The 115,200-nt window shown below is 46.5% G+C and overlaps 1 protein-coding gene and 1 pseudogene across 2 annotated transcripts; one reads left to right on the top strand and one right to left on the bottom strand.

Moving 5' to 3' along the window:
- Positions 1 to 19,364: 19,364 nt before the first annotated feature.
- UBE2D2 (ubiquitin conjugating enzyme E2 D2) lies at positions 19,365 to 93,510 on the bottom strand. 2 transcript variants are annotated; one of them, XM_074380190.1, is made up of 8 exons: positions 92,973 to 93,508; positions 58,430 to 58,481; positions 51,553 to 51,616; positions 34,486 to 34,517; positions 34,329 to 34,406; positions 34,140 to 34,245; positions 26,348 to 26,441; positions 19,365 to 20,305 (listed from the first exon to the last, which is right to left on the bottom strand). In XM_074380190.1, coding segments are annotated over exons 3-8 (357 nt in total). In that variant the 5' UTR covers positions 51,554 to 51,616; positions 58,430 to 58,481; positions 92,973 to 93,508; the 3' UTR covers positions 19,365 to 20,259. The 2 variants fall into 2 exon arrangements, with proteins under 2 accessions (XP_074236291.1, XP_039324253.1); XM_039468319.2 differs by lacking the exon at positions 58,430 to 58,481 and having other exon boundaries at positions 92,973 to 93,510.
- A 2,120-nt stretch (positions 93,511 to 95,630) lies between these two features.
- LOC120363611 (small nuclear ribonucleoprotein Sm D2 pseudogene) lies at positions 95,631 to 96,171 on the top strand (annotated as a pseudogene).
- Positions 96,172 to 115,200: the final 19,029 nt, after the last annotated feature.

Below are 115,200 nucleotides of genomic sequence, written 5' to 3'. Positions count from 1 at the left end.
CCGGCTAATTTTTTATATTTTTAGTAGACACCAGGTCTCACTAAGTTGGTCAGGCTGGTCTCGAACTCCTGCCCTTGTGATCTGCCCACCTTGGCCTCCCAAAGTGCTGGGATTACCGGCCGGTTTACCCTTCTTTAAGCCCCAGTTCTCTCACCTGTATCACCAAGGATGGGAGCAAGGGCGTTTAAAACCCTGCCTGCTGGGGCAGGGCACAAGATAGTGCTCCATGGGGTCACGCTGGACTGTGACCTTAGCCAAAATCCCAGGGTGGGTCTGGAGGTGCAAACATGGGCAGAGGCAGGGAGGAGCCTATCTGCACCAGACTGTGGACCCAAGCCTTTGAGTCTGGGCCCTCATACACTGATCACTGGACTTTAGGTCTCCCCATCCCACCCCCATGACCTCTGAAGGGGCCGAGAGCTGTGAAATGAAAATTCGAGCTGGGCTTGGTGGCTCATGCCTGTAATCCCAGAATTTTGGGAGGCTGAGATGGGCAGAGTTCGAGACCAATGTGACCAACATGGATAAATCCCATCTCTACTAAAAATATAAAATTAGCCTGGCGTGGTGGCACATGCCTGTACTTACAGCTATTCAGGAGGCTGAGGCAGGAGAATCACTTGAACCCGGGAGGTGGAGGTTGCAGTGAGCTGAGATCACGCCAGTGCACTCCAGCCTGGGCAAGAAGAGCAAAACTACATCTCAAAAAAAAAAAAAAAAAAAAAAAAAAAAAAAAAGGAAAGAAAGATAATTCAAAACGCTAGGTCTCTCAGAGAACCCAGGCTTGCCCATTCCTGAGAAGTCAGTTTGGTGGCCGATGCCTGGCCTTGACTTGTGTAAACAGAGGGGAAGGGGTGAGGACAGAAGGGAGACTCCAGCCCCAGAATAAAATGACTCTGGGGACAGAGGCAAAGAGGGAGCAGGAAGCAAACCACACACATTTCCCTTTGCCCAGGCACAGCTACATGCATGCCACAGACAGTCAGCTACGGCTCTATTCTCAGCTGAGCACCGGGAACTCAGCCTGTATATGGGATGTTGATGGGGAGAGGGACAGTTTGGGGGCTGTCGTGTTCCAGAGAATAATCCTTGGCTTCTCTAGACACAATCACGGTTCAACTCTCGGTCCTATGGGAGTGGGAGTGAGTGCTCCCAGATGCCAAATCTCCCCACCGCACTTCAGGAAGAGGGAGGGGAGAGCATTGCTGAGAGGCAGGGAGGTAACTGAATGGGGCCTTAGGGAGGCCTAGGGCAGAGCGTCCCATTGTGGAAGCCCTTCACCTGGAGGAAGGCTGCCCTGGGCAGGAGAAGCCAGCCTGCCCTGAAAGTGCCCTGCCCTCCGCCAAGCCTGCAGGCTAGGGTGTGGTGGTGTGGGGGAGGCCTGCTGGAGGAGGCGGGATGGGGCTCAGCCTCCTCTATACAAATCTGGTCCTGGAGGGCACAGCAGGGTCGGAAAAGTCCCACACTAAGACTTCTGAAAATGGCCCAGCCTCTCTCTCTTCAGAACAGGGGACCCAAGACCCCAGCTACCACCCCTACTCTGCCTTTCCCTTCAGACTCCAAGGAATGGGGTGCTCAGACAGTGCTTGGGGGTGGGCCTGGGATGAACTGCTCTTTGAACTGGTGAGACTGGTTCTGTGTCTAGCCACCTGGGCAGTCACGGGTTGCCCGCCAGGCCTGGGAGGAGGGAGGCCTCAGGAAGGGGCCCCTTGTAAATCGTTAACTCCCAGAGCCCAGCAGCTGCTGGGTGCCCTGGCCCCACCCCCAGTCATGACTCTCGTCCTGAGAATGCCCATCCCAACCCAGAAGTCAAAGGTTACAGGTCAGAGCCAGAGGTCCCAGCACCTGGGCAAGTCCTTCCCCCGGCCAGCAACAGGGAGGGGAGCAGGAGAGCTTTCTGTGGGGACGCTGCTTCCTTCAAATTCCGGAGCTTTTCACCCCCATCTGCCCTCCAGCCTTCCTGCATCCCTGACCTTTACCTCTCCGGGGAGTCAGGCTTCTGCGTGGGCCTCTGGGGCAACCCCTGGGCAAGTCCCAATCCCACCAGTCCCTTCTCCTCATAGAGATGATTATGCCCGTCCCACTTACTCCACCTCAAAGGCATCACCAGGACTAGAAAGTGAATGGGATAAGGAAAAGAACTAGATAGTGTTCAGAATTGGGACAGGACCCTTTGCGGAGGCACTGTGTTAAGTGAATCCTTCACCAGCATGCTAGATCATCTGTTTTTTTTTTTTTTTTTTTTTTTTTTTTTTTTTTTTGAGACGGAGTTTCACTCTTGTTACCCAGGCTGGAGTGCAATGGCGCGATCTCGGCTCACCGCAACCTCCGCCTCCTGGGCTCAGGCAATTCTCCTGCCTCAGCCTCCTGAGTAGCTGGGATTACAGGCAGGCGCCACTATGCCCAGCTAATTTTTTTTTGTATTTTTAGTAGAGACGGGGTTTCACCATGTTGACCAGGATGGTCTCGATCTCTCGACCTCGTGATCCACCCGCCTCAGCCTCCCAAAGTGCTGGGATTACAGGCTTGAGCCACCGCGCCCGGCTTTTTTTTTTTTTTTTGAGACGGAGTTTCACTCTTGTTACCCAGGCTGGAGTGCAATGGCACGATCTCGGTTCACCACAACCTCTGCCTCCTGGGTTCAAGCAATTCTCCTGCCTCAGCCTCCCGAGTAGCTGGGATTACAGGCGTGTGCCACCATGCCCAGCTAATTTTTGTATTTTTAGTAGAGACGGAGTTTCACCATGTTGGCCAGGATGGTCTCAATCTCTTGACCTTGTGATCCACCCGTCTCGGCCTCCCAAAGTGCTGGAATTATAGGCCTGAGCCACCGTGCCTGGCCTTTTTTTTTTTTTTTTGAGACAGAGTTTCGCTCTTGTTACCCAGGCTGGAGTGCAATGGCGCGATCTCGGCTCACCGCAACCTCCGTCGTCTCCTGGGTTCAAGCAATTCTCCTGCCTCAGCTTCCCAGTAGCTGGGACTACAGGCGTGCGCCACCATGCCCAGCTAACTTTTTGTATTTTCAGTAGAGACGGCGTTTCACACTGTTGACCAGGATGGTCTCTATCTCTTGACCTCCGTGATCCGCCCGTCTCGGCTCCCAGAGTGCTGGGATTATAGGCGTGAGCCACCGCGCACGGCCTAGATCATCTGTTTAGCAATCTCATTTCTATTTTGCAAATAAGGAAACTGAGGCTCTGAGAGGGGAAGTATCTCATTTCTATTTTGCAAATAAGGAAACTGAGGCTCTGAGAGGGGAGGTGACTGACTCACCCAGGCTATGGCGGCTGTACAGGAAAGGGCTAGGATTTGGTCCAGTTTTGTGCTATTAGTCTGAGCCTTGAATGGAGTTCAGCCCCATCCTCAAATTCCTAAGCTACAGGTGTGAGGACACACCCTGAAGGCAGGACGGGCTGGACAACCCCTCTCCCCACTGTAACTGCCAGGGGCCCCTGAGATGGGGGAGTGTATGTGGGTGGGAGACCATCAATGCCCCCCCCACCTCTCTGACCCCCTCCCCCAGGTCACAGCCTCTCTGGGTGCCATCACAGAGGAGACTTGGCTGCTGTCCCCCACCCCACCCTCAAAAAAATTATCCAGACAGACTAACAAGAAGGATTGATGGTGCTACCACCCTTTTCGCTGGGGAGGCATCTCAGAGCCGAGGAGATGAGAAAAAACAACATCAACTTTTAATCGAGACTGCAGATTCAGAAAAGATTCATAAGTGAAATGATTCCCTAAGGAAATATAAAAAGTTACTTACGGCATTGCTAAATTGGGCATGCTTCAATCAGGGGCTGTTGAGAAATCATTAAGATATACAAGACGATGTTTTAGATACATGTGAGCTTCGTCAGGAGGGCGGGCTATTGCTCCAGCAGAGAGAGGGGATCTGGCCCTGAGCTGGCCTGGCCTGCTGTGTCACCCACATCAACCCAGGGGAAGGAGGAGAAAGTGAAGAGAATCCCTACCTGCCAGGCCCCAGAGGACACTGCCCAGAGACCACATCTGTGTCCAGGGGCCCAGAGACTAGAGCAAGGGAGAGTGGAGCCATGGGGCTGTGGTTAGATGGAACTGCTTATTGTTAGAAATAACTTTTTTTCTTTCAGATGGCATGAGGAATGGTAGGGCTGTAAGTACCGACTTCCCTTGAAACACTAAAGAAGGGAACCCCCCCCCTTCATATCCTCTGATCCCTTTCTCTGTTTCTTGAGTTGGCCTGAGGAAGTGGGCACCCTACTTGGTGACAGAATGACCAGAATGCACCTTCAGACCTACGCCTGAAGTCTTTGCAGTGGGGTGGGGGGGGGGAGATCACTCTGTTTGGTCACTCCCTCCAGGGGGCACTAGGGGAGTGAACCACCCTGGGAAATGTTCTGGGGTCATCACTAGCTTTTGAGGACATCTCCCCCTCCCCACTGCAGAGGCCCCACCTTCTGCTCTTGCTGCAGTGTTGTTGGGGGGGGGGGTCTTTTTCCTCAGGCCTAGGGACTTTCAGGCTGAGTCTGGGACATCAGTAAAACATGGGAGCAACAGGGTCACAGCTGCATACTGATCTCTCTCCCTCTCTGTGCTCTCCTGAGGGTCAGGAGAGGGATAAAGCCTGATCCATCTCCACGCTGTCCAGGGCCTGCTCCCAGCTGGTGCTAAATAAATGTTTAGGGAAGGCATCGGGATGTGGCTGGACCAAGTCTGTCCCATGTCAGGGGTAGGGCACAGGAAAAAGGGAGATGGACCAAGGCCTGCTGTGGGGGCTCTAGTGGCCACACCTGGACTCCTTTCCTTCGATCCATCTGCCTGGGCGAGCCCCCTCCTCCTCCGCCAAATCATCCGGGAAGGCAAGAAACCCGAGCTGGATGGTGGTGGCCACGCTGCCTTGCGGGTGACCCGAACCCGATCCTGGCCAGGTCCCAGCCAGGCCAACGCGCTATTTTAAACCCCAGCCCCAAGCTGCCGCCTTAGCCCGCCAGGCCATCTCTGATTACAAAGCCACTGCCCACCTCCCAGTCACTTCTTCCTCCCTGCCCTGGGACCCCCTAGGCTGGTGCTGGGTTCAGTGTGTCCTGGGGTAGTCTGTCAACTGGCACCAATGCTCCTCTCCATCCCCCAGCCCTGTCCACTGAGGCACCTCATCCCTCCCCATACACAGGGATCCATCGAGCTGTATTCTAACTGAGATTTCTCCCATGGATGAGTTATCTTCCCCAGGAATGAGGACACACCCTGGCCAGAAAGCCCGCCGTGCTGGGCCCAGTTTCTCCTGGGGTCTGAGCATGCAGGCCGTGGTAGGGCTGATGCTATAGGGGAGACAGATGTAGGAACTTCCCAGCAGTGAGACTGTGCACTAGAGTGCTTTCTCTTCTGTATGCCTGGGCAGGAAGAGGAAGAAAATGGCTCCAGAGGGAGCCCTTCCCCAGCCCCCTGGCTTAAGGGCTGTGAGTTAGGGGACTCTGTACATTTAGCAAACCCATAGTGCCTCCCTCCCTCCCATCTTCCTGGAGGGGGCAGTTGCTCAGTGCTCAGGTGGCCCAGCTGTCAGCTGGCTGGGCCGGCTGGACCTGTGTCCACAATTCTTTCTCTTACTCGGCAGTAGCCCCCACTAGCTCTGCCAGCCCCAACACCAGCCTAACACCGACCTAGAGGGAGGCAGCAGACACGGCCAGGGTGCCAGGGGAAGGAAGAAGGCTGGTCATCCGTGCTGGCTACCCCCATCTCAAGCTAACTGGACAGAAGGACACCTAGGCAGCCGAGTACCCCCTGACGAGCCTGCTTCCCTGCCCCCATGACTCGTAGCCTCAGCAGTGAGGTGCTGGCACCAAGCCTGGCGCAGCTGAGCAGTGACGCCAACAGCCCTGCCATCTCAGGCAAGCATGGTTTGCTCCAACCTGGCAGTTGGGACCATGGTTGGGCGGGGGGCATGTCCCACCCTTCTGGGCCTGCGACAGCAGGGACAGGGCTGTTTGGAAGACCTCGCTCCCCCACTATGGCAGATCTTTGGCAACCCCATGGGGTACTGGCTACTCCCTCCAGGGGACTGGTCCTGAGGTTAAACCAGTAGTTTTAAACTAGAGAACCTCCCAGGGGACATTTGGCAATATCTGGAGACATTTTTGGTTGTCACTACTATTACTGACATCCCACAATGCAAAAAACAAAGAAGTAAATGGCCCCAAATGTCAATAGTGCGAGGTTGAGAAATCCCGGGTTAAACCCTGGAAGGAATTCCCTGACTGATCTGGGAGTACGGAGGGCAGCAGGAGGCATTCTCCACCCCCCACCACACATGCAGGGGCCAGGGCTCATCATCTCCCACCCCCACAGGCAGAGAAGGTCCTTCTGCTATTCTGGCTTCCAAGGCGCTTTGTGGCCCTAGGAATGTGGTAAGCTGCCTGCCTGCCCCCCTACCCACACACCAGCCTCTGGGCTTATTAGAAAAGGTGTTCATGATGGAGGGCCTGGCAAAGCTCTTCACCTGCTCGTGGAGCGGGGTTCACAAGTCCCGCCTCCAGGCACACTCTACAGAGCCCTCCCCACACAAGGATTCTAGGACCATGGAAAAGGGTAGGGGCTGTCCAGCCCCTCCAGGGGGCTGGTTGGAAGCTCTGGCCTCCTCCTGGTCCTCCTCCTCATCTCCCTACCCCCTTTCATTTCTATTTAGGAGGCAGCCATGGTGGCTCGGCTCCTGTCTCCGGTTTCCTAGGGAGCTCTGCTGAAGCAGCCCAGCCTCTGTGAGTCCATCTGTCAGGGAGGCTGTTCCGCCCCATCGATTGCTGTTCCCAGGGGGCTGTGCTGCTCGAGGGACCCAATGTGGCCGCCAGATAGGAGGGAACCACATGAATAAGAGATGGAGGGGGGTCAGCTTGGCAGTAGGCAAAGGCAAGAGAGGCTGACAGTGCAGCAAGAAGGCACAAAGCTAGACAGGCATGAGAAATGCAGAGGACCGCGGGCAGGGAGGCAGGAGGCTGGCTAGAATGACCTCTGAAGCCGGCGTGCACCCTCAGGATTCAATTTTGCATTTAGTTTGACACACCAAGTTCCCACTTGCAGAGACAACAACAGTAATAGCAGCTGACATTTATTGAGCAGGAACAGTGTGCCGGGCACTGGGCTGGGGCTTTGCACACCTCTGCTTTCACTAGAGGATCACACCCACTCAAAGCAGGTGCTGTTATTCTCTAGCAGGAGAGAAAGGGGCTCCGAAAGGCTCTAGCACTTGCCAGTAGCCACACGGAGGAGCTGGAGCTAGACTTGGAAGCAGGTCAGCCTGGCCCATGGCCGTGCCCTAGGCGGGCAGAGCCAGGCCCTAGGGGGAGGAGGCAGTCTTGCCAGGCCTGAGGCCCAGCCTGTCCTCCCCGCGGAGCCGCCGCCTCCCCTGGGCTGCGTGACATCTGCCCCGCTTCCCGGCCCCACACAGCTGCCCAGAGCCACGTCAGCACTTCCACCGGGGAGTCTGGAAACTGGCTCAGGCCCCGATCGAGGAGGGGATGAGGGGGGCTACGGGTCCTCCGACGGGATGGCTCTCAGAGAGGGTGATCCACGCAGCTGATGGGTCGGCATGACCTTGGGCCGAGCTTCTTATGAACCTCAGTTTCCCCTGCTCGGGTTTGTGTGTGGCTTTGGGAAGTGCTCAGAAGACAGTAGCATCGTGGGTGGAGGAGGCGCTAATAATCCCACACAGCAACAGTTCTAGGACACCCGGGGCAGCCTGCGGCCTCTGCTCCCCGAACCCCCGCCCCACCCCGTCCACTCGGGACCACGTGGTTATTAGGTGGGGCTCACGGGGGTGGGGGTGGGGGGCGAGGAGGTGTCTGTGCCGGGGGCCCAGTCCCTGCACACCGGCCGGCTGGGGCCAGAGATAACCGGCGCCTCCCGGAAAATCATTAGCATCTGTTTGGGCCGCAGCAAAGTTGGCCCGCCGGCGCCTCCGCCCGCCGGAAGCAGCCCCGCGCCCCCACCAGGGCAGGCGTAGGGCGCACCCGACACAACGTCCCTCCCTATCCCCGGCTCTGCTTAAACTCCTGTGGCGACAACATCCACTCGCGCTGGGAAGGGGGCCTGGGTGCAGAAGCGCAAGACCGGCAGGCAGGCAGACGGGGGTCGGGCCGCGCCGTCGGGGGCTTCCTTGCGCGGTATGGGCCGTCCGGTCCGAGCTCCGGGTGATCCAGGCCGGCTCTTCGAGGCACCCGCGCTGGCGGCAGCCCAGGGAGTGTGTGGAAATGACACCGCCAGGGCGGCGGAGATCCCCCCTCCTGACATTGGCTGGAAAGTGGAGCAGCTCGTCAGGGACAATCAATGGCGATCGATCGCCGCGCGGCGCGGGAGGACGGCGCGGGGGAGGGGCGGCGGGGCCGGCGGGGGTGGGGGCACCCGCGGCCGAGGTCAAACAACACGCAGACCCTCAAAAGGGCACAGCGGCTGGGGGGTGGGGGTCACACGGACGCACAATTTGTACAAGGAACCACCACCATAGGCCACCCACACCACAAAGGAGGCAGACTCACCACACAGAGTTACACCACAACAGTCTCTGACACAAGTCAGAACAGGACACAACAGGGCCAGACCCACATAGTGATATGACCTACAGTCACACTATTCACAACCAGTTCACCACATCATCACAGATGACCCCCTACACTAGACACTCACAACATCACCGGGACACAAAATGAGTCATACAGTAGCTGGTGTCAATTACACAACAGTAGGGAGTTACACACTTTGGGTACACAACAGTCACACAACAAAGCAAAAAAGTCATATAGTCATATGCATCACCACCAGCTCAAAGAACATTGTCAAATTGGGTCTCTACACTGTACAACACCACAACGGTGCCCATATTGGCAACAGGATGGGACCAGGAGCCCAAGTATAGTATACGACCAGAGCAAATGCTGCCATTAAGTTGCACCCCAGTAACTAAGAGAAGGATAAAGCTGTTTTGCATTCCCCAACATGAATATAATTATACCCCACCCAACATGGCACAATAAACAAACACCAGGCAAACCAGCATGAACTTGCAGGGTTCTGACAGGACTAAATGAACCACTGCAGGTGAGGTGCTTAGCACAGCACCAGGCACATGGTAAGCACTCAACACACAGGCCGTCTTGGTCATTGCTAATGGTTCTATACTACTAAGTCATATCTATATAAGGATGACTGTAACTACTTAGCATCATTCTCTCCGTGTTAGTCCATTCCCTTTCAGGAACCTGATTCACTCCAGCAGCAAAACTAGTTCTGCCATCACATATACCTGGGAAACACAACTTAAGTGTTAAAACACAATTCACAGTGCTGCACTCACCCACAGAAACACCACATTCTCACTTCCCCCATGACACAACCACACCCACCCCAGAATCCTCTCCACAGGGCAGTAGGCTGTGCTCAAGCAGCTGAAAGCTCTGGCTCAGGCACCTTGGTGGGGAAACCACTCCTAATTTCTCACCAGGTGCAAATCAACTAGTGTGCACAGCTACTGGCCCCATTTTCTGCCACTCTCAAAGTTGTAGAACACCCAGCACCTCTCTCCCAAAGGTCACGCACTTATTTACAAAGGGTCCCAGAGCCTCCCAAATAAGCTCCTTAAGGACTATGCCTTGTCAGTTCCCTCTCCATTCCTCCATTTCCTCCTAGAGAAGCTAAAGCATCCGTTTCACAGCCCAGAAAGGCTCTCCCCATTCCAAATCCAAAGCAGGAAACAGGGCTGGCCCCACAGCTCAGCAATCTCCCCACTCCCATTCCCAGCGGTGCATGTGTGTGGAAGCAGGGCCAAGATTCATCAGTCCTTCAGCACACCCTTAAAGGCCACTCCTGTGGTTCCAGTGCAAGGCCAGCTGGGCTGTAGCCCTCACTTCCTCAGTTTAGGCCTGGGCCCACCCAGGGGCTTCCAGGAAATCTTTTGTAGCCAGGGAGCTCCCCCTAAAGGTCCTGTCTAGAATGACTCCCCTATTCCCTAGTTTTGCCTGGCTGTGTGACCTTTGTTAATTCCCAACCTCTCTGTGCCCAGATCCTAAGTCCTGCCCACAGATCCAAGACACCCTTCAAGCCCCTCACAGAGGCTCTCTTGTAGTAGGGAGAGAGGTGTGGGCCTGTGACTTAGAATGGGGAAAGCAAAGATGCTGGCTATAGGAGGTGCCACGATCACCCAGTCATTTATCCCTCTCCCTTCCCCTTCAGACAGGGCTGGGAAACAGCTGGTTGGGGAGGGGAGGGGGACGGTCTGGCCCTTCTTCTACAGTTTACTCACGTCTCGGTGGCTGGAGGCAAATCCTCCCCCAATCCCAGGCTTTTATTCACTAGGTGGGACAACTGGATTCCCTTTTGCCCCCCAAGGTAAGGAGAAGGGCAGACAGACACTGGGCAAAGACACACGGGCTGGCTAGGCATGTCCAGCCGCCTGCTCACCGTTTGTTGGCACACTCTTGCAAGCCTTAACAAGTGGGCATGTGAGCCATAAGCTGTAAAGGGGCCCAGAGAGTCTGTCTAAGGTCCCTGGTTGTCCTAGGAAGTAGCCCAGCTCAAAGAAGGGCAAACCTCTAGCTTGTACAGGAATCCAAGAAAGATTTCTCACTGTCTTTTTTTTTTTTTTTTTTTTTTGAGACGGAGTTTCGCTCTTGTTACCCAGGCTGGAGTGCAATGGCACGATCTCGGCTCACCGCAACCTCCGCCTCCTGGGCTCAGGCAATTCTCCTGCCTCAGCCTCCTAAGTAGCTGGGATTACAGGCACGCACCACCACACCCAGCTAATTTTTTGTATTTTTAGTAGAGACGGGGTTTCACCATGTTGACCAGGATGGTCTCGATCTCTCGACCTCGTGATCCACCCGCCTCGGCCTCCCAAAGTGCTGGGATTACAGGCTTGAGCCACCGCGCCCGGCCAGATTTCTCACTGTCTAGGCCTACCTCCCTGAACTATAAGCACCCACAGCTACAACCCTCTCATTTGATAAGGCCATTTTCCACCAAGTATTGCCTATGGGTCAGTCTGGGGACCAAGTGCCTGTTTAAATCAAAGCAAAAGACAGACAGATAAATTTATCGCCCAGGATTATACAACTGAAAAGCCACAGGCTTGTGATTCAAACCCAGATCTGATCCTGTTCTTCAAAGGCTACAGAGGCTTCATGTTTACGCATCATACCCTGATGCACAAACACTAAGGAATGTACATGCTCACAATTCTCACTCTCAAGCTCCTGAACACATGTGCAGTCCCCTTCTGCACACACACAAACAGACTGGCCTAAGCTCTCCCACGCCTGGGGCCTGTCAGCCACATTCTCCATGGCTTCCTCCTTCTAACAGGGACAGGGACAGGCAGGGAATCTAAATTCCCGTTTCCGCCCTGACCCTGACCCCGCTTCTTTCCCACTCAGGAGAATACATTCCTCCTGCTACAGCCAGATAACCAGCCCCAGAGGGAGGCCTGGGGGAGAATAAGCAATTCTGGGGGCCAGACTGCCTCTGCTCCAGTTCTGTTGCCTGGGTTTGACATAACTGGAAGGCAGCAGCTTTCCCTGCAGGTAGCTCACACCCTCTAGCAAGGCTAGACCCAAGCCTTCCCTCCTTACTCCAGAACTTTCTTAGTTGAGATGCCTTTGGATCTAGCAAAATCCCTCACATGATTAGGCACTAGAGCAGGAGTCGTGGAGCTCTCAATAAATCCTTCTCTTTAGAGTCTTATCAGTAGGCAAAAGCCTGGGTTCTAGGTACCAACAGCACCCAGACAGCTTACCCCAGTAGTGGTAGTTAATTCTCACAGGCCTGCCTGGGGTGCAGCCACTTGAAGGACTCAGCAAATCTGGAGAAATTTGCATACCCAGATGGCCAAGCCTTGAATTTCAAAGATTTCCCCCATGAAGAGCAGTTGGCTTCCGGGTGGTGGCCCTGGAGGCTCACAGCTGTTGGGCTAGAAGACTAGAGAGACTGGGGCCACAAAATAACAAGATAGATTGAAACAGACAAAAGAACATTTCCCAGGCCCTATCACCAGCCCCCAACTCTGTTCCTTCTGTCCCCAGGCCTCCATCTTCAAGGTCTAAGGAGCCATGTGCTGGTTGCCCAGAGTAAGGTGGGCAGGCAAGTGATACTGGACTAGCTGAATGGGAGCACAAGGACTGCTGCCACTGTGAAATGGTAACAGGTGGGCACCAGAGAGCTGCTAGAAATATGGGATCTCCTTGTTCACATGAAGCAATGGACAGGTCTTTGCCCCCATGTAACTTGCAGCCAGGTGGGCAGAGGTCCGAGCCTGGACCCTAGTTCACCTGTTCACACAGAGATATGGCCGCCATAGCAACAGAGAGGGCAGAGGGGAGCTGGCAGCTTGACACTTCTGATAGGCTTTGGGCTGAAATACAAGTCACTAACCTTTTCCTTCACTTTAAGGCTGAGAACCTGACTGAACTAGACACTAGCCCATCTGGTTCTGGATACACTAAGAACAAAGCTAAGTCCAAAAGAATCTCCTCACTCCAACAAAAGCCCCTCTTAGGTTCTGTCCATGCAGATCCACTGACCACAGGCCCCACAGTTTTCACAGCTATGGGTCACCACTGCCCTCTGCTGGCTACTCAGACACTAGCATCCACTCAGACACCAAAGCCATCATCTCACTCCCCACATAAGCAAACACACTTCAGTCATCTCCTCCATCTGTGGGCACTGAAATGCAACTCCATTCAGCTGTCATCTGAGCCCGGGGGCTGACAGGAGACAGGATAAACAGGGACCACCTCAGGGACACAATGTATCAAAGGAAAAATCACAAAAGAATTCTGCTTCCCCAATATACATCTGAAACTTCAAAAGGAAGTGCCCCCCACGACCTTTTTTTTTTGGAGACAAGTTTCATTCTTGTTGCCCAGGCTGGAGTGCAAGGGCTCCATCTCAACTCACTGCAACCACCACCTGCCGGGTTCAAGTGATTCGCCTGCCTCACCCTCCCGAGTAGCTGGAATTATAGGCATGTGCCACCAAGCATGCCTAATTTTATATTTTTAGTAGAGACGGAGTTTCTTCATGTTGGTCAGGCTGGTCTCGAACTCCTGACCTCAGGTGATCTGCCTGCCTCGGCCTCCCAGAGTGCTGGGATTAGAGGTGTGAGCTACTGCACCCGGCTGGAAGTGCCCTTTTTTTTTTTTTTTTTTTTTTGAGACTGAGTTTCACTCTTGTTACCCAGGCTGGAGTGCAATGGCGCGATCTCGGCTCACCGCAACCTCCGCCTCCTGGGTTCAGGCAATTCTCCTGCCTCAGCCTCCTGAGTAGCTGGGATTATAGACACGCGCCACCATGCCCAGCTAATTTTTTGTATTTTTAGTAGAGACGGGGTTTCACCATGTTGACCAGGATGGTCTCGATCTCTTGACCTCGTGATCCACCCGCCTCGGCCTCCCAAAGTGCTGGGATTACAGGCTTGAGCCACCGCGCCCGGCCATGGAAGTGCCCTTTTTTATGCAGCTTGGAGGGTGAATCCATCTTCATGGAAACAGTACTTGCCATATAACTTGTTATGCACCAGAGCCTCCCCAACTTGCCTTGTTTCCTCCAAAGCAGGGCTAAGTTGAAGTCACCTGGAACCATACTTCCTAAAAGCTCAACTTCTCTGGCACGTCAGGGAAAGCCTTGGTTTCCCTTGTTCCTTGTCACTCTGTAGCAGGTGACTGAAAGCCTCAGGTGCCCTCTGAAACAAGGCCAGCTCCCCTCTACTCTGTGCAACATGTGACAGGTAGACACACCTTCCAAGATGGCAGTGATGCTGGCTAGGAGAAACCCCTCAAGGACCAAATCAGCATTGCCCCTTAATCAGATGGGGAAAAGCTCCATATAACTGTTGCCACATAGGTAGCTTAGCATTTACCAGCTACCTCAAACATGGAAGGTTTCTCTTACCCGAGATGGTGCTGGCTCTGCATCCCAAATGTCAGATTGTATTTGTGGGTTGTTCCGAGAAACCTCCAAGTCAGAGGGTCCAGGAGCTTTGGAACTTCTAAAACAACCTCATTTTCTATGGAGAACTTTAAATCCGCTGGCAACTTGAAGACTAGGTGGGCTTTTAAGTAAAAAAAACAAGCCTTCCCCACTCACATTTTCTAGAGGCCCTACAGTTTAGGAAAAGGAAATACCTTTTAAGATTTAAGATTTTTAAGTACCCAGAAGGAAGTTTAAACAGAATCAAGAACAAGTGGCTCAGGGCAGGAAGAGGTGTGCCTGGGCAAATGGGAGTTGTCACCCCTCGCATCCTTGGAAGTTGGAAAAGGAACATGGTACATTCATCAAGGCTGCTGTTGCTGCTCTTCCCTGTACAGCGGTCACAGAAGCCCTGAGCTAGACACTCAATGGTCTCTTCTTGGCTTTTCTTTTCTTTTCTTTTTTTTTTTTTTTAAGACGGAGTTTCGCTCTTGTTACCCAGGCTGGAGTGCAATGGCGCCATCTCGGCTCACCGCAACCTCCGCCTCCTGGGCTCAGGCAATTCTCCTGCCTCAGCCTCCTAAGTAGCTGGGATTACAGGCATGCACCACCATGCCCAGCTAGTTTTTTTTTTGTATTTTTAGTAGAGACGGGGTTTCACCATGTTGACCAGGATGGTCTCGATCTTTCGACCTCGTGATCCACCCGCCTCGGCCTCCCAAAGTGCTGGGATTACAGGCTTGAGCCACCGCGCCCGGCCTTCTTCTTGGCTTTTCTAAATGGGATCAACCATTTGCTTTCAAAGTGCAATGTTGGGCAATCAGGCTTCTGAGCTCTGGAAAAAGCCATTCTACCAATAACAACTTACACAAGACGTTAAGAGGAAACAGCCAGGCACGGTGGCTCATGCCTGTAATCCCAGCACTTTGGGAGGCTGAGGCGGGTGGATCCTGAGGTCTGGAATTTGAGACCAGCCTGGCCAACATAGTGAAACTCCGTATCTACTAAAAATACAAAAATTAGCCGGGTGTGGTGGCATGCGCCTATAGTCCCAGCTACTCAGGAGGCTGCAGCAGAGAATCACCTGAACCTGGGAGGCACAGATTGCAGTGAGCTGAGACCACACCATTGCACTCCAACCTGGGTGAGAGTGAGACTCCATCACAAAAAAAAAAAAAAAAAAAAAAAAAAAAGAAAGAAAAAGAAAAAGAAAAAGAAAGCCCTCTCAGTTAAAGAAAACTATTAAGCTGTTGTCTTAGCACTAAGGTATTCATATAGTTTTACATCTGCTAAGAGGCAGATTACACTGTGCCTCTGATCAGATAAAGATCCACAAATAATTCAATGATGAAAAGTGACTGCTCATTACAAAAACGTCTGCCTCACCCAGACCAGAAGCAGACACCGAGAAAGAGTAAAGCCGGTTGGTGACTGTACTATACATTCAGCCAGAAGACAAAAGCCGTAAAGGCTTATTTAACCCTAACCATTGAGCTTTTCTCCTTGTACTGACTAAGGTAAAATATGGCAACAATGAAGGAATTGCTTCATAAATAGTAACCCTGACAATGCGATCCGGTCTCATTTCCCTATTTCTAAGCCCATCCGAGGAACTGGTCTGGAAATATTCAGAGGGGCCTGAATACCACTTATACCAGTCTTGACTAAAAAAGGTTACAGTGCCAGGGAAACACTTAAAGAAGGCTTTTGTGGGGTGGAGAAAACTGAGAGAAAGCCAGTTTTCATCTAAGTGCATGCACAATATAAAAGAAAATAGGCCAGGCGAAGTGGCTCATGCCTGTAATCCCAGCACTTTAGGAGGCCGAGGTGGGCTGATTGAGCTTAAAAAAAAAAAAAAAAAAGAAAAAGAAAAAGAAAAAAAAGGGGGAAGGAAAGAGAGAAAAGAAAAAAGAAAAGCAAAAGGGGAGAAAAGGGGGAAGAGAGGGAAAGGTAGAAAAGGGAAAGCGACCAGCTCCAGGAGCGCCCCAAAATAAGCCTATTTTCTCTTTTTGGATGTATAGTGCAAATAGTTTGCTACCTTCAGTTATTTTCATATTAAAAATCTGCTTTCTTGGCCATGAGCAGTGGCTCATGCCTATAATTCCAGCACTTTGGGAAGCAGAGGTTGGCAGATCACCTGAGGTCAGGAGTTCAAGACCAGCCTGGCCAACATGGTGAAACTCCGTCCCTACTAAAAATACAACAATTAGCCAGGAATAGTGGCATGTGCCTGTAATCCCAGCTACTCAGAAGGCTGAGGCAGGAAAATCACTTGAACTCAAGAGGTGGAGGTTGCAGTGAGCCAAGATTGCACCACTGTACTCCAGCCTGGGCGACAGAGTGAGAACCACAACAAAAAACCTGCTTTCTCCTGCCTAATATCACACTCACCAAAATAATCCATCATTTGAAATAGTTTCATAAAGGGAAAATGAGGAAATTAAAAGGAGATGGATTCCTAACACTAGTGACAGCTTTCTGTAGGAGGTAATAAAAGATGCATACTTCTGATTTGGAAGGAAGGAGATGTGTTTATAATCTGGAAGACCTAGGAATGGAAGAGTTCCTTTCTTAAAAACTTACGCTGGGTAGTTACGGGGTGCCATGTAGCACACTGAGACAAAGCCTGAGTTTCATCTTAATTATAGACAAGGGACAGTTTATATGCATTCCAATCATAACTTAGCAATAATCCATTCCCCCTGACAAGGTACACAGGACTCAAAATAACTTGCTGAGGCAAAGAGGAAAAAATATAGAAAGTAGAGTATTTTAGCACTTGGAAGTAGAAAAAGAATGCCTCTATTGCTAGGTTAGTGTAGAGAAACTCTCTGACAACCTTTTCCTTCTCTCCACAGGCCTTCCTAACTTCTTCCTCCCCACTCCTACAGCCCTCCTTCCAAGTCTTTTTTTTTTTTTTTTTTTTTGAGATGGAGTTTCACTCTTGTTACCCAGGCTGGAGTGCAATGGCGCGATCTCGGCTCACCGCAACCTCCGCCTCCTGGGTTCAGGCAATTCTCCTGCCTCAGCCTCCTGAGTAGCTGGGATTACAGGCACGCGCCACCACGCCCAGCTAGTTTTTTGTATTTTTAGTAGAGACGGGGTTTCACCATGTTGACCAGGATGGTCTCGATCTCTCGACCTCGTGATCCACCCGCCTCGGCCTCCCAAAGTGCTGGGATTACAGGCTTGAGCCACCGCGCCCGGCCCCTTCCAAGTCTTTATACTAGTCCCAGGATAATGCTATCTTCCACGACTGGCCAATAACAAAGCATGTAAGTATCTGAAGTGACTTTGTTTTACCAAAAGACACTGCTCCAGCTTTAACGTGACAAAGTACTCTATATGAAGAAGCAAAAGGAAACCATACACTTGATGTTCTCCTGTAACTTTTCCAAGATAATCAAGGCTGCTTGTTGCAGACTGGTTTTTACTTATGACAAAGCCATAGAAACTGCTGTGAAGGGCAATGTGGTCCCAGACAAAAACCACCCCGAGGGACTATTTTTTCCTTTTTTTTTTTTTTTGGTGAGTGGGAAAAGTGGCTTCCCCAACTGGGCTTTCATTCTGGCCAGGCACATACACACAGACTGGGCCAAACAAGCTTCATATTCAAATGGGCAAGACAAAACTGCATTCAAGGGCCTAATGTTGTTTGTGACCATCCAAACCCTTTCATTTGGCACTTGCACACCAGGATGATGGCTTTTATTTGGCACTTAAAAATACCTAAGAACACTCTTGTGAAAACATCCGTATTATGACCTAATAAATGGTAATAAGCTGGCTGCTAAAATGACAGGCAAATATAGAATGAGCTTTAAAATCTGTGCAACTGACCCACAGTCAACAGTATATAGTTAATAGCGAGCCAGTAATTGATGGTAGGCTGGGTATTGTGGCTCATGCCTGTAGTCCCACCTCTTTGGGAGGCCGAGGCAAGAGGACTGCTTGAGCCCAGGAGTTCAGGACCAGCTTGGGCAACACAAAGAAACCCCCGTCTCTAAAAAAAAATTAAAAATTAGCCAGGTGTGGTGGCATGTGCCAAGTAGCCATAAGTCCCAGCTATTTGGGAGGTTGAGGCAGGGGGACTGCCTGAGCCCAGAAGGTCAAGGCTGCAGTGAGCTGTCATCATGCCTCTGACTGCACTCCAGCTTAGGCAAGAGAATAAGACCCTGTCTCTCTAAAAAAAAAAACTAAAAACAAAAAACTGATGAATTCCCAATTGCTCATTAATACTTAGAATACAGGGTGATTTTAGGCTTAAGCCAAATTCTAACTCCTTTCCCCACAGGAGTTTCTGGGTTTTATCACACAAGTTCCAAGGTGGAGGAGCAGTGACAGTGAGAGATAAGGCAAGGTGAACAAGTTTAAAACCAAAAGCAGTGGACATTTATTCCTCAATTTTTGTGCAAGAGTGTAAAGATGCATTTTAAAGAAACTGATGGCTAGAGCATCAGCCATGGCTTTCAGGTTGGCCTAGTTGACAATTAGACTGGGAAAAGAATTAAAAAAAAAAAAAAAAAAAAAAAAGGTGGCCGGGCGCGGTGGCTCAAGCCTGTAATCCCAGCACTTTGGGAGGCCGAGGCGGGTGGATCACAAGGTCAAGAGATCGAGACCATCCTGGTCAACATGGTGAAACCCCGTCTCTACTAAAAATACAAAAAAAATAGCTGGGCATGGTGGTGCGTGCCTGTAATCCCAGCTACTCAGGAGGCTGAGGCAGGAGAATTGCCTGAACCCAGGAGGCGGAGGCTGCGGTGAGCCGAGATCGCGCCATTGCACTCCAGCCTGGGTAACAAGAGCGAAACTCCGTCTCAAAAAAAAAAAAAAAAAAAGGTAACTTGCCTAGTTCACATGAATGATGTTTCTGGCAAACACAGCTGTTTACAGGTTTCAAGCTACATTTTACTAGAGTCAATGGAAGACTTCAAAAAGCCACATACAGTACAATTTAAAATTGGATGATCATCCTGCAAATGTTAGTGCAAAGTAATTATGCAGACTCTCCAAAACAAGATTGTGCTCTTGTTTCCCAGGTTTAGTCAATGTTGCTCTTTTATAATTACAATCACAGAGGCTTAACTTACCAACTAGCAATGCCTTTGTGTTTTATGTACTATGTACCAAGGGAATGTCACAAGATTTTGGTGAAATGCAGCTTAGTTTCATTCATAAAGCAAATTTCTTATTGAATGTAACTGTCATGTTCCTGGAATGCTGCATGTGTCAAGTTTCATGGAAATGCTCTTAAGCTTATGCCTCTATCTTGTTTAATAAAATTACTCTTAGGATATCCTTTTTACTATGTTACTGGAATTGTTTCATGATTTTAAAATGCAACCAGTATAAATGAACATTTCAGGGATGGGAGAAAATCCACCACTAATCTCAGCTACACAAACTTCTTAAAAATCAGAAAGCCTATTCACACAAAATTGTATGTAATGACTGTAGTAATCAGTTTATTACACAGATTAATCATTCTTGAACGTACAAGCTCCAGAGGAGCAACTGGGTCTTTAAATATACACAAGTATTTCCATCAAATGAATTTTCACCCTTACATCCAAATAGACCTAAGCAGTTAAAAACATAAGAAAAATAAGAGCTATTAGCTATGTATTAACTGAGAAACCACATACAAACCAAAGAATATGGAAGAGAGAAAGAAGGGCTGAAAGGCCAAAGGTTGAAGGGGTAGGGAGATGTAAAAGAGTTGGGAACAAAGCCCATTACACTTGATGTACTAATAGCTCCAATCCATTTAAATGTTGACCAGTTAAACTTAGACCTTAAAATGCAGGATGTGGGTAGAGTTTAATCTGGTTGGTCATAACTTTCACCTAAGACGTAGCTCCTTCGGAATAAAATGAATACAGACACAGCTTCATGTTCTTCACCTTGCTTTTCATAACTGTTTTGAGTTTAAATGGATTCCACTTAAAAATAATCTCCTACAGGTGAGTGGAGCTTTTTCTTTCCCATCCAAGCACACACCATAATACCCACCACCCCCCTCACACCTTGCTGTTATCCAAATTTAAGTCAATAAGGAAAGCTTTTAGTCTCACACCTAGGTAATGCCTGTAGAACTGGCTTGTCACACACACACTTCTCTGCTAGGAGGCAATGTTGGTACAGAAGTACAGTATTTCTAGTTTGTTGTTCCAAGTATGTACAACACGCAGCACTGCTGTATCAGGTAAACATGTGCACAGGGGAAGATGAGGCGTGGGCTCATAGAAAGCAGTCAAATGGAAATCAAAAGGACTTTTCTCTTTCAGAGTTCCCCTATCTGTATTTGTAGAGGTTATCCAATAATTTCTTTAATTACATCGCATACTTCTGAGTCCATTCCCGAGCTATTCTGTTGTACCTGTACACACAAAGAGAAGCTTGGCTTAACATAGGTGTGGAGTCAGTAGGCAACAGATTCCATTCATTATCCCATCTAGTAACTTGAGGAAATTATAAGACATTCAAGGAAAGGCCCCTTTCTATCCAAAATTTCTAATAAGCATTAATTCAATGATAATGGAAGAAGTTGTAAAATGTGAACATCTCCTTTAATTGCTACTTACAGAGGATTCTGATTAAATTTTAGTATTTGCTGGCATATATCTTATTCTCTAGTTGATTGGCCTATTTCTATGGAAGACCTCAACTCCATTTAATTAAAAGTTCTTGAAATGATATGATTCTAAATTTTATAGTTCTTGAACTCATATACTAACAATGATTAAACTGACCTAAGACTGGGCGCAGTGCCTCACACCTATAATCCCAGCACTTTGGGAGGTGGAGGTCGGTGGATCACTTGAGCCCAGGGGTTTGAGACCAGCCTGGGCAACATGATGAAACCCTGTCTCTACCAAAAATACAAAAATTAGCAGGGTGTGCTGGCTGGTACATGCCTGTAGTCCCAGCTTCTTGTGAGGCCGAGGTGGGAAGATCATTTGAGCTTAAGAGGCAGAGGTTGCAGTGAGCTGAGATTGCAACACTGCACTCCAGCCAGGGCAACAGAGACAGACTCTGTCTCAAGAAAGGGGAGGCTGGGCGTGGTGGCTCACGCCTGTAATCTCAGCACTTTGGGAGGCCGAGGCGGGTGGATCACCTGAGGTTAGGAGTTCAAGACCAGCCTGGCCAACAGAATGAAACCCTGGCTTTATTAAAAAAAGAAAAAAGAAAAAAAAATCTTTCCCTTCAATCAATAAAACAACTGGTTCTGGCAGAACTTACTTCAACAATTTGGTTAACAAAAGGAATGGGTTTATTGTTTCAGAAGAGCATTTGATAAAGTAAGCAGAGCAAATGGTTCTATAATTCTCCTACTAAAAAAGGGATGCTGGACTAGGCACGATGGCTCATGCCTGCAATCCCAGCAATTTGGGAGTCCAAGGCTGGTGGATCACCTGAGGCCAGGAGTTTGAGACCAGCATGGCCAACATGGTGAAAGCCCATCTCTACTAAAAGTACAAAAAAAAAAAAATTACCCAGGTGTGGTGGCGTGCGCCTGTAATCCCAGCTACTCGGGTAGCTGAGGCAGGAGAATGGCTTGAACCTGGGAAGCAGAGATTGCGCCACTGCACTCTAGCCTGGGCAACAGAGAAAGATTCCGTCTCAAAAAAAAAGTGGGGAGGAATGCTACAAAAAAAAGAATGAAAGGTAAGGTCAGGTCAAGTGTGGAAGCTCATACCTATAATCCTGGCACCCTGGGAGGCCAAGGTAGGAGGACTGCTTGAGGCCAGGAGTTCAAGACCAGCCTGGACAAAACAGCAAGACCTCATATCTATTACAATCAAAAAAAAAGAAAAAAGGGATACTGAGCCTGGGCAACAGAGGGAGACTCAATTGCTACAAAAGATTTAAAAATTAGCTGGTAACTCAGCGCAGTGGCTCACGCCTGTAATCCCAGAACTATGGGAGGCCAAGGTGGCTTGATTAACTTGAGGTCAAGAGTTCGAGACCAGCCTGGCCCACATGGCAAAACCCCATTTCTACTAAAAACAAAACTTAGCCAGGCACGGTGGTGTGCACCTGTAGTCCCAGCTACTCAGGAGGCTGAGGCACGAAAGTCACTTGAGCCTGGGAGGCAGAGGTTGCAGTGAGACAACACTGTGCTACCACACTCCACCTGGGCGGTTGAGCAAGACTGTCTAAAAAATAAAAATTAAAAAAAAAATTTAGCTGGATGTGATGGCTGGTGCCTGTGGTCCCAGTTACTTGGGAAACTCAGATTGGAGGACTGCTTGAGCCTGGGAGGTTAAGGTTGCAATGAGCTGTGCTTGTGCCACTACATTACAGTCTGGGCAACACAGCAAAAGCCCTGCTTCAAAAAATAAAAAGGGGAACGTAGGGGTGGGGGTGCTGGCCTCACATGGTGGCTCATGCCTATAACCCTAACATTCTGGGAGGCTGAGGTGGGAGAACTGCTTGAGGCCAGGAGTTAGAGAACAACCTGGGCAACATAGTGAGATCCTATCTCTACAAAAAAATAAAACAAATTAGCCAGGTATAGTGGCATGTACTAGCAGTCTCAGCTACCGGGGAGGCTCAGGTGGGAGGATCACTTGGGCCCATGAGTTTGACACTGCAGTGAGCCATGATTGTGCCACTGCATTCCAGTCTGGGTGGAAGAGTAAGACCCTGTCTCTTAAAAACAAACAAACAAAAAAAAGCGGGGGGTGGTGGGGTGGTGGGAGGGTAGGTTGGGAGGGTGCTGGACGGTTTGGGAAAGTTCTGCTCGTGTACAACATTACTCCATGATGACTTGGGAAATGCCTTCTGTTAAGTATTCAGGCCCATAATTCTAGATGCTGAACAAAACCGTTCTGTAATAATAAAAAAAAAAAATTTGTGAACAGGCCAGGCACAGTGGCTCATGCCTGTAATCCTAGCACTTTGGGAGGCCAAGGCGAAGTGATCACTTGATGTCAGGAGTTCAAGACCAACCTGGCGAACATGGTGAAAACCCCGCCTCTACTTAAAAAAAAAAAATTAACTGGGCTTGGTGGCGGGCACCTGTAAATCCCAGCTACTTGGGAAGCTGAGGCAGGAAAATCGCTTGAACCCGGGAGGTGGAAGTTGCAGTGAGCCAAGATCACGCCATTGCACTCCAGCCTGGGCGACAAGAGTGAGACTCCAATTAAAAATAATAATAGCTGGGCGCAGTGGCTCAAGCCTGTAATCCCAGCACTTTGGGAGGCTGAGGCGGGTGGATCACGAGGTCGAGAGATCGAGACCATCCTGGTCAACATGGTGAAACCCCGTCTCTACTAAAAATACAAAAAACTAGCTGGGCATGGTGGCGCATGCCTATAATCCCAGCTACTCAGGAGGCTGAGGCAGGAGAATTGCCTGAGCCCAGGAGGCGGAGGTTGCGGTGAGCCAAGATCGTGCCATTGCACTCCAGCCTGGGTAACAAGAGCGAAACTCCGTCTCAAAAAAAAAATAAAAAATAAAAAATAAAAATAATAATAAAATTGTGAATAAATTCACAAATAGGAAAACGCAAGAACCAACAGCTGTTAGAACCCCCCATTCCCAGTGTTAGCTCAATTAAAAACAAAAATGTATCCCTGCCTCTCTAATCCATTAGAATTCAAGTAATTCTTAAATCCTTTCTATTTTAACTTTATTTTTTTCTTTTGGAGATGGAGTCTTGCTCTGTCACCCAGGCTGGAGTGCAGTGGTGTGATTTTGGCTCACTGCAACCTCTGCCTCCCGGGTTTAAGAAATTCTCTTGCCTCAGCCTCCTGAGTAGCTAGGATTACAGGTGCCAGCAACCACACCTGGCTAATTTTTGTATTTTTAGTAGAGACAGGTTTCATCATGTTGCACAGGCTGGTCTCAAACTCCTGACCTTGTGATTCGCCCTCTATTTTAATTGAAAAACAAAAAAACAAACAAAAAACTATCCAACCTCTCCTATCTAGTTCCTCCTATAATTTCACTGAATAGTACATAAAACAACAGATGTTATTAGTGCTAGGCATGGTGGTATATGCTTATAAGCCTAGCTACTCAGAGGCTGAGGAAGGAGGACTGCTTGAGCCCAGGGTTTTGAGACCAGTGTAGGCAACATAGCAAGACTACATCTCAAAAAAAAAAAAGAAAAAGAAAAGAAAAAGTGCTACTAAAACACTTTTAGCTACTATCTCTTTTGATATCTTGACCACTGTTCAATAATTCATAGTACAATTCTAAAATATCCAAATCCTACATCAAATTTTTTTTTTTTTTTTTTTTTTTTTTGAGACGGAGTTTCGTTCTTGTTACCCAGGCTGGAGTGCAATGGCACAATCTCGGCTCACCGCAACCTCCGCCTCCTGGGCTCAGGCAATTCTCCTGCCTCAGCCTCCTGAGTAGCTGGGATTAAAGGCACGCGCCACCATGCCCAGCTAATTTTTGTATTTTTAGTAGAGACGGGGTTTCACCATGTTGACCAGGATGGTCTTGATCTCTCGACCTCGTGATCCACCCGCCTCGGCCTCCCAAAGTGCTGGGATTACAGGCTTGAGCCACCGCACCCGGCCCAAATTTTGTTTTTAAAAGAAATTCAGGGCTTTCATGTCTAATAGCATTTATTTTTTTTCTTCCTTTAGATTATGTCAAATAGTAGAAAATCAATTCTCTTTTCGAACTAATTCACAAATACCTATGAGAGGCAAATGGGCACTTGAAGAAAAATGCTTTATGTATCAAAAGACAAGCATAAGGCATTAAGCTGTTGAAAAATATACCACAGAAAAGCTTTTGTATGGGCACAGCGGTTCACGCCTGTAATCCCAGCACTCTGGGAGGCCTAGGTGGGCATATCATTTGAGGTTCGAAGTTCGAAACCAGCCTAGCCAACATATTGAAACCTATCTCTATTAAAAATTAAAAAAAAAAAAAAAAAAAAAAAGAGCCTGGCGTGATGGCCTGTGCCTGTAACACCAGCTACGCAGGAGACTGAGGCACAAGAATTGCTCGAACCCAGGAGGCCAAAGTTGCGATGAGCGTAGATCACACCATAGCCCTCCAGCCTGGGTGGCAGAGTGAGACCCTGTCTCAGAAAAAAAAAGAAAAAAAAAAAAACTTTTTTAGGGCTGGGTGCAGTGGCTCATGCCTGTAATCCCAGCACTTTGGGAGGCCGAGGAAGGCAGATCACAAGATCAGGAGATCAAGACCATCCTGGCTAATACAGTGAAACCCTGTCTCTAAAAAAATAATAATTAAGGCTGGGAGCGGTGGCTCAAGCCTGTAATCCCAGCACTTTGGGAGGCCGAGGCGGGTGGATCACGAGGTCAAGAGATCAAGACCATCCTGGTCAACATGGTGAAACCCTGCCTCTACAAAAAACTACAAAAAATTAGCTGGGCATGGTGGCGCATGCCTGTAATCCCAGCTACTCAGGAGGTTGATACAGGAGAATTGCCTGAACCCAGGAGGCGGAGGTTGCGGTGAGCCGAGATCACGCCATTGCACTCCAGCCTGGGTAACAAGAGCAAAACTCTGTCTCAAAAAAAAATAGTAATAATAATAATTTAAAAAAAAAAAAAGTCGGCCGGGCGCGGTGGCTCAAGCCTGTAATCCCAGCACTTTGGGAGGCCGAGGCAGGTGGATCACGAGGTCGAGAGATCGAGACCAACCTGGTCAACATGGTGAAACCCCGTCTCTACTAAAAATACAAAAAAAATTAGCTGGGCATGGTGGTGCGTGCCTATAATCCCAGCTACTTAGGAGGCTGAGGCAGGAGAATTGCCTGAATCCAGGAGGCGGAGGTTGCGGTGAGCCGAGGTCGCGCCATTGCACTCCAGCCTGGGTAACAAGAGCGAAATTCCGTCTCAAAAAAAAAAAAAAAAGTTTTTTGTAGACAAGGGGAATCTTATGAAACAATCAGGGGTAAGACTGGCATCATCTACTTATTTATTTATTTATTTATTTATTTATTTATTTAATTTGAGACAGAGTCTTGCACTGTCGCCCAGGCTGTAGTGCAGTGGCATGATCTCAGCTCACTGCAATTTCTGCCTCTTGGGTTCAAGCAATTCTCCTGCCTCTGCCTCTCGAGTAGCTGGGACTACAGGCATGCACCACCATGCCCAGCTAATTTTTTTGTATTTCAAGTAGAGACAGGGTTTCACCATGTTGGCCAGGACAGTCTTGATCTTCTGACCTTGTGATCCGCCTGTCTCAGCCTCCCAAAATGCTGGGATTACAGGAGTGAGCCACTGGACCTGGCCGGCATTGTCTACTTATGATACTCAATGCATATATTCCTCTTTATATTAGGAATATAAAAATTTATATTAGGAATATAAGTATAGTAGGACTTCATTTTAAGTATCTGGCCCATATTCAGCCCTTAAGAAAGATTTGTGACAAACATCTCCATCCCACCACAGATAACTTTCCATCTTGAAGCCATACTTACTTTTCTCTATCTGTTTTGTAGATCCGAGCAATCTCAGGCACTAAAGGATCATCTGGATTGGGATCACACAACAGAGAACAGATGGACAAGAGTACTAGAATGAAAACAATTTGTATAAATTAGTAGAGGATAAAAGCAAAGGGCTGAGAGACACACGAGACGCCAAAACATGAGAAAATTCTAAGAATTTATACTGTAATGCCTAGCAGCTTTCTAAGTTTTACTTAACTTTATATTGACAGTAATCAACACAGATTTTAAGAAGCTTAAATAGACTTCAGGTTAGGTCATTAAAAAGTAAAAATGTAAACAAATAGAAAATTAATGTTACATGGCACCTTGGTCTCCCAGATATGAATATAAGCCCCTTTGTGCAAAGTCTCACAATAATCCCATGATGTAAGAGTTGATATGACTATATGCCTAAACTCACAAGGGAGCTGGCCCAGACAGGTGCAGTGACCTGTTCAATGTCCCTGACTAGTAATTAGAATAGAATTAGAACTTGGTCTAAATCCTAGACCAAGAACATTTTTCAGATCTCATAAAGTACAATTTTTAGAAACCAATTTTCAAGAATAAATGGCTTTCAAAATTCCAAAGACAGGCCAAGTGCAATGGCTCACTCCTGTGATCCTGGCACTTTGGGAGGCCATGGCAGAAGAAATGCTTCAGGCCAGGAGTCTGAGACCATTCTAGTGAGATTCTGTCTCTACAAAAAATAATAAATTAAAAAAACCAGATGTGGTGACACATTCCTGTGGTCCCAGCTGCTTAGGAGGCTGAGGTGAGAGGATCACTTACACCCAGGAGGTCAAGGCAGCATTGAGCTGTGTTTGCACCACTGCACTCCAACCCGGGTGACAGAGTGAGATCCTGTCTCAAAAAAAAAAAAAAAAAAAAAAAAAAAGACAGCCACGCTGCTGAATATTCTTAGCAAAAATGACAGCCATAAAATCCAACAATCACTGTTCTTCAGTGGCAGGCATCACATTCAGATAATTGTTTTGTTTCATTTTCAGTTGAAAACACTTTCATTTAAATCAAGAACATAAATGCAAACACTTGCCCCCAAATGGGGATGGCCATACACTCATTACAGAGAATACAACATACTTCTATGAATGTCTCAAATTCTCTTCAGTGACGATTTAGAATCTCATCTAAGCCATTTCCTCGGTGACAACCTGGGATGTAGCAGACAAATCTCAATAGTGTAATTTCCTTTGTTCAAATCTGTCATTAACTTATGTTCTAAAATATTTATTTATTTATTATTTATTTACTTAGAGAAGGGGTCTCAATCTGTCACCTAGGCTTGAGTACAGTGATGCAACCTTGGCTCACTGCAACCTCTGCCTCCTGGGTTCGAGCAATTCTCATGCCTCAGCCTCCCAAGTACCTGGGATTACAGGTGAAAAGTCATCCTCTCACCTCACTCTCCAGGTGAGACTAAAGGTAAGCATCACCATGTCCAGCTAATTTTTTTTTTCTTGTAGAGATTGGGTTTCACCATGTTGGCCAGGCTAGTCTTGATCTCCTAGGCTCAAGTGATTCAATAGCCTCAGTCTCCTGAAGTGCTGGGATTACAGGTGTGAACTACCACACTTTGCCGTATCTATCATTACTTATGCATTCCCTACTGAATGCAAAGGAGGGCATAAGGTCACTGATTATATTAAGTTCAGTAGCCTCAGACACAATAAAATAAATTTAAATCCTCTATACTAATGCTAATAGAGCTCAAGCTATCTTACTTTTCTCTAACATTCTGTACAAAGAGATAATAACTGAGCCCACTTTCCTCCCAACACATAAATTCAGCAGGGAAAAAATTCACTCATTTTTCTATCAAATCTATCCTATAGAGATCAAGGGCTTCTGAGAAGTAAAAAAAAAGTTCACATGCCCTTTATCATTCAGTTTGGTAACAAAAATGCTATTTCCTTGTCTTAAGAGTATATGGGTGGGGCGCAGTGGCTCACACCTGTAATCCCAGCACTTTGGGAGGCCAAGGTAGGCAGATCACGTGAGGTTAGGAGTTCGAGACCAGCCTGGGCAACATGCCAAAATCCTGTCTCTACTAAAAATACAAAAAATTGGCCAGGCATGGTGGCACATGCCTATAATCCCAGCACTTTGGGAGGCTGCGGTAGGTGGATGACGAGGTCAAGATATCAAGACCATCCTGGCCAAGATGGTGAAACCCCATCTCTGCTAAAAATACAAAAATTAGCTGGGCATGGTAGTACATGCCTGTAATCCCAGCTACTCAGGAGGCTGAGGCAAGAGAACCACTTGAACCCAGGAGGCGGAGGTTGCAGTGAGCCGAGATGGTGTTACCGTACTCCAGCCTGGGGACAGAGTGAGACTCCATTTCAAAAAACAAAACAAAACAAAAAAATTAGCTGGGCATGGTGGTGGGCATCTGTAATCCCAGCTACTTGGGAGGCTAAAGCAGGAAGACCTGCTTGAACCCGGGAGGCAGAGGTTGCAGTGAGCCAAGATTGCACCACTATACTCCAGCCTGGGCAACTGAGCGAGATTCTGACTCAAAAAAGAGAGAGAGAGAGAGAGAGAGAGAGAGAGAGAGAGAGAGAGAGACAGAGAGAATATGAAAAGCTGGCTTTTTTTTTTTTTAAATCGGGAAAGATGTTTTCTGACTCTTCATTCCTGTTGCCCACAATTCTGGCAGCTGGCATTTCAAAAACATTTTCCCATTGTCAGGTGTCACAACCTGAAGCCCTCTTCAAGCACAGAACATTCTAACATCAATTAGGAAAAACTTCATGTATTTCCTGGAAATGACAACAAAGAGTTAGAAATTTTTGAATGTTCCTTTTAACTCATTCTTCTTGTTATTCTAGTAAGTCAACTTTAAAGGATACTTTTTTTTTTTTTTTTTGAGATGGAGTTTCGCTCTTGTTACCCAGGCTGGAGTGCAATGGCGCGATCTCGGCTCACCACAACCTCTGCCTCCTGGGTTCAGGCAATTCTCCTGCCTCAACCTCCTGAGTAGCTGGGATTACAGGCACGCGCCACCATACGCAGCTGATTTTTTGTATTTTTAGTAGAGACGGGGTTTCACCATGTTGACCAGGATGGTCTCGATCTCTTGACTTCGTGATCCACCTGCCTCAGCCTCCCAAAGTGCTGGGATTACAGGCGTGAGCCACGTGCCCGGCCTAGATCTGGTTGTTTAATAGCGTGTGGCACCTCCTCCTATCTCTCTCTTGGTCCTGCTCCTGCCATGTGAGACAGGTGGTTCTAACTCTGTCTTCTGCCATGAGTAAAAGCTCCCTGAGGCCTTCCCAGAAGCAGATGCCACCATACTTCCTAGATAGCCCCTGAAACTGTGAGCCAATTAAACCTCTTTTCCTTATAAATTATCCTGTCTCAGGTATTTCTTTATAGCAGTGCAAGAATGGACTGATACATATATACCTTCCTCTTCTGTAAAGAGAATAACCCTTACTTATATAAACTGTATAGTCTCTTCACTAAACTTTTACCTACATATATTCTTTTTTTTTGAGACGGAGTTTTGCTCTTGTTACCCAGGCTGGAGTGCAATGGCATGATCTCGGCTCACCGCAACCTCCGCCTCCTGGGTTCAGGCAATTCTCCTGCCTCAGCCTCCTGAGTAGCTGGGATTACAGGCACGTGCCACCATGCCCAACTAATTTTTTGTATTTTTAGTAGAGATGGGGTTTCACCATGTTGACCAGGAGGGTCTCGATCTGTCGACCTCGTGATCCACCCGCCTCGGCCTCCCAAAGTGCTGGGATTACAGGCTTGAGCCACCGTGCCCGGCCTTACCTATATGTATTCTTCATCAGTACTGCTTTTTTTTTGGTGGGGGGGCGGGGACAGAGTCTTGCTCTGTTGTCCAGGCTACAGTGCAGTGGCATGGTCTTGGCTCACTGCAAACTCTGCCTCCTGGGTTCAAGCGATTCTCGTGCCTCAGCCTCCTGAGTAGTTGGGACTACAGACACACACCACCATGCCCAGCTGATTTCTTTATTACTGGTAGAAATGGGGTTTCACCATGTTGGCCAGGCTGTTCTTGAACTGACCTCAAGTGATCCACCCTCCTCAGCCTTCCAAGGTGGATTACAGGCATAAGCCGTGTTGCCTGGACAGTATTAATCATTTTCACTAGTGTTATAACCCACAGTTACATTCACTCTAAAAACATACAATCAAATGGCTTTATGGCACACTTATTTACTTCCTTTTTTTTTATATTTAGGTTCCCATCACGCATCTTCAAAGTAGAGGGAATACTGGGTCAAAATTTCTGTCCTTGAAGACAGACTATATGTTAAAGAAATAATATCACACAGGATTAAGGTGTTTCATAAAACTACTTGAACATACATTCCATTTACAAAAGAGACTCATTAAAACCTTAAACCTTTGTGAGGCCCAGGTGGGTGGATCACGAGGTCAGGAGATTGAGACCATCCTGGCTAACATAGTGAAACCCCGTCTCTACTAAAAATACAAAAAATTAGCCAGGCATGGTGGCATGCACCTATAGTCCCAGCTACTTTGGAGAGGCTGAGGCAGAAGAATCGCTTGAACCCGGGAGGCAGATGTTGCAGTGAGCCAAGATTGCACCACTACACTCCAGTCTGGGCAACACAGCGAGAGTCTGTCTCAAAAGGATAAAAAAACAACAAAGAAAAACCTTAAACTTAAGACAGTTAATACAATCAAATTCAACAAAATGGCATTGCAATTATTTAAAGGATAGCTATCCAGCTAGAGAGAACCTAACAAATCAAACTTGTAACAACCCTCATTTACAATAGCTGAAAAAAAAAAATCAAGGCTAAGCAAGAGAAGGGGAAAAACAAAAAGAGATATGGCAATAATTTCAGCTATCTTTTGCCTTGAATACCCCACCCCACCAAACACACACCTCTTACAGAATTCCACTTCTCTTGGTCCCATTACTAGATTTTTATCTCTATTGCTACTGGGTAAAGGAAGTGCAACCAATAGGAACTTCACCAGGCCAGGCAATTATAAAAACAGGTCCACAAACACATTCTCAAGTAGCTCCTGAATTGTAAGGGAGACCATGAAAAGAAAATAAGATACTTCTCTAAAAAACTATTTCATTACAACTTTAAAAAATGTGGTTCTCTGGCATTCTGTTTTTATTTCTGCTTAGGACTCTAGAAATTTTAAATTAATGTCTCACAGTTTTGTTTGCTTTAAAAAATTAATTTGTGGTCAGGTGTAGTGGCTCAGGCCTATAATCCCGGCACTTTGGGAGGCCAAAGCAAGAGGATCACCTGAGGTCGGGCAGGCAGATCACCTGAGATCAGGAGTTCAAGACCAGCCAGGCCGACATGGTGAAACCCCATCTCTACTAAAAATACAAAAATTAGCTTGATATGGAGGTGGGCACTTGTAATCACAGCTACATGTGAGGCTAAGGCAGGAGAATCACTTGAACTTGGGAGGCCAAGTTTGCAGTGAGCTGAGATTGCATCACTGCATTCTGGCCTGGGCAACAAGAATGAAACTTCATCTCAACAACAACAACAACAATTTCACACCATATTTCACCACACAAATACCAAACTAACATTGCTTGTCAATTTCTGGCCAATTAACATACTTTTCTATATAACTCTTGCTCTATATAACTCTTTTCTGCTTTTTTCAAACACAGTACTTTCCTATTTTCACAATATTTGTAAGGATCAATATTCTTTTTTTTGAGAGAGAGTCTCCCTCTGTCACCCACGGTGGAGTGCAGTGGTACCATCTTGGCTCACTGCAACCTTTGTCTCCTGTGTTCAAGTGATTCTCCTGCCTCAGCCTCCTGCATTGCTGGGACTACAGGCGCACGTCATCACACCTGGCTAATTTTTGTATTTTTAGTAAAGACAGGATTTTGCCACGTTGGCCAAGCTGGTCTTGAACTCCTGGCCTCAAGTAATCTGCCACCTCAGCCTCACAAAGTGCTGGGATTACAGGCATTGGCCACCATCCCTAGCCAGGATCAATACTCTTTTAAATGCATATGCTAGAACCAATTTATTTCTTCCTCTACTGTAAGTAATTTCTCATTTCCAGAATTAATTCACTCTCTCACAAATGTACTTGGATACAAAGCTTTTTCAGCATTTGGGATTGTTTTCTTAGAATAAATAAATGAAACCAGAATTATTCGGTGAATGGGCATAGACGAATGGGCATAGACATAGAAGTCTCTAAATACATAATGGCAGACTGGGCTCTACAAATCTATACTTCTACTTGAAGTATATGAGTGTTCATTTCAATGTACCTCGTTAGCATTTCATATTCTTTTTAAAAGATCTCTGTTAATTAAAAAGATGAAAAATGGGAACTTAACATTTACTTCTTTAATCCTTGGTTCCCGTGTCCATTCATCTATTGGGATCTGAATTTTTTCCTGACTTTTATACTTCATATTTTACACATATTAACCCATTACCATATTTGATTTTTCTCTTAAACAACTGATTTCATTTTCAGAAAAGTACATCCTGTGAGCTCTTTTCTTTTATTACCTTCCAGAACAGAGTGGTGAGAACTGATAAATATTCTTTTTTTTTGAGACAGAGTCTCACGTCTCACCCTTTCGCCCAGGCTGGAGTGCAGTGACATGATTTTGGCTCACTGCAAACTCCGCCTCCCAGGTTCAAGAGATTCTCCTGCCTCAGCCTCCCAAGTAGCTGGAATTACAGGTACGTGCCACCATGTCCAGCTAATTTTGTATTTTTTTTTTTTTTTTGAGACGGAGTTTCACTCTTGTTGCCCAGGCTGGAGTGCAATGGCGCGATCTCGGCTCACCGCAACCTCCGCCTCCTGGGTTCAGGCAATTCTCCTGCCTCAGCCTCCTGAGTAGCTGGGATTACAGGCACACGCCACCATGCCCAGCTAATTTTTAGTATTTTTAGTAGAGACGGGGTTTCACCATGTTGACCAGGATGGTCTCGATCTCTCGACCTCGTGATCCTCCACCCACCTCGGCCTCCCAAAGTGCTGGGATTACAGGCTTGAGCCACCGCGCCCGGCCCCAATTTTGTATTTTTAGTAGAGACAGGGTTTCATCATGTTGACCATGGTCTGGAATTCCTGACCTCAAATGATCCACCCACCTCGGCCTCCCAAAGTGCTGGGATTACATGCATGAGCCACCATGACTGGCCACAAACTTTCATTTTTGTTTTCCTTAATAAATTTCTAGATTATTTGGTTGGGCGCTGTGGCTCACACCTGTAATCCCAGCACTTTGGGAGGCTGAGGCAGGCAGATCATGAGGTCAGGCGTTCGAGACCAGCCTGGCCAATATGACAAAACCCATCTCTACTAAAAACATAAAAATTAGCTGGCAGTAGTGGCAGGCACCTGTAATCCCAGCTACTTGGGAGGCTGAGGCAGGAGAACTGCTTGAACCCAGAAAGCAGAGGTTGCAAGTGAGCTGAGATCACACCACTGCACTCCGGCCTGGGCGACAACAGCGAGACTCTGTCTCAAGAAACAAAAACAAAAACATTCATACCAGTGTCCATCTTCTAACTATGCTTGAGTAGCACAACTGACAGACTAGTCACCACACCAAGGAATACTTTTGCTTGAAAAATCCAACTCTTTTCCAGTTCTCGAGGTCCATTTCAGAGTAAGAATTGCCACCTCTTCTTCAAAGAAACATGAGTATTCTTTTCAAAACTAAATAACTTAAAAAAGACAAAAAGACACGGTTGCTTTATCCTTTATCTTGATATCAAATACCCATTGTTACCTTTTGAAATAGTTAGTGCTGGAGACCACTGTGACCGCAGAATATCAAGACAAATGCTGCCATTACTGTTTATATTTGGATGATAAATTCTTGTTGTAAATGCAACCTACAGAAAGAAAGGAAACTTTGTAAACTAGTTTATTAGTATTGTAGAAAATAGATTAAAAACAACTGCCACATTCCAATTACCTTAGGTGGTTTGAAGGGGTAATCTGTTGGGAAATGAATTGTCAAGAAAAATACTCCACCCTGATAGGGACTGTCATTCTGTTGATGACAAGAAAAGTGGGATTAAAATGAGTAAACTACATAAACTGTTTATTCTGAAATTAATCTGAATACTTACTGGTCCCATTATTGTAGCTTGCCAATGGAACACTGAAAAATAACAAGAAAAGGGTCACTATGTAACAATATCCACATTGTATCTATACCATAGTAACATATCACTCCCCTTGTAATCCAAATTTATAAATAATATGATCATGAGTATTAGCAAGATGAGGAACCTAAATCAACAGTCTAAAGAAACAAGAAGCCGGGCGTGGTGGCTCAAGCCTGTAATCCCAGCACTTTGGGAGGCCGAGGCGGGTGGATCACGAGGTCAAGAGATCGAGACCATCCTGGTCAACATGGTGAAATCCCGTCTCTACCAAAAATACAAAAAATCAGCTGGGCATGGTGGCGCGTGCCTGTAATCCCAGCTACTCAGGAGGCTGAGGCAGGAGAATTGCCTGAACCCAGGAGGCGGAGGTTGAGGTGAGCCAAGATCACGCCATTGCACTCCAGCCTGGGTAACAAGAGCGAAACTCCGTCTCAAAAAAAAAAAGAAAGAAACAAGAAAATGGCCGGGCGCGGTGGCTCAAGCCTGTAATCCCAGCACTTTGGGAGGCCGAGGCGGGTGGATCACGAGGTCGAGAGATCGAGACCATCCTGGTCAACATGGTGAAACCCCGTCTCTACTAAAAAAATACAAAAAATTAGCTGGGCATGGTGGCACGTGCCTGTAATCCCAGCTACTCAGGAGGCTGAGGCAGGAGAATTGCCTGAACCCAGGAGGCGGAGGTTGTGGTGAGCCGAGATCGCGCCATTGCACTCCAGCCTGGGTAACAAGAGCGAAACTCCGTCTCAAAAAAAAAAAAAAAAAACACAAGAAAATGACTAGCATGACCTAGAACATTAATAAGGTGCTCATTGAAAAATATTTGGAGGCAGGTGTGGTGACTCACGCCTGTAATCCCAATACTTTGAGAGGCTGTGGTGAGAGGACTCTTTGAGCCTGAGAAGTGAAAGTGGTAGTAAGCCACGATTGCGCCACTGCACTTGAGCCTAAGCAACAGAGTGAGACTCTCAACAAAAACAACAACAACAACAACAAAAAACCAAAGTATTTGGGCTAAAGCTTCTTGAAACTTTCAGGGAGACAAACTTATTGACAAGGGTTCACAGTTCTACCTTTAAACAGTTATTTCTTTACCTAACAGAATAAATCATTTCTTCAAGACAATTACATATAATATACTCCTTTTTTTTTTTTTGAGACAGAGTCTCACTCTGTAGCCCAGGCTGGAGTGCGGTGGCACAATCTTGGCTCACTGCAACCTCTGCTTTCCGGGTTCAAGCAATTCTCCTGCCTCAGCCTTCCAAGTAGCTGGGACTACAGGTGTGTGCCACCACACATGGCTATTTTTTGTATTTTTAGTACAGACAGGGTTTTGCCACATTTAGCCAGGTCTCGAACTCCGGACCTTAGATGATCTATCCACCTCAGGCTCCTAAAGTGCTGGGATTACAGGTATGACTCCTTTTATAATGCTGTTATACGGGGGGCAAAACAGTAAAGTCAAGGTAGATAATACTTAGAATTAGGAGCCGGGCGCGGTGGCTCAAGCCTGTAATCCCAGCACTTTGGGAGGCCGAGGCGGGTGGATCACGAGGTCGAGAGATCGAGACCATCCTGGTCAACATGGTGAAACCCCGTCTCTACTAAAAATACAAAAAATTAGCTGGGCATGGTGGCACGTGCCTGTAATCCCAGCTACTCAGGAGGCTGAGGCAAGAGAATTGCCTGAACCCGGGAGGCGGAGGTTGCGGTGAGCCGAGATCGCGCCATTGCACTTCAGCCTGGGTAACAAGAGCGAAACTCCGTCTCAAAAAAAAAAAAAAAAATACTTAGAATTAGGAAAGCCTGTTTTTTTTTTGTTTTGTTTTTTGTTTTTGTTTTTGTTTTTTTTTGAGACGGAGTTTCGCTCTTGTTACCCAGGCTGGAGTGCAATGGTGCGATCTCAGCTCACCGCAACCTCCGCCTCCCGGGTTCAGGCAATTCTCCTGCCTCAGCCTCCTGAGTAGCTGGGATTACAGACACGCGCCACCATGCCCAGCTAATTTTTTGTATTTTTAGTAGAGACGGGGTTTCACCATGTTGACCAGGATGGTCTCGATCTCTCGACCTCGTGATCCACCCGCCTCGGCCTCCCAAAGTGCTGGGATTACAGGAGTAAGCCACCGCACCCGACCCAGGAAAGCTTGGTTTTAACAACGAGAAAAAATTTCTAAGAACTCTTGTGTAGGTCTGTAGATTACTGGCTCTCATTAAAGAAATAAAAACATCATCTCAACTAACATAAAGGACAGGTTAAAGAGGAAAAAGGAAAAAAAAAAAAGGAGTAAAATTTAAAAAAAATATTAGCTGAAAGCCCAAGCTTGATTACAAGCTCTAGGGATAATTCCAGTAAGTAATTATCTTGTTCAATAAATAAATCTCTTCCAAATGCAGAAAGTGGTGCTTGTTCCATATTCTCATGCTACTAAATACAGCATGAGAGATCAAAAGCCAGAGTTCTTACTTACAAGCAAGCTACTACTTAGCACACTTAATATTCATACTATGATCTGAGCAACCTAAGGGAAGTTGTCACTGGAGTTACAGTTGAACAATCTAAACCAGGTAACTCATGTCCACCAGGATGTCAGTCCAAGTCCTAAAGTTCTTTCCAGCCTCCTTAATATCAAACTAATCCGTATGGTTGGTTTGTTGCTCAGTGGGACCTGAACCCAAAAATAGCACCTTGTTGATCAGGAGTTAAAGGTAAAGGATAGGAATTGCTGAGGCTCCCTTCCTTAGATTATCCCTCACTAGTACTTAGAAACACTTATATTATTTTCTGCTAACCATTTACTGGATTGAGTAAGCCAAGGAGAAAGCCATTCTGGGCCACTAAAACTGGAGAGAGTTATCTTCAAGAGAAGTCCTATAAAAGGACCCTTGGCTGGGCGCGGTGGCTCAAGCCTGTAATCCCAGCACTTTGGGAGGCCGAGGCGGGTGGATCACAAGGTCAAGAGATCGAGACCATCCTGGTCAACATGGTGAAACCCCGTCTCTACTAAAAAGACAAAAAAAATTAGCTGGGCATGGTGGTGCGTGCCTGTAATCCCAGCTACTCAGGAGGCTGAGGCAGGAGAATTGCCTGAACCCAGGAGGCGGAGGTTGCGGTGAGCCGGGATCGTGCCATTGCACTCCAGCCTGGGTAACAAGAGCGAAACTCCGTCTCAAAAAAAAAAAAAGGACCCTTAAGTGCTGTTTGAACAAACAAAAGCGGGCACCTGTAGTCCCAGCTACTCAGGAGGCTGAGGTGGGAAGACGGTTTGAGCCCAGGAGTTCAAGTCCTGCCCAGGCAACACAGCAAGACCCTGTTTCCAAAAAAAAGTTAAAAACAAGAGACTGAGACTAAGACACACACACACACACACACACACACACACGCATACACATGAGTCTCACTCTATTTTTAATCATAAATATAATCAGAATAAATAAAACATTGATAACTAGAATTAACAAACCCCAATAACAAGGTTAAAAAACACTGTTAGACTAAAAGATGACCAACTGGTGAAAGGACCTGTTCTTCTACTTAATTATTTTATGTTATTTAAATTTGTGATTATAAGAGTATTAATTGTACCTGCATCCCTGCTCAAGGTTGTGAGATTTAGGTAAGATAATAATAAGAAAGCACTATATTTAAGTGTCCTCAGCCACTGCCTGCCACAGTGGTGCCCTCATCTCTAATGCCTGTGCTACCTCTAGCTTGCTGAGAAGGGGGATAAGTAAGGAGGTCTCTAGATCATGACTAGTACAAGGCAGATTACCAGCAAATTAACCCAGTGGTAAAGCACCCATGAAGCAACTGGCTACAGAAGTCACTCACAAGAGTATACCCTTTAATGGAAGAATGAAGATACCTCATTAATACAGGTCTGGTACTGTGGTACTCTGTGAAAACAGATCTCATGAGAAGGCCACTGAACTTCTGATTAGCAAACTTCCTTTCCAGCATCTGATGCAAGAAGTTGCTCATACTTCAAAACAAATCTTCACTTCCAGCTATTGGTGCTTCACAGGAGGCAAGTGAAGCCTATCTGATGCGCCTTTATGAAGACATCAACTTTTGTGCTACTCATGCCAAATATGTAACAAGTATGCCAAAAGACATCCAGCTAGCATGCCAGTTACGTGGAGAATGTGCTTAAGATCAAGAAACATTTCATTGTCCAAAAAAAACTATTTTTTTTCTGTTATTTGTAGCTCCCTATGTTAGATATATATATATTCCCCATGGGGTCAAAAGGTAACTACATATAAGACTATAAGTAGAAAAATGGGACAGAAAACAGGTATTTGCAGTTTTTCTATTTTAACTTGTGTGTGTGAATTTCTAATATAAAATTGAAGCATTAATTCAAATCGAATCAAAATATTTCACTGAACAAGTTTCAGCAGTTCACCTTTATAACAATTATAAACACACCTGTAAGTTTTTTCTGGACAATGCCAGCATTTGATTTATTTATTTACTTTTTCTGAGATGGAATTTTGCTCTTGTTGCCCAGGCTGGAGTGCAGTGGCACAATCTTGGCTCACTACAACCTCCACCTCCCAGGTTCAAGCAATTCTCCTGCCTCAGCCTCCCGAGTTGCTGGGATTACAGGCATGCACCACCATGCCCGGCTAATTTTGTATTTTAAGTAGAGACAGGGTTTCGCCATGTTGGACAGGCTGGTTTCGAACTCCTGACCTCAAGTGATCCACCCACCTCGGCCTCCCAAAGTGCTGGGATTACAGGTGTGAGCCACCGTGCCTGGACAGCATTTGGATTTTACTTCTATCATTAATTATATTATTTGTTTATTATAAAAGAGAGACATGGAAATTAAACGATGAAAGCTATCAGAACTTCAGTGGAATGGACAGCTTCACATTGATATCATTTCAATAGTGATTTATTTCGGTCTACATACTTTCCAAGAATGTTGTCATCTCTAAATAATACTAAATAAATACTTTGGTGCCATCTAGAACTACTTTGGTGCCCCTATATTCTAGAACTGTATCTCTAACATTCTCACTAACTGGTGAAATTTCTTGACCCTTTCCTTTAGAGCTCAATTCATCAACTGTCAACACTACTGTTGCTTGCAATACTTTTCCTTGAGATTATTCTGGAAGCATAATGCCTCCTTTGGTTACAGTTTTGGCATCAATCATTTCAACCAATACTCTGTCAAAGAGTGAAAAAAACTTTTTAAACTTTGTCCTGCCATAACTCCCAATGCTGCCACAGCTTGTACTCTGCTCTCTTGGATTTTTATTTTTATTTACTTAGAGACAGAGTTAAAAAAGAGAGAGAGAGAGAGAGAGAGAGACAGAGAGAGAGAGAGAGAGAGAGAGAGAGACAGGGTTTCACTCCTGTCCCCCAGACTGGAGTAAAGGTTGCAACCTCAGCTCACTGGAACCTCCAGCTCCCAGGCTCAAATGACCCTGTCTCAGCCGCCCAAGTAGCTGACACTATAGGCACACGCCACCACACCCAGCTATTTTTTTTATTTTCTGTAGAGATGGGATATTGTCATGTTGCCCAGGCTGATCTTGAACTCCCATACTCAAGTGATCCCCTCACCTCAGCCTCCAAAAGTGTTGAGATAACAAGCATGAGCCACTGTACCCAGACCCTCCTGGATTTTTCCTTATATCAAGTAAATAAATAAAATAAGTAAATTAAAAAAAAAAAAAAAATATATATATATATATATACACACACACACAATTTTTTTTTTTTTTTTTTTTTTTGAGACAGAGTCTCAATCTGTCACCCAGACTAGAGTGCAGAGGCACAATTTTGGCTCACTGAAACCACTGCCTCCCAGGATGAAGTGATTGTTCACCTTCAGCCTCCAGAGTAGCTGAAACTACAGGCATGTGCCACCAGGCCCAGCTAATTTTTTGTATTTTTAGTAGAGACAGGGTTTTACCTTATTGCTGAGGCTTGTCTTGAACTCCTGACCTCATGATCCACCCACCTTAGTCTCCCAAAGTGCTGGGATTACAGGTATGAGCTACTGTGCCCAGCCTTTTTAAAAAAATTTTTTAAAAGAGACCTATCTCACTCTACTGCCCAGACTGGAGTACAGTGGCACAACCCTGGCTCACTGAAGCCTCAAACTCCTGGGCTCAAGTGATCCTCCCACCTCAGCCACCTGAGTAGCTGGACTACAGGCAAATGTCACCATGCCCTGCTAATTTTTTAAATTTTTATTTTTTCTTTTTTTGAGATGGGGTTTTGCTTTGTTGCCAGGCTGAAGTGCAGCGGTGTGATCTCGGATAACTGCTATCTCTGCCTCGCAGGTTCAAGCAATTCTCCTGCCTCAGCCTCCAGAGTGGCTGGGATTATAGGCACATGCCACCATGCCCAGCTAATTTCTTATATTATTAGAAACAGGTTTTCACCATGTTAGCCAGGGTGGTCTCGATCTCCTGAACTCGTGATTCATCGGGCTCTGCCTCCCAAAGTGCTGGAATTACAGGCGTGAGCCACCACGCCCGGCCTTAATTTTTATTTTCCCAGAGATAGATTATTGTTATGTTGCCCCAAGCTGGTCTTGAACTCCTGGCCTCAAGCAATCCTCCTGCCTTGGCCTCCCAAAGTGCTGGGATTATAGTCATGAGCCATTCTAAAAGGCTGAAGAGTCTTACATTATTGTGATCTCTTACACTCAACATCATAGATGATTTCATCTGTAATCCATATCCATATAGTTCATAGATCATATCTGTTTAACATGCCAATAGGACTAAACATATGTAATCCATTGGGATTAAGCTCTGGATAAAAAACCTATTCATATTTGAATAACACTATACTTATTAATTTGTCTTCACTGTTATGAAGGTCAAATTCCACCATCAAGAAAATAAGCAAAAATACATACACAGGGCCAAATCTTTAAAATAGGAGTGGGAAGAAAAAGGAAAAAAATTACTAATGTAGCAAGACAAATAATTTTTATGGCACTCATAAAATGATCTAGAATCTACAGCAGGCGTCCCCAAACTACGGCCCGCGGGCCGCATGCGGCCCCCTGAGGCCATTTATCTGGCCCCCCGCTCGCCGCACTTCAGGAAGGGGCACCTCTTTCATTGGTGGTCAGCGAGAGGAGCACAGTATGTGGTGGTGGCCCTCCAACGGTATGAGGGACAGTGAACTGGCACCCTGTATAAAAAGTTTGGGGACGCCTGATCTACAGTACCAATAAAAAGGCAGAGAAAGAGAAACTAAAACCCATTAAGACAAGTTTAATTAATGAAAGCATTTAAAGACCTACCATTTAAATGTTGAGAATTTTGTCACACTGGTTAAATATAAAGATACCTACTGGAAACACTGATTTAGGTTACTCTCTGGAAGCCTTTCTAGACTGCTAGGTCTTATAGGTAGAAGTATAAATGAGAGAAGAAGGTAGTGAGAGAGTACGAAACCTGCCTCACATTACAAGGTTTTTAGAAACAGCTCAAGTATGGCCAGCGCAGTGGCTCACACCTGTAATCCCAGCACTTTGGGAGGCTGAGGCGGGCAGATCACAAGGTCAGGAGATTGAGACCATCCTAAAACAATGAAACTCCATCTCTACTAAAATACCAAAAAAATTAGCCAGGCATGGCGGTGCACGCCTGTAGTCCCAGCTATTCAGGAGGTTGAGTCAGGGAAACTGCTTGAACTGGGAGGTGAAGGTTGCAGTGAGCTGAGTTAGAGACACTGCACTCCAGCCTGGGCGACAGAGCAAGACTCCATCTCAAAAAAAAAAAAAAAAGCCGGGCGCGGTGGCTCATGCCTGTAATCCCAGCACTTTGGGAGGCCGAGGTGAGTGGATCACGAGGTCAAGAGATCGAGACCATCCTGGTCAACATGGTGAAACCCCGTCTCTACTAAAAATACAAAAAATTGGCCGGGCGCGGTGGCTCAAGCCTGTAATCCCAGCACTTTGGGAGGCCGAGGCGGGTGGATCACGAGGTCAAGAGATCGTGAAACCCCGTCTCTACTAAAAATACAAAAATTAGCTGGGCATGGTGGCGTGTGCCTGTAATCCCAGCTACTCAGGAGGCTGAGGCAGGAGAATTGCCTGAACCCAGGAGGCGGAGGTTGCGGTGAGCCGAGATCGTGCCATTGCACTCCAGCCTGGGTAACAAGAGTGAAACTCCATCTCAAAAAAAAAAAAAAAAAAAAAAAAAACAAAAAATTAGCTGGGCATGGTGGCGCGTGCCTGTAATCCCAGCTACTCAGGAGGCTGAGGCAGGAGAACTGCCTGAACCCAGGAGGCGGAGGTTGTGGTGAGCCGAGATCACGCCATTGCACTGCAGCCTGGGTAACAAGAGTGAAACTCCGTCTCCAAAAAAAAAAAAAAAAAAAAAAAGACAGTGAGAATATTTAATAATATCAGACTGAATCTCCAGAGACCTACACTTGAATGCAAAGATCTCAAGAGAGTGACATTTATCAAGTGTTCAAAACAAAAGAAAGCTGGGTACAGAGGCTCAACGTCTGTAATCACAGGTCTTTGGGAGGCGGAGGCAGAGGCAGGAGGCTGAGTCTTGAGCCCAGAAGTTCAAGACCAGCCTAGGCAACATGGTGAGACACTATTGCTACAATTTTTTTTTTTTTTTTTTTTTGACAGAGTTTCACTCTTGTTATCCAGGCTGGAGTGCAATGGCGCGATCTCGGCTCACCGCAACCTCCGCCTCCTGGGTTCAGGCAATTCTCCTGTCTCAGCCTCCTGAGTAGCTGGGATTACAGGCACGCACCACCATGCCCAGCTAATTTTTGTATTTTTAGTAGAGACGGGGTTTCACCATGTTGACGAGGATGGTCTCGATCTCTTTACCTCGTGATCTACCTGCCTCGGCCTCCCAAAGTGCTGGGATTACAGGCTTGAACCACCGTGCCCGGCACTACGATTTTTTTTTTTAATTAGCCAGGCGTGTAGGGACATGTGCCCATAGTCCCAGCTACTCATGAGGTGGGAGGTTCCCTTCAACCCAGGAGTTTGAGGCTTCGGTGAGCTGTAATCGCACCACTGCATTCTAGCCTGGGCAACAAAGTAAGACCCTGTCTTGAAAGAAGACCAGATGAGAGGAAGAAGAGAGAAGGAGGAGGGAGAGCTGGAGGGGAGGAGGGGAGGAAAGAGAACAGAGAAGGAAACAGATTATATAGCCATTAAATCTTCAGCTTACTTCTTTCAGGATGTACATTTCTTCCTGCTTACCAGATCTTTGCAGCAAAGTGAAAAAAAATTTACTGGTACATTAAAATCTGGCTGTTTTAAAATAAAGCACAGATCTCTAATTTATTTTTATACTAAATATCAACATTAAAATCTGGATGTTTTAAAATAAAGCACAAGTCTCCACTTTATTTTTACACTAAATATCAATAACATGTGGTACTGAGGGATTCGGGTACCAGGATAGTCAAAAGGAGCTCAGAAATTTCAAAAGGCCAACAGCTTTTCTCTTCATTCTCCTAAGATTAAATTCTAACGCCTTAAAACAAAAATAAACAACGAAAGTATAGTTAGCTATTCAATTATACTTTGTATACTCTTCTGTGGGGTTCTTCAGAAAGACCTGATCAATTATTTGTTCTTCTTTTTTTTTTTTTAAGAGACTGGGTCTCAATCTGTTATATAAGCTAGAGTATAGAGGGGGAAGTTACGCTTTTTTTTTCTTTTTGTTTTTTTCCTTTTTGTGGAGAACGGGGTCTCGCTATATTGCCCAGGCAGGTCTCGAACTCCTGGGCTCAAGCTATCCTCCCGCCTCTGCCTCCCTAAGAGCTGGGACTACAGGCGTGAGCCACAGTGCCTGGCGTATAGAGGCCCAATCATGGCTCACTGCAGCCTCAAACATCTGGGCTCAAGTCTTCCTCCTACCTCAGCTTTGTGAGTACCTGGGACTACAGGCCTGAGGTACCACTCCCAGCTGATTTGTAGTTTTAAAGATGGAGGTCTTGCTTTACTGCCCAATCTGGCCTAAAACTCCTAGCCTCAAGTCATCTTTCAGTCTCAGTCTCTCTAGTAGCTGAGATTATAGGCATGAACCACTATTCCTGGCTCTTCTTCACTGTAGTTTTGATTTGTATTACCCTGATGACAAACAATGTTGGGCATCTTTTCATCTTTCTTTTCTTTTTTTTTTTTTTTTTTTTGAGACGGAGTTTCACTCTTGTTACCCAGGCTGGAGTGCAATGGCGCGATCTCGGCTCACCGCAACCTCCGCCTCCTGGGTTCAGGCAATTCTCCTGACTCAGCCTCCTGAGTAGCTGAGATTACAGGCACGCACCACCATTTTTTGTATTTTTAGTAGAGACGGGGTTTCACCACTTTGACCAGGATGGTCTCGATCTCTTGACCTTGTGATCCACCCGCCTCGGCCTCCCAAAGTGCTGGGATTACAGGCTTGAGCCACCGCGCCCGGCGCATCTTTTCATCTTTCACTGGCCATCTTCTCTGGAGAAATGTCTATTCGAATCCTTTGACCATTTTTAAATTGGGTTATTTATTTTTATACTGAGTTACAGGAGTTTTGTTTTGTTTTGTTTTGTTTCGAGATGGAGTGTTGCTCTGTCACCAGGCTAGAGTGTGCAGTGATCTCAGTTCACTGCAACCTCTGCCTCCCAGGTTCAATTTTCCTGCCTGTCTCCTGAGTAGCTAGGACTACAAACATACACCACCACGCCCAGCTAATTTTTATATTTTTAGTAGAGACGGGGTTTATCCAAGTTGGCCAGGATGGTCTTGATCTCTTACCTCGTGATCTGCCCACCTCGGCCTCCCAAAGTGCTGGAATTACAGGCGTGACCCACCATGCCCAACTGTTTTTTTTTTTTTTGGGGGGAGACAGAGTCTTGCTCTATCACCCAGGCTAGAGTGCAGTGGCGTGATCTCAGCTCACTACAATCGCCACCTCCCCTAGTGATTTTCCTGCCTCAGCCTCCCAGGCAGCTGGGATTACAGACAGATGCCACTACGCCCAACTAATTTTTTTATTTTTAGTGGAGACGGGGTTTCACCATGTTAGCCAGGCTGGTCTTGAACTCCTGGCCTCCCAAAGTGCTAGGATTACAGGCATGAGCTACCGCAATTGGCTGTGGTAGTTTTATTTAACTCTCCAAAGGAAACAATTTTTGAGTCCGAGAAAGAAATATAATAGTGCTAACTATGGCAGAAGCAAAGCAAAGACAAATTACTTTAGCATGCTAAGGAAAACTTCAAAAATGAAATCAAATCCCGACTTCAACCAGTTTTAATTTAAGATTTCAGGCTGGGTGTGGTGGCTCACTCCTGTAATACAAGCACTTTGGAGGCCAAGGAGGGCGGATCACCTGAGGAGTTCAAGACCAGCCTGACCAACACAGTGAAACCCCATTTAAAAAATAAATAAATAAATAAAAAAGATTTTCAGCCATTTTTAATTTAACTTTGAGGAATTTACCTAAAACAAAAGCATTTTTCCAACTTAACAGAAAGAGTACACTGATGCATGTGGACCATTTGATACGGTGGAATAACAAACTAGAATCAAAAAACCGGAAGCCGGGCGCGGTGGCTCAAGCCTGTAATCCCAGCACTTTGGGAGGCCGAGGCGGGTGGATCACGAGGTTGAGAGATCGAGACCATCCTGGTCAACATGGTGAAACCCCGTCTCTACCAAAAATACAAAAAATTAGCTGGGCATGGTGGTGCGTGCCTGTAATCCCAGCTACTCAGGAGGCTGAGGCAGGAGAATTGCCTGACCCCAGGCGGCGGAGGTTGCGGTGAGCCGAGATCGTGCCATTGCACTCCAGCCTGGGTAACAAGGGCGAAACACCGTCTCAAAAAAAAAACAAAAACAAAAAACCGGAGAATGAGTACATTTGGAGAATCTCCATGAGTTTCTCATGGGACTCTTTTCTAAAAGTTTAAAATTTCTACTCTACTCACCTAAATGGGTTGTTGTAAGGCTTACATGAGACAATGTATATAAGAGCACTTACCAAATCATTTTGTATGGTTTAAGTATTTAGCCTGCCCTGTTTGGCACCAAATACTATATAGTTACTCACGCTAGGTAAGTTAGAATATAAAAATGTGAATGAAATTTTTCATGACATGTACTTAGACTCATAACTTCTGATACTTATTTATTTGTAAAGTAATCCTTGTAAAAGGGCCTTGCTTTGATTCTTCAGGATTTAGCAGACCAGACACATTCTTTTTTTCTTTTTTTTTTTTTTTTTGGAGATGGAAGTCTTGCTCCAGTTCCCCAGGCTGGAGTGCAATGGCACAATCTCAGCTCACTGAAGCCTCAATTTTCTGGACTCAAGTGATCCTTGCACCTCAAACTCCCAAGTAGCTGGGGCTACAGGCATGCACCGCCATGTCAGGCTAATTTTTGTATCTCTTTGTAGAGATAGGGTTTCACCATGTTGCCCAGGCTGGTCTCACACTCTTGGGCTCCACTGATCTGCTTGCCTCAGCCTCCCAAAGCACTGAGATTACAGCCCTAGACCAGACACAACATTACTAAGAAAAATCAGGAAAAAATATGGCAGGGCGTGGTGGGAAACACCTGTAATCCCAGCACTTTGGAAGGCCAAGGTGGGTGGATCACTAGGTCAGGAGATCAAGACTATCCTGGCTAAACATGGTGAAACACCATTTCTTTTTCTTTTTTTTTTTTTCTTGAGACGGAGTTTCGCTCTTGTTACCCAGGCTGGAGTGCAATGGCACGATCTCGGCTCACCGCAACCTCCGCCTCCTGGGTTCAGGCAATTCTCCTGCCTCAGCCTCCTGAGTAGCTGGGATTACAGGCACGCACCACCATGCTCAGCTAATTTTTTTTGTATTTTTAGTAGAGACGGGGTTTCACCATGTTGACCAGGATGGTCTTGATCTCTTGACCTTGTGATCCACCCGCCTCGGCCTCCCAAAGTGCTGGGATTACAGGCTTGAGCCACCGCGCCCGGCCTGGTGAAACACCATTTCTACTAAAAATACAAAGAATTAGCTGGGTGTTGCGGCCACACCTGTAGTCCCAGCTACTCAGGAGACTGAGGCAGAAGAATTGCTTGAATCCAGGAGGCAGAGGTAGTGAGCTGAGATTGCGCTGCTACACTCCACCCTGGATAACAGAGGGAGACTCTATCTCAAAAAAAAAAAAAGAAAGAAAGAAAGAAAGAAAGAAAGAAAGAAAAAGAAAAATCAGGAAAAATAATTTGAGGCTGGGCGTGGTAGCTCATGCCTATAATCCCAGAACTCTGGGAGGCCAAGGCAGGTGGATCACCTGAGGTCAGGAGTTCAAGACCAGCCTGGCCAAGATGGTGAAACCCTCTCTCTATTAAAACTACAAAAATTAGTCAGGCATGGTGGCAGGTGCCGGTAATCCCAGCTACTCAGAAGGACAGGCACAAGAATTGCTTAAAGACTGGAGGCAGGCCAGGTGCGGTGGCTCAAGCCTGTAATCCCAGCACTTTGGGAGGCCGAGGCGGGCGGATCACGAGGTCGAGAGATCGAGACCATCCTGGTCAACATGGTGAAACTCCGTCTCTACTAAAAATACAAAAAAATTAGCTGGGCATGGTGGCGCGTGCCTGTAATCCCAGCTACTCAGGAGGCTGAGGCAGGAGAATTGCCTGAACCCGGGAGGCGGAGGTTGCGGTGAGCCGAGATCGCGCCATTGCACTCCAGCCTGGGTAACGAGCAAAAACTCCGTCTCAAAAAAAAAAAAAAAAAAAAAAAAAAAGACTGGAGGCAGAGGTTGCAGTGAGCCGAGATCCTGCCACTGCACTCCAGCCTGGGTGACAGAGTGAGACTCTGTCTCAGAAAACAAAACAAAACAGAAACAAAAACAATTTTAAACATAAGCTAATTTAACCGTATACTCATCTTACACAAATGTTTTCTTACACAAATGTTTATAAGTATGCTTACTTTAAAATATTATTTGTTAAATGTGACAGATTTTTTTTTTTTTTTTTTTTTTTTTTTTTTTTTTTTGAGACGGAGTTTCGCTCTTGTTACCCAGGCTGGAGTGCAATGGCGCGATCTCGGCTCACCGCAACCTCCGCCTCCTGGGTTCAGGCAATTCTCCTGCCTCAGCCTCCTGAGTAGCTGGGATTACAGGCACGCACCACCATGCTCAGCTAATTTTTTGCACCATTAGTAGAGACGGGGTTTCACCATGTTGACCAGGATGGTCTCGATCTCTTGACCTCGTGATCCACCCGCCTCGGCCTCCCAAAGTGCTGGGATTACAGGCTTGAGCCACCGCGCCCGGCTGTTTTTGTTTTTTATTTTTATTTTTTGAGACGAAGTTTCACTCTGTCAGCCAGGCTGTAGTGCAATGGCTCGATCTCGGCTGACGGCAACCTCAACCTCTTGGGTTCCAGCAATTCTCTGCCTCAGCCTCCCAAGTAGCTGGGATTACAGGTGCCTGCTACCATGCCCGGCTAACTTTTTTTGTATTTTTAGTTGAGAAGGGGTTTCACCATCTTGGTCAGGCTGGTCTTGAACTCCTGACCTCATTATCCACCCGCCTTGGCCTCCCAAAGTGCTGGGATTACAGGCGTGAGCCACTGCGCCCGGCTCTGTTTTTGTTTTGAGACAGTGTTTTACTCTGTTGCCCAGGCTGGAGTACAGTGGCACAATTCTAGCTCACTGCATCTTCTGCTTCACAGACTCAAGTGATCCTCCCACCTCAGTCTTCCAAGTAGCTGGAACTACCAGCACGTCCCATCACGCCCAACTAATTTTTGTGTGTTTTTTTTCGAGACAGGGTTTCACCATGTTGGCCAAGTTGGTCTTGAACTCCTGGTCTCAACTGTTCCTCCTGCCTTGGCCTCCCAAAGTGCTGGGATTGCAGGCATGAACCATCACATGAACCAAATGTTACAAGTTTTTTGTGAATTAGTTTTACATTACATAGCACAGTCTCATTCAAATATACCCTCTTTTAAAAAAAGTTAAAAGGGCCGGGCGCAGTGGCTCACGCCTGTAATCCCAGCACTTTGGGAGGCCGAGGCAGGTGAATCACGAGGTCAAGAAATCGCGACCATCCTGACTCAACGTGGTGAAACCTCGTCTCTACTAAAAATACAAAAAATTAGCTAAGCATGGTGCTGCGTGCCTGTAATCCCAGCTACTCAGGAGGTTGAGGCAGGAGAATTGCCTGAACCCAGGAGGCAGAGGTTGCGGTGAGCCGAGATTGTGCCATTGCACTCCAGCCTGGGTAACAAGAGCGAAACTCTGCCTCAAAAAAAAAAAAAAAAAGAAACAGAAAAGAAAAGTTAAAAGGGCCAGGTGTGCGCCAGGCGCGGTGGCTCAAACCTGTAATCCCAGCACTTTGGGAGGCCGAGGTGGGTGGATAACGAGGTCGATAGATCGAGACCATCCTGGTCAACATGGTGAAACCCCGTCTCTACTAAAAATACAAAAAAAGTAGCTGGGCATGGTGGCGTGTGCCTGTAATCCCAGCTACTCAGGAGGCTGAGGCAGGAGAATTGCCTGAACCCAGGAGGCGGAGGTTGCAGTGAGCCGAGATCGCGCCATTGCACTCCAGCCTGGGTAACGAGAGCGAAACTCCATCTCAAAAAAAAAAAAAAAAAAAAAAGGGCCAGGTGCAGTGGTTCATGCCTGTAATCCCAGCACTTTGGGAGGCTGAGGAGCGCAGATCAGGAGATCAGGAGTTCGTTAGAGACCAGCCTGGTCAATATGGTGAAACCCGCCTCTACTAAAAATACAAAAAAAAAAAAAAAAATTTAGTCAGGCGGGGCGCACATGCAGGTAATACCAGCTACTCAGGAGGCTGAGGCAGGCGAATCACTTGAACTCAGGAGGTTGCAGTGAGCTGAGATCGAGCCACTGCACTCCAGCCTGGGCAACAAGAGGAAAACTCTGTCTCAAAGAAAGAAAAAAGTTAAAAGATACTACGGGAAAAAACTATTTTGAAACAAAGTGGAACATAGAGGAAATTATAGTCCAATGTATGCATTAAGATCCTCTCATAAATTATTTGACACAATTAAGCAGATAAATTGAACAGTAAAAATAAACACCTGCTTTTGGCTGGGTGCAGTGGTTCATGCCTGTAATCCCAGCACTTTGGGAGGCCAAGGTGGGCAGATCGCTTGAGGCCAGGAGTTTGAGACCAGCCTGGCCAACATGGCAAAACCCCAACCCTACTAAAAATACAAAAATTAGTCAGGCGTGGTGGCATGCACCTGTAATCCCAGCTACTTGAGAGGCTGAGACACGAGAATCACTTGAACCCAGGAGGCAGAGGCTGCAGTGAGCCAAGATCAAGCCACTGCACTCCAGCCTGGGTGACAGAGTGAGGCTCTGTCTCAAAAAATAATAAAAAATAGCCGGGCGCGGTGGCTCAAGCCTGTAATCCCAGCACTTTGGGAGGCCGAGGCGGGTGGATCACGAGGTCGAAAGATCGAGACCATCCTGGTCAACATGGTGAAACCCCGACTCTACTAAAAATACAAAAAAAAACTAGCTGGGCGTGGTGGTGCATGCCTGTAATCCCTGCTACTTAGGAGGCTGAGGCAGGAGAATTGCCTGAGCCCAGGAGGCGGAGGTTGCGGTGAGCCAAGATCGCGCCATTGCACTCCAGCCTGGGTAACAAGAGCAAAACTCCGTCTCAAAATAATAATAATAATAATAATAATAAATAAAAACCTGATTTTGCAAGTATAAGCCAGTAGAAAGTCAGATGCAGACACACATACTATCATCCTTAGTATTATCTTACTCAAAAATAACAGCTAGTTGTAGGTAAAAGCTCAAATATTTCACTCCAGAAAAATACCCAGAAAGGATGAAGGTCAGGTAGGAGGGGACCAGAACACTAACTACATAGCCAATAACTGGCAGAAGATTCAAAATGTAATGAACACGACAGATGAAAACGTGATGAACATAGAGCTGTTCCCTGCATGGCCACTAAAGGTTAAATACTGCCTCTTCCCTATAGCGTAATTGTTTCTTCACACAAAATAACCACTGCTATGCTATTACTCCATTATTCCTTTTAAATACTTACTATCATCTCCAACAGGACCTGCTGAACACTGTGCTGGAGGGTCACGGGCCAGGTCATTCAATTCCTTCAGAAAAAAGAAAGAAAACAAATATATTCAACATAAATGTACCTTTTATCCATTACTAAAGTTTATATTGTTGCCAATATTCTCTGTCTTGCTGGTGAAACTCTTTTAAGAGCATTCCTAAAGAGTCAGAGATGAGTAGACTAGTGAATCTTTAAGGTATTTTGGATTCTTCAATGCAATATTTATTTTTTTAAAGTGGATCATTTTTGCTTTGTTCAGAGCTTAGCAAATAAATAAGGAAGGTAAAACATGTATTATGGGCCAGGCACAGTGGCTAACACCTGTAATCCCAGCACTTTGGGAGGCAGAGGCAGGCAGGTAACTTGAGGTCAGGAGTTCGAGACCCACCTGGCAACAAACCTGTCTCTATTTAAAAAAGACAAATTAGCTGGGCATGCGTGTAGTCCCAGCTACTTGGGAGGCTGAGGCAGGAGAATCGCTTGAACCCAGGAGGCAGAGGTTGCAGTGAGCCAAGATGGTGCCACTGCACTCCAGCCTGGGAGACAGAGTTGAGACTCTGTCTTCAAAAAAAAGAAAAAATTAGCTGGGCATGGTGGCACACACCTGTAATGCCAGCTACTTGGGAGGCTGAGGCAGAAGAATCACTTGAACCTGGGAAAGAGGGGTTGCAGTGAGCCAAGATGATGCCACTGCACTCCAGCCTGGGCAACAAAGCAAGATACCATCTCTCAAAAAAAAAAAAAAAAAAATCTTGTAGTCAGAGACTGGTCTACCTGCAGTAACGCTTTACAACCAGTTATCAGCTTCTTAGCTTTTTAAACATAAAAGCCCAGAAACTTGAGACTTGTTATTGGGTGAGGATGTCTGAAAAAAATCACAAAGCAGGAAATCGTACTATATTCCATTTCCCCTCAGCTTGGTCTTTGAGACAAAAACAAGTCCTCAAGAACTAGTTTTCGATTATATTTTAAAACTACAAGAGTAAAAAAAGTCTAAGATTTTTTAAGTGCAAAAACCATTCAGACTCTTATCAGGTGCTATAAAGGTGTGATTTCATATTACAAATATTATTTATTTTTTAATTTGCAGAACAAATATTGACTCTAAGTCCCCAACTCAGAGTTAAGGTGTTCAACTAGGCATTTTATTATACCAATTAATGTTGTTTCATCCTGTCTATATGCTTGGAGTACAAAACTAAAGTTTGAAAAAAATAAAGCTCTGGATTGAGAAAATGGTTAACTTACTCAAATATCTCAATTTTTGAATTCTGTGTCTCCAAAATAGAGATATCCTGCCCATCTTAAGGAAAAAAAATAGCCTACTGTGTAGTTCCCATTCTCAAATATTACTGACAGCACAGGTTGGTATAACTAAGAACACCTGGCTTTATTTAAGACACTGCTGTAGCAATAGGTTATTAAAATTTAATAATTTAACCTTTGAATTGAACAATTCTGAAGTCCTGCCATGTTCATTAAGTGGAATTTTACTTTTGATTTAGCCTTAATCTTTTGCTCCTGTCAAACTGAGTTACTTTTTTCCATGCTGAATTACATCAAGGTTTTTAACTCAAGAGTTAAGATTTATCTAAGCAGAATACAAGATCCATCAGTCCATTTCATGAGCAAGTGTAACTAATTTTAAAACCCTAAGCCAAACTTAGGCTAACAGACATTTAACACACTAATTCAACACTTCCGTGGCTGAATGCACTGATACAGGTCAATCTCAAAAGCATACTGCTAAGTGAAAGAAGCCAGACATAAGGCTACATGATTTATGATTCCATTTATATGACGTTCTAAAACAGGCAAAACCGTAGTGACAGAAAGCAGATCCATGGTTCCAGTGGCTAGAGAAAGCTGGAAGAGGGAATGACTATAAACAGACATGAAGAAAATCTGAGGAGTGATAGAAATGTTTAAAATCATTATTTTGGTAGAAGTTGTACGACTATATGTGTATTTGTCAAAACTCAAATTGTACATTTCATTTGACTATGTATCTCAAAGTTGTTTATTACTATCTTTTTTTTTTTTTTTTTTTTTTTGAGACGGAGTTTCGCTCTTGTTACCCAGGCTGGAGTGCAATGGCGCCATCTCGGCTCACCGCAACCTCCGCCTCCTGGGTTCAGGCAATTCTCCTGCCTCAGCCTCCTGAGTAGCTGGGATTATAGGCACGCACCACCATGCCCAGCTAATTTTTTGTATTTTTAGTAGAGACGGGGTTTCACCATGTTGACCAGGATGGTCTCGATCTCTCGACCTCGTGATCCACCCACCTCGGCCTCCCAAAGTGCTGGGATTACAGGCTTGAGCCACCGCACCCGGCCATTACTATCTTTTTAATGTAGAGACAGGGTCTCACTATGTTGCCCAGGCTGTTGTTCTCTAACTCCTGGACTCAATCGATCCTTCTGCCTCACCCTCCCAAAGTGCTGGAATTACCGGTGTGAGCCACAGTGCCTGGCCAATTTTTTATTCTTTTATTCTTTTTTTTTTTTGAGACAGAGTTTCACTCTTGTTACCCAGGCTGGAGTGCAATGGCGCGACCTGAGCTCACCGCAACCTCCACCTCCTGGGTTCAAGCAATTCTCCTGCCTCAGCCTCCTGAGTACACCACCATGCCCAGCTAATTTTTGTATTTTTAGTAGAGATGGGGTTTCACCATGTTGACCAGGAAGGTCTCGATCTCTTGACCTCATGATCCACCCGCCTTGGCCTCCCAAAGTGCTAGGATTACAGGCGTGAGCCACCGTGCCTGGCCCAATTTTTTATTCTTAAACATACATTTGGGCTGGGTGTGGTGGCTTACGCCTATAATTCCAACACTTTAGGAGACCAAGGCGGGCAGATCACAAGGTCAGGAGCTCAAGGCCGGCCTGACCAATATGGTGAAACCCCATCTCTAGGAAAAATACAAAAATAAGCCAGGCATGGTGGTACACCTGTAATCCCAGCTACTCGGGTGGCCGAGGCAGGAGAATTGCTTAAACCTGGGAGGCGGAAGTTGCAGTGAGCTGAGACCGTGCCACTGCACTCCAGCCTAGGTGACAGAGCAAGACTCTGTCACAAAAAACAAAAGCATGTAACTATCCATCTTTACATGTGCATTAAATACATCTAAAGCATACACATGAAACTAGTTAATAAATTGCCTTTGGGAAGGAAAGCTTAGGGGTAAGAATGGGAATTATATATATTCCTTTTATACCTTTTTAATTTTATAAGTGTGTATACTGCTTATTTGAAAAATAAATTACTCTTTAAAATTTTCTTTTCCTCTTTTTTTTAACCAAGTGGGTCTGTGCAAGAATTACCCTATCAATTTGGATTAAAATAGCTGTTAAAAATGGTCATCAAAGACTGGGCGTGGTGGCTCAAGCCTGTAATCCCAGCACTTTGGGAGGCCGAGGCGGGAGGATCACGAGGCGGGCGGATCACAAGGTCGAGAGATAGAGACCATCCTGGTCAACATGGTGAAACTCCGTCTCTACTAAAAATACAAAAAATTAGCTGGGCATGGTGGCTCGTGCCTGTAATCCCAGCTACTCAGGAGGCTGAGGCAGGAGAATTGCCTGAACCCAGGAGGCGGCAGTTGCGGTGAGCCGAGATCGCGCCATTGCACTCCAGCCTGGGTAATAAGAGCAAAACTCTGTCTCAAAAAAAAAAATACAAAAAAAATAGCTAGGCATGGTGGTATGTGCCTGTAGTCTCAGCTACTTAGGAGGATGAGGCAGGAGAATCACTTGAACCCAGGAAGTTGCAGTGAGCTGAGGATCACAACACGGCACTCTAGCCTGGGCAACAGAGACAGAGCGAGTCTCCATCTCAAAAAAAAAAAAAAAAAAAAAACTGTCATCATGACTTGGTGCGGTGGCTCACGCCTATAATCGCAGCACTCTGGGAGACTGAGCCAGGCAGATTACCTGAGGTCAGGAATTCAAGACCAGCCTGGCAATGTGGTGAAACCCCATCTCTACTAAAAGTACAAAAATTAGCCAGGCATGATGGCAGGCGCCTGTAATCCCAGCAACTTGGGAGGCTGAGGCAGGAGAATTGCTTGAACCCAGGAGGCAGAGGTTGTACCAAGCTGAGATCACGCTACTGCACTCTAGCCTGGGCGACAAGAGTGAGACTCCCACTAAAAAAAAATTGTCATCATTTGAGGGGTAACCTAAATAGTGAAAACCCATTTAGAGCAAATTAACATACAATCTATAAAACTGATGTCTCTACATTATGATCAAAACTGAAGTTGAATCTTAAAATTTATTTATTTACTTATTTTGAGACAGAGTTTCACTCTTGTTGTCCAGGCTGGAGTGCAATGGGTGCCATCAGCTCACCGCAACCTCCACCTCCTGGATTCAAGTGATTCTCCTGCCTCAGCCTCCCCAGGTAAGAGAGATTACAGGCAGGTACCACCACGCCCCACTAATTTTGGGGATTACAGGCATGTTCCACCACACCCCACTAATTTTGTAGAGACAGGGTTTCTTCATGTTGGTCAGGCTGGTCTTGAACTCCTGGCCTCAGGTGATCCACCCACTTTGGCCTCCCAAAGTGCTGGTATTACAGAAATGAGCCACCACCCTCAGCAAATTTTAAAATTTAATAAAAGCACTGAACTGATCTGGTCAGAACATGTGGGCAGGAAAAAAAAAAATACCCAAATATATCATGCTGTGCTTTAACAGTTGGCCTTAGCCGGGCGCGGTGGCTCAAGCCTGTAATCCCAGCACTTTGGGAGGCCGAGGCGGGTGGATCACAAGGTCGAGAGATCGAGACCATGCTGGTCAATATGGTGAAACCCCGTATCTACTAAAAATACAAAAAATTCGCTGGGCATGGTGGTGCATGCTTGTAATCCCAGCTACTCAGGAGGCTGAGGCAGGAGAATTGCCTGAACCCAGGAAGCGGAGGTTGCGGTGAGCCGAGATCACGCCATTGCACTCCAGCCTGGGTAACAAGAGCGAAACTCCGTCTCAAAAAAAAAAAAAAAAAAAACAGTTGGCCTTAAACCTATACATTAATTTCAACTTTCTATTTTATGAGAAAGAGCAATAGGGAAATAAAGTACAGCCAGCCCTCTGTGTCTATGAGTTCCACCAACTGCGGATCAAATACACTGGGGAAAAAATGCTGTCTGTACTGAACATGTGCAGACTTCTTTGGTCATTATTCCCTAAACACCACAGTGTAACAACTATTTACAGAGCATTTACAATGTATTAGGTTTTGTAAGTAATCTAGAGAAGAGTTCAAGTATACAGAAAGAAGTGCATAGGTTATATGCAAATACTATGCCATTTTATATCAGGGACTGGAGCAGCTATGAATTTTGGTATCTATGGAAGGACCTGGGACCAACCTTCCATAGCTACTGAGGGAGAAATGTATATATAATTCAGTTTAGAAAAAGGTGGTGAGTAGGGAACTTTGACATTCTCAATTTATAAAAAGATTCTCAGCCAGGTAGCGGTGGCTCACACCTGATAATCCTAGTACTCTGGGAGGCTGAGGCAGGTGGAAATCCTAGTACTCTAGGAGGCTGAGGCAGGTGGATTGCCTGAGGTAAGGAGTTTGAGACCAGCCTAGCCAACACAGTGAAACCCTGTCTCTACTAAAAATACAAAAAATTAGCCAGGTGTGGTGGTGCATGCCTGTAATTCCAGCTACCTGGGAGGCTGAGGCAGTAGAATCACTGGAACCCAGGTGCCAGAGGCTGCAGTGAGCTGAGATCGTGCCACTGCACTCCAGCCTGGGCAACAGAGAAAGACTTCATCTCAAAAAAATATTTTTTTTTAAGAAAAAAAGAAAAAAGATAATTAAAGGAGAAGAGACCATCAAAACTTTGAAAGCCTATGACATATATGTATCACAACACTATAGCAAAAAGAAAGAAACCCTCTAAATTCCTTGAGGGGAGGGCATCCTTCAAGGAATGTGCAGATTTCCCTTTCACTGTATCCTGAGTAGGCATTTTAAGCTATTAGTTGGTAACAATTAGTGCTTCTTACAAGCTATTTTTAAACCACCCTCCTTCCTCAATCATAACAGTTATGAAACAAAATTAAAATGGCATGGGAAAGATCTGTTTACCCTTTTGGTCTTTACCCTACAGTATAAGGTGACAGAACAAGATGGGAAACTGAGAGAGGTTACAATTAACTTTGTAGAAAAATGGCTCTAAAGTCAAGTTTTAGTAGAATATTGCTATACAAATCAAGGCTCTCTGGTGGTTAAAATCACACTATGGAAATATTTAAACAAAGATTATTATTCATAGCATTGTAATTTCAGGGCTGGGCATGGTGGCTCATGTCTGTAATCCCAGCACTTTGGGAGGCTCAGGTGGGAGGATGGCTTGAGGCCAGGAGCTCTAGACCAGCCTGGTCATCATAGTGAGACTCTGTCGCTACAAAAAAAAATTTTTTTTAATTAGCCCAGCATGGTAGAGGGAGCCTGTAGTCCTAGCTACCCAGGAGGCTGAGGCAGGAGGATTGCTTGAGCCCAGGAGTTTGAGGCTGCAGTGGATCATGCCACTGTACCCCAGCCTGGGCAGCAAAAATGAGACCACATCTCTAAAAATACATATATATATGTACATATTTTAATACATGTTTTAAATATGTTATACATGTTTTAAATATGTTATATGTTATACATGTATTACATACATATGTATTTGTGTTATTTATAATATATATAACAATGCATACATTATATATGTTGTACATATTAAAAACATATTAAAATATGTATATATACATATATAAAATTTCAGGGTCACAAGAGATCATTCAGACCTATTCCCAATTTTATAAGAAAACAAAATACAAACCAAGGGTAAGGACTTGAGTGTTCTGCTATACCATGGTTCTTTAAATCTGGATCTAAAACATTAGAAACGTACAAATTAGAAATGTTTGATTATTTGGGAAATTAAGCTTAACCTCTTTTAAGACTTTTGAACTGCAAAGAAAGAACAGTGAGACCAGTAGTTCTCAAAACTGAGATACTGACACAGCAGCATCATTATCACAAGAAAGCTTATTAGAAATGCAAAGTTACAAGCCACAACTACCAGGTCAGATACTCTGAGGTGAAGCCAAACTGTTTTAACAAGGCCTCAGGAAATTATAATGCACACCAGAGCTTATCATTTTTTTTTTTTTTTTTTGAGGCGGAGTTTCACTCTTGTTACCCAGGGTGGAGTGCAATGGCGCTATCTCCGCCTCCTGGGTTCAGGCAATTCTCCTGCCTCAGCCTCCTGAGTAGCTGGGATTACAGGCACGCGCCACCATGCCCAGCTAATTTTTTGTATTTTTTTAGTAGAGACGGGGTTTCACCATGTTGACCAGGATGGTCTCGATCTGTTGACCTCGTGATCCACCCGCCTCGGCCTCCCCAAGTGCTGGGATTACAGGCTTGAGGATGTTTTATACAACAAATGATTTGCTATTTATTGAGATGTTTCAACTATTAAAGTCATTTTCTTCTAAATAAATCACTATTTTCTAAGTGTATTTTAAAAACTCTAGACAGTCTTCATTTCAATAATTCTTTCCACCAAAACAAACACTGTGGCTGGGTACAGTGGTTCACTCCTGTAATCCCAGCACGTTGGGAGGCCAAGGTGGGTGGATCATAAGGTCAGGAGTTCGGCCGGGCATGGTGGCTCAAGCCTGTAATCCCAGCACTTTGGGAGGCCAAGGCGGGTGGATCACGAGGTCAAGAGATCGAGACCATCCTGGTCAACATGGTGAAACCCCGTCTCTACTAAAAATACAAAAAATTAGCTGGGCATGGTGGCGCGTGCCTGTAATCCCAGCTACTCAGGAGGCTGAGACAGGAGAATTGCCTGAACCTAGGAGGCGGAGGTTGCGGTGAACTGAGATCGTGCCATTGCACTCCAGCCTGGGTAACAAGAGCGAAACTCCGTCTCAAAAAAAAAAAAAAAAAAAAAAAAAAAAAAAAAAAATATTGTGTAAAGCCAAGGCACAGTGGCTCATGCCTGTAATCTCAGCACTTTGGAAGCCCAAGGCAGGAGGATCACTTGAGGTCAGGAGTTTAAGACCAGCCTGGCCGAGACGGTGAAACCCTGTCTCTATTAAAATTACAAAATTAGCTGGACATAGCTTAGAACCTGGCAAGCAGAGGCTATAGTAAGCTGAGATCACACCACAATACTCCAGCCTGGGCAACAGAGCAAAAATCCGTATCAGAAAAAAAAAATTGTGTAAGACCTATAATCTCAGCACTTTGGAGGCCAAGGCAGGGCAATGACCTGAGTCCAGGAGTTCAACACCAGCCTAGACAACACTGTGAGGCCCATCTATAAAATTAGCTGGGCAGCTGTGCCTGTACACCTGTATTACCACAGTGCCTGCAGTCCTTGGGAGGCTAAAGCAGGAGGATGGCTTCAGCACTAAAGTTTAGGACTGCAGTGAGCCATGATCACACCAGCCTGGGCACCAAAATGAGACTCTATGTATTTAAAAAAAAAAAAAAAAAAAAAAAAAAAGCCAGGTGCAGTGGCTCATGCCTGTAATCCCAGCACTTTGAGAGGCCGAGGTAGCCAGATCACGAGGTCAGGAGTTCAAGACCAGCCTGACCAACATGGTGAAACCCCTTCTCAACTAAAAATACAAAAATTAGCTGGGCATGCTGGCGCATGCCTGTAATCCTAACTACTTGAGAATCTGAGGCAGGAGAATCGCCTGAACCCAGTAGGCAGTGGTTGCAGTGAGCCGAGATTGCACCATTGAGCTCCAGCCTGGGCGACAGAGTGAAACTCCATCTCAAAAGAAAAAAAAATTACATAAAATTATCTTCAAGCTTCAAACAATTGTACAAGGTATATATGAAACGTAAATGAATTTTGTGTTTAGATTTGGGTCCCATCCCCAATATTTCATTATGAATATGCAAATATTCCAAAATCTAAAAAAATTCAAAATCTGAAATACTTCTGGTCCTAAGCATTTTGGATAAGGAATATCAACCTCTATTTTTTAATTGACTTTTAAATTTCAACCATTCCAGGAGTATAGGGACACTCTACCTAGAAATACTCTTCCCAGCCTCACCCCCTGCACATCTACCTTCAGGCCTCACTTAAATGTTGCCCTTAGAGACCTTTCCAGAAGCCCCTTCCCCCATTTCAAGTTACTTTTTTTTTTTTGAGACGGAGTTTTGCTCTTGTCACCCAGGCTGGAGTGCAATGGCGCGATCTCGGCTCACCGCAACCTCTGCCTCCTGGGTTCAGGCAATTCTCCTGCCTCAGCCTCCTGAGTAGCTGGGATTACAGGCACGCGCCGCCATGCCCAGCTAATTTTTTGTATTTTTAGTAGAGACGGGGTTTCACCATGTTGACCAGGTTGGTCTCGATCTCTCGACCTTGTGATCCACCCGCCTCGGCCTCCCAAAGTGCTGGGATTACACGCTTGAGCCACCGCGCCCGGCCTCAAGTTACTTTTTATTAAGTACTATGGAAAAGCCCAAGTTGCTTTAACAACTTTACACAGTTAATATTTATCTGTGTGATTATTATTATTTGAGACAGTGTCTCACTCTGTCACTCAGGCTGGAGTGCAGCACTATGAATCACAGCTCACTATAACCTTGAACTAAGCTCACACAATCCTCCTGCCTTAGCATCCGAGTAAGCTGGGACTTCTGGCACATGCCACCACGCCTGGCTGTTGTTTATTTTTTAAAAATTCTTGTAGAAACAGGGTCTTACTCTGTAATGCTGTGCTAGCTGGTCTTGTACTCCTGGACTCAAGCCATCCTCTCTCCTCAGCCATCCAAAGTAATAGAATTGGCCAAGCACGGTGGCTCATGACTATAATTTCAGCACTTTGGAAGCCTGAGGTGGGCTTTATCACTTGAGTCCAGGAGTCTGATATCAGCCTGCACAACGTGGTGAAATCCTACCTCTACGAAATACAAAATATGAGCCAGCCATGATGGTATATACCTAGAGAATCACCTGGGCCAAGAAAGTTCAGGCTGCAGTTAGCCACGGTTGTGCCACTGTACTCAATGCCAGGTGCTAAGAGTGAGACTCTGTCTCAAAAAAAGGACTAGGATTACAGGCGTGATCCTTATCTATATGATTTTTTTCCTTTTTCAGACAGAGTTGCCCAGGTTGAAATCCAATGGCGTGATCTCTGCTCACTGCAATCTCCACCTCTCAGGTTCAAGCAATTCTCCTGCCTCAGCCTCCTGAGTAGCTGAAATCATACAAGTGTACCGCCATGTCCAGCTAATTTTTTGTATCTTTAGTAGAGACGGGGTTTGACCAGGCTGGTCTCGAACTCCTGACCTCATGATCCATCCACCTTGGCCTCCCAAAGTGCTGGGATTGCAGGTGTGAGCCACCACGCCCAGCATCTACATGATTATTTTATGTCTCTTGAGTCAGTAGCAAACAGGGACCTGACTTCCAGCTTTTTGCACAACACCTGGTCCATGAAAACTGCCCAGTAAATTTCTGTTGAGGAACAGATAGTTAAATTACAGTGATTGTCACTGACTATAAGACTGTTTTAAAAAAAAACAGGCCGGGCGTGGTGGCTCAAGCCTGTAATCCCAGCACTTTGGGAGGCCAAGGCGGGTGGATCATGAGGTCAAGAGATCGAGACCATCCTGGTCAACATGGTGAAACCCCATCTCTACTAAAAATACAAAAAATTAGCTGGGCATGGTGGCGCGTGCCTATAATCCCAGCTACTCAGGAGGCTGAGGCAGGAGAATTGCCTGAACCCAGGAGGCAGAGGTTGCGGTGAGCCAAGATCGTGCCATTGCACTCGAGCCTGGGTAACAAGAGTGAAACTCCGTCTCAAAAAAAAAAAAAACATAGGTGAGGCTGGGCACAGTGGTTCATGCCTGTAATCCCAGCACTCTGGGAGGCCGAGGTAGGCAGATCATCTTGAGGTCAGGAGTTCGAGACCAGCCTAGCCTTGCTAACAAGGGGAAACCCTGTCTCTACTAAAAATACAAAAATTTGCCAGGCATGGTGGCATACACCTGTAATCCAAGCTACTCGGGAGACTGAGGGAGGAGAATCACTTGAACCTGGGAGGCAAAGGTTGCAGTGCGCTGAGATTGCACCACTGCACTCCAGCCTGGGCAACAAAGTGAGACTTTGTCTCAAAAATAAACAAACAAATAAAAATAAAACATAGCTGAAATCCGGCTGCATATTATAATCAGTGGCATGTCAGCTTAATTGGCACTAAATATACTTTCCTTCTTAGTACTTAATAATGGTACATCTTTCAATTGATAGCATTTTAGAGTCAACGAAATAAGGTACATAGGAAAGCAATAACATTCTCTGATACTGCAGCCATGGGATCATACACATAACAAAACATAAGTTTAGCAGAGTCCAGTGGCTCAAGTCTGTAATTCCAGCACTTTAGGAAGTTGGGGCAGGAGGATCACTTGAGTACAGGAGTTCGAGAGCAGCCTGGGCAACAGAGCAAGACCCTGTCTCTACAAAAACAATTTAAAAAATAGCCAGGTATGGTGGCACATACCTGCTGTCCCAGCTACTGGGGAGGCTAAGGTGGGAGGACCACTTAAGCCTAGAGGGTCAAGGCTGCAGTGAGCCATGATTGTGCCACTGCAGTCTAGCCTGAATAACAGAGGAAGACTTTGTAAAAAAAAAAAAAAAAAAGCCGGGCGCGGTGGCTCAAGCCTGTAATCCCAGCACTTTGGGAGGCCGAGGCGGGTGGATCACGAGGTCGTGAGATCGAGACCAACCTGGTCAACATGGTGAAACCCCGTCTCTACTAAAAATACAAAAAAAATTAGCTGGGCATGGTGGCGCGTGCCTATAATCCCAGCTACTCAGGAGGCTGAGGCAGGAGAATTGCCTGAATCCAGGAGGTGGAGGTTGCAATGAGCCGAGATTGGGCCATTGCACTCCAGCCTGGGTAACAAGAGCGAAACTCCGTCTCAAAAAAAAAAAAAAAAAAAAATCAACAAAACAAAACAGAAGTTTAGAATTGTGGCAACCAGAGCCAAGGTAGAAGATAACTGAGTGAATGACAGAGGCAAGACAAAAAAATCGCAAGTATTCCAGTAAAACTACTTCTGCAGCAAGCAAGGGAACAAAAGTATTAGGAAGTACACATAGTACCAAAAGCAGATCAGACAAACAGTTGTTCTTTGGTCCAACTCCAGAAGATGATGAGCAGTGGTGGGTAAGTTGGCAGATAATCTATGAAGATTTGAAATTCCTTCTATTTTTAGTTATTGAAGCACTGGTCTCTGCTCTCCACCCCTCTAGGTCCAAAACAAGGGTGGCAAATAGCCAGGTAGATGGGAAAGTCTACATGAACAGACAGATGGTGGAGCATCTATGCCAAAAGAATTCACCACTAAGTTTCAAAGGAAACACTAAAATGTTAGGAAAAGGGCTTCTTTCCTGGCATTTGGGCACCCAGGATCTCTACCAGCTGAATTCCTCCTTAGTCAGTAACTATATAGCCAACCAGAAACCTAAAGAACTTGTTTGTTAGGTTGCTGACACCCTCTTCTGTAACATTAATCACACATGTACCATAGTACCAAGCTGGAGAAAATATGGTGGGGGGGAATGAAAGCTAGTATTATCTTGGTGTGTTTCTGTGCTACTTAATATGGCAGGATAGTAGAGACCTTAAAAAAGATGCCAACTGGCACCCTGTTTTCCCTATACTATGTAAAACTACAATCACCCAAAAGCCTGCATGAACTATTTTTAGTAAGGAGCATATAGGTTAAGTTTTAGCACTCTGATGTTTTGAAATATAATACGTAAAAACTGTTAATCTAACTGTAAATCCTTGAAACTTAAAAGTAATACTTCTCATGGACTTTACTCTTTCAAGGCATAGTTGCTTAGTTTCTGTTTTACAAACTCTCGAACACTAACCTAGAGTGTTCAAAATAATGAGTCTGACCATGGCTACCTCAGTCTTCTTACAGACAGACAATCTCTATAAGATGGGTAGGTAAGAGTCACCTACACTGTTAAATTTTACTATGCTACAAGACTGGCTCTCTATTTGCAAAATTCATATGAATTACCTAAGAGCAAAAAATGCAATTCAAGTTAAAAAAAAAAAAAAAAAAAAAGCCAGATCCGTTTCAAGCCCAGGAGTATATTTCAGAATAATTATTCAGAACACCAACTGACAAGAGATTTTTGCAGCTCCCTGGAACACTCCAGCCTCCAAAACTAGACATGAAACAATATTAACAAAAATGTGAACAGGTACATTTGAAGAAATGTGTTTCTAAAATTACATTTCATGTGAGCTTAGAGATGGGAGCCCCTTTGTCTACAATAAAAGCGCCCAAGATGGCATCTAATCACCTACTAAAGTAATAAAAAGCATTTACTGGCCGGGCGTGGTGGCTCACATATGTAATCCCAGCACTTTGGGATGCCAAGGCGGGAGGATCACTTGCAGTAAGGAATTCAAGACAAGCCTGGCTAATAAGGTGAAATACCATCTCTACTAAAAATACAAAAAAATCAGCCAGGCATGGTGTGGCGTGTGCCTGTATTTATAGCTACTCAGGAGGCTACAGCAGAATTGCTTGAACCCGGGAGGTGGAGGTTGCAGTGAGCCAAGATCATGCCACTGCACTCCAGTCTAAGTAACAGAGCAAAACTTGGTCTCAAAAGAAAGCATTTACAGGCCAGGCACGGTGGCTCAAGCCTGTAATCCCAGCACTTTGGGAGGCCGAGGCGGGTGGATCACGAGGTCAAGAGATCGAGACCATCCTGGTCAACATGGTGAAACCCCGTCTCTACTAAAAATACAAAAAATTAGCTGGGCATGGTGATGCGTGCCTGTAATCCCAGCTACTCAGGAGGCTGAGGCAGGAGAATTGCCTGAACCCAGGAGGCGGAGGTTGCGGTGAGCCGAGATCACGCCATTGCACTCCAGCCTGGGTAATAAGAGCAAAACTCCGTCTCAAAAAAAAAAAAAAAAAAAAAAAGCATTTACTACTGTCTTGGGGAAAGATATACAGTACCATGACAGTAAGAAAAATCAACATTTTCGGGGCCGAGCGCGGTGGCTCAAGCCTGTAATCCCAGCACTTTGGGAGGCCGAGGCAGGTGGATCATGAGGTCAAGAGATCGAGACCAACCTGGTCAACATCGTGAAACCCTGTCTCTACTAAAAATACAAAAAATTAGCTGGGCATGGTGGCGCATGCCTGTAATCCCAGCTATTCAGGAGGCTGAGGCAGGAGAATTGCCTGAACCCAGGAGGCGGAGGTTGCGGTGAGCCGAGATCGCGCCATTGCACTCCAGCCTGGGAAACAAGAGCGAAACTCCGTCTCAAAAAAAAAAAAAAAAAAAAAAAGAAGAAAAATGAACATTTTCTATTTTCCTATGATAAAATTTATACTATAAAAGGATTGCCATGTTATCCATCTGTAGCAAGGGTTGGAAGAAAATTCAAGTCCACAGCTGGGTTAGGGAAAAGGCTTATTACCAGTAAGTATTACCTGTTTCAAAAAACAGTTTATACTTGTATACAAAGCACAGCTCTAGGAAGCAGTTTTTAATATGGTAGAGCTAACCAATTAACCTTCAGGAAATGTTTAATCCATAAAATTATTATAGTGGTGCTATCTGAAGATTCTGAGAACATTTTTGAGATTAACACAAAGGATACAGCAAGCAGAGAAGCAGTTATTTGCTATAATAATAGGAGAAGTATGAAAATATTATGAATCAAGTCCCCCCATTCTTCTTCAAAAAAGGTACAGCCTAGTCATCCTCAAGTGTCTTGATACATATGTGCTACCAAGGTGGTGACTTAAGTGAAAAACCTCAGAAGGAACAAGTCTGGTAGTAAAAATTCTTCTAGGGACTCTATTTTATATTTAATTTTTTTAATTTATTTTCCTTAGTCTCTTAGCCCTAGGTTAAACAAAGCAACTTAAGAAGTTATTCTAACAGGAAAAGACCAGGTCCCAAGCAAATGTACATACTTCTCAAAACAATTACTTTTTTGAACTTGTTTCACATCCAATAAGCCTTTTCCTTTCCCTCTACTCTGCCCTCTCTTTACCCTCCTCTTAATTGGTCAAAAACATCAGAAAAACTCCTGAATAAACACTTAGGAAAAAAACTATTAATAGTACCCAACTGGCTGGGAATGGTGGCTCATGCATGTAATGCCAGCATTTTGGGAGGCTGAGGTAGGCAGATCACAAGGTCAGGAGTTAGAGACCAGCCTGACCAACTTGGTGAAACCCTGTCTCTACTAAAAATACAAAAATTAGCGGGACTTGGTGGCACATACCTTTAATCCCAGCTACTCAGGAAGCTGAGGTTGCAGCTGAGATTGTGCCACTGCACTTCAGCCTGAGCAACACAGGAGACTCTGTCTCAATAAAAAAGAAAAAAAGAAAACTTCATTGAAGTTAGACATTTGTTTTGTGCATTTTTCTGCAGTTTGTTACAGTCACAATAAGGAAACTTTTTTGTTTTCAGATAGAGTCTTGCTCTGTCGCCCAGGCTGGAGTGCAGGCTGATTCCAGCTCACTGCAACCTCCACCTCCCAGGTTAAAGCAATTCTTGTGCCTTAGCCTCCAGAGTAGTTGGGATTACAGGCACTCGCCATCACGCCCGGCTAACTTTTGTATTTTTGGAAGAGACGGGGTTTTGCCATGTTGGGCAGGCTGACCTCCAACTCCTGACCTCAAGTGATCCACCCATCTCTGCCTCCCAAAGTGCTGGGATTCCAGGCATGGGCCACTGTTCCCGGTCCACAATAACGGAACAAGAAAAAGGTTAATTAGAAACTCTCATATTCTGTAGCTGGAAGTCTAAAAACTTCAGAAAACAACTTGGCAATACCTTACAAAACTGAAAAAGGCTCATACTCTATAATCACTCAATTCTAATGACTATGAGAACCTGGCAGGGCCTGGTGGCTCATGCCTGAAATCCCAACACTTTGGGAGGTCCAGGCAGGCAGATCACAAGGTCAGGAGATTGAGACCATCCTGGCCAACATGGTGAAACCCTGTCTCTACTAGAAATATAAAAATTAGCTGGACATGGTGGCACACACTAGTAGTCCCAGCTACTCAGGAGGCTGAGACAGGAGAATCACTTGAACCTGGGAGTAGGAGGTTGCAGTGGAGGCAGTGAGCCAAGATCATGCCACTGCACTCCAGCCTGGCAACAGAGTGAGACTCTATTTCAAAAAAAAAAAAAAAACCTGTCAGCTACATGCAACAAGAAACATATAATGCTGATGTTGATGCTTCAGTGTCTATACTAGCAAAAATCTGAAAACAAGTGTCCATGATAGGGGGATAAATTTTTTAAATTGTTGGTATATTTATATTGAGTGAAAATGAATATTACACTTTCATAACATCGTTTATTTATTTATTTATTTATTTAGAGACAGAGTTTCACTCTTGTTGCCCAGGCTGAAGTGCAATGGTGCAACTGGCTGAACACAACCTCTGCCTCCCAGGTTCAAGCAATTCTCCTGCCTCAGCCTCCCAAGTAGCTGGGATTACAGGCATGGGCAACCATGCCTGGCTACTTTTCATATTTTTAGTAGAAACGGGGCTTCTCCATGTTGGTCAGGCTGGTCTGAAATTTCCAACCTCAGGTGATCCGCCTGCCTCGGCCTCCCAAAGTGCTGAGACTACAGGCATGAACCACAGTGCCCAGCCTACACTTTCATGACATCTACATAAAGTTTGACATCTAAAACCATACTGTGTGTTGTTTATAGATAAAAAATCTTGAAACTGACTGGGTGTGGTAGCTCTCGCCTATAATCCCAGCAGTTTGGGAGGGCAGGGCAGGCAGATCCCTTGAGCCCAGAAGTTTGAGGTCAGCTGGGCAACATGGCAAAACTCTACCTCTTAAAAAAAAAAAAATACAACCGGGCACGGTGGCTCAAACCTGTAATCCCAGCACTTTGGGAGGCCGAGGCGGGTGGATCACGAGGTCAAGAGATCGAGACCATCCTGGTCAACATGGTGAAACCCCGTCTCTACTAAAAATACAAAAAATGAGCTGGGCATGGTGGCGCGTGCCTGTAATCCCAGCTACTCAGGAGGCTGAAGCAGGAGAATTGCCTGAAGGCCGGGCACGGTGGGCTCAAGCCTGTAATCCCAGCACTTTGGGAGGCCGAGGTGGGTGGATCACGAGGTCGAGAGATCGAGACCATCCTGGTCAACATGGTGAAACCCCGTCTGTACTAAAAATACAAAAAATTAGCTGGGCATGGTGGCGCATGCCTGTAATCCCAGCTACTCAGGAGGCCGAGACAGGAGAATTGCCTGAGCCCAGGAGGTGGAGGTTGCGGTGAGCCGAGATCGCGCCATTGCACTCCAGCCTGGGTAACAAGTTTTTTTTTGAAACTCCGTCTCAAAAAAAAAAAAAAAATACAGAAATAAGTTGGGCGTGGTGGCATATACCTGTAGTCCCAGCTACTGAGGGGGTGGGAGGCAAGGGAATGGGCTAAGTCGGGAGCAATGTTTGAGCCCAGAGAGGTCAAGACTGCAGTGAGCCGAGACCATGCCATTGCACTCCAGCCTGGGTGACAGAGTGAGACTCTGTCTCAAAAACAAAACAAAAACAAAAAACTTAGGACTAATAAAGAAGGTAGCTTGATCTTCAGATAACTTCCTTGACTCTGAACTCTTCCGGTGAATGTCTTCGCCATCCAAGCAACAGGCTGGAGACTTGTTCTCTGGAGAGGATAAAACAGATGTTCTCTAGACTGAGACACCAAACACCATCAAGGGCACTGATGATATATGGAAACTAGGAAGGTTAAGTGAACAGCCACCTTCAATATGAAAGATAAAAGACCAAAACAACGTGGAGAAAAAAGGAAGAAAATGAATCCAATGTTCTGAGAATGAAGAACTCAATTGAAAGGCTGAAAGGTAAAGTTGAAAAAGTCCTCCAGAAGTATATAAAAGACAAGGGTGGAAAACAGAAAGATAATATAAAAGGACTAGTCAAACTAAATTACAGATTCAACAAAGCCTCTATGAAAATTCCAACTGCCACTGGGTGCAGTGGCTTACACCTGTAATCCCAGCACTTTGGGAGGCCAAGGCAGGTGAATCACCTGAGGTCAGGAGTTCAAGATAGGCCTAGCCAACATGGCAAAACCCCATCTCTACTAAAAACACAAAAATTAGCCAGGTGTGGTGGTGTGTACCTGTAATCCCAGCTACTTGGGAGGCTGAGGCACAAGAATCACTTGAATCCAGAGGTGGAGGTTGCAGTGAGCCTAGATGGTGCCACTACACTTCAGCCTGGGCAACAGAGAGAGATTCTGTCTCAAAAAAAAAAAATTTCCAACTGCTAGGCCAGGCGCAGTGGCTCACACTTCTAATCCCAGCACTTTGGGAGGCCGAGGTGGGTGGATCACCTGAGATCAGCCAACGTGGTGAAACCTGGTCTTTACTAAAAATACAAAAATTAGCCGGGTGTGGTGGCATGCAACTGTAATCCCAGCTACTTGGGAGGCTGAGGCAGGAGAATCACTTAAATCCGGGAGGCAGAGGTTGCCCTGAGCCAAGATCACGAAATTGCACTCCAGCCTGAGCAACAAATGTGAAACTGTCTCAAAAAAAAAATTTTTAAAGGCCAGGCACAATGGCTCACAGCAATAATCCCAGCGCTTAGGGAGGCCAAGGTGGGCAGATCACTTGAGGTCAAAAGTTTGAGATCAGCCTGACCAACACAGCGAAACCTCATTTCTACTAAAAACACAAAAAATTAGCTGTGCATGGTGGTGGATGCCTGTAATCCCAGCTACTTGGGAAGCTGAGGCAGAACTTGAGAGGTGGAGGTTGCAGCGAGGAGATATCGTGCAATTGCACTTCAGCCTGGGCAACAAGAACGGAAATCTTGTCTGAAGAAAAGAAAAAAAAAAAGGCCAGAAAGTGGGGACAACTCAAACCAGATCTCAGTTTTGGTCTGGATGCTAGGTGTGATTATTGCTCTGCCATGTGGCATACATACAAATAGGATGGTATTCAGAAACTGATGTCTGGATGCTAGGTATACTTATTGCTCTTGGAAATCTCTCCTGTGGAGTGATCCATGTGGAGAAAAAATGGGTCCCTCGATCCAATAACCAACAAGAAACTTAGGTCTCCCAATAACCATGGGGGTGAGTTTGGAAGAGGATCATCTAGCCTTCAGATAACTGCAGCCCTAGGCAACAGTCTGACTGCAACCTCAAGAGACTGAGCCAGAACCACCTATTTATTCTTTTCTTTTCTTTTCTTTTTTTTTTTTTTTGAGACAGAGTCTCAGTCTGTTGCCCAGGCTGGAGTGCAGTGGCACAATCTCAGCTCACTGCAACCTCTGCCTGCTAGGTTCAAGTGATTCTCATGCCTCAGCCTCCCAAGTGGGATTACAGGCACACATCACCATGCATGGCTAATTTTTTTTTTTTTTTTTTTTTGGTAGAAACGGAGTTTCACTGTGATGGCCAGTCTGTAACTCCTGGCCTCAAGCCATCCACCCTGGGTGACAGAGTAGGACTCTCTCTCTGAAAAATAAAGGTGTAAAGTATTTATAGTTGATGAGGCATCATGTTGGCAGCTTCCTCTGACAATGTTCTAAGAAAAAAATATTCTTTGTACTGTATGTGTGGCGTTTCTGTAAGTTTAAAACTGTTTCAAAATTTTAGAAAGTCAACACAAAACAAAACACTGAAAAAGCCCAAAGCTGCATTATTGGAATTTGGTAATTAAGTAGTGGATTGAAAAAATATGTCTATGCCCCAATCCCTGGGACCTGTTACTTCATTTGGAAAGAAGGGCTTTTCGGGATATAATTAAATTAAGGATCTTTAGATAAGATCATCTTTAGGTTGGCTGGGAGCAGTGGCTCATGCCTGTAATCCCAGTACTTTGGGAGGCTGAGATGGGCGGACCACCTGAGGTCAGGAGTCCGAGACCAGTCCAGCCAACATGGCAAAATCCTGACTCTACTAAAAATAAAGAAATTAGCCAGGCGTGGTGGTGGGTGCCTGTAATCTCAGCTACTTGGGAGGCTGAAGCAGGAGAATCGATTGAACCCAGGAAGCAGAGGTTGCAGTGAGCTGAGACTGACCACTGCACTCCAGCCTGGGTAACAGAGCAGGACTCAGTCTCAAAAAAAAAAAAAAAAAAAAAAAATCACCTTTGGGTTACATGGATGGGTAAGTTTAATGACAAGTGGCCATATAAGAGACAAAGGAGAAGACATAGACACAGAAGGTGATACAAAGATGAAGGCAGATACTGGAGTGATGCAGTCACAAAGTAAAGGAGCCAAGGAATGCTGACAGCCACCAAAGTTGGAAGAGGCAAGGAAGGATTCTCCCCTAGAGCATCCAGGGCCAGTACGGACCTGAAGACAAACTGACTTTAGACTGCTGTCCTCCAGAACTGTGAGATAATATAGCTCTCTTAATTTAAGCCACCCAGTTTGTGGTAATTTATAAACTAATACAGATGGTATAAATAGGAAAACATTTACTCTAAAGAAAATTACTCTTTCTATTAGTGTGCTATTATTTTGAGAAATCTAAACCTCGAGCCAGGCGCAGTGGCTCACACCTGTAATCCCAGCACTTTGGGAGGCCAAGGCAGGCAGATCACCTGAGGCCGGAAGTTCAAGACCAGCCTGACCAACATGGAGAAACCCCATCTCTACTAAAAATACAAAATTAGCCGTATATGGCAGCACATGCCTGTAATCCCAGCTACTCAGGAGGCTGAGGCAGGAGAATTGCTTGAATCTAGGAGGTGGGGGTTTCAGTGAGCCAAGATCACACCATTCCACTCCAGCCTGGGCAACAAGAGCAAAACTCCATCTCAGAGAAAAAAAAAAGAAACCAGGGCCGGGCGCAGTGGCTCAAGCCTGTAATCCCAGCACTTTGGGAGGCCGAGGCGGGTGGATCACAAGGTCGAGGCGGGTGGATCACAAGGTCGAGAGATCCAGACCATCCTGGTCAACATGGTGAAACCCTGTCTCTACTAAAAATACAAAAAACTAGCTGGGCGTGGTGGCACTTGCCTGTAATCCCAGCTACTTAGGAGGCTGAGGTAGGAGAATTGCCTGAGCCCAGGAGGCGGAGGTTGCGGTGAGCCGAGATCGCGCCACTGCACTCCAGCCTGGGTAACAAGAGCGAAACTCCCGTCTCAAAAAAAAAAAAAAAAAAAAAAAAAAAAAAAAAAAAAAAAAAAGAAACCTAAAACTCATACCATTAAGGGTTTTGTAAAAATCAACTTTGATTTGAAGTCGTCTTTGGTTTTCAGTCAAGGTCTCGCTGTCACCTAGGCTGGAGTGCAGTGCAGATTATAGCTCACTGCAGCCTTGAACTCTGGACCTCAAGAAATCCTCCCCTCCCACCTCAGTCTTTTTTTTTTTTGAGACAGAGTTTCGCTCTCGTTACCCAGGCTGGAGTGCAATGGCGCGATCTCGGCTCACCGCAACCTCCGCCTCCTGGGTTCAGGCAATTCTCCTGCCTCAGCCTCCTGAGTAGCTGGGATTACAGGCACGCGCCACCACGCCCAGCTAATTTTTTGTATTTTTTGGTGGAGACGGGATTTCACCATATTGATCAGGATGGTCTCGATCTCTTGACCTCCTGATCCACCCGCCTCAGCCTCCTGAAGTGCTGGGATTACAGGCATGGGCCACCGCGCCCGGCCCCCACCTCAGTCTTTCTAAGAGCTTTGACTACAGGCGTGTACCACCAAACCTGACTAAATTTTGCAGTTTTTGTAGAGACCAGGTCTTGATGAATTGCTCAGGCTGATCTCCCACCTTGGCCTCCCAAAGCACTGGGATTAAAGACATGAGCCACTGTACCCAGCCAATTTCAAAGTTTTTCTCTGACATAAGCCCTTAAGAAGTTGGCAAAACAATTCTATCACTTATATTTCATGATGCTTTACAGGTGGCGGGGTTAGTGCTCAAAGGATACCAGCAGACATTTCTTTTATTTATTTATTTTTTGAGACGGAGTTTCGCTTGTTATCCATGCTGGAGTGCAATGGCGCGATCTCGGCTCACCGCATCCTCCGCCTCCTGGGTACAGGCAATTCTGCCTCAGCCTCCTGAGTAGCTGGGATTACAGACATGTGCCACCATGCCCAGCTAATTTTTTGTATTTTTAGTAGAGACGGGATTTCACCATGTTGACCAGGATGGTCTCAATCTCTTGACCTCGTGATCCACCCGCCTCAGCCTCCCAAAGTGCTGGGATTACAGGCTTGAGCCACCGCGCCCAGCCAGAAGACACTTCTATAAGATATTTAAGATAACTGATTTCACAATTCTAGACCTACGGAAATATTACATGTATTAAAAATTAAGGTGAAAGTATTTTGAATTTGCTGAATAATACTGGGATTCAGTCCCGTTTTCAGTTTAGAAATATTATAAGACCGCACCATTGCACTCCAGCCATGGCGACAGAGCAAGACTGTCTCAGGAAAAATAAATAAATATAAGACTTCATTCTTTTCACATTTGGGTTTTTTTTTTTTTTTTTGCTTGGGGTGATAATGAAGTAAAACGTGAAACATATATTTAACACTGACACCTAAGATTTTGAGATTATAAGAATTCTGTATGTCAACATTATTACCAAGTCAGGACACCATGACAATATTTTAAAACCTTAAAAAAAAAAAAGAAAAAAAAAAAAAGTCCAAATCCAAGAAGCCCCTTCCCTCTGCTATGTTCCTGTAGTGCCCTCTATTGACAAAGTCCAACACACTGTTCACTGCAAAGGTCAAGAGAGTCCAGTTCTTCACCAGCTCAAATACATACTTCAGAAGTTATTTAATCAAAGCAGGGCAAGTACTGGATGGTAAACTTGAAGTTGACTAATAGACTGCTAAGTGGCAAAGGTGTTTCACTATTTCTTCCTTTTTATTGGTGCGTAATGCTTCAGTGTATGCGTTTTCTACATTTTGTTTGTATGTTCAGCTACTAATGAACATCTGAGCTGTTTCTAGATTTTGGGTAAAGTGAATAAAACTGCCAAGTACATTTGTAAAAAATAACAACAAAACTATCTTTATGTAGTCCATAAGTGCTAAGCCCTCTTCTTTTTTTTTTTTTTTTTTTTTTTTTGAGACGGAGTTTCGCTCTTGTTCCCCAGGCTGGAGTGCAATGGCGCGATCTCGGCTCACCGCAACCTCCGCCTCCTGGGTTCAGGCAATTCTCCTGCCTCAGCCTCCTGAGTAGCTCGGATTACAGGCATGTGCCACCACGCCCAGCTACTTTTTTTGTATTTTTAGTAGAGACGGGGTTTCACCATATTGACCAGGATGGTCTCGATCTCTTGACCTCGTGATCCACCCGCCTCGGCCTCCCAAAGTGCTGGGATTACAGGCTTGAGCCACCGTGCCCGGCCTATCCCTCTTCTTTATAATCTTCCCCACAGGCTTGCAGGGTATAATTCCCACTCTACAGACAGGGAAACTGAGACTCACGAAAATTTACAAAGTGACTTGCCTAAGGCCACAACTGCTCCAAAATTCCACTATATATGTATATTTTTTTGCCACACCACCTGATATTGGCATTCACCGAACGTTGTTGGCAAACACTGAATCACATGTGTTAGGTACTAGGAATACAAAGAGTAAGACAATATTCAGTCTAAAAAAAAAGGTGGAATAATCAATCATGTCTACACACTAAGAAACAATTCTACAGTTGAACTCTGATGGCTGGTATGCCTCACACATGCTTCCTAGAGAAGCCACTTCAGCTGAGTCTCCAAGTATGAATAAAGAATTTAGGAGGAGGTGGGTGTGGGGCAAGAAGAGATTCTCTGTATAAGCAAAGGAACTGAACAAAGATCAAGAGAACATGATTCTGGGAAGGATCAACTAGAAGTGTTACAACTACAGCAGCATTTCCCATGAGATATTAACATGTATTACAGTAATAAAGACAGCAATAGTTTTTCTTTATTTTTTTCCCCCCAAGACATCGTTTTACTCTTGCTGCCCAGGGTATAGTGCAGTGGTGCGATCTAAGCTTACTGCAAACTCTGCCTCCTGGGTTCAAGCAATTTTGCTGCCTCAGCCTCCTGAGTAGCTGGGACTGCAGGTGTCTGGCACCACACTTGGCGATTTTTATTTTTATTTTTGTATTTTTAGTAGAGACGGGGTTTTACCTTGTTGGTCAGGCTGGTATCGAACTCCTAACCTTAGGTGATCCACCCACCTTGGCTTCCCAAAGTGCTGGGATTATAGGCTTGAGCCACCGCACCCGGCCTCTTTTTCCTTTTCTGAGACAGAATCTCACTCTGTCGCCCAGGTTGGAGTGCCGTGGCTCAATCTGGGCCCACTGCAACCTCCACCTCCTGAGTTCAAGTGATTCTACTACCTCAGCCTCCTGAGTAGCTGGGATTACAGGCACCCACCACCACACCGGACTGATACTGTATTTTCAGCAGAGTCAAGGTTTCACCATGTTGGAAAAGCTGGTCTCTAACTCCTGACTTTAAGTTATCCACCCGCCTTGGCCTCCCAAAGTGCTGGGATTACAGGCATGAGCCACCACACCTAGCCAATTTTTATCACTTTTAATACATTTTTAAAGAAAGACTACATATTTTTGTAGTTTTAAAGCAGTAATTTGCCTCAAGAAACTTGAACACTAGAAAGCAAATGGTGCCTTTGACCTTCCATCTGTGTTATGAGGTATAAAGAGCATTTAGTCTCCAGCATTACTGGCTATTTGACCATCACATATCTATCATCCTACGTTTTTTTTTTTTTTTTTTGGAGACGGAGTTTCACTCGTTACCCAGGCTGGAGTGCAATGGCGCGATCTCGGCTCACCGCAACCTCCGCCTCCTGGGTTCAGGCAATTCTCCTGCCTCAGCCTCCTGAGTAGCTGGGATTACAGGCACGTGCCACCATGCCCAGCTAATTTTTTGTATTTTTAGTAGAGACGGGGTTTCACCATGTTGACCAGGATGGTCTCGATCTCTCGACCTCGTGATCCACCCGCCTCGGCCTCCCAAAGTGCTGGGATTACAAGCTTGAGCCACCATGCCCAGCCCATCCTATGTTTCTTATAATTCAATGTCTCTTTGAGAAGTTATTTAATCGGAGCTTATTAAATATTTCTAGTATGCGAACCCATTCCCTATTGACTTATATCTAGAAGGAAGACATTTTAAATGAAAAACAGAGTCCTTTGATTCTTAAGCCCAAGAAGTCATATTATTTTAAAATAAACATGAACAAAGAACAGGCATCTATTTTTGAGAAAACTTAGGGTGACCTATCCATGATGTGACAATTAATGTCAGCAGCAGCCTAATTGCCTGAATATTGCAAAATATGCCGTCTGTATTCTTCCTTTTGCTACAATGTATCTGCTTGAAACCAACTTTCATATTATACTGTAAAGAAAACAATATACAGTAAGACATTCAAAAAGGCACCTGATGAAGATGGTTTTTATTACGCAAGAAAAATACTATTCTTGGCTGGGCGCGGTGGCTCAAGCCTGTAATCCCAGCACTTTGGGAGGCCAAGGCAGGTGGATCACCAGGTCAAGAGATTGAGACCATCGTGGTCAACATGGTGAAACCCGTCTCTACTGAAAATACAAAAAATTAGCTGGGCATGGTGGCGCGTGCCTGTAATCCCAGCTACTCAGGAGGCTGAGGCAGGAGAACTGCCTGAACCCAAGAGGCGGAGGTTGCGGTGAGCCGAGATCGTGCCATTGCACTCCAGCCTGGGTAACAAGAGCGAAACTCCGTCTAAAAAAAAAAAAAGAAAAAGAAAAAGAAAAAGAAAAATACTATTCTTAAAATTGTTACACTATAGCAAAGTAAGAATGACAGATGTTTCATAATCATGTTGCTTTAAAGAAAAAAAAAGGCCGGGCACAGTGGCTCAAGCCTCTAATCCCAGCACTTTGGGAGGCTGAGGCGGGTGGATCACGAGGTCAAGAGATTGAGACCATCCTGGTCAACATGGTGAAACCCCGTCTCTACTAAAAATACAAAACATTGCCGAGCGCGGTGGCTCAAGCCTGTAATCCCAGCACTTTGGGAGGCCGAGGCGGGTGGATCACAAGGTCGACAGATCGAGACCAACCTGGTCAACATGGTGAAACCCCGTCTCTACTAAAAATACAAAAAAAATTAGCTGGGCATGGTGGCGCGTGCCTATAATCCCAGCTACTCAGGAGGCTGAGGCAGGAGAATTGCCTGAACCCAGGAGGCGGAGGTTGCGGTGAGCCGAGATTGCGCCATTGCACTCCAGCCTGGGTAACAAGAGCGAAACTCCATCTCAAAAAAAAAAAAAAAAAAAAAAAAAGAAAGAAAGAAAGAAAGAATGGGGGCCTGGCACAGTGGTTCACGCCTGTAATCCTAGCACTTTGGGAGACTTAGGTGGGTGGATCACCTGGGGTCAGGAGTTCAAGACCAGCCTGGCCATCATGGAGAAACCCCATCTTAAAAAAAAAAAAAAAAAAATGACAGATGTTTCATCTTGATAGTTAATAATTTAATTTTGTTTGTGACATATTTTGATTATATGTTTTAATTAATTTATCTGAGATCAGGCCGGGCATGGTGGCTCACACCTGTAATCCCAGCACTCTGGAAGGCTATAAGGTAGGTGGATCACTTGAGGCCAGGAGTTCAAGACCCGCCTAGCCAACATGGTAAAACATACTAAAAATACAAAAATTAGCTAGGCATGGTGGTACATGCCTGTAATTCCAGCTTGTTTTCTTGGGAGGCTGAGGCAAGAGAACTGCTTGAGCCCGAAGGCTGCAGTGAGCGGAACACCACTGCAATCTAGCCTGGGCAACAGAGCAAGACTCTGTCTAAAAAAAAAAAAAAAAATTAAAAAATAAATAATAGTAATAATAATAATAATTTATCTGAGATAATTTGTGCTGTCTTTTTTTTTTTTGAGACACAGGCTCTCGCTCTGTGGCCCAGGCTAGAGTGCAGTGGCATGATCACAGCTCACTACAGCCTCAATTCAAACTCCTGGACTCAAGCAATCCTCCCACCTTGACATCTTGAGTAGCAGGGACTACAGGCGCATGCCACCACACCTGGCTCATTTGTTTCATTTTTTGTAGAGACATATTGCCCAGGCTGGTCTTGAACTCCTGAGCTCAAGTAATCCTCCTGCCTCAGCCTCCCAAAGTGCTGGAATTACAGGCATGAGCCACCATATCTGGCCAGTGCTGTCAATTTTAATGCAAGTATGCATGATTTCATACACTTTTGATTGTATTCCCCACCAATAATATTACTTTGATAAGCATTCTAATAAAGCTGGGAAAAACCAAATACGGGGAAAAAGAAAGCAGTTTATCAGAAGCCAAAGGAAATGAGTGAAAACCATGTTAATTGTTATGAAAGTTTAAACAAAAATTGAGGTATCCACTGAATGTGGCAATTAAGTAATCATGAGTGACCTTATTAAATAGTTCCAGAACAGTGAATAGATTATTCTCTCAAGAATTCTGGCACTGAAATGTCAGAGATGGGAAGGATAAAGATGAGGAAGGAAATAGCTCTTATGGGGGAAGGGAAGTTCAAAAAGTTACTTTAGGGCTGGGTGTGGTGGCTCATGCCTATAATCCTAGCACTGGGGGGTTGAGGCAGGTGGATCACCTGAGGTCAGGAGTTCAAGATCAGCCTGCCCAACATGGTGAAACCTCATCTCTACTAAAAATACAAAGATTAGGTGGGTACCTGTAATCCCAGCTATTCAGGAGGCTGAGGCAGGAGAATCGTCTGAACCCGGGAGGCGGAGGTTGCAGTGAGCCCAGATTGCGCCACTGCACTCCAGCCTGGGCAACAGAGTGAGACTACCGCCCCCCTGCAACCTCAAAAAAAAAACCTACTTTTACTAGTTTTTTCTTTTTTTAAATGAGGGGAAATGTTTGATACGTCTGGATGCTAAGAGCAGGTAGTGGAGAAGAGACTGGAAATACGAAAACAAGGACAATTACTAGAGAGAAGAGCGGGTGGGGAGGGGAGGGGAGGGGACGGGAAGGGAGGAGGGGAGGAGAGAGGAGGAGAGAGAAAGAGAGAAAGAAAGAAATAGAATAGAAAGCGCCGGGCGTGGTGGCTCAAGCCTGTAATCCCAGCACTTTGGGAGGCTGAGGTGGGTGGATCACGAGGTCAAGAGATCGAGACCATCCTGGTCAACATGGTGAAACCCTGTCTCTACTAAAAAGATATAAAAAATTAGCTGGGCACAGTGGCACGTGCCTGTAATCCCAGCTACTCAGGAGGCTGAGGCAGGAGAATTGCTTGAACCCAGGAGGCGGAGGTTGCGGTGAGCCGAGATCGCGCCATTGCACTCCAGCCTGGGTAACAAGAGCGAAACTCCGTCTCAAAAAAAAAAAAAGAAAAGAAATAGAATAGAAAGCAAAAAAGTTACGTTTGGCAAAGGGAAAAGTAAAACTGCTCTAGAGATTAGAGGGGAGAAGGGCAATGACTAAAACAGGTCAATCTGGAGAGACAATGGCTCTACAGTCAAGATCGCCTGTGTCTGAATCCTGGTTCTTCCTGCCATAACCATATATTAGGCAAGTTTATTTCTCCAACTGTTTTCTCATCTAACCTGGGGAGAACAAAATTACTGAAAGATTGTTGAAAAGACCAAGTAATTCCTGATGCACAGTGAAGAAGGTAGCTGGGATCTGTTTTTTTTTTTTTTTTTTTTTGAGACGGAGTTTCGCTCTTGTTACCCAGGCTGGAGTGCAATGGCACGATCTCGGCTCACTGCAACCTCCGCCTCCTGGGTTCAGGCAATTCTCCTGCCTCAGCCTCCTGAGTAGCTGGGATTATAGGCACGCGCCACCATGCCCAGCTAATTTTTTTGTATTTTTAGTAGAGACAGGGTTTCACCATGTTGACCAGGTTGGTCTCGATCTCTCGACCTTGTGATCCACCCGCCTCGGCCTCCCAAAGTGCTGGGATTACAGGCTTGAGCCACCGCGCCCGGCCGGGATCTGTTGTTTTAATACCTTGAAGGAAATCCTTAAGAACTCACATAAGATTTCTATTTTCTCTGCAGACAGGTCCTCTAGCCATCTGCTGAGATTAAAATAATGTTTAAGATGGTAGGACAATGGTTTTTAAGTCTTTTTAGAGATTAAAAACCCATTTGAAGCTGCTGTATTCCTTTACTTTCCTAATAAACTTGCTTTCACTTAAAAGAAAAAAATCCATCTGACTCTGATGAAAGATATACACAGAAGCCTGGGGGCAGTGGCTCACCCCTGTAATCCCAACACTTTGGGAGGCCAAGGCAGGTGATCACTAGAGGTCAGGAGTTCAAGATCAACCTGACTAACATAGTGAAATCCCAACTTTACTAAAAATACAAAAATTAGCTGGGCATGGTGGCATGCACGTGGTCCCAGCTACTCAGTAGGCTGAGGCAGGAGAACTGCTTGAACCCGGGAGGCGGAGGTTGCAATGAGACAAGATTGCACCACTGCACTACAGCCTGGGTGACAGAGCGAAACTGTTTCAACAACAACAAAAGGGGAGGGGGGCAGGAAATAGAACACCAAATTTGCATAGTCGTTGTTATGTGTGGGTGTTTTGTTGTTTTGTTTTTTGTTTTTGACACAGGATCTGGCTCTGTTGTCCAGGCTGGAGTGCATCACAGCTCACTGTAGCCTTGACCTTCTAGGCTCAAGTGATCCTCCTGAGTAGCTAGGACTACAGACACACATCACCATGCCCAGCTAATTTTGTTTTGCTTTTGCAAAGACAGGATCTCCCATTATGGACCAAGCTGGTCTTGAGCTACTGGGTTCAAGCAATCCTCCCACCTTGGCCTCCCCAAGTGTTGTGATTACAGGCATGAGCCACTGTGTCCAGCCTAAATTTGCAGTTTTAAGAGGGCTCATGAGCAAACTTGCCAACCATATAAAGGGAAGCTGAGAAAGATCTTCAGGTTCCAGGACATCGTTTAAATATCCAACTGTTTAAACAAAAGAAAAAAGGCTGCATCCTCTGGATTTATATACCTAACAGTTATGTAAGAATAACACATGGCTTGCCAGAAAATACACCGGATATAGTCAAGAAATCCAGGTTCTCAATTCAGACCTAGTCTTATCTGGTAGGTCACATGGCCTTTCCAGACAGCAGCCCTGAGATGTGCGGCAGTGCTAACATTTTATGATTCCATTACCCGAAATCTCACTTGACTCTGCAAACAGAAGAATAAATACTACTTTATTTCCCTCTGTTACAGTTTAACATGATTTTAAAGGTTTGCCTGGAAATCTAACTATCAAAACTTTATTTCTACAGACAAAACAAGTGTGTTTCCGCATTTCTTGGATGAGGCTGCAAAGGTTCCTGGTAGCATGAGGCATGGGTCAGGTATTCCTATCCTAGGAACTGCCTGGGATACTTTAGCAGAAATAAACAGAATTGGACCTTGCCAAAACCTCTTCCCTGTCAGTCACCAGTACTGTAATATACGCTGGGAGACTTCAAAGGAAACCAAGATGTATTAACAATTATCCTCAGCCAGGCGCAGTTCCTCATGCCTGTAATCCCAGCGCTTTGGGAGGCTGAGGCATGCAGATCACGAGGTCAGGAATTCGAGACCAGCCTGGCCAACATGGTGAAACCACATCTCTAATTAAAACACAAAAATTAGCCAGGCGTGGTGGCATGAGCCTGTAATTCTAGCTACTCAGGAGGTTGAGGCAGGAGAATCGCTTGAACTGGGAGGCAGAGGTTGCGATGAGCCGATACTGAGCCACTGAACTTCAGCCTAGGTAAGAGTGAGACTCCATCTCAAAAAAAAAAAAAAAAAAAAAAAAAAAAAGCAGTTATCCCCAATGACAGCTGTTTGAATTACATTTAAATAGCAACCTAGTAGAGTCAAAGAAAGTGCCTTGATTCAATATCTTTTCTAAAGCAAAGAATACTTTTCCAGTGAGAAAAAAATACTTATCAGAAATGATGTGAAGAAGTTCATCTGTTGGAGAAAGAAGGTATGCCTGCTACCCAAGATAGAACTAATTTAAATAGGCTGGATGCAGTGCCTCACGGCTGTAATCCCAGCACTTTGGGAGGCCTAGGCGGGCACATCATCTGAGGTCAGGAGTTCAAGACCAGCCTGACCAACATGGAGAAATCCCATATCTACTAAAAATACAAAATTAGTCAGACAAGATGGCAAATGCCTATAATCCCACCTACTCAAGAGGCTGAGGCAGAAGAATCACTTGAACCCGATCATGCCATTATACTCTATCCTGGGCAACAAGAGCAAAACGCTGTCTCAAAAAAAAAAAAAAAAAAAAAGAAGAACTAATTTAAATAGCCATATTCAGACAACCATTTATTAGAGTTCCCAGTACTCTACAGGACTACTTGCTAATTCATTTCACCATTTTAACAAGAATTTAATCAGTCCTTACCTATAATATTAATCTAATATATGGTACCATACCTATAGTACAGCATTTTATTTATTTATTTATTTATTTTTGAGACAGAGTTTCGCTCGTTACCCAGACTGGAATGCAATGGCGCGATCTCAGCTCACCGCAACCTCCGCCTCCTGGGTTCAAGCAATTCTCCTGCCTCAGCCTCCTAAGTAGCTGGGATTACAGGCACGTGCCACCATGCCCAGCTAGTTTTTTGTATTTTTAGTAGAGACGGGGTTTCACCATGTTGACCAGGATGGTCTCGATCTCTCGACATTGTGATCCACCCGCCTCGGTCTCCCAAAGTGCTAGGATTACAGGCTTGAGCCACCGCGCCCGGCCTACAGTACAGTATTTTTAAGCAATAATTTTTTTTTTTTTTTTTGAGACAGAGTCTGGTTCTGTCACCCAGACTGGAGTACAGTGGCGAGATCTTAGCTCACTGCACCTTCTGCCTCCTGGGTTCAAGCGATTCTCCTGCCTCAGCCTGCCAAGCAGCCGAGATTAGAGGTGAGTGCCACCACACCTGGCTAATTTTTGTATTTTTAGTAGAGACAGAGTTTTACCACGTCGGCCAGGCTGGTTTCGAACTCCTAACCTCAGGTGATCGGCTCTCCTCAGCCTCCTGAAGTGCTGGGATTACGGGCATGAGCCACTGCACCAAGCCTAAGCCATTTTTTAAAATATAGTACTGCTCAGCATTATAACCACTTTTTTTCAGATCATGCTTTGTTAACTTCTCAATTTCAGACATTTTCAGAGCATATTGTCAGTCTACAGAAAAACTCAAAACATGAAACAGATCCTAATGGAAGAGTAATATATAAACTTCTACAGGATCAACGTATTTACAAAACTGGCCTTCCCAAGACCTCACACAAAAACCATACAAAACTTAGCAAGTCAATTAGAATTATATTTTAAAACTACTTGGCCAGGCACAACGGCTCACGCCTGTAATCCCAGCACTCTGGGAGGCCAAGGCAGGAGGATCACAACGTCAAGAGATCAAGACCACCCTGGCAACATGGTGAAACCCCGTTTCTACTAAAAAATACAAAAATTAGCTGGGTGTGTTGGTGAGCACCTACAGTCCCAGCTACTTGGGAGGCTGAGGCAGGAGAACTGTTTGAACCCAGGAGGCGGAGATTGCAGAGACTGCACTCCAGCATGGTGCCAAACGACAAAACAATAATCTGTCTCAAAAAAAAAACAAACTACTTAATCAGCCAGCATAGCAGCTCACAGCACTTTGGGAGGCTGAGGCGGGTGGATCACTTGAGGTCAGGAATTCAAGACCAGCTGGCCAACATGATGAAAGCCCATCTCTACCAAAAATATGAAAACTCAGCTGGGCATAGTGGCAGAAGCTTGTAATCCCAGCTACTCAGGAGGCTGAGGCAGGAGAATCGCCTGAACCCAGAAGGCAAAGGTTCCAGTGAGCGGAGATCACACCATGTCACCCCAGCCTGGACAATAGGAGCAAAACTCCATCTGGAAAAAAAGCAAAAAAAGTACTTAATCTTGACCATCTACATAAAGCAATACTTTCAAACTTTTAAAGAGGTAGAAAATAACCAGATGTGGTGGCTCAGGCCTGTAATATTAGCACTTTGGGACGTTGACGCGGGTGGATCACGAGGTCAGGAGTTTGAGACCAGCCTGACCAACATGATGAAACACCATCTCTAATAAAAATTCACAAAGTATCCAGGCGTGGTGGCACGCACCTGTCCCAGCTACTCAGGAGACTAAGGAAGGAAAATTGTTTGAACCCAGGAGACGGAAGGTTGCAGTGAGCCAAGATTGATCCACTGTACTTCAGCCTGGGTGACAAAAAGAGACTCTGTTTCAAAAAAAAAAAGAAAGTATTGTTTAAGGCTGGACACAGTGGCTCATGCCTGTAATCCCAGCACTTTGGGAGGCCAAGGCAGGCAGAACATGAGGTCAGGAATTCAAGACCAGCCTGGCCAACATGATGAAACCCCGTCTCTACTAAAGATACAAAAATTAGCCAGACATGGTAGCATGCACCTATAATTCCAGCTACTTGGGAGGCTGAGGCAGGAGAATCGCTTAAACCCAGGAGGTGGAGGATGCAGTAAGCTAAGATATGCCACTGAACTCCAGCCTGGGCAACAGGGAAAGACTCCACCTCAAAAAAAAAAAAAGAAATGCTTAAATGATTTAATCTTTTTACACTGCTGATTACTTAATGAACCCCAATCCCTTGTTGCTTTAATCCACATACTAAACTGATATCAACCAAAAAAGTGTATTTTGGGTTTTTTTTCAATTTGAATCATTTGCCAAAAAATCTGGTTTTGTGGCTTCTGTTGTTTTTTTTGAACGGAAGACATGGCAATACTGGGCCCATAGATTTTGGCAACAGCAACATTTGCAGGGAGCTGGAAAGCAGCTGCCCTCATCTGACAGCACATGGATTTTCTAGCTCCCTTTGGTATGCACTTGGCTTTTATAGCCATCAGCTTGAAATTTTTTTTTTTTTTTTTTTTTGGAGACAGGGTCTCACTCTGTTGCATAGACTGGAATGTGGTTGCTTGATCACAGCTCACAGCTCACAGCAGCCTCTCCACCACCCAGGCTCCAGAGATCCTCCCACCTCAGCTTCCCACCTAGTAGGGACTATAGACTATAGGCATGCCCCACCGCTCTTTCTGTAGAGACCATGTTTTGCGATGTTGCTCAAACTGGTCTTGAACTCCTGCACTAAAACAATCTGCCCACCTGGGTCTCCCAAAGTGTTGGGATACCAGCGTGACCCACCGTGCCTGACCTGAAACCTTTATTTCATTGAGAATTTTGTCTTGAGAGGTCTTAAAAGAAGCTAGTCTGGTCAAAAGAGTGAGACCTTGGCCAGGCGTGGTGGCTCACGCCTGTAATCCCAGAACTTTGGGAGGCCAAGGAGGGCAGATGGCCTGAGGTCAAGAATTCAAGACCAGCTTGGACAACATGGTGAAACCCTGTCTCTACTAAAAATACAAAAATTAGCCAGGTGTGGTGGTGGTGGGTGCCTATAATCCCAGCTATTTGAGAGGCTGAGGCAGAACTGCTTGAACCCAGGAAGCGGAGGCTGCAGTGAGCTGAAATCACGCGACTGTGCTCCAGCCTGAGCAACAGAGCAAGACTCCATCTCAAAAAAAAAAAAAAACAACAAAAAACTAGCCATAAAAATCTCTATCACACTCAGTGGCTCACACCTGTAATTCCAGCACTTTGGGAGGTCTACGCGGGCAGATCACCTGAGGTCAAGGGCTCGAGAGCAGCCTGGCCAACGTGGTGAAATCCCATCTCTACTAAAAATACAAACATTGGGCCGGGCGCGGTGGCTCAAGCCTGTAATCCCAGCACTTTGGGAGGCCGAGGCAGGTGGATCACGAGGTCAAGAGATCGAGACCATCCTGGTCAATACGGTAAAACCCCGTCTCTACTAAAAATACAAAAAAATAGCTGGGCATGGTGGCACATGCCTGTAATCCGAGCTACTCAGGAGGCTGAGGCACGAGAATTGCCTGAACCCAGGAGGCGGAGGTTGCGGTGAGCCGAGATCGCGCCATTGCACTCCAGCCTGGGTAACAAGAGTGAAACTCCGTCTCAAAAAAAAAAAAAAAAATACAAACATTGGCCAGGCACGGTGGCAGGAACCTGCAATACCAGCTACTTGGGAGGCTGAGGCAGGAGAACTGCTTGACCCCGGAGGCAGAGGTTGCAGTGAGCCAAGATCACACTACCACACTCCAGCCTGAGCAAGACTCCATCTCAAAAAAAAAAGGAAAAACCTCTATCACAGAAATAGAATAGATCAAGTGATAATCCTTGTATTACTTTGTTTGAAACCTATATATACCAAACGTAAACTGTAACTAGTAGGACACCATTAAAATGTACAATGTACTATTACTGTTAACTAGTAGAACACCATTAAAATGCACAATGCACTATTACTGCTAAGAAAGAAGTTGTTCTTGTTTTTTTTTTTTTTTGAGACAGTCTGGCTCTGTTGCCCAGGCTGGAGTGCAGTGGCTCAATCTCAGCTCGCTACAACCTCCACCCCTAGGGTTCAAGCAATTCTCCTGCCTCAGCCTCCCAAGTAGCTGGGATTACAGGCATGTGCCACCATGCCCAGCTAATTCTTTTGTATTTTTAGTAGAGATGGGGTTTCACCATACTGGCCAGGCTGGTCTCAAACTCCTGACCTTGTGAACTGCCCACCTCGGCTTTCCAAAGTGCTGAGATTACAGGCCTGAGCCACCAAGCCTGGCCCAAGAAAAAAGTTTTTAGCATCCAACTCTAGTCAGTCTTCAACTCCTCAAAGAATAAAATGTTTAGCCTTTTATCCTTCCCAAAAATAGAGAAATTAACCAACTACTTCAATATTACAGCACTCTAAGAGCACCAAAAAAGCCTCCTACATCTGTATAGCAAAAGTAAAGAAGAAAAACAGGAAGCAAGTCAAAAAGGTCTCCAATCAGCCAAGGAAACCACACAGTTCACAGAGCACATGAAGCCCTCTTCAGTCAAGAGCCTACTGGATCTTATTTTAGACACAATTTTAATAAGCTCTGTGATCTGGTTTCTTAGCCCACAACAGATGAGATGCAGCCAACTGGAAAAGGGCTGGGGGTGGTGCTGCTAGAGGCAGGCACTCAAAGCATCAAAATCAAAGCTTAAGACCTAAAAAGTCAGCAGAAAACCTCAAAACATAGCAGGGTGAGGCCATGTGGTATAAGATACAAACAATCCCAAAAGATCCCAATCCCTGCCCAGAACTACACAGAATGTTCATAATGACTGTCTTTGCTGTGCTCTCTGCTTACAGTATAGGTCAGGGGACCTAAAGACATGTATCAATATAAAGTCCACTGGCCAGGCTCGGCAGCTCATGCCTGTAATCCCAGCACTTTGGGAGGCCAAGGCAGCTAAATCACCTAAGGTCAGGAGTTCAAGACCAGCCTGGCCAACATGGCAAAACCCTGTCTCTACCAAAAGTATAAAAATTAGCCATGCATGGTGCTGGGCACCTATAATCCCAGCTACTCAGGAGGCTGAGGCAGGAGAATCACTTGAACCCAGGAGGCAGAGGTTGCAGTGAGCCAACATAGTGCCACTGCACGCCAGCCTGAGCGACAAGCACAAAACTCCGTCTCAAAAAAATAAATAAATAATAAAGTCTATTAAAAGCTTTTTCCAAAAAGACATGGCATTTTAAAGACTGCTAAATTTACAGACATGAATAGTGTCCCTCTGTCAAAAAAACGAGATACTGAATTCTTGAAGATGTCACCTGTCAAATGTAGTTTTTCTTAGAAAAATTTTATTAGAACCCAGACACAGCAAAGAATTATTTTTTCAGGGAATGATAGCTGGGAAGGTTCAAAACCAAGATCAATTACAGAAGCCAGGCAGTGGGGATTCCTACATTTCTCAGACTGAAGATAAGATAGAACTGATCTCAGCCGGACACAGTGGCGCATGCCTGTAATCCCAGCACTTTGGGAGGCCAAGGAGGGTGGATTATCTGAGGTCAGGAGTTCAAGAGCAGCTTGGCTAACATGGCGAAACCCTGTCTCTACTATAAATACAAAATTAGCCAGGCGTGATGGTGCACATCTACAGATGTACAGATGGTGCACATCTGTAGTCCCAGCTACCTGGGAGGCTGAGGCAGGAAAATCACTTGAGCTTGGGAGATGGAAGCTGCAGTGAGCCGAGATCCAGGCACTGCACTCCATCCTGGGCAGCAGAGCAAGATTCTATCTCTTTAAAAAAAAAAAAAAAAAAAAGAACGGATCTCATCCATATCTAGGTATCTAGTAAGTCTGCTATTCAACTTAAAATTGTGGTACAAAGAGTTTGAAAAAAAAATTATCTCCATTTTGTTTTCACAATCTTTTTGACTGGTATACCAAATACATTTCATTTTTCTTATCACTGGTAGTCTCAGAGAAGTCAAGCCACACTTCGCAGTCTAGGTTATAAACCTAGGTAAGGGCCAGGCGCAGTGGCTAAAGCCTGTAATCCCAGCACTTTGGGAGGCCGAAGCGGGCGGATCACAAGGTCAAGAGATGGAGACCATCCTGGTCAACATGATGAAACCCCTTCTCTACTAAAAATACAAAAAATGAGCTGGGCATGGTGGTGCGTGCCTGTAATCACAGCTACTCAGGAGGCTGAGGCAGGAGAATTGCCTGAACCCAGGAGGCGGAGGTTGCGGTGAGCCGAGATCGCGCCATTGCACTCCAGCCTGGGTAACAAGAGCGAAACTCCATCTCAAAATAAATAAATAAATAAACAAACAAACAAACCTAGGGAAAATGGTTAATATTGAGTTCTAGAAGTTCAGGCAGGGCCAAGTGCAGTGGCTCAGACTTGTAAACCCAGCACTTTGGGAGGCCGTGGTGCGCAGATCACCTGAGGTCAGGAGTTCGAGACAAGCCCGGCCAGCATAGTGAAACATCACTTCTACTAAAAACACAAACATTAGCCAGGCGTGGTGAAGTGCACCTGTAATCCCAGCTACTCGGGAGGCTGAGGCAGGAGAATCATTTGAACTCAGGAGGCAGAGGTTGCAGTGAGCTGAGACTGGCCACTGCACTCTAGGCTGGGTGATAAGAGCAAAACTCCATCCCAAGAAAAAAAAAGTTCAAATTACTTCTAAACTTGATTTTATTAAAAAGATCTTATGAGCCGGGCACGGTGGCTCAAGCCTGTAATCCCAGCACTTTGGGAGGCCGAGGCGGGTGGATCACGAGGTCAAGAGATCGAGACCATCCTGGTCAACATGATGAAACCCCGTCTCTACTAAAAATACAAAAAAATTAGCTGGGCATCGTGGTGCATGCCTGTAATCCCAGCTACTCAGGAGGCTGAGGCAGGAGAATTGCCTGAACCCAGGAGGCAGAGGTTGCAGTGAGCCGAGATCGTGCCATCGCACTCCAGCCTGGGTAACAAGAGCGAAACTCCGTCTCAAAAAAAAAAAAAAAAAAACTTATGAACGCACATTTTAGAGAAAATTTAGTCTAGAAAACATGTAGCAACTAATTAGAAACCATATTATGTGGTTTGTATGTTTTGTGTGCAAGTGCTAACCCCCTCTCTGAAGAAGTCCATTACACACATAAATCAATGAAGAGATTAAAGGCTACATTTCTTTTTTTTTGAGACGGAGTTTCACTCTTGTTACCCCAGGCTGGAGTGCAATGGCGCGATCTCGGCTCACCACAACCTCTGCCTCCTGGGTTCTCTTCTGCCTCAGCCTCCCGAGTAGCTGGGATTACAGGCACGCGCCACCATGCCCAGCTAATTTTTTTTGTATTTTTAGGAGAGACGGGGTTTCACCATGTTGACGAGGATGGTCTCGATCTCTTGACCTCATGATCCACCCGCCTCGGCCTCCCAAAGTGCTGGGATTACAGGTTTGAGCCACCACACCTGGCTACATTTCTTTATCTGTAAATTTCCACACATTACCCCCACTTACTCCTCCCTCAGGTTTTAAAATAAGAGCACAATCTTCTACAGGTATTTGATAACTTCCCAACTTCTATAAGGACCTAGCAAGTCCTAAAAGCCTTAAAAATACCTATGTATATATTTTATTTGGATGACTATTCCTCAGTGTGCTCCCGTCCCTTAAATGGCTCTTTAAGAAATCTTTGGCCAGGCACGGTGGCTCACGCCTGTAATCTCAGCACTCTGGGAGTCCAACATGGGCGGATCACCTGAGGTCAGGAGTTCAAGACCAGCCTGGCCAACACGGTGAAACCTCATCTCTACTAAAAATACAAAATTAGCCAGGCGTGGTGGCAGGCACCTGTAATCCCTGCTACTCAGGAGGCTGAGGCAGGAGAATCTCTTGAAGCCAGGAGACAGAGGTTGCTGTGAGCCAAGATTGCACCATTGCACTCCAGCCTGAGGGACAACAGCGAGACTTCCTCTTTAAAAAAAAAAAAAAGAAAAAGAAATCTTTGCTTAAGGTTCAAGCTTCTTTTAACAAATGCCATTTCATTTCAGCACAACATTTATTTGCCTCAAATCTGCCCTTTTTGTTAGAAATCAAAGTCAAAAGAAGTTGGTAAGGGCCGGGCGCGGTGGCTCAAGCCTGTAATCCCAGCACTTTGGGAGGCCGAGGCGGGTGGATCACGAGGTCAAGAGATCGAGACCATCCTGGTCAACATGGTGAAACCCCGTCTCTACTAAAAAATACAAAAAATTAGCTGGGCATGGTGGCGTGTGCCTGTAATCCCAGTTACTCAGGAGGCTGAGGCAGGAGAATTGCCTGAACCCAAGAGACGGAGGTTGCGGTGAGCCGACATCGCGCCATTGCACTCCAGCCTGGGTAACAAGAGCGAAACTCCGTCTCAAAAAAAAAAAAAAGAAGTTGGTAAGGAGCTAACCTAATTATAGTAATCAATGGGACTGATTCCACATTAAAAGTCTTTGATCAAAAATGAAATGAGGACCAACTACTAAACTAGGGTGTTTAAATCATCAATCTGTATTCTGACTTAGTTTTAAGGCAAGGTGAAAACTGGTTCTCTTCCTCTTGCATCCCCATTCCATCATTCAGAATAGATAATCCTGGTACCTACTACTCACTAAGTAGCTACAGGTACAAGCCATGTGCTGTGGCTGATGCCTGTAATCCCAACATTTAGGGAGGCAGAGGTAAGAGGCGAGCTTGACACCAGCCTGGGCAACACAGCAAGATCCCGTTCTCCACAGAAAGGAAAAAGATGTACTAAAGAAGAAAACAGCTATTGGTTTAATATAGCCAATCTGAGTAACCAAGAGACACATCAAACAGAAATGAACAGTGGTGCCTCCCTACTTCTAAGAAAAAAAACATAAAATTAGCACTAAGAGAGGATTAAAAAAAAAAAAAAAACCTAAATTTTAAGCCAAGCTTTTACTCTAGGTGTATTATTAGGAAAACCTCCTTATCGATAACTAAATAACCCTTCGCTTTAAAGAGCAGAGAAATCCTTTTTGATACAAAATCTAGTAAAACCCTTTTCCAATTAAGAGTCTTCCTAAACATATCACCTAATACAGCGTTAGGTTCATTTTGCGAAGACACTGTGAAAGGAACTTTTGTGTACTTTATCTGGCGACTTTCAATGTTCAGGTTTCTTCCTCTACCTTTGCCAATGTACAGCTTTTCTATTAGATCCAATCCTGCAAAACGGAAGTGTTAGTCTCTAACTACGTACAGCAACCTCAAGAAATAAAACGATTCTCCCTCTAATTCCCTCCTCCTTCATAAGTCACGGTTTTTGTTTGTTTGTTTTTTCTTTCTGAACTTCCAACTCTGAAGTTTCTGGACAAGTAGGATGGACCGACGTGTGCTGCCACCCAAGAGGTAAGTGAACTCAGAGATACTTGTGGATCGGGCAAAACGGCTTCCTCCGTCTGCCCGAGCTCAGGCGGTTTTGCGGAGGGCGCTAGGGCAGGTGTGGGAGGAGGGAACAGGAATGGGGCGAGCAGCCCTTTCGATCTCTGCCGAAGAGACCGCCCAACGCCCCAGCGCCCCCCACGGACCCAACCCCGCCATCCTGGCCGGACAATGGCCTTCAAGCGCAGCGCCAGTCCCAGACTGGAGAGAGGCCCTGGGAGTCCACACCATGCGTGCCTGGAAGGGCAGCAGGGGAGGAACGCTGAGGCCGCGAGAGCACCTCCGGCCTAAGCGCGGGCTGCGCGCCGTGGCCTCCACGGGCGCCATCACTGGGAGTGGGGTATGGAGGCCTCCCAGCGGGGCCAGCACCGGCAGGGGGATCCAAGGAGGCCGCGAGCCCGGCGGAGGCTACGGCGGGAAGTGCAGGCCGCAGGCTGCTCAGCCCGCCAGCCGCGCAGCCGACCTCCGGCCCCTTACCTTGTGGATTCTCTTCAGAGCCATGGTGTGAGGCGGGTGGCGGCGGCCCCCGGGGCGGGGACGGGGGCGGGGAAGGGACGGGGAAGGGGCTAGGGAGCCTGAGGCCGCCTGGGCGATCGCGCTGGGCCGGAGAAGATGGAGCGTCCAGGAGAGCGGGTCCGGTGGGACGGGCTGAGGGCCGGGGCCCACTCCGCTCCTGGGCCTGCCGCAGCGGTCACCGCATCACCCGGCGGCGGCCCCTTTATTCGCTGCCGCCGCCGCCGCCGCCGCCGCCGCCGCCGCCGCCGCCGCCGCCGCCGCCGCCGCCGTAGCTGTTTCTTCCTCCCAGGATCAGCGCCGCCTCCTCAGCCGCCGCAGATCCCTCCGCCGGGAAGCAAAAGCCCAAACCTCGGGTTCAGCCGGCGCCTCTCAGTTGGATAGTCAGAGGGACTGCCTGCTTTCCTGTCTGCCTGCGGCAGGTGGACGAGGGACGCGCGGGCGGGCGAGCGGCACCGCCGGGGTGGAGCTGCCGGAGCACGGGGTGGGCCTGGCCGAGGGGCAGGTCGGGAGGCGCGGGGATTGGCGGGCCGGGGGAGGGAGGGCCGAGCCGCGTCGGCGGCGGAGGGATACGGGCCGCCCCTGTGAGTAAGCTACGCGCCGCCGCCGCCACGGCCGCGGAGGGGGATGACGCTGCGAAGCGCTGGAAGGAGATATCGCGAGATCCAGGGCGCGGGTTCTGCAGGCTCCCGCGCCGCGACCCTTGGGTTCCTTACTGATGGGAACCCCCGCGCGTGTCACAAAAGATCAATAAACATTAAAAGGCAAATGTTCAGATCGCACGACCGTCCCCGTACCAGTCCCAGGAAGAGGCACTTAGTCCGACTGCAACGTTCCTGAAGGAAGAAGGGACTTGGCCAAGGTCACACAGCTCTTCTGAAGTCCTGGGACTTAACAGAGCTCTTTCCAGAGGCCACGTGGCTACAGCTCGGGCACCCACCACGTGCCGCGCGGGTTGCAGTGAGATTGGCCTTCCGGACCAAGGCCCCAGATGGAGAAGATTTTAATGTTGTGTTCTTCTCAGCCAGTGGCATGCCTGCCTTGGAGATGCCCAGACCCTACTCAGCTTAGTGAATTGCGAATTATTACAAGCAAGTACTGTACCAGCTTCGTCAGAAAAAAAGATCACAGTGTCTGCCCCAATAGTTAAAACCCGCGGGGTTTATATTCTGGGATGATATCCCAGAACTTTCGGAGGCCGAGGCTGGTGGATCACCTAAAGTCAGGAGTTCGAGACCAGCCTGGCCAACATGGTGAAACCCTGTCTATACTAAAAATACAAAAATCAGCCAGGCGTAGTGGCGGGCGCCTGTAAGCCCAGCTATTGGGGAGGGTGACACAGGAGAATCGCTTGAACCCGGGAGGCGGAGTTTGCAGTGAGCCGAGATCGTGCCATTGCACTCCAGCCTGGGAGACAAGAGCAAAACTCCATTTGAAAAAAACAAACAAGGCCGGGCGCGGTGGCTCAAGCCTGTAATCCCAGCACTTTGGGAGACCGAGGCGGGTGGATCACGAGGTCGAGAGATCGAGACCATCCCGGTCAACATGGTGAAACCCCGTCTCTACTAAAAATACAAAAAATTAGCTGGGCATGGCGGTGCGTGCCTGTAATCCCAGCTACTCAGGAGGCTGAGGCAGGAGAATTGCCTGAACCCAGGAGGCGGAGGTTGTGGTGAGCCGAGATCGTGCCATTGCACTCTAGCCTGGGTAACAAGAGTGAAACTCCGTCTCAAAAAAAAAAAAAAAAAAAAAATTGATTTTTAAAAAAAGAAGTATGGGTCCGGGTAGGGTGGCTCACGCCTATGATCCTAGCACTTTGAAAGGCCGAGGCTGGTGGATCACCTGAGATCAGGAGTTCAAAACCGGCCTGGCCAACATGGTAAAACCTGTCTATACTAAAAATAATATACAATTAGCCAAGTGTAGTGGCGGATGCCTTTTTTTATTATTATTATTATTTTTATTTTATGTTTTAAAGATGGGGGTTTCACCATGATGGCCAGGCTGGTCTTGAACTCCTGACCTCAGGTCATCCACCCACCTCAGCCTCCCAAAGTGCTAGGATTACAGGCGTGAGCCACAGCGCCCGGCTGACGGATGCCTTTAATACTAGCTACTTGGGAGGCTGGGGCAGGAGAATCACTTGAACTCGGGAGGTGGAGGTTGCAGTGAGCCAAGATTACACCACTGCACTCCAGCCTGGGCAACAAAAGCGAAACTCAGTCTCAAAAAAAAAAAGTTTGCTGGGCACGGTGGCTCACACCTGCAATCCCAGCACTTTGGGAGGCTGAGGCAGGCAGATCTCAAGGTCAGGAGTTTGAGATTAACCTGGCCAACATGATGAAACCCCATCTCTACTAAAAATACAAAAATTCTAGCTGGGCGTGGTGGCGCGTGCCTGTAATCCCAGCTACTCAGGAGGCTGAGGCAGGAGAATTGCCTGAACCCAGGAGTCGGAGGTTGCAGTGAGCCGAGATCGTGCCATTGCACTCCAGCCTGGGTAACAAGAGTGAAACTCTGTCTCGAAAAAAAAAAAAAAAAAAAAAAAAAAAAATACAAAAATTAATGCCAGGCGAGGTGGCTCACACCTGTAATCCCAGCGCTTTGAGAGGCCAAGGTGGGTGGATCACAAGGTCAGGAGTTCAAGACCAGCCTGACCAAGATGGTGAAGCCCCGTCTCTACTAAAAAAAAAAATACAGAGGCAGCAGCAACGCAGAGGAAACCGGAGTGAACCGAGAGCTTAGTGACCAACATGAGCCTCCTCAACAAGCCCAAGAGTGAGATGACCCCGGAGGAGCTGCAGAAGCAAGAGGAGGAGGAATTTAACACGAGTCCACTCTCTGTGCTGACTCAGTCCGTCAAGAACAACACCCAAGTGCTCATCAACTGCCGCAACAATAAGAAACTCCCGGGCCGCATGAAGGCCTTCGATAGGCACTGCAACATGGTGCTGGAGAACGTGAAGGAGATGTGGACTGAGGTACCCAAGAGTGGCAAGGGCAAGAAGAAGTCCAAGCCAGTCAACAAAGACCGCTACATCTGCAATATGTTCCTGTGTGGGGACTCAGTCATCGTGGTCCTGCGGAACCCGCTTATCGTTGGCAAGTAGGAGCCACCTATCCCTGTCAGTCAACAGAACTCACTCCCCTGTCCTACAGAGACCGCTGTCGCTGGTGTTGAGAATGATAAAGCTCTGTGTTCTTTTTCTAAAAAAATAAATAAATAAATAAATAAAAAATACAAAAATTAGCTGGGCAAGGTGGCAGGCGCCTGTAATCTCAGCTACTCGGGAGGCTGAGGCAGGAGAATCGCTTGAACCCAGGAGGCAGAGCTGAGATGTGCCACTGCACTCCAGCCTGGGCAACAAGAGTAAAATTCCATCTCAAAAAAAAAAAAGGTATGGGCCAAGTGCTGTGGCTCATGCCTATAATCCTAGCACTTTGGGAGGCCAAGGTGGGCAGATCACGAGATCAAGATATGGAGACCATCCTGGCCAACATGGTGAAACACCATCTCTACTAAAAATACAAAAATTAGCCAGGGGTGGTGGCAGACACCTGTGGTCCCAGCTACTCAGGAGGCTGAGTCGGAAGAATCGCTTGAACCCAGGAGATGGAGGTTGCAGTGAGCCCAGATTGCGCCACTGCAGTCTAGCCTGGCAACAGAGCAAGACTCCGTCTCAAAAAAAAAAAAAAAAAGGTGTGGCACTATTTAGATTTTCTTCTTGTGTCAATTGTGATAATTGGTGGGCTGTTGGGTTTTTTTTTTCCATCAAGGAAATGCAAATTAGGCTGGGTACAGTGACTCACATCTTTTTTTTTTTTTTTCTGAGACGGAGTTTCACTCTTGTTACCCAGGCTGGAGTGCAGTGGCACCATCTCGGCTTACCGCAGCCTCCGCCTCCTGGGTTCAGGCAATTCTCCTGCCTCAACCTCCTGAGTAGCTGGGATTACAGGCACGCGCCACCATGCCCAGCTAATTTTTTGTATATATATATATATTTTTTTTTGAGACGGAGTTTCGCTCTTGTTACCCAGGCTGGAGTGCAATGGCGCGATCTCGGCTCACCGCAACCTCCGCCTCCTGGGTTCAGGCAATTCTCCTGCCTCAGCCTCCTGAGTAGCTGGAATTACAGGCACGTGCCACCATGCCCAGCTAATTTTTTGTATTTTTAGTAGAGACAGAGTTTCATCATGTTGACCAGGATGGTCTCGATCTCTTGACCTCGTGATCCACCCGCCTCGGCCTCCCAAAGTGCTGGGATTACAGGCTTGAGCCACTGCGCCCCAGCCTTGGTCTTGAACTCTTAACCTCAGGTGATCCACCTACCTCAGCCTCCTAAAGTACTGGGATTATAGGCGTGAGCCACTGCACTCAGCCCAGCCATTAAATTTAAAATGAAACTTTCTTCGTTATTAAACTTGCCTCTTAAATAAAACAGATTTCCATAACTGTAAAAGTGGCTCAGCTGGTCTCGTTGGCTCATACCTGTAATCTGAGCACTTTGGGAGGCTGAGGCAGGTAGATCACAAAGTAAGGAGTTCAAGACCAGCCTGGCCAAGAAGGTGAAACCCATCTCTACCAAAAATACAAAAATTAGCCAGTCGTGGTGGTGGGCACCTGTAATCCCAGCTATTTGGGAGGTTGAGGCAGGAGAATCACTTGAACCTGGGAGAAGGAGGTTGCAGTGAGTCGAGATCATGCCATTGCACTCTAGCCTGGGCAACAAGAGCAAAACTCTGTCTCAATAAATAAATAAATAGACTAACAAATAAATGAAAAAAATAAAATTTAAGGCCAGGCACGGAGGCTCTTGTGTGTAGTCCCAGCATTTTGGAAGGCTGAGGCAGGTGGATCATTTGAGGTCAGGAGTTTAACGACCAGACTGGCCAATATGGTGAAACCCCCCATCTCTACTTTAAAAAATGCAAAGGTCGCCGGGCGCGGTGGCTCAAGCCTGTAATCCCAGCACTTTGGGAGGCTGAGGCGGGTGGATCACGAGGTCGAGAGATCGAGACCATCCTGGTCAACATGGTGAAACCCCGTCTCTACTAAAAATACAAAAAATTAGCTGGGCATGGTGGCGTGTGCCTGTAATCCCAGCTACTCAGGAGGCTGAGGCAGGAGAATTGCCTGAACCCAGGAGGCGGAGGTTGCGGTGAGCCGAGATCGCGCCATTGCACTCCAGCCTGGGTAACGAGCGAAACTCCATCTCAAAAAAAAAAAAAAATATATATATATATATAAAGACAGGGTTTCACCATGTTGGTCAGGCTGGTCTTAAACTCCCGACCTCAGGCGATCCGCCCACCTCGGCCTCCCAAAGTGCTGGGATTGCAGGCAAGAGCCACAGTGACTGGCCCAATGAAACCCCGTTTCTACTAAAAATAATTAGCCAGGTGTGGTGGCAGGCACCTGTAATCCCAGCTACTCCAGAGGCTGAGGCAGATAATTGCTTGAACCCGGGAGGTGGAGGTTATAGTGAGCCAAGATTGTGCCACTGCACTCCTGCCTGGGTGACAGAGCAAGACTCCATATCAAAAAAAAAAAAAAAGAAAAGAAAAGAAAAGAAAAGAAAAAAAGTAGTAGAATAATAGGGCTAGGTGTGGGAGGCCGAGGCAAGCAGATCCCATGAAGTTAGGAGTTCAAGACCAGCTTGGCCAACATGCTGAAACCCTCTCTCTAGTAAAAATACAAAAATTAAGGCCAGGCACGGTGGCTCAAGCCTGTAATCCCAGCACTTTGGGAGGCCGAGGCGGGTGGATCACGAGGTCAAGAGATCGAGACCATCTGGTCCAAATGGTGAAACCCCATCTCTACTAAAAATACTAAAAAGTAGCTGGGCATGGTGGCGCGTGCCTGTAATCCGAGCTACTCAGGAGGCTGAGGCAGGAGAATTGCCTGAACCCAGGAGGCGGAGGTTGCGGTGAGCCGAGATCGCGCCATTGCACTCCAGCCTGGGTAACAAGAGCGAAACTCTGTCTCAAAAAAAAAAAAAAAAAATACAAAAATTAGCTGGGCATTGTGGCGGGTGTCCCGTCTCCACGTGCAAGCCTGGAGCCTGAAAGTCTGAAGTCCGGCTTGCCTCGGCTGATGTCTCCCACCCACGGCCTGTGTTCGCCATTGACCCTAATCACCCAGGGAAGCTTCCCGGGACAAGCTCCTCACCAAACCCTGCCATCTTAACTGTTCTTATGATAATATAAATAAACTCTCACCCGACCCTGCCATTGTAACTGGATTTACTCTGCAACATCCCCTGCCCCCCAAAAAACTACCCAAACCTATAAAACGAATTCCTATCCCACTGTACTTTGCTAATGCCCTTTTCGGCCTTAGCCCACCTGCACCCAGGTGAATAAACAGCCATGTTGCTGACGCAAAACCTGTTTGGAAGGTCTCTTCATTCAAAGTGTGTGCTTTTTCAACAGCTGGCGCCTGTAATCTCAACTACTTGGGAGGCTGAAGCGGGAGAATCGCTTGAACCCAGGAGGTGGAGGTTGCAGTGAGCCAAGATTGTGCCACTGCACTCCAGCCTGGGCGACAGAGCAAGACTCTGCCCCAAAGAAAAAAGAAATAGTAGAATAAATTCCTAGAGGTAATATTGCTATGTCAAAGAATATGCAAACTGAGCCAGGCGTGGTGGCTCTTGCCGGTAATCCCAGCACTTTGGGAGGATGAGATGGGTGGATCACCTGAGGTCAGGAGTTTGAGATCAGCCTGGCCAACATGGTGACACCTCATCTCTATTTAAAAAAAAATTATAATAAATAAATAAATAAACATTTTTTTAAAAGAATATGCAAACAAATTTTTGATAGCTATTGACAGACTGTTTGCTAAGGAAGTTGTACTGATTACATCCCCCACCAACAGTGTTTCTCCATATCCTCAAAACATGCCTCATCATAAATGAAGTCAGGCATAATTTAAATAAAAAAAAAAAACAAACCAGGATCTTGCTCTGTTGCCCAGGCTGGAGTGCAGTGGCATGATCATGGCTCACTGAAGCTTCGACCTCCTGGACTCAAGCAAACCTCCCACCTCAACCTCCTGATTAGCTGGGATTACAGGTGGATTCCACTACACTCAGATAGTTGTTTTGTTTGTTTTGTTTTTTGTTTTTTTTTGTATTTTTTGTAGAGAAAAGGTCTCACACTGTTGCCCAGGCTGCTCTAAAAATTCTCAGCTCAAGAGATCCTCCCACTTCGGCCTCCCAAAGTGCTGGTATTATAGGCACGAGCCACCATACCAGTCCCCAGGCATACGTTTCTTTTTTTTTCTTTTCTTTTCTTTTTTGAGATGGAGTTTGACTTTTGTTGGCATGATCTCGGCTGACTGAAACCTCTCCCTCACAGATTCAAGCTATTCTTCTGCCTCAGCTTCCCAAGTAGCTGGGATTACAGGCCCATGCACCACCATGCATGGCTAATTTTGTATTTTTAGTAGAGACAGGGTTTCTCCATGTTGTTCAGGCTGGTCTTGAACTCCCAAACTCAGGTGATCCACCCACCCCCGCCTCTTAAAGTGCTGGGATTACGGGTATGAGCCACCTCGTCCCACCCCCAGGCATAATTTTCATAGGTTTATTGGCCACTTGTATTTCTTTTTCAGATACTTGCCCTAAACTTTGGTTTCTTCATTTGTAAAAATGGGGATGTAGACTCCTGGGAATCTTAAGCATGAGAATTAGAAGGTCAAGAATGAATTTCTTTTTTTTTTTTTTTTGAGACGGAGTTTCGCTCTTGTTACCCAGGCTGGAGTGCAATGGCGCGATCTCGGCTCACCGCAACCTCCGCCTCCCGGGTTCAGGCAATTCTCCTGCCTCAGCCTCCTGAGTAGCTGGGATTACAGGCACGTGCCACCATGCCCAGCTAATTTTTTGTATTTTTAGTAGAGACGGGGTTTCACCATGTTGACCAGGATGGTCTCGATCTATCGACCTCGTGATCCACCTGCCTCGGCCTCCCAAAGTGCTGGGATTACAGGCTTGAGCCACCGCGCCTGGCAAGAATGAATTTCAAAGCTTGTGCAGTTCCTGCCTCTTTTTCTCCTAGCCTTGTGAGTGATAGTCTCAAGCATTCCTTTTTGAAAAAGGCTTCTGACCCTGGATGGGGGATACTAGGAGCTTCTGCTCTGAGTGGTCGGTCTTTGGGCCTTTTTGGAAACTTATTGGAAGCCCCCAACCAGTGGTAGCAGTGACAAACAGCATACCCATTTGCCTGTACTCGTAGGTCACAGCTTTATAGGGGTGACCAGAGATTCTGCAAATAAAAAATGAGAATTATTGCCAGGTGTGGTGGCTCACACCTGTAATCCCAGCACTTTGGGAGGCTGAGGCAGGTGGATCACGAGGTCAGGAGTTCCAGATCAGCCTGGCCAGCATGGTGAAACCTGTCTTTACTAAAAATACAAAAATTACTTGGGGTGGCCGGGCGCGGTGGCTCAAGCCTGTAATCACAGCACTTTGGGAGGTCGAGGCAGGTGGATCACGAGGTCAAGAGATCGAGACCATCCTGGTCAATATAGTGAAACCCCGTCTCTACTCAAAATACAAAACATTAGCTGGGCATGGTGGCGCATGCCTGTAATCCCAGCTACTCAGGAGGCTGAGGCAGGAGAATTGCCTGAACCCAGGAAGCGGAGGTTGCGGTGAGCCGAGACCGCGCCATTGCACTCCAGCCTGGGTAACAGGAGCGAAACTCCGTCTCAAAAAAAAAAAAAAAAAAAAAAATTACTTGGGCATAGTGTCAAGCGCCTGTAATCCCAGCTACTCAGTAGGCTGAGGTAGGAGAATCTCTTGAACCCGGGAGACAGAGGTTGCAGTGAGCCGAGATTGCACCACTACACTCCAGCCTGGGCAACAAAGTGAGACTCCATCTGAAGAAAAAGGAAAAACAAAAGCATAAAAACAAGAACTATTGAGAGGTATTGTGGGAGGCTCTAAATTGGATCCACCTACCTCCTCCCTAAAGATGTGTGTTTAAGAGGCCGGGTTGCCTACTGGGTGGAGGCCCCAGCACTGCTATTTATTTTCCTGATACATCTTGGGCAAGTGGCTTCCCCATCTCTGAGCCCAGTGTGCCCAGTGTCTGTATTTGTAAAATGGAAATAATATGGCATTTACCCAATGGGATTGTTGTAGGTAGGCATTGATGAGCAAATGTATGAAGAGCACTAGGTACCTAACCAGGTAGCTATTATTCTTCAACACATGGTTTTATAACCCCTCTGTAAGTAAATCACTTAACATTGCTGTCAGTCAGTAAATTCCCCCTGACAGTCTAATTGCAGTCCCTCCTATTGCCATTTCAAGTTATTCACTTGAGTTCTATAGTGAGAGGAGGTCATTTTTAAAGCCCCCTGTTGCTTTGTCTCTTTTCCTCTGGTTCCAGGAATGGTCTGTCAACCTCTGTGGGAAGGGAGGGCAGCACGAGGAGGGTGCTCTTGGGGGCACCTTCCACTCTTTCTTCTTCTTCTTTTTTTTTTTTTTTTTTTTTTGAGACGGAGTTTCACTCTTGTTACCCAGGCTGGAGTGCAATGGCGCGATCTCGGCTCACCGCAACCTCCGCCTCCTGGGTTCAGGCAATTCTCCTGCCTCAGCCTCCTGAGTAGCTGGGATTACAGGCATGTGCCACCATGCGCAGCTAATTTTTTGTATTTTTAGTAGAGACGGGGTTTCACCATGTTGACCAGGATGGTCTCGATCTCTTGACCTCGTGATCCACCCGCCTCGGCCTCCCAAAGTGCTGGGATTACAGGCTTGAGCCACTGTGCCCGGCCACCTTCCACTCTTTCTTTGCTGTGAACCTGTGGCTGGAGACTCAGATGCTATCTGCCGACGGTGGGGGTTGGAGAGAGGGGCAACAGGCAGGGGGTGGGGTGGATGACCGGCTCACCTGGCCCAGCTTTGGTTTGTGGCTTTCCCTGTTTCCACTGGGGATTTTCACACGTCTCCAGCCAGAGCCCCAGGGGGACCATTGAGCCCTTCTAGAGAAGGAATGATTTGGCCAAGCTTGGAAGTGGACCCCTGCCTAGGGCCTAATAATCATCAGAAAGGCCTTCCTGGCTAGGCTCCCAGGATCCTTGGAGCCTCCTGAGGGGCTTTCACACTCAGGATCTTCAGGCCTCATTTGATCCCTCACCCCACCCTGAGGCGGAGGGTTGGGGGATGGGGGAGATGTGGTGGGGAGGCGCTGGTCCAGGCTGGGCCTCCACAGGTGGCCAAGCAATGCATAACAATGGCCCCCTGGAACTGAGCGCTCACCACTCTCAGGGCCATATCTTAAGCACTTTGTAATAATAATAGCTTGCATTTATTGGATATTTATTAGGTACCAAACTCCTCACAACTATTCTGGGAGGAAGATACTGTTACAGACAAGGGGAAAAAAAAAAAGCTGAAGGTCCTTAATTGCTCAAAATGCTAATTCAACAAAATGCTGGTCCTAGAGCTCCAAAACCAGTGCTCCCCACCTGCCCATTCTCTCTCTCCTGCTGGCACTTTGGCTCCCCACCCCGTTCTTCTGTATCTAGAGTTTTCTCCAGACCCTTCTCTCTCCTCATCTCCACCCTCCCCCCACAGAACTGGGATTTTCGGTACCCACCACCATCAATCAATGTCCCTCCAATTATTCAAGACACCCCTGATTTTGTAAAGGCATTAGATCCCCAGGTCCTCCCAGTCCAGCCACCCTGCTATCCTTTCGGGTGTCACTGCTAGCCAACCCACCTAGAGATCAAAGGTTACTAGTGCTGAGAAGGGGCTCTGTCCACGCCTTCCTCATCCCAGGGTCAGCTGCTGGCTCTGCCAGAATGGGGCTCTTCAAGAGTGTTGGGAAATGGCCTAGGCTGAAACTTCAGCCCTCTTCTGTCAATTTCTCCCGAGGATAGCCAGGTGTGGTTGACCCAGGCAACACAACCAGTGGGGCTAAGGGTGGAACAAAAACCTCTGGCTCTGCCACTGGCTAGCTGCATCACTTATCTTCTTTTGCTTCAGTTTTCTTATCCATAAATTAAGACTGACCATGACACCTTCTCTCTCAAGCTTTGGTGAGAATTAAATTAGATAATACACATCAATCATTAACATAATTCCTAAAACTAAATGTTGGGGAAGAGCAAAATGGAATGGTTTAAGTCATTAGTTTAGCACCATTGGTCCCAGTAAAGACAAGCTTACTCCCCAGTCCCCAGGGATAAAAGTTTCCCTTCTCTGCTAAATATTCCCTTGGGGGTGCCCTGAGTGGTAGGGGACTAGAACCACATGCAGGGAAACTATAGAGTGGGGTGGCTATCTGATTCCATGATTCTTTTTTTTTTTTTTTTTTTTAGACGGAGTTTCGCTCTTGTTACCCAGGCTGGAGTGCAATGGCGCGATCTCGGCTCACTGCAACCTCCGCCTCCTGGGTTCAGGCAATTCTCCTGCCTCAGCTTCCTGAGTAGCTGGGATTACAGGCACGTGCCACCATGCCTAGCTAATTTTTTTGTGTTTTCAGTAGAGACGGGGTTTCACCATGTTGACCAGGATGGTCTCGATCTCTTGACCTCTTGATCCACGCGCCTCGGCCTCCCAAAGTGCTGGGATTACAGGCTTGAGCCACCGAGCCCAGCACCTTTTTTTTGGGGGGGGGAAGGAGTTTCACTCTTGTCACCCAGGCTGGAGTGTAGTGGTGGTGAGATCTCACCTCACTGCAACATCTGCCTCCCGGGTTCAAGCGATTCTCTTGCCTCAGCCTCCCAAGTAGCTTGATTACAAGCGCCTGCCACCACACCTGGCTAATTTTTTTTTTTTTTTTTTTTTTTTTTTTTTTGAGACAGAGTCTCACTCTGTTGCCAAGGCTGGGGTGCAGTGGCACGATCTTGGCTCACTGAAATCTTCGCCTCCCAGGTTCAAGCAATTCTTCTCCCTCAGCCTCTTTTTTTTTTTTTTTTTTTTTTTTTTTTTTTTTTTTTGAGACGGAGTTTTGCTCTTGTTACCCAGGCTGGACTGCAATGGCGCGATCTCGGCTCACTGCAACCTCCGCCTCCTGGGCTCAGGCAATTCTCCTGCCTCAGCCTCTTAAGTAGCTGGGATTACAGGCACGCACCACCACGCCCAGCTAATTTTTTGTATTTTTAGTAGAGACGGGGTTTCACCTTGTTGACCAGGATGGTCTCGATCTCTCGACCTCGTGATCCACCCGCCTCGGCCTCCCAAAGTGCTGGGATTACAGGCTTGAGCCACCGCACCCGGCTTCCCTCAGCCTCTTGAGTAGCTGGGATTATAGGTGCCCACCACCATGCCCAGCTAATTTTTGTATTTTTAGTAGAGATGAGGTTTCACCAGGTTGACCAGGCTGGTCTCAAACTCCTGACCTCAAGACATCTGCCTGCCTCAACCTCCCAGAGTGCTGGGATTACAGAAGTGAACCACTGCGCCTGGCCACCTGGCTAATTTTTGTATTTTAAGTAGAGACGGGGTTTTGCCATGTTGGCTAGGCTGATTTCAAACTCCTGGCCTCAGGTGATCCGCCAGACTCAACCTCCCAAAGTGCTTGGATTACAGGAATGAGCCACCTCACCCCGCCCAGTGATTATTTTCTAGTTTTATCTCCCAGAGCTCCTTGGAATAGCTGCAAACCCAGGCTGACTTCTTTTCCTCCTGCCTATCCCTCTCAACCTCCCATCAACTTTATCCCCTAACTTGACTCCTAAAATCTAACTCTAAATAGGCCCATCTGTATTTTGGCAATACAGTCAAAAGTCTGTTCCCTTTGACTCAGCAAGTTCACATCTAGAAATGTAGCCTGAAATAACTAAACGCCTAGCAAGGATTTTGTTATAAGAATGGTCCTATCGATGTTATTTATAAACAGAAACAACCTCCGTGTCTAATGATAGGAGACTGGAGATACATATCTCCAACACAGCAGTCTACAGCCATTACAAATTGTGCAGCAGAAAAAGGTTTCAATGAGAGGAGCAAATGTTCCGAACATACTTTATTTAACTTGTCCTATTTTTTAGGAAAATGATACAAGCTTATCTATTTCTTCTTGTTGTTAATGTGTCTAATTTATTTGCAAATGAGCATGTATTAATCCTGTAATGAAGAAGGAAAGCCCATATTTGGCAAATAGGGGTACAGATAAGGGTTGAAGGCGTTTGACTGACTTTGTATTTAGCCTCTGGAGGGATTCTTGTCTCTTGGTAGACCAACGAACTCCAGAGTAAGAAGCCCCAGCACATCTCAAAGTTAGGGTCAAAAGAACACTAAGAAAGAGACATGGGCACTTCTGTGGTCCCTTTATGACACTCTTTGGCATCCCTAGTTATGAGTTTGATGATCTGGAGAGTTGGGGGCATGATTCTGGCAGTGCCAAGGGGCCTGGGAGTCCCTTTCTCTTTTTTTGTTATGCAGAATTAATGCTTTCTTTTTTTTTTTTTTAGACTGAGTTTCGCTCTCGTTACTCAGGCTGGAGTGCAATGGCGCGATCTCGGCTCACCGCAACCTCCGCCTCCTGTGTTCAGGCAATTCTCCTGCCTCAGCCTCCTGAGTAGCTGGGATTACAGGCACGCGCCACCATGCCCAGCTAATTTTTTGTATTTTTAGTAGAGACAGGGTTTCACCATGTTGACCAGGATGGTCTCGATCTCTTGACCTTGTGATCCACCCGTCTCTCAGCCTCCCAAAGTGCTGGGATTACAGGCTTGAGCCACCGTGCCCGGCCGATTAATGCTTTCTTATTTTTTATTTTTTAATTTTTTGAGACTGAGTCTCGCTCTATTTGCCCATGCTGGAGTGCAGTGGTGCAATCTCAGCTGACTGCAACCCCACCTTCCCTGCTTCCAGCAATTCTCATGTCTTACCCTCCCAAGTAGCTGTGATTACAGGCATTTACCACACCCAGCTAATTTTTTTTAGATGGAGTTTCACTCTTGTTGCTCAGGCTGGAGTGCAATGGCACGATCTCAGCCCACTGCAACCTCTGCCTCCCAAGTTCAAGCGATTCTCTTGCCTCAGCCTCCCAAGTAACTAGGACTACAGGTGTGTGCCACCATACCCAGCTAATTTTTTTTTTTTTTTAAGATGGGGTTTCTCCATGATGGCCAGGCTGGTCTTGAACTCCTGACCTCAGGTGTTCCACCCACCTCGGCCTCCCAAAGTGCTAGGATTACAGGCATGACCCACTGCACCCAGCGACCAGCTAACTTTTTGTACTCTTTTTTTTTTTTTTTTTTTTTTTTTTTTTTGAGACGGAGTTTCGCTCTTGTTACCCAGGCTGGAGTGCAATGGCGCAATCTCGGCTCACCGCAACCTCCGCCTCCTTTGGTTTTCAGGGTACCCGATGCCAGAGGGCAGGTGAGTAAGGGGCACCCCTTCCCACAGCTGAAAATACTGCCCAAATGAGTGTGCACAGTGCTTGCCTCCAAGAACCTATAAACCAGTTCTTTTTTTTTTTTTTTTTTTTGGCAGATTCTCACTCTGTCTCTGAGGCTGGAGTGCATTGGCATAAACCTGATGCACGGCCGGGCGCGGTGGCTCACGCCTGTAATCCCAGCACTTTGGGAGGCCGAGGCGGGTGGATCACAAGGTCAGGAGATCGAGACCATCCTGGTCAACATGGTGAAACCCCATCTCTACTAAAAATACAAAAAATTAGCTGGGCATGGTGGCGCATGCCTGTAATCCCAGCTACTCAGGAGGCTGAGGCAGGAGAATTGCCTGAACCCAGGAGGCGGAGGTTGCAGTGAGCCGAGATGGCGCCATTGCACTCCAGCCTGGGTAACAAGAGCGAAACTCTGTCTCAAAAAAAAAAAAAAAAAAAAAAAACCTGATGCACTACAACCTCTGCCTCCCAGGTTCAAGTGATTCTTGTGCCTCATCTTCCTGAGTAGCTGGGATTACAAAGATTAGCCAGGTGTGGTGGCACATGCCTGTAATTTCAGCTACTTGGGAGGCTGAGGCAGGAGATTTGCCTGAATCTGGGAGGCAGAGGTTGCAATGAGCCAAGATCACACTACTGCACGCCAGCCTGGGTGACAGAGTAAGACTCCATCTCACAAAAAAAAAAAAAAAAAGAGAGAGAGAGAGAATGGCTTTACTTTTTCTGGCATTGCTTAGCCCAAGGTCTGGCACACATGTTGCTAAGCCCTGGGATTGAGATGTTTGGGAAGGGGTTTTCTTCTCTTTTCTTTTTTTTTTTTTGAGATGGAATTTTGCTCTTGTTACCCACGCTGGAGTGCAATGGCATGATCTCGGCTCACCGCAACCTCTGCCTTCTGGGTTCAAGCAATTCTCCTGCCTCAGCCTCCCTAGTAGTTGGGATTACAGGCACGCACCACCATGCCCAGCTAATTTTTTTGTATTTTTAGTAGAGATGGGGTTTCACCATGTTGACCAGGATGGTCTCGATCTCTTGACCTTGTGATCCACCCACCTCGGCCTCCCAAAGTGCTGGGATTATAGGCGTAAGCCACTGCGCCCGGCCTGGGAAGGGGTTTTCTATTCTATGTCCCTCACCTCTCTGAGGTTGGCCCAGGTGAACGGAGCCTTTGGATGACCTGAGTGGGAGGTTGAAGGTCTTTGGGCATAGGCATGTGCATATCAGGTTACATACAGGATCTGCTGGAATCTACATTTAATCCCCACAGAGGCTGCCACTTCAGACCTTCCAGAAGCCTGCATTGCCCCTATTTGACTGGCCTCACATATACCTGCCTTTGGTTTTCAGGGTACCCGATGCCAGAGGGCAGGTGATTAAGGGGCACCCCTTCCCACAGCTGAAAATACTGCCCAAATGAGTGTGCACAGTGCTTGCCTCCAAGAACCTATAAACCAGTTCTTTTTTTTTTTTTTTTTTTGGCAGATTCTCACTCTGTCTCTGAGGCTGGAGTGCATTGGCATAAACCTGATGCACTACAACCTCTGCCTCCCGGGTTCAAGTGATTCTCGTGCCTCATCTTCCTGAGTAGCTGGGATTACAAGTGTGAGACACCACACCCAGCTAATTTTTGTATTTCTAGTAGAGATGGGGTTTTGCCATGTTGGCCAGGTTGATCCCGAACTCCTGACCTCATGATCCACCCACGTTGGCCTCCCAAAGTGCTGGGATTACAGGTGTGAGCTACCATACCTGGCCAAGAACTTATAAATCATTTCTTTTTTTTTTTTTTGAGACGGAGTTTCGCTCTTGTTACCCAGGCTGGAGTGCAATGGCGCGATCTCGGCTCACCGCAACCTCCGCCTCCTGGGTTCAGGCAATTCTCCTGCCTCAGCCTCCTGAGTAGCTGGGATTACAGGCACGCGCCACCATGCCCAGCTATTTTTTTTTTTTTTTTTGTATTTTTAGTAGAGACGGGGTTTCACCATGTTGACCAAGATGGTCTCGATCTCTTGACCTTGTGATCCACCCGCCTCGGCCTCCCAAAGTGCTGGGATTACAGGCTTGAGCCACCGCGCCCGGCCACTTATAAATCATTTCTATCTGGATACCTGATCTGTTTGCTGGGGAGGTGGCCTCCTCAAGGCTTGGACATCTTAGGGAGGTTGGGGGGAGTTCTCTTTTTTATTTTTCCTTAAAAATAATCAATGAGTCTCAGTCTGTCACCCAGCTGGAGTGCAGTGGTTCGAGCATATGTCACTGCAGCCTCAACCTCCCTGGGCTCAAGCATAGCTGAAGTACAAGTAGCTGAAACTACAGGTGCATACCGCTACTATTTTTGTACAGGCAGCGTCTCACTATGTTACCCAGACTGGTCTCAAACTTCTGGGCTCAAGTGATTCTCCCACCTTAGCTCAAAATGCTGAGATTACAGGAGTGAGCCACCACATCTTGCTGGGAGCTCCCTTCCTTTTCTCCTTCCTCATCCCCTTCCCGTCCAATATCCCAGCTCACTCACCTCCCCAGCCATCTACCACCAATGCACCCTACCCAGAAGTAGGACTATATTGTCCTTAAGAGTAAGCATAGAGTGCTCAAGAATATTTATAATCATGACATATTGTCCCTTAATCTTTCCATTTTGTTACTGGTAAAAGCAGCAAAGATGTTCTGGGCATCATAAAACATTGGGAGTGGCTGGGCACGGTGGTTCACTCCTGTAATCCCAGCGCTTTGGGAGGCCAAGGTGGGAGGATCGCTTGAGTCCAGGAGTTAAAGACTAGCCAGGCAACTTAGAGAGACTCCATCTCTACAAAAAATAAAATTAGCCGGTCTTGGTGGTATGCAACTGTAGTCCCAGCTACTCCAGAGGCTGAGGTGGGAGAATGGGTAGTTGAGGCTCAAGTGGGTCAAGATCATGCCACTGCACTCCAGACTGGGCAACAAAGCGAGACCCTGCTTCAAAAATAAATAAATAAATAAATAAAATGCTGATGCTCACAGGGAGGGGAACATCACACACTGGGGTCTGTTGGGAGGTGGGAGGCTAGGGAAGGAATAGCAGGGGGTGGGGAGGTTGGGGAGGGATAACATTAGGAGAAATACCTAATGTAGGTGACAGGTGGATGGAGGCAGCAAACCACCATGGCATGTGTATACCTATGTAACTATCCTGTAAGATCTGCATATGTACCCCAGAACTTAAATCAAAAAATGCAGATGCTCCTCGAGCATCTGCTTTGTAATGAAAAAGATGATTTCCTTTAGTCCTTCCAACATTCCTCCAGGGTGGTTAGTATTATTTCTACCGCGTTGTAAGGGAAAACTGGGGTTATGAGATTGTTTTTTCAAGGTCACTGCCAGGATTTGGTCCTGGATCCTCTTCCACTGATTTTCCTGCCGGTCTGAGAGAAGGTAGGGATCAGGGAAGGGCTCTGAGATGATTTGAGGACAGGATGGACAATCAGACACCATGCCGGTCCCGCTGGGGACGAGGATGGCAGCGCTCTCGAGGGCGAAGCCCAGGTTTCTGACTCGGGCGCCTGGGAGAAGCGGGCAAAGGCGCAGATATGTGATCCTCAGGCGCCAGCCAGTGGCCCCAGCTCCGAGGCGGGACCTGTCGCCGGAGAAGCCTGGGAGCCGCAGCGAGCAGCCGCCACCGGCCTCCCGGGTTCGGCCCCGGCGCGAGCCCAGCCGGGTAGCGCGACTGCTGAGAGCAGCGCCCTCTAGCGGAGGCCGGGCCTTGGCCCCGGGCCGGATGAGGTCACCACCCGGAGGCATGCTGGGAAGGGAGCAGCGCGGCGGTCCCCACCCGCTGGGGGAGGTCTGGTCGCAGTAGCGGCCTGGCCCTTATAGTCTCTGTCCAAACTGCGAGCTAGTGCACGCGCGAGTGTAGGGCCTCCCGACACGTCACCGAAAGCCCTGCGGTACCTTCCCCTGCCTCCCGCGGCCACGGTGGTCTCAGACCCCTTAGATTCTACATTGGATCCCTTTCTTTTTTTTTTTTTTGAGACGGAGTTTTGCTCTTGTTACCCAGGCTGGAGTGCAATGGCGCGATCTCGGCTCACCACAACCTCCGCCTCCTGGGTTCAGGCAATTCTCCTGCCTCAGCCTCCTGAGTAGCTGGGATTACAGGCATGCACCACCATGCCCAGCTAATGTTTTGTATTTTTAGTAGAGACGGGGTTTCACCATGTTGACCAGGATGGTCTCGATCTCTTGACCTCGTGATCCACCCGCCTCGGCCTCCCAAAGTGCTGGGATTACAGGCTTGAGCCACCGCGCCCGGCCCATTGGATCCCTTTCTCCCGTCCTCTCCCTCCTCTGGCTTCTCTTACCACGTGTTTGGCCCTTCGCCACCCTAGTGCTCCTCCCCTCATGTTCCCCATCTCCGGGCCAGCGTTTCACCGGGTCCCCTGCACAGCCCACCCTCTTCTCTCTGTCCCAACCCCCTGTTTCTTCATGCCAACATCCACTCCGGGCTGGAAGGCCACACTAGCCACCACAGTCTGGCTCTTCAACCCATTTTCTGCCCTGAAGCTGGAGGAAGGATATTTGTTTTTTGTTTCTGTTTTTTTGGTGGTTTTTTTTTTGAGACTGAGTCTCGCTTTGTCGACCAGGCTGGAATGCAGTGGCACCATCTCGGCTCACCGCAACGTCTGCCTCCTGGGTTCGAGATTCTGAGGAAGGATATTTGTTTTTTTTTTTTTTTTTTTTTTTTTTTGAGACGGAGTTTCGCTCTTGTTACCCAGGCTGGAGTGCAATGGCGCGATCTCGGCTCACCGCAACCTCCGCCTCCTGGGTTCAGGCAATTCTCCTGCCTCAGCCTCCTAAGTAGCTGGGATTACAGGCACGCGCCACCATGCCCAGCTAATTTTTTGTATTTTTAGTAGAGACGGGGTTTCACCATGTTGACCAGGTTGGTCTCCATCTCTAGACCTCGTGATCCACCCGCCTCGGCCTCCCAAAGTGCTGGGATTACAGGCTTGAGCCACCGCGCCCGGCTTGAGGAAGGATATTTGTAAAGATAATGTCGTTCCTAGGATTGATCGTCTCCAGCGGCTTTCCTTTTGTATAAAGATCAAACTTACAGGTTGTGGTGAGTTGAGATCGCGCCATTGTACTCCAGCCTGGGCAACAAAAGGGAAACTCCGTCTCATAAAAAAATAATAAATAAATAAATAAACTTTGAGGCCTGGACCCTGCACCCTCCAGCCCATCTTTCACAAAGCCTCCCTCTGGGTCGATCCGCAGTCACCTGCGTCAACATCACTGGTGGAGCTTGTTTAATACACAGATTCTGAGTCACTGCGCCAGACCCATCAAATCAGAATTCCTGAGACTGGAATTTTTCCACACATTTTCACAACTGTTCCTTAGTTTAGACCCATTTCTTGCAACTCCTCAAAAATAACAGGGTTACTGTAATCCCAGCAATTTGGGAGGCAGAACCAGGTGTATCACTTGAAGTCAGGAGTTTGAGACCAGCCTGGCCAACATGGCCAAACCCTGTCTGTACTAAAAATACAAAAATTAGCCGGGTGTGGTGGCAGACACCTGTAATTCCAGCTACTCAGGAGGCGGAGACAGGAGAATCTCTTGAATCCGGGAGGCGGATATTGCAGGGAGCTGAGATCATGTCACTGCACTCCATCCTGGATGACAGAGTGAGTGAGACTCCATCTCAAAAAAACAAAAACAAAATCCAAAAACAAGATTCTCTTTCCTCCTAGCCTGTACATAGCAGAGGAGGTGCAGTTTCTCCTTACCTAGACATTACACCTCATCTGCTTCCTTCTTCACATTGACGTTACAGGTCATCCCGCTCCTGCTCTCCTGAAGCCCCGGGTTTACTCCTGAAACGGTGCTTATGTGGGGTTTTGCCTGTCTGCTTCTTTGTCCCCCAGTCAGAATGGAAGCTCCTATGGCAAGGGTTGTGTCTGTCTTACTCACAGAGCAATGTGCCTGGCACAGAAAAGGGGATCAATAAATGTTTGTTAAGTATTGAATTAATGAATATCTGGGCATATTCCAAGCTTGAGACAATTCTAGGACCTGGCATATGGTAAGAGAGAAGAAGGGACTAGAATAAGCCAGCCCTGGGGGTGGAGGAGAGGGAGTGACTGGGGAGTATCAGGCTTTCCCATCTCCCTCCAGCTGTCACCCACAGGGGTCTGGTTTAAGGACATACCTCCTCCCAAGGATGCCGAGGAGAACCTGTGTGATATGTCAGCTTTCTTCTCTGTGATCTCTGTGGACCTCTGTGGTCTCTACCCCTCTATTGGTAGGTTGAGTCCTACTTGGACCATCCAGGGCAGCTGGCAGATGGCATCTTTTTACTCCAGCGGTACCTTGTCGCTCCGATTTTTGACCCATCAGAGAAATCCTACGCCTAGTCTAGATAAATAAGCCATTACAGCCTCAAGAAAGCCAGGCTCAGACAGCCGGGCTAGTCCCTGCCCAGCCCATAGGGAAACCAGCCCTGTCAGTGCCCCCTAGAGCCCTGTGTCCTGCGCTTCTCTGGATACAGAGTCAAGGAACTCTGGCCCTGATCTCAAGGACGTCTCTCACCATTTAGTTGGAAGTTGTGGGCAAAATTTAAATTGGACCTTTTTTTTTTTTTTTTTTTTTTTTTTTTAAATGATGGGGTTTCACCATGATGGCCAGGCTGGTCTTGAACTCCTGACCTCAGGTGATCCACCCACCTCGGCCTCCCAAAGGGCTAGGAATACAAGTGTGAGCCACTGTGCCTGGCCCCCTAAATTGGACCTTAATTAGAATAACCATGATAATCATGACTGTGTTTCTTTTTTTTTTTTTTGAGACGGAGTTTCGCTCTTGTTACCCAGGCTGGAGTGCAATGGCGCAATCTCGGCTCACCGCAACCTCTGCCTCCTGGGTTCAGGCAATTCTCCTGCCTCAGCCTCCGGAGTAGCTGGGATTACAGGCACGTGCCACCATGCCCAGCTAATTTTTTGCACCTTTTGTAGAGACGGGGTTTCACCATGTTGACCAGGATGGTCTCGATCTCTTGACCTTGTGATCCACCCACCTCGGCCTCCCAAAATGCTGGGATTACAGGCTTGAGCCACCACGCCCGGCCACAGCTGTGTTTCTTTCTCCTTTTTTTTTTTTTTTTTTTTCCTGAGACGGAGTTTCACTCTTGTTACCCAGGCTGGAGTGCAATGGCGTGATCTTGGCTCACTGCAACCTCACCTCCTGGTTTCAAGTGATTCTCCTGCCTCAACCTCCCAAGTAGCTGGGATTACAAGCACATGCCAACACACCCAGCTAGTTTTTTTGTATTTTTAGTAGAGATGGGATTTCACCATGTTGGTCAGGCTGGTATCGATCTTCCAACCTCAGGTGATCCACCCACCTTGGCTTCCAAAAGTGTTGGGATTACAGGCGTGAGCCACAGCGCCCGACTGCAGCTGTAGTTCTTACTGGATACTTACCATGTGCCAAACACTGTTCTATGCACTTGACACAACATCTCTTTCATACTTCAAACAATCCCTTTGCAGGTTAGGAAATGGAAGCCCAGAGACGTTAAGCCAGCCCATATATTTGAAGAGTTGGGTTTAAAGCAGAGTGGTTGAGAGGAGGGGGCCTGGGTGAGTTGGGAGGGATATACACTTGGTGCAGCCAACAGAGCCTTGGCTTTTTGGTTGGAAGGTAAAGGTGTGTGCTGGGTGGAGTTAGCAGCGATGGTAAGGCTCCCTGCCCGCCAGGCTGGGGTATTTGTGCTTGCTCCTCCAGGCTCCACACCACCTGCTTCCTCTATCTTAGGTGGCCAGTGCTGTGGCTTAATGAACCAGAGCTG

This window comes from Saimiri boliviensis, chromosome 1 (genome assembly GCF_048565385.1).
Source record: "Saimiri boliviensis isolate mSaiBol1 chromosome 1, mSaiBol1.pri, whole genome shotgun sequence".
NCBI classification, from domain to species: domain Eukaryota; kingdom Metazoa; phylum Chordata; class Mammalia; order Primates; family Cebidae; genus Saimiri; species Saimiri boliviensis.
The sequence above is the reverse complement of the archived record's forward strand: the minus strand, read 5'-3'. Positions and strand labels throughout refer to the sequence as shown.

Excerpts from the sequence above, each read along its gene's own strand:
- UBE2D2 (XM_039468319.2), bottom strand. The coding sequence starts at position 92,996 with ATGGCTCTGAAGAGAATCCACAAG. Across the intron at positions 34,518-51,552 it reads AGGTCCTGTTGGAGATGATA|TGTTCCATTGGCAAGCTACA; the intron begins GTAAGTATTTAA and ends GTTATTTTTCAG. Across the intron at positions 26,442-34,139 it reads AGCACTAACTATTTCAAAAG|TACTCTTGTCCATCTGTTCT; the intron begins GTAACAATGGGT and ends TTTTCATTCTAG.